This window comes from Dendropsophus ebraccatus, chromosome 4 (genome assembly GCF_027789765.1).
Source record: "Dendropsophus ebraccatus isolate aDenEbr1 chromosome 4, aDenEbr1.pat, whole genome shotgun sequence".
Classification (NCBI taxonomy): domain Eukaryota; kingdom Metazoa; phylum Chordata; class Amphibia; order Anura; family Hylidae; genus Dendropsophus; species Dendropsophus ebraccatus.
The window spans coordinates 99,635,562-99,747,530 of NC_091457.1; the positions used below are offsets into that span (position 1 = coordinate 99,635,562).

Consider the following 111,969-nt stretch of genomic DNA (forward strand, 5'->3'; position numbering starts at 1 on the left):
TAATCTGCGCACTTTTTCCCCTCTTTTCGTGTACGCCGTTTACCGATCGCAATGACGCTTGTTATATTTTAATAGATCGAACAATTACGCACGCTACGGTATATTATATCTTTATCTATTTATTTATTTTTATATGTTTTATTTATATAATGGGAAAGGGGGGTGATTTAGACTTTTATTGGGGGAGGGGCTTTGGGGTAGTGTAATAGTGTTTTGAACTTTTTTTTTTTTACACTTTTGAAGTCCCTTTGAGGGACTTTTACATACAGTACTTTGATTTCTACACTGATGAATGCTATGCCATAGGCATAGCATTGATCAGTGTTATCGGCGATCTGCTCATTGAGCCTGCCTGTGCAGGCTCAGTGTAGCAGATCGCCGATCGGACCGCACGGAGGCAGGTGAGAGACCTCCGGCAGTCCGTTTCAACGATCGGGACCCCCGCAGTCACACTGCGGGGGTCCCGATCGGTAAGTGACAGGGGACTCCCCCTGTAACTTACACTTAAACGCCGCGGTCGCGCCGCGATCGTGGCGTTTAAGGGGTTAATGACACGCGGCAGCGCGATCGCTGCAGCGTGTCATTACCGGTGAGGTCCCGGCTGCTGTTTGCAGCCGGCCCCCACCTGCTATGAAGTGCGCTCCGCTCCGGAGCACGCTTCATAGCGGGAGAAACACCCAGGACGTAAGGTTACGTCATGGGTCGTCTGGGGACAGACTTCCATGACGTAACCCTACGTCCAGGGTCGTCTAAGGGTTAAAGGGGCGCTCTGGAAATCACTGTTAAAGGGGTGCTCTTTTCAAGCACTATGTATTTTCTCCTAGAAATGCACATCTAGTTAGAGTTGATATGTAAAAATTCTAAATTACAATTTTGGGGCTTACATCAGGGGACAGGGCTGTGGAGGTAATCTCTCCATAGCTGTAACCCCTCTCTCCCCGGACAGAGAGTGCTGCATGTATGTGCCCACTTATACCCTGCTCATTCCTTCATGCTCCCTGCAGTCTCTGTCAGCCCTTGTGTTTCCCATCGTCTCCATTACTGTACAGTAATTTATAATATCACATATTCTGCTGTTTCTCATTGTTTGTTTCATTAGTTCTACGTGTTATTCAGAACAAAAAAACATTATTTTCGGGCTGTGAAACCAATTATCTGCATTTCAATTATTTCTTATCAGAAAATTTACTTTGGTTTAAGATTGGATTTGGATTACAGTTCAAATATATATATATATATATATATATATATATATATATATATATATATATACACACACCCTAGTGAGTCTGCAGCAGGCGAGGTTCTAAAAAGATTATATATTTTACCCAGATTCGTAATGACAGTAAGATAAAAAGTATTGAAAGCAAAGTTTCTCCTGTAGACTCGGCAGGGCTGTTTCTAGCGGTGGACAGGGCGCCGTCAGCTAGGGGGCGCTGGTGGCACCTCCCCAGACCTCACCGAGCTGCGCACCCCCCTGCCCGCTGCATCATCTGCCTCTCCGCCAGCCGCATCATCTGCCTCTCTGCCCGCCCCACCACCTGCCCCTCGGCCCCATCACCCACGCAGATCACCGGACCACAGCTCCTCCCAGGGCCCATCGACTGACAGCCCGCCGCTGCCCCTGAACACATCTTCTCTATCCTCCAGTAGGCGCAATGACGTCATATCACTGCGTCTGCTGGAGGATAGGCCTGCTCCTCGCAGGCCAGAAGACAAGATCCGATGAGAGAGAGAGGAGCAGAACATGGGGGGGGGGGGGGTTATTACTATGGAGCAGAACATGGGAGGGGGGATTAATACTATGGAGCAGATCATGGGGGATTATTACTATGGGCAGAACATGGGGGGAGATAAGTACTATGAGGCAGAATATGGGAGGGGACATTAATACTATGGGGCAGAACATGTGGGGGAGGGATTATTACTATGGGACAGAACATGGGGGTGTTATTACTATGGGGTAGAACATGGGAGGGGGGATTAGTACTATGGGGCAGAACATGGGAGGGGGGATTAGTTCTATGGGACAGAACATGTGAGGGGACATTAATACTATGGGGCAGAACATGTGGGGGAGGGGTTATTACTATGGGACAGAACATGGGGGGGTTATTACTATGGGGCAGCACATGGGAGGGGGGATTAGTGTTATGGGGCAGAACATGGGAGGGGGGATTAGCACAATGGGGCAGATCATGGGAGGGGGGATTAATAGTATGGGGCAGAACATGGGGGATTATTACTATGGGGCAGAGCATGGGGGAATTATTACTATGGGGCAGAACATGGGGGTTATTACTATGGGGCAGAACATGGGAGGGGGATTAGTACTATGGGGCAGAACATGGGAGGGGAGATTAATACTATGTGGCAGAACATGGAAGGGGGGATTAATACTATGGGGTAGAACATGGGAGGGGGGATTAGTACTACAGGGCAGAACATGGTAGGGGGGATTAGTACTACGGGGCAGAACATAGGAGAGGGGTTAATACTATGAGGCAGAACATGGGGGGGTTATTCCTATGGGGCAGAACTTGGGGAAGTTATTACTATGGGGACAGCAAAGGGCGGACTATTACTATGGGGGTGCAGCACAGGGGGGATTATTACTATATGGAGGCAAAGCAGGGGGCATTATTGCTATGTGGGGAACAGCAGGAGACATTACTATATGGGAGCAAAGCAGGAGGCATTATTATTATATGGGGCATAGGGGGACATTATTACTATATGGGAGCACAGCAAGAGATATTATTACTATTTGGGGGTACAGCAGGGGATACAACATACAGGGGACAACCCACATACCTACTGACTTTACTGCGCATGACACAAAAAAGTGGAAGTTAAGATGTTTGTCTGGCAGGTTCAGAAGAGATGAATTGTTGCTGCAAGAAATCCTCATGTTGGTCTGGGCCAGAAGGAGAGGAAAAAAAAAATGTGACGCCTCAGATCAAAGAAGACGTCACCTGTGAGTCAGTGAATTAGGTTTTTTTTTTTGCCTCAAGTTGAAAATGGTTAAATAACACTGCTCTATGCCATAATGCACACACTGCTTCTTCATAGCACCAACGAGCGCTTTTAGCATGGTTTGCCCTGTAGTCAAAACTACCTGGAAACAGCCCTGAGACTCGGCACAGGATTTAGACTTTCTTCATACACACTTTTGACATAGTGGCATTTGTTCCCCAAAATTGTGTGCATTAGTACAGTGGTACCTCGGTTCTCAAACTGCTGTGAACTCAAACAGTTCGGCTTTCAAACAGTATTTTCAAGGAAAGTTTTAGGTTTCAAACTCTTGCTCGGTTCTCAAGCACTTTTTGGCACCCAATACAGTGATACAGTGATACAGTACCTCTGTGTTCAAAAGCATCTGAATTCGAGCTGTTCACTATTCGAATAAAAATTTACCCGGAAGTACGTTCAGAATTCAAACTTTGCTCAGTATCTGAACGTTCTTGCGAGCATGGATCATGGGCTGTACATGGCGAGTTTAGCACTGGAGAGGCTTCACATACAGTACTGTATAAGACTATTGGAGTGCATATACAGTACAGTAGTAGTAGTAGTACAGTCAGTCCACCACCATCTCCCATCCTGTACAGTACTGTATAAGACTGATGGAGTGCATATACAGTACACTTGTAATACAGTCAGTGCACCACCATCTCCCATCCTGTACAGTACTGTATAAGACTGATGGAGTGCATATACAGTACAGTTGTAGTACAGTCAGTGCACCACCATCTCCCATCCTGTACAGTACTGTATAAGACTGATGGAGTGCATATACAGTACAGTTGTAGTACAGTCAGTGCACCACCATCTCCCATCCTGTACAGTACTGTATAAGACTGATGGAGTGCATATACAGTACAGTTGTAGTACAGTCAGTCCACCACCATCTCCCATCCTGTACAGTACTGTATAAGACTGATGGAGTGCATATACAGTACAGTTGTAGTACAGTCAGTGCACCACCATCTCCCATCCTGTACAGTACTGTATAAGACTGATGGAGTGCATATACAGTACAGTTGTAGTACAGTCAGTGCACCAACATCTGCCATCCTGTACAGTACTCTATAAGACTGCTGGAACAGAGGCGGACATATCACTTGTGCAGCCTGTTCAGCTGCACAGGAGCCCAGGCCAATAGAGGGTCCCACCAGGCTCAGACTCTAAAGTGTCAGCTCAGCATGGCACATGTCTGTAGTGGGCCCCCAAGGCAGTATCAGCACCCGGGAAGTGCAGGTCCCCTGCTCCTGTGGGGCCCACTTAGTGACTGGATGCTGTGCCCGGCCAGGGCTAGTTCTCCTCTTTCCTCCTGCACGCTGCTGCTGACAACCCCTCCCCCTCCTGTACTCCACTGTCCGACTTACCTGGTGTGAAGTGGAGAGGACAGAGAGCGTGTGGTGACAGGGGCTGGAGGGATCCTGCAGGGTTATGGCTGGCAGGGATGGGACTGTGAAGAGGAGCAGTAGCAGCAGCAGCTCTGACAGTGAGTGATTATTGTCAGTGTCAGTGGCGTAGCTACCATAGAGGCAGGGAAGGCTGTTGCTATAGGGCCCATGGAGGGAGGGGGCCCAGGGAAGATAAGAGCCTCCTGTGTCCTTTTGCTTAACCTCTTATTTACTGCAGTGTGTAAGTGACCCAGTGTTCTCTAACATGCTGCAAAACAAAAAAGGGTTAATACAGAAGACAATTAGCTCTCTGCCTGACTACTCTGATAACCTCTGACCTCTGTTCTCTGAGTTCCTGCAGAGGTCAGGGGTTATCAGTGCAGGAGTAGCAAATGAGAGAGCTAATTGTCTGTCAGACTGGAAGTTGTAAGATAGAGGGTGGACTGTGGAAGAGAAAGCACAGAGATCCCCCCCCCCCCGGAAGGTGACGTTTGATTGTAATTTTATGCCTTTTTGCCATTAACTGTGCCCCCTTTCCTCCACTACATGTCTCCCACCTGCGCCCAACAGTGATTAAGAGCCTATTTTCTCTATCCCCTGTTAGCGCTGCTCTGGGGTCACTTCCACACTCTCATCCCCCACACTACATTCTGCCTACAATGCACCCAGGACCCTCCAAGTACAACAGCTGCAAACACTACAACTCCCAGCATTTATTACAGTCTGCAGCCCTCAGGATATGCTTGGATTTGTAGTAAAAATGAGCAGGAAACTCAAGGGGTTGTCCTATCGAAAACTACAACTCCCAGTATTCTCTGAGAGCTTCATAAGTGTAAGGCATTCTGAGAGTTGTAGTTATTGTTATTCCAGGAGTTGTGGTCACAGATACATCAGTCCAAGAAGGGACAAGGTCTGCATGTCACTTCTGATGGGTTCTTTATTTGGGTGCCCCGCATGATCAGTTCTATTGGTGGGCCACAGGTACCCCAGTCCCACACTGGGGCCTGCACAGACTGCAGTACAGTCCTTTAGTGGGCCCTGGCATCTGTGCTGTAGGGCCCTCCCGAGAAACCAGGACACATGTACCGTGTATCCGTGTGTTTATATGTGTGCGCCTTTAAGGCAGAAAGGTGGAGAAACAAATAGGCTATGGGGGCCCCAAACATATTTCTTGCACAGGGGACTTCTGCAGTCTGTGTCCGCCCATGTGCTGGAGTGCATAGTAGTAGTGCAGTCAGTGCACCACCATCTCCCATCCTGCACTGTGCCTATTTAATCGTTTAACAAGGGCTGCAAGGACATTGTTACCAATGTCCTTGCAGCCCTTGCTTAAACTGTATACATTACCTGTCCATGCTGCAGGACTCCTCTTGCGCTCTGCTTCTCCCTGGGTCCCGCATGTTCCAGCTCCAGAGGGACAGTCTCAGCTGTCCCAGTGCTAGGGATGGGATGGATGCAGTTGACTATGACCATTACCATATGCACACTCACCACTTAGGGGGACATGTATCAAAGGGCGTACATTTTTTTTCCGGCGGAAAGTGCCGATTTGCGCATGATTTTAATCGCAAATGGCCGATTTGCGAATAAAATATTTGCAAATCGGCACTTTCCGCCGGCTACGCCGGGGGGCAGGAAGAGGGTGTGATGGAGGCGGAACGGAGGGCGTGGACTCAGAGTCCGTGTGATTCACCATTTGTTCCACCAAAAGATACGACGAAAACCTACTCCAGTCCTCAGCTGACGTAGGTTTTCGCCCGTGCGCACCGGAGCGCACGGGATTTATGTAGAGGCAGTCCGCCTCTACATAAATCCCCGTAGCACCGGAGATGCGGGGACATTTTTAAGTCCGGCATAAAAAAAGTCGGACTTAATAAATGTCCCCCTAAGTGTTCTGTTTATGGACAATCACATAGTCACCCTGATGAGCATGTCAGGTTTCCTCATCTCTCACTGCACACAAAACCTATCTTTGATAATTTGACAATATAGAGAGATGGACAATAGGGACAGACAGCTGTCAACACAAAGTACATTTACTGCATGATACTGGTATGATAAACATTTATGTCTAGGGCCTCCAAAACCCTACAAGACACAGTACACAGAGCAGCAGAAAACAGGGATAAGGCACAGTCATTTATTGGTTCTGATGGTGTCACTGTCGGATGGTTCTGATGGTGTCACTTGTCGGATGGCACTCCCTTCAGGTAATATACCCAATAAATTCCCTGTGCAACACCTGTGGCACGAGGACAGGAAACAACCAGTCTTCCAGTCACAGGAGTCCTGCTGCCACCAGGGGGAGCTTCATAAGACACAGAAATATAGTGGGTTTTCTTGGGACGCACAGGCTCACTGGGCTTCACAACAAATGCTGCTGGGTCAGTCTGAAAGCTAAATGTTGTAGGCTGCAAGAAAACATTCTTAAAAGGAATGGAAACATTGGAACCAGCACGAATCTGTATAGGTCCTTGAGGTTTAGGGGCCATGGCAGAGCCAAAGAGTGGGATGGCGTAGTCACCCCCTAAGGGAGAAGAGATGTGAAGCACAGTGCGAGATTCTCCAAGCTGGACTGGCTCATATGTCACCTCCAAACTGACCTCTGATCCACCCTGAGAACCAGGAGCTGCCATTACCACCTTGTCTACATGGAAATCTGGATTATCAACCTAAGAAAAGAAGAAACGGATGAGTACTAGACAGGCCTTTGTGAAAGCATCTCTTACTTCACAGCCGTATTCTGTCCTGCTATTCTTACCTTACAGCTGTATTCAGTCTTCTGGCGAGTGAAGTTCATGAATCTGGCACTCAGAGTCTGACTGGAGCCCAGGGTAGTGCGAAAGTAAAGTGGCTTCTCAGACACAGCAGCTGTAGCTTTTAGAAGAAGATCATACTGGAATAAGCCCAGATCGTTGCTCTGCAGTGCTAGCCTTCCTGTGGACTCGCCTGTTTTCAGAGGCTGGTACTCAAACATCAAGGTGCCCTGCAAAAAAAAGAGAAAGGATATACACCCTCAACAGTGTGCTGCTGACTCTGTGCAGAGCCATCTCTGCACAGCCACATTTTATACATTAATCCATTTTATAAAAATTTAAATGAGGTTTGGGTCATACTGTATAAACGTCCTATTACAGGGAGTGATTATCTGCCAAATCAGGCAAATATCTCCCCATGTAATAGAGCCGGAGATGTTTGTCTATTATGGCCTTAAACCCTGTTAGCACTTCATGGTGACTTCTTTTCAGTGGGGCCTTCATCTACTGGGTGCAGCACTGCATGGTGACCTATGCTCTCTCAACTCAGCGCCTCAGAAATAATGAATGCCACAAAGCATCAACACCAGTGAAAGGATCTTAAAGGGAACCTGTCAGGTCCGTATCAGGTACAGAGCTGCAGGCACAGGCAGATGGATGGTAGGGAGATAAAACAAGTGATGCTTTTGTCTTTGCTGATGGCCATTTGCAAAGTTATAAAATTGCATTTTTCCTCAGAAGCTGAAGTGCCACAGCTATCTACTTGTAGTATTTTCCTTGAAAGCTGAAGTGCCACACCTAGCTACAGCTCTATCTGGTAGGAACCTGGCAGATTCCCTTCAAAGTCCCACCTTTCTAAATGGTCTCAGATAGTGGACTGAGCCAACAGGACGATAACCCTATGAAGTCCCCTGCTATATGAAAACACTTGGGCCAAATGGGTTGATTGCTAATACAAGGGCAAATAAAAAAAATTACACATGGACAGTACATTCACTTTTTATAGACTGATTCATTGTTACTGAACAAAATCCATGTCTACATTTCTATATCTGTGGTGCATTTACATATTCTGTCCTCACATTTTCCACTGATGGCAGCTATCTACCCATTTTAATTAAATATCGCTAAAAGAAAATACAGTAGAATGTGAATGGCCCCTACATTGCAAAATGTGATGTTCACTTTTATGATATTTGCATAAAACCATTAGATCAATATAAAAAATATGAATTTGTGGTGCTTGTCTTTTTTTTCTACCACTGTGGCTACCTATGAGAACAGTGATAGGTTACCTCAGACTGGGCCGGTACTGTGATCTGTGGGGGAAGGTTAATCTCTGGCACTCTGCAGTCTGTGGTAAAGGTGACTGGTACAGACAGTGGATTCTCCACACACAGGGTAGCTGCAGTACTTTGCCGCACTGGTGTCACCAATTCTATGGTGCTGATAATCCCAGGGGGAGTAGCTTTAAATGTAACATAATAGAACATGTATTCTTGTGTTGTCTCATTACGGAAGATCACCTAGAACCAAGACACAAATGAATACAGATGTAAAAAAATATGGACCTTAGAAAATGAAAGCCATTTATAATATATATTTAATATAATATTGGGTATTTTGGAAAGATTCCTGTATGAGTGCAGTGTTTATCTATTTGCACAATAGCCACTGTTTACACAGATTTTCACATTAAAAATATCAAAAAATATCTCAGAGCTTTCAGGTATGTCTAAAGGGCTTTGTACATGGGCCAATGGGCTGCAGTAAGCGACTTCTGAACCCTGTGACCACGCTTGTTTGCTGTGCTGGTTTCACAAAGCACGAACAATTGTGCGCTCAGGCTGTACTGAAGATCCTTGGATCATTCATATGGCCCATTCGATGCATACCCATTGGGTATGTTGGCTATTGTGCATATAGCCCCTTCCCATAAAGGAAACATATTCACATTCACTTGTTCACGAGCATGCGGAGCACTGTCAGTTACTGAAAAGGTATAGCCATTTTAAGGTTGGCATATAAAAACACCAGACTTAACAAATTTCCCCCATAATGTATTGTGTAAAGACCGCTTTATCAATCAGGCTCGCGGTGTGATACCTTGGTTGAGAAGGTGCCCTCCTTGTGAGAGTGGAAATTCAGTTTGTAGTCTCTCTTAGCTCCTCCTGGCACCTCCACATAGTCCAGACCCTTGATGATGGTGGCATTGTCCAGACGTTCTGGCTTCAAGATCTCAATAATGGCACGGAACCTGTTGGAAAACAAACGTTAGGTCAAGATGAGGGTGTAATGCCTTTTTCTAGGTTTGATAATTGCTCAGCTCAGGAAGATAAGACACAGTATGAAGTCAATGAGGGCAATCAACCTGGCTCTCACATCCCTTCTCACCTTTGGGTTTTGCGTAGCCAGTTGCTGACTGTAAGCAGTTCAGTGTATGATGTTTTGCAAGGCACCTCTCTGATCACGTTACCAGAAGATTTAGGAGGATCAGCCTGACCGTGCAAGAGATATAGTAATCCTGTCCCATCTGGCAGTGGGAAGAAGACTGAGCCCTAAAAAACCCCAACAGATTAAATCATCATTGAATTAACTAATAAAGCATAGTAAGGGTGCGGGAGCAGTCTCCCTTTATTAAGTTATGCAGCCCCAGGATCAGGCCAGTTACCTGATGTTTTTTGCCTTCAGTGCTCATGACCAGCGGATGATAGGTGATCTCATAAGACTTGTTCTGCTGATGAGCCTCCACAGTGATGAACTCTGCTCCACTCCAGTGTTCTCCATCAATAACTGGCTGCAGATGCCATTTCTGGTTTGTTTTGTTGCTCAGGGAAATGGTCAGTGATTGTTTACTTCGCACCTGACACTGAAAGTTGACAACCTGTAACAGTAGAAGGCGTACACTGATTTGTAAGTCACAGCATACAATGCATCCCCACACAGCTTGAGTCACTAAATGTCTCATCTCAAAAACATGTGAGCCCATCATGTCCCTTAGTACTCTCACATGCTAGTAGACCATGGAAAGGATAGAGTCTTATAATACAGCTTCAATTGTCAATTAGAAGTACTTTAGAATCCATTACCTCCTTTGTGGATGGGAGCCCAATACAGGATCCTGACAGTGTTAGCTTCAATGTTTTGCCTCCTTCAATAAAGCAAAGTAGGTTCTCATAGTGAATGTCAGAATTAATTTCAGCAGGATGGAAGACAACATCAAATGTGACCTCTGTGCCGGCCGTGATGTAGCCAGACGCCGGCAAGATGGAGAAGTCCGGTTCAAACTTTTTTATGTCCCACTCAAACCTGCCACAAACATAAAACATATGGTTAACTACAGAGAAGCCACTTGGGAGGAGTTGGGGCCTCAGATAATCTGAATTAACAATACCTGGTTCCTAGCTCTCCCGTGTTACTTAGGACAATCCTGCGAGTGGCTTGGCTCTGCAGCACCACAGCCCCAAAAGACACATACTCCTGGTCCAAGCTAAGCTCCAGGCCCTGGCTGCAGCCTTGTATCACAAAGAGCGAACGCATCACACCATAAGATCCCAGCATCACCTCTTCAGCAAATGAGGCAATCCTGCTCTGAGGGGTAAACTGCATCTCCAGCTTACACAGCCCATTATGGGCAGGGAGTGTTACCTCACAACTTGGGGAGAGACTGAGGACCTGCAGAACAAACATAGAGAAATTACTGGTGCTTCTAGATGGTGTTTGGAAATTAATGTGTGCGCCATAGCACAGGCATACAAGCTTTAACTGTTGACAAAGCCCCCTGCTTCTGCATCAACTAGGATTATAACTGGTCGCCACCATCAGACCTCTTATTTAACTGCTACTAAAGTATGTACCTTGTTGTGGGTGCATGCTCTGTGGCTGTTGGTATGACTCTTCCATGGATTTTTACTGGATACTGGATGTGGGCTGGATACTATGGGTGTGTGTGGCCTAGATGCAAGCAAGAGCAGCCACATGTAGGGGCTGCTCCACAAAAAACCCGAATGCTGTATTATCCTGCCAACATTGCTGACGAGGTACTTACCGAACCGGAGCCTGTACCACCTGGGTAACGTCCTGGTCCAACATGGGACTGAAAAAAGTATAGACAGCAGTGGAGAAACTGCAAGAATTCGGCCACGCCGATATCCAAGATGGCGCCTGAATGCCTCAGGCTCACCACAGCAGACCAGGGACGCTACACAGTCTGAAGGAGGTTACTGAAGATTTGTTGTCAGCTATATTCTCCTGTAAAGCTACACTGACGGACAAACTAGATGAAGTGAAAATAGATGTGGGCCTAATCTGGCAGGATAGGATCTCTGAGCTGAAAAATAGATTTGACCCTGGAAACAAAAGTCAGATGACTTGGAGAACAGGCTGCGCAGAAATAATCTAAGAATATTTGGTCTGCCAGAAAGAGCTGAAGGGCAGGACCCAGTTACATTCACTGAATAATGGCTGCATGATCTTTTCCTTGAGGCAAGATTTTCTAATGCTTTTGCAGTTGAGCGTGTACAGCCCCCGTTGGCACCTGGCGCACCACCCCAACTATTTTTAGCAAGACTGCTAAATAGCATGGATCAGGACTGCGCAGGCACCCCAGCACCAAGGTATACAATTTAATGGGGCTAATATCTCTATCTCCCCAGATTTCTCGTCCGAATTACAAAAGAGGAGGGCTACATTCGATGCAGTCAAGCGTCATCTGAGAGAGCCTATATTCCATGGCCAATCCGGCCAGATTAAGAGTGTTGATGGTGACCAATCAGTCTTCTTCACAAATCCAGAGGAGTGGGTGAAGCAGTATCACGGATCAGCCCGTCGGAGCAGAGATCTAAGACACTATGCAAAGATGTACAGACAGTAGCATAATTTGATACCTTTGGTTCTTGCAATGCAGGGGCACTTGGGCTCAAGTGCAGGGAACAAGTTACAGGTGCAAGGCTCTTATTCACAATGGGGATGACCCTTTTAATAGTTTGACCAATGTTAACAGCTCCAAAGTTTATAACTTTATATTTGGGATCTGCGACTTCCACCTGCAAAACACCAAATAATATATTCAATAACTAAATGATACGATTAAAAGCCTGTAATTGTAAATCCCGGACACCTAATCTCTGTGAAATTTCTTACAATCTTCTATTCTACTTACATACTGTTATGCCCCATAGTCCCTTACTCTGGCCTTTCCATATTCACCCCTCTCTTTCCCTCCCCCTTCTTTTTTTCATTCTTTCTCTCTTCTCTCTCTCCCCCTCTGTCCTCTTATTGTATTTACTTGAACCTTTGCAGGACATGTCTCAAAATCATCAGATGATCAAAGTAATGATTCGAGAAAAGCTATATGTTGCATTACCCTACACCAAGACACAGAGAACTATTTCACTGATCCTCTTCCTATGTATTCTGTAACTGTTTCTTTGTGTTCTTGGGGTCCTGCATAGGTGATGTTTGTCATTTTGCCCTTCATTTTACTTAAATGATGAAACTGAAACAGATTGAACAACCTTCATCTCAATCCCCTGACCCTGGAGTCGAACAAGCTGCTTGGAATGACCATTCATCTGAAAAACAACAGTTTCTTGATATGCGATGGCTGTGCGGGGATAGAAAGTGATAGGAACCTCCATCTTGTCACCGGGAGAAAGAACATCTGAGCAGAAGTCAAGCTCTATGTGAGCTGTATTACTGTAGAGGCAGTCAATGCTATATGGGACAAATTCACACAATAACAGGATCAGTGGAGAGTACATCAGTAAAGCTATCATCAGTACAGGCAGTTGTCATTGTATCTTTATTGGGGTGTCCATTATATTGGGGTCTGCTCACCTAACAGGTCTGTTGTCCTTATTTGTGATGACCAGGGTTTCTCGGGCCGGCTGCATCCCTGCATGGTAGATAAAGCATTGGCCGAAGTTGTGTTCTTTAAAAGAGAAGTGGATGCCAGGCTGGACAGCACTGCCTTGAAGTAGACATGTAATTTCTGGCCCATTCTCTACCTGACAAGTCAATAGGACACAAAATATAATGGCAGCTGATCACGGCTACAGAAGCTCCAACCTATGAGTTTCACAAAATTCACTAACCTTGAGAACCAACAGAGCATCTTTTACTGTACATTTCTTGGCTGGACAGAAGGTGAGAGATGCCTGAGTTTGTTGTCCAGGGGCCACACATCCACTACTTGGGGAGATACTCAGAAATTCCTGCAGTCCCCGAGGAACAGTCAGAGAGTAGAAATAATTAAAGGAGAACTGTCCATTATTTCTGATGTGGAACTGGAAAGTGGAGCTGTCATTGATATCCACCTGTGAGGAGGAAAGGAGGTAGTCACTTAACAATCTGTAAGCAGAGGGGACCAACTGCTTATGGTGTGTTTACACAGAGAGATTTATCTGACAGATTTTTGAAGCTAAAGCCAGGAATGCATGTGAAAATAGGATGGATCCCAGTCTTTCCTATATGACCTGTTCTGTTTATAGTCTGTTTCTGGCTTAAAAGATCTGTCAGATAAATCTCTGAAACGCACCATAAGTCAGCAGGACATAGGCGACACCTTGCTGATAGTAATGGATCTCACCTGTCCAAGGTCAAGCTCTTTTGGCTCCTGAGCAGACAAGGGGATGACTGTGCCTGTGTTGTCTTGGCACTGAACAGACACTTGGATAGAATGCCCATCAGCTTTTACATTTAGGTAGAGGGGCTCAGTTTTGGTTTTCACATCACAGATCAGGTTGAAATTGACCTCACCAACTGTGGATGGCTTGAACTGAACAAAGATGGGGACTCTGACAAGAAAAAAGTTGTAAGATAAGAGCAGGCAACAGCTAAAAAAGTTAGTAGTGAAGGTAAATGCCCATCAATAGATGAATACTGTCTGTGTATGGGAAGGGAAAATACATAGAAAAAAATATATAAGCAAGGTTGTCCACACTTTGTTACCTGCCCTGTGAAGGGATTGTTCCTTCCATAGGTCTTACTGTCAAGAAATGACTGCAGCCCTCTGAAAAACGAGAGCTGTCACGGATAGCAAAGTTAAAGGATTGCTTCTCATTGTTGATTAGATAGATGGATTCCTGCACCTCCTGCCCTGTAAACAACACAAGACCACACATCTGCAGTAATGATTGAGACCACAAGTAAATCCTGACCTGACATCCATGAATGGGTGATGCTCTTTTAATATAACCTACATCTCCAGTGCTGGATACCCCTTCACATAGGAGGAACACAGATTGGGCAGGATCTCCTGATTAGGAGGTTACATACCTATAAGCAGAGAGCGGAAGCTGAGATGTGACCTGTCCAAAGAAACTGAGGGTTCCAGAGCTTTACCGACAAGCAGGAACGGGACGGAGATGTTCTGCTCTGGTATCAAGAATGTCCAGAAAGATTCAGTGATGTCCAACACTTGGGGAATAAACTCAAAACTGATCTGTGTAGGCAGAGGATCAGAGCAGCAATTACCTCTTAATCACTAGATAAAATAAGCCACCAAAATGAAGCCCAAGTGTGCTAGAACAGTGTCACTGGAGCAATGACAGGTTTAGGGTTCACCAATTTATTCTAAAATAGTTTACTAATAAACACAGTACCTCAACTTTCTTTTCAGCTTGGATCACTCCTTGTTCATTTAAGCAGCGAAAGGCGGGAGGACTTTGTAAACTCGGGAGGTCTTCACAGGTCCACAAAAAGGAGTAGAGACCTTTAGTGGGATTCACAATGCTAAAGGTCCTACAGAAAATAATCAAGGCACCAACAGATGTTATAGTCAAGTCAATACAGAATATTTAGAGAAGGCTTAGGGTCCTATTCCACGGGCCGAGGAGGGCCCGATCAACGATGTAAACGAGCGTCGATCTGCTAGATCGCCGCTCGTTTACTGGGCCTATTCCACGGCCCGATGATCGTTGAGCGAGGGCTGCAAGGACATCGTTACCGATGTCCTTGTAGCCCTTGCAGCATCATACATTACCTGGCTGCAGAGCTTGTCCTCCGCTCCGTCTCCTCCCCGGGTCCCCCGCGCTCTATCTTCTGAATGGCTGGTCAGCTGACAGGCCACACTCAGCCAATCACAGGCCGCGGCGGTCCCGGCCTGTGATTGGCTGAGCGCTCCGACAGCTGACCGGCCATTCAGAAGATAGAGCGCGCGGGACCCGGGGATGAAGACAGCGCAGAGAAGAAGCCCTGCAGCCAGGTAATGTATGATGATGCTGCTGCTGTTTCTTCTCAAATCGTCGGTCGCATGCACGGTGGGGGAACAATGATTTTAGGTCTGGCCCTAAATGAACGATCAGCCGATGACACGATCATCGGCTGATCATTCTCTCTATTTCACCGAACGATAATCGGCCGAATGGGGCCAAATGGGGCCGATCCAGCCGATTATCGTTACTGTGGAATAGGGCCCTTAGAATAACACTTTGCCAGGCTCATAATTACCTGCTGTTCTTTGTCTTCACACCCACAGATGTAAATTCAACAACCCGGGTGTTAGGGTCCAAGGTTGTTCCTGAGGGGGCCCCTCGGGGTCCACATAGCTCTGGGTTCCGCCTCCCACTGCTAATGTAGTCTGAATCCTCCAAGTGGAAGTGACAATAAGGTAGAAGACTACGTCCTGTCACTGGCAGCACTGGCTCTTGCTCCCCAGGCGACATATTGGGGATGCTGTGGGTCCGAAAATATTGCAAGTTACGGTAGAGACCAGCATGTATGGCTACAGCAGGTTATTTCACAGCTTAAACATGACATAGACCAAAGGTGTCAAACTCAAATGCGCAGTGGGCCAAAATGTAAGAATTGCAGAAAGTTGCGGGCCAACCTTGATATTTTTTGACGTGTGCTTGCAGCATTCATGGTGCTGTGAATTATGGTAAATCTATATCGTAAAAATGAAAGTCTGTCTGTCTGTCCGTCTGTCCCCTATAGACTTCCAAACGTCTGAACCGTTTGACCCCAAATTTGGCCCACAGATACATTGGGTGCCCGGGAAGGTTAGAGCGAAGGTCCCGTCCCCTCCAAATGTACAGGAGGGGAAGGGAAGAGCACCCCATAGAGATGAATGGGAAAGTCTCCACACTGCACACACAGGTGATATAATTAGTGCTGAAGCTGACCAGCAGAAACGGCAGTTGAAAGCCTTAGCAACCAATAGGATTACTACTTTCTATTTCAAAGGGAGCTGGAATCTGATTGGTTGCTAGGGCCAGCTGCCTCACAACATCCACAGAAATAAATACAGTTAGGGTAGCTTCACACGTACACGTTAATAACACTGCGAGTCGGCTAGGTCCTTGCAGATCTCTGCATGACCGCTGCGTGTATGTAATTCTGCTGGCCGCTTAACCCCTTCAGCTCCCGCCCGGCTCCCGCTCCCACTCCGCTGTATACATTACCTGTCCTCGCAGCACGGGGTCCCAGCGTACTGCTCTCCCGCCCGGCCAATCAGTGTGTTGCCCTGCCGCAGCCACTGATTGGCCGGGCGGGAGAGCAGTATGCCGGGACCCCGTGCAGCGAGGACAGGTAATGTATACAGCGGAGTGGGAGCGGGAGCTGAAGGGGTTAAGCGGCCGGCAGAATTACATACACGCATCGGTTGTTCAGACCGCTGTGTGTATGTAGTGAAAGTGATCTGCCAGGACCTAGCCGACTCACAGCGTTATTAAGGCTGCGAGTCGGTACGTGTTAAGCTACCCTAAGGGTGCCTTCACACCTACCGCATCCGCAGTGGATTTCGCACTGCGAATTCACAGCGAAATCCACTGCGGATCCAGTGTCATTCAACCCTATGACACTATATGTATATGTAAATTAACCCCCTTGGCGGCCGGAGCGTAATTTACACTGACAGAGGCACCCATCATGCCGCCCGCACAGACCACTGTTAGATGATGCAGGCTCCCCTCCAGTGTGTTCAGCGCTGTGCTGCTGCCGAGCACGGCTCTCTCCTCACGGCTCTGGATGCTGCACAGACCGCTCCAGCTTGCTTGGGGGGGGGGCGTCCAGAGCCTTGAGGAGAGAGCCGTGCCCAGCAGCAGCACAGCGCTGAACACACTGGAGGGGAGCCTGCACAATCTAACAGCGGTCTGTGCAGGCAGGATGATGGGGGCCTTTGTCAGTGTAAGTTACGCTCCGGCTGCCGAGGGGGGGTTAACTTACTCGCAGCGGGATGTCAATTTCACTGCGAGTATGTAGTGTCATAGGGTTGAATGACACTGGATTTTGACAGTGGATTTCGCTACGATTTCGCAGCGTGAAATCCGCTGCGGATCCGGTAGGTGTGAAGGCACCTTAACGGTGGATATACAGTGTATACAGTAAGGGGCTTACCTGCTGGGTGGTGGTGTTGGGGAATGTACACAGTAAGGGGATGTTAGGGAATGTATACAGCATGGGGGCTACCTGGGGGGTGGTATACAGCATGGGGGCTGCTTGAAGGGGGCAGTGTATACAGCATGGGTGGGCTACCTGAAGGGGGGAGTGTATACAGTATGGTGGCTATCTGCTGGGAGAAGTGTATACAGCATGGGGGCTACATGCAGAGGGGAGTTTGTACAGCATGGGGGCTACCTGAAGGGGGGAGTGTATACATTATGGGTGCTATCTGCAAGGGGGCAGTGTATACAGTATGGGGGATACCTGCAGGGGGGAGTGTATACAGTACGGGGGCTACCTGCAGGGGGGAGTGTATACAGTATGGGGGCAACCTGCAAGAAGGGGGGACATGTATACAGTATGGGGGCTACCTGCAAGTGGGGGAGTGTATACAGTATGGGGGCTACCTGCGGGGGTGGAGTGTATACATTATAGGGACTACTAGGCTGTATACTGTATAACACTGCCAATGTTGCATATAACCAGGCTGTATATAACACTGACAATGTTGTATATAACCAGGGTCTGTATATAAAACTGACAATGTTGACAAAGTCTGATCACATGACATCTCAGTTTGGCTATTAGGTATTTAGGATGTTTAAAGTTTTTAGTTTATTTCCAACCTACAATTTACATAAACAGTGCAGAACTGTCGGGGTATATAGTGTATGTAGGGGTATATAGGGCTTCTGGCGATTTCCCCTTAAACAAAATAACACAAGGGCATAGATTTGCCTCCTGGGCGACCTTGGAACAAATCTAATTAACACACTGACACTTTATACCCGGGCAACGCCGGGTACATTTTCTAGTGATATCATAAATTGCTATGACATGACAAGTAGAGATGAGCGAACCTGCCAGATTTCTGGTTCGTATGAACCAGAAATCTCGGCATCTGACTCCCGCTTTCTGCCGGCTCCGTGCAGCGGGTGGATACAGCGTAAGGACCGCCTGGAAAACTGGGATGCAGCCTATGGCATAGGCTGTGTCCCAGTTTTCTAGGCGTTCCTTAGGCTGCATCCACCCGCTGCACGGAGCCGGCAGACAGCGGGAGTCAGATGCTGAGATTTCTGGTTCGTATGAACCAGAAATCCGGCAGGTTCGCTCATCTCTAATGACAAGTATAGGATAGGAGGCAGAGGGCAGGGTGAAGGAAATTTTATGGAGGTAAGTATCCACATTACTGCTGCATGTACCGCCATGAAGGAGGCTGGACTGTGGCCTAGTATGTTGGCTCCTCTGTGGCAGAAAGCATTCAGCATCATGGGCCATACGTAGGGCAGTGACGTGGACTCAGTGGAGCACTTTTTATATGAACTCCTACCCACCTGTATACAAGCACCCCATCCATAAAGGTAATAATGCCCCCTCCTGTAGCCCATGCGGTATGAGTTCCCTTAATAGAACCCCCTAATGCTAAGTTTACACAGAGCGATAATTGGCCCGATTGCACGATTAACGATTTCGAAGTAACAAATTTTTTTATAACAATCAGCGTTTTGCGATCGCGCGCCCGCAGCCCGGCCCGCCCGCAGCCTGTTCCCCCCGCCGCCCCGATCGCCACCCCTGCCGCTCTGATCGCCACCCCCGCCTCTCCGATCGCCCCGCCGCTCCGATCGCCCCCCCCCCCGCCGCTCCGATCCCCCCCCCCCCCGCTCCGATCGGCGCCGCTCCGATCGCCCCCGCCACCCCGGCCGCGAGCATACGTTACCTGCTCCGTGTAGCAGGTCTTTAAATCCCCGGCTCCAATCTTCAGCGCATTGATGGGCTGAAGAGATGAGCCGGGAATTTCAAATGGCTCCTCTTCAGCCAATCAGTGCTCCTCTTCAGCACTGATTGGCTGAAGGGGAGCCGTTTGAAATTCCCAGCTCCCCTCTTCAGCCAATCAATGCAAGGCAGCACTGATTGGCTAATGGGGAGCCGTTTGAAATTCCCGACTCAAGCCAATCAATGTGCTGAAGAGGGGAGCCAGGGATCTCGAGGACCTGCTACGTGGAGCAGGTAACGTATGTTCTTGGCCGCGGCGGCAGGGGCGATCGGAGTGACGGCGGCGGTGGGTAGAGGGGAGCGACGGCGGCGGGTGGGGGGCGATCGGAGCGGCGGCGGGGGTGGCGATCAGAGCGGCGGCGGGGGGTGCGATCGAGCCGGCGCAGGGGGCTGCGGATGAGCGGGGGGCCGGGCTGCGAGCGTGGGGCCGGGCTGCGAGCGGGGGGCCGGGCGGCGGGAGGCCGGACTATCGCGCGATGACTGTTTACACGGAACGATCGGCGAATTATTTGCCAACTACGAACGACGATTTATGATCAAAATAAACGATCAAAGATCAAAATAAACGATTTTTCGATCGTTCGCCGCGTTTACACGTACGATTATCGTTCGAATTCGATTGTTATCGCGAAAATTCGCCCGATAATCACTCCGTGTAAACTTAGCATATTAATGCCCCATAAAGTAGATTCCCCCACAAAATAGTTTCACCCTTATTTCCCCCACACAGTAGGTATATACATAATAGTACCCCATACAGTAGTTCATTTCCCCAATAACGCCACAATACTGCCCCACAAATAGCTGACTTCCCCCAATAATGCTTATATTACAATCCGCTGCAACGTCCTGCGGGCCACCTTAGAGTGACTGTACCACCAGGCCCAAGCAGAAGCACTGGAGGCGGGCCGACCCACCCTTGGTGGGAGGAAACCCTAGCCCCTCTATGATAGGGTTCCATTGATTCTAATGGAGTCACGTCATGGAGGGGCTGGGGTTTCTTCCCACTTAGGGTGGGTCGGCCCGCCTCCAGTGCTTCTGCCTAGGCCTGGTGGTACAGTCACTTTAAGGAAATCTATTGATTTTCGTGGCGGGCCAAAAATCCAGGGCCAGAGTTTGACATGCCTGACCTAGATGATTCCCATTTACATCCCATTGTGAGTTTACAATACCCTAAACTAGGGCTAGAGGTTCACATGTGACTATGCTGCCCCCCTTTCCCTTCCCTTGCTTCTATCTTTACAGTTTATACAGATCACTGCAGGAAGCATACATGACACAAAATCTATGTGTTTATACATTTGTATTGTAAGAATGAGGACCATGCCGTGGTGTCTTATTTCTATCTATGTATGATGCGTCACATTTCAGCAAGGTGAATCCCAGGATGATATTTTACTATTGATCTAATACCTGTATATAAGAGTACAGTGTATTGAAAACATGTACACAGAGTCTAAAAAAAAAAGAAACATCTAAATTAGTAATATATACATTCACCACCAATCACTGACCTGCAGATCAGATGACCTTCAAACTCTCCAACTTGTGTAGGAGAAAACTTAATAAGAAACTCAAACTTCTCCCCAGCCGGGATAATGCCACTTTGTGGGTGCACACTTAATGGAGAGGCTTCAGCTCCCACAGGCACCAGTGAGGACACACTTTCTAGGACACTGGATGGGCGGCTGTTGGTGGATGAGCTGCATGCACTGCCCAGGGGCTCTGCCAACAATATACAGCAATGGTTATACTGAAGCTTCACAATTCAAGGGAATCAACAATCTCACTCTGTGACATAACTGCTGAAGCAACATTACAGGCATATACGCCTTAGGAACCCTAAGATGATCTGCAACCAGAACAACATCAGAGCTGTGGATACGCTAGCTTACCAAGAACCTGCACCTACCTCCTGAGTCTGCTTGTCCAGCTTTCCTCTGATTTTCCATTTGAACCTGCCAGAAGAAATGTAGCTGGACTGGGCCAGTGTTCTGCATAAGGAACCTGCACAAGTAGGGAAAAGTCTGTTAGCTGAATGGTCACAGGGTAGCGCTGCCCTCTCTCTCTTTCCCTCTATGCTGCTCACTTGTACACGCGTGTCTGATACAGCAGAGTGTCCCTGAAGTGCACAGGCTCACAACTAGCTTTGTACTGGGCATAATCCACAGTAGCAGTAATCAGCAGTTCCACCTCTCGAGCCTCCTCCTCAAGAATCACGTGAGCTGGTTCTGGATCAGTCTCAATCACCTGCATACAAACAGCAAATGATCAGTAAGTGGTTGAATGAGAAGAGCTGCTACATATAGAATTAACCCAACTTCAGATGCCTAGCCTGCAATTTGATGAGACAGACACCAGTGGACATGCATGTAAAGTTTTAGTGACCAACTTACTTTCTTCTTGGGATGCTTGCTGCCTGCCCCTTTGCCACTGTCCACCCAGGTCACTGTCCTCATTCTGTCATCCCAGTCAGCCACCTGATCAAGAGGATGTGGGAAGGCGATCCGGGACACCTTGCACATCACTTGAGACTTATTTAATACTACAGCCACATCTGACTTCAGGGTGACAGTCACATCTTTGGCACAGCCAGGGTGAATGTGTCCTACCTGTTGGCAGGATTGTCAGTTAGGTTTAATCATACGGGTGTATTGAGGTATTTTGTAATGCAGACAAGTACGCTACCTGAGGGGAAAATTCCAAAGGGGCCTCTGATGGCCACTCAAACCTCATAGCATCTGTTTGGCTGCGGTTTGTCATAGTAAACGTCACCTGGTATTGCTTTCCTATGTGGCAATCACCAAAGACAATGTGCTCAGTACGAGCAGCTGTAAGGAACATGACATAAGACTTCAGTAAAAACAACCCAAGTAAAGAAAAGCAGAAATTTAGACATACTATATCACATCCTCACCTTCCACTACATCGTCTTCCAGCTGCCTGTCCAGATGAACTAGCTCTCCAGGGCTGTGGATGTTATCTAAGGTCAGGTCTTCCTTATATCCCTCTCCCACAAGTTGCACACAGTTCTTTTCATACTGATTATCCAGCACTGACAAATGAAGAGCACCCTCATAGCGCTGTGGCTCCGGGGGACAGAACACCACTCCAAACTCTGCAGTCTCCCCGGGATGCAGGATCAGAGAGGCAGTGTGAGCACGGTGTCCTGACAAACGGAAACGAAAGAGATCATGAATCCAGAAACTATGAATTGATTGCTAGGTTTCTGTATGCATTGAGTTTAAAATACACTAGTACACACAGTACTATACACCTGCACCTAACCTGGAACTGCTCACCATACCTGATCCTGACTGGTCTAGCTGTCCTGTCTCTGTCCAGGCCGGGTAGATGCAGTGAGTGTTTGGTTTTGGCTTTAAACAAAATGCAAATCCTTCATCTGGCAAATCAATATTCAGCTGAGTAAAGAAACAAGGAATTAATACAGAGGTTCAAAGTGATGAGTCAATGCTGATATATACACTGTTGCAGGCGGGCAAATACATAGTGAGTAAATACTCTTTGAGGGCATGCAGCTAGAATATGAAGTTCATATTTCAGTTCACAAGAGAGGAGCAACACAGCCGAGGCAAAAAACATAATAGGAAGCTAAGCTTTATGGGATGGGATACAAACGTCCAATGTAACAATTTACTCCAGGAGATGCAGCCCTCCAAAAATCCACATGACATTTTATTTACCTTAGGGCCAATGTTTCAGCTAGTCAGTGGAGTTTCAGCTAGTCAGTGGAGCTAAACTAAAGTCAGACCTTTAGTGAATAAAACTTCTTGTGGATATCGGAGTTTGAAGTGCTGCTGCTTGGAGTGAATTGTTAATTTCTGTTATTCAGTGAAACAGGAGGGTAGATACATAGTGAATACTCATGGTAGTGCATACAGCTAGAACATACAGGTAACATTGTTGTTATGACAAAGTAAGGGACTAAAAACAGAGGAAATGAATCTGATGACCAATGATGGTCATGTGTCTACAGGGGAGAGGGACATGGTGCAGTGTGCCCACCTTTGCAGGGACAGAGCCCTCATTTTTTAGGACAAAAGGCAGTTGTTGACTCTGACCAATCAGAAGTCTCTGAAAAATAAGAACTGGGTTTCCACGCTTGTTGCACAGTGCTGGCCGTAGAATGGTTACACGAGGAAGATTGCCCTCTCCACTGATGTCAAAAGTCAAATTGCGGGATTTAGAAAGGACACTAATAAGGAAAACAGCAGAGAACAAGTTAACTAGAAGAAATTAAGCAAAAGATTCTACCATACAACTCTTATTAACCACTAAAGTGACCATTTTACTGAATGTCCCATATTTGTTCCAAACACAGTGAAAACCACAACCCCTTCCCCCCCCCCCCAATGACCACACCCTGTTGTCTTGTGTAATAAAAGGCAACGATCAGCCGACATGAACAATGTCGGCTGATGGTTGCAGTCGTTTGTCTTTCAACATGTTGAAAGACAAATGACTAATATAGCAGTGGTCTGCTGCCATCGCTCCGTGGAATAGGAGCAGCGTCAGCAGACTGCTGCTATCTTCTATGGGCTGCCCGGACAATCTAGTGATGTCACTGTACACTAAACTGACTCATCATCTGACAGATGATGTTGGTGGAGTTATGGTTTGGGCTTGATGTAAAATCACTGCACGATCCCGTTACTCTTGGGAACATAAGCTGCCGCTAGAGCAGTCAGGCTGCGGATTACCCCTCCCAATAGAGGACACAGTAAAGTTAAGCTCTGGTGAACATTCATGTGCATGGGGGGGGGACAGAACAGAGTAAGAGTACCAATATGTCAACCTTACTGTGTGTCACTGTATACACCATGAACATTTCATCAATTTTCTGTGTATCACTTTATACACTGCACAGAATATCATACCTCACTGTATGCCACTGTATACACTTCACAGATACCACCATCTTTTTGTGAGTGACTGCATACACTGCACAGATATTACCTAAATATATGTGCCACTGTACACACTGCAAAGTCATCACCACCTCACTGCCTGTCACTGTATAATACTACACAGAAATCACCTCCTTACCGTATGTCACTGTATAATACTACACAGATATCACCTCCTTACTGTATGTCACTGTATAATACTACAAAGAAATCACCTCCTTACCGTATGTCACTGTATAATACTACACAGATATCACCTCCTTACTGTATGTCACTGTATAATACTACACAGAAATCACCTCCTTACCGTATGTCACTGTATAATAATACACAGATATCACCTCCTTACTGTATGTCACTGTATAATACTACACAGATATCACCTCCTTACTGTATGTCACTGTAGAATACTACACAGATATCACCTCCTTACTGTATGTCACTGTATAATACGATATCACCTCCTTACTGTATGTCACTGTATAATACTACACAGAAATCACCCCCTTACTGTATGTCACTGTATAATACTACACAGATATCACCTCCTTACTGTATGTCACTGTATAATACTACACAGAAATCACCTCCTTACCGTATGTCACTGTATAATACTACACAGAAATCACCTCCTTACCGTATGTCACTGTATAATACTACACAGATATCACCTCCTTACTGTATGTCACTGTATAATACTACACAGAAATCACCTCCTTACCGTATGTCACTGTATAATACTACACAGATATCACCTCCTTACTGTATGTCACTGTATAATACTACACAGAAATCACCTCCTTATCGTATGTCACTGTATAATACTACACAGAAATCACCTCCTTACTGTATGTCACTGTAGAATACTACACAGATATCACCTCCTTACCGTATGTCACTATAATACTACACAGATATCACCTCCTTACTGTATGTCACTGTAGAATACTACACAGATATCACCTCCTTACCGTATGTCACTGTATAATACTACACAGAAATCACCTCTTTACCGTATGTCACTGTATAATACTACACAGATATCACCTCCTTACCGTATGTCACTGTATAATACTACACAGATATCACCTCCTTACTGTATGTCACTGTATAATACTACACAGATATCACCTCCTTACCGTATGTCACTGTATAATACTACACAGATATCACCTCCTTACCGTATGTCACTGTATAATACTACACAGATATCACCTCCTTACTGTATGTCACTGTAAACATTGAAACTGGGATCATGCACTGTCAGGATGGCACCACCATCTTACCAAATGTTACTGTACACTAAACTGACTCATCATCTGACAGATGATGTTGGTGGAGTTATGGATTGGGCTTGACGGAAAATCACTGCACAATCCCGTTACTCTTGGGAACATAAGCTGCCACTGGAGCAGTCAGGCTGCGGATTACCGCTCCCAATAGAGGACACAGTAAAGGTAAGCTCTGGTGAACGTTCATGTGCATGGGGTGGACAGAATAGATAACTGTTATATACCTGTCGTTATAACTTTCAAAATCTAAATCAACAGTAACTGTGATATAAAGCAAGTTTGCAATTTACATTCATTATTTATTTTTAGTTATCATGGAAAGCACGGCACTTCCTGTTTTCTGACCCTTTTTTCTCAAAAACAGTGTATCCCAGGCCATCTGAGCACTCACAGAGAGAAGGCAGTCGTGACTGATGGACACTATGGGGGACATTTATTAAGTCCGGCGTTTTCTGCGCCCGACTTAGAAATGTGTGGACTGCCTCTACATAAATCCCGTGCACACCGATGCGCACGGCAGGAAATCTACGCCACCTTAGAGCTGGTGTAGGTTTCCTGACTATATTTCTGCCAAAAAAAATGCTGAATAGCGCTGACTCAGGGTCCCCACCCCCTACACACCCCCTCCCTGGCCCCCCTGGCGTACCAGACGGAAAGTGCCGATTTGCGAATATTTTATTATATTTATTTTAAAATTATTTGCAAATGGGCACTTTCCGACGAAAAATACGCTTTTGACTCTTGATACATGTCCCCCATTGAGTTGTCCCCTGTACTGGCCGCAATTCCTGTGGTTATTCTGTTTTTTACAACCAGCACAAGTCAGAAAATCTGCCTTCAGGAGACTGGATCTGGATTTCTGATTTCTGAAGTTCAGCTTTGTTTGACAATATGTTAACGGAAAAAAAAAATGTATATTGAATGTATATTGCAAACTTGCTTCATTTCACATCTACTGTTGATTTATATTTTGAAAGTTATAACGACAGTGACACGTTAAGCACTGATGTCACCAACTGAAAGAATGATATCACATTATCGTGTGAGCTAATATAATTGAAACAAGTACCTGGCAATCCCTTCAACAGTAGCTTCAAATGAACAATGGTAGGTCTGCATGCTCTGCGGGGTAAAAGAAATGCTTGCGTAGCTGTGACTGTGGCTTGGAATACTCATCCGTTGTGGCTGGACCTCAAAGATGTCAGTGATTCGAGCTACAGACTAGAAAAATAAAAGTCAGATATTGAAATTAGTATTAACCTGCAATAATGAGTTCACCAGTTCAACAGAGAGCTACTTTATATTACAAAACCAGCTCAATGCGCAGTGCGCGCAGTGCGACTTCGTCAGGTCCTTGACAAAGTCGCACTGTGCCACGCAAAGGGTTGAGCTGGTTTTACTCCCTGTCCACATTTTGATGTCCAATGTTGCAGGTTGTATTGTTTGGCATCTTGGCACTTGTATTACTATGCATTGGGTTTAATTGCATATAGAATGAGGTGGCAGTGTTAATGCTTCATTGATACTTGTATTGTGTATTTATCTGCACCCATATATCTATCTGCATGAGCATATTCCAGGTTTTTCCTCTATAAGTTGATATTTACTGCCATGGACAGGGTACATGTTTGTACATTTTTAAGTGTTTAACAATTTTTTGTGCTCTAATAAAATTATTTTTTGTTCAATATATAAGGTGTGCTTTTATACAGTGCTTTCTTTCTCTTTTTGAATATATTGTGATTTGTTTTGGCACTATAGCACTCTGTTTGATATCACTTTGTGATGCCCTCCCAAAATCCAAAACCATTATACCACACAGTAACACTGACAGATATTCTATACTACACTATTCATAAGAGCAGACTGCTCTGCTATGCTACACCACATAGGAGAGCTGACAGATCTTCTATACTACACCAAAGCAGAGAGCTGGCAGGTACTTTAAGGTACATCACTCATCAGAGCAGATAGCTCCGATAAGCTACACCACACCATACAGGAGAGTCAAACTAACCACAGATTATAGCTGACAGGACTTCTTTGATCACTGCACTATAATGTAAAACATCTAATGTTGCTTCTGTATCTGAATATGCACTGGGTAATGCTACTGCAACAACAAGGTTGAAGATGATATTCCCATTGGTACATCTATAAGAAAAACAGATCACTGATCTCAGGGAGACCAGCCAAGGATAACACTGCCGGCAGCGCTCAATGCAGTGAAATCCTAGGTGCATTGCTCTCTGGGAAACATGAATATGCAAAGAAAGAGCCCAAGGAACCCACCGGTGTCTTCAGCAAGCCGGGAACCGGTTCAGTATCAGCTCCGGCGGCCGAGGGGTTAATGGGGTGGGCTGCAGACAAACTCGCAGCAGGGATCTCTGCTGCGTGTTTGTCTGCCATTAAAAGTATAGGGCCGGGATCTGCAGCGAGTCTTGCTGCAAATACGCAGCGAGGGGACTCGCTGCAGACCAGCCAAGTGGATTTGTAGCCTAGAGATATCCGTGAAACCGAAGTTGATCTTGGCTGGTCTCCCTGAGATCAGTGATCTGTTTTTCTTATGGCTCTACTAGGCATTGCTCCCACCTAGCCAGAATCCTGCTCTACACTGATGAGGGGCAACACCCCAAACAGCTGTCTGTGGATGGATACCTGACCTTGGTTTTTCCCTTGTCATTACATTGACTTATAGGGCCACTTAATATGGTGGTTTCACTACAGGAGCCACCCCTTGGCAGGGTCCTTCCCGGAGGGATATCTGGCAAGTCCTGTGTTGAGAGACTCTTAAATGAGGCTCCACGGGCGCTTTCTTTGCATTGGTACATCTGTTAACTTCTGATATCCTGAAATCTATTGTGTGGCTACACCACAGCACTATTGCTCTGATGAAGCATGTCTGTTCTTTTACTCCAGATCATGCTGGGTAATTCTGGTTTAATCATTTAGTCATCAAACCTAATCTTTACCTTAGCAGACAGTGGTTTGACAGTAAGAGCCACATCACAGGGAACTTTTCCAGAATTGATAATCTTGAAGCGAGCAGTGGATGTTTGTCCCACCAATACATTCCAAAATAGAAATCGGTTCTCTTCATGCAAGTATATCCCACCAGATGGGAGAGGTGGTAGACATTGCAAGATTCTGGCATCCCCTACAATGCGATGTTCTTCAAATATACTGGCAATGTCATCTGTAACAAATCCTGGCACAAACAAGAAATGATGATCATGTACTGTCCTAGTGGGTTATCTAGGAACTCAGAGTCTTAATGAGCCTTTACCTGGAGTGCACACTTCACTGATGAGGCGGAAAGGAATCCCATTAGGTTGGTCTTCTGGGTTTCGATCAGAAATATCTAGAGCCAAAAATTCCTCACTTTTCCCCAGTTGGTCAGCTAAACACTCCACGCTGATGATCTGCTGACCCCCAGGAGGAACGGTCCCAAAGCCGGGTGATATGGTGAACATGCCCAATGTAAGACGAGCCTATGAATCAAATCCACCCGGTCATAGTCTGATTGATAGACATATCACAAATAGTTTTTATTGGTTTTGCAGTGTACAGCAATTTAGCAGATTATCTATCCGTGCAATAAAGACACAGATTGGTCATTGAAATGATCATCGGCTGATCATTGTCATTTAAACCTGTTAAAAATCATTGCCCACTGGCTGTGTACCACTACCTGGAGGGATGTGCAGCTGACGGCTGATAACACTGTAAAAAAATAAAGTTTCTATTACCTATTCTCCCCCATTGTTCTGCAGCCTTTCCCATCTCACTGCTGATGCTTCTTGCCCGGTATCTTCAGTAACAGGCTGTTCAGCCAATCACTGGCTGCGGCAGTGTCCCATCTCGGCCTTGTCTTAGGTGCCTGTTTCTACATAGTGCTGCTGCACCTTGAGCGATTTACAGAGTAAAGCCCCTATTACACGGGGCAACTGAGAGGAGCCAACAAGCCCTGTCAGCGCTCGCTTGCTCCTCGCTCTCCGTTTGCTGCCGCCAGGTGGGGGGGGGGGCGCTGCCCAGGTGATCGCTAGATCGTACGGGCAGCCCATGTCAGATAGCAGCGGCCTTCTGCCACCGCTCCTATTCCACGGAGTGACGGCAGATCATTGCTATATTCGTTGTTTGCCTTTCAATGATCCGCCAACAGCGTTCATGTCAGCTGATCGTTGCCTTCTATTACACAAGACGATTATCGGCTGTAGCGGCCAATATCGGTTGAGTATGGTCAATAATTGTTTCGTGTAATAAGGCCTTAACACTTCACCCATTTTTCTGTATAGTTTGGCTGGTAAACTGTCCATACCGAGCTCTTTACAATTAGTCATAGATGCCGTCGCCACGTCTAACTCCTCCAATGTCAGCGGGGCGTATAGGGTATTACTATCCAAAGCCGACAGTACCGGAAAAGATATATTGGCAAAATATTGCAGTAACCTCCAATTTAGAATTATATAGGTCCTTGTAATAATGTGATGGCCCCAAACCTCTGTGCACTTATCATAACCAGATAACTTCACACAGCTGCTTTTTACCTATTCACAACATTTTCTGTACCTTTGGGTTAAACCAGTTGAACCATGAAACCTATGTAGTCTTTATACAGGCAATGATGATGAGCAATAGCTCAAAGTAACAGCTGACAATAAAAGGGTAGACGTACCTGCCCGGATATACCCGTATCCCTCAGCTGGGAATCAGCACGCTTTGGTTTGCCTACAGCAATTGATTTACTGGATCCAGAACCTTCACGGGAACGAGCTCTCTTCATTCCATGGGCTGGCCTATGAGACACAGGGAAGGTGGTGGGGTCATGAACTGACAGGAAGGATATCATAGATCAGATGGGCCTCACAATTCTCTATAGTAACTTATCACTGACTGTGTTTTCAGAAAGATCTTCTTACCCCTTCTTAGCTGGCTGAATCATCACCTCACGGATCATCTTGCTGATGCTGTAACGAAACTCAAGCAGACCACAATTCTCCAGCGTGAATGAACACAACTTGCGGCTGCTCAGCAACATGGCTCCAAAGTTAATGTCTGAAGACGGGGTGAGGCGGTATTTGGTGAAGACTGAGGAGCCAGACACGCGGATTGGGATACTTGCAATTGTCTCACCAACATCAGACAGGCTGGGTTCAATAACCTGCAGGGAAGGCAGAAGGGCCATACAACATCAATAAACCTTCAGTGAAATAGGTTTGTCAACTTTACAGAACTTTAGGGATCTACTTGGGACATGATGCAGTTGTCTAGAGCTGCTTGTGCAAGTGATGTGGCATTGTGTTGTGATGCTGAGTGGAAAGGAAGGTGTCAAACTTTGTGTCCCTGACACATACTAACATTGACACTTCCTGTGTAATACCTGGCATTTCAGGATAGGTTTATCCATAATTTGCACTTCCTTCTTGGCTTGGAACACAATTTGAACCTGGGTGCCTCGGTCACTGGGGCTCAAGGTCCCTTTCTGTGGCAGGATGGAGAAGATGGAGTTTAGGTCAGGCATTCCTGGAGCAGGAGCTTCCAAGGAGAAACTGTTGGCAGAAAATTAGAGAGATATGGGTCAGAGAGATGTGATACAGCGGTACTTAAATCTTACTAGATATAACAATGATCAGAGACCAGCATCCAGTGTCTAATCATAGTCCTAGTAGTCACTCAGTCAGTCCTGTTATAAGGTCATTTATCACTACATCATTTTGCAAATCCTCCTTAAAGTTTAAAGTATAGCAAATACAGCTAACCTTTTACAATTTAAGAATTAGTCAATCCTGCAGATCGAACCTAGGGAAAGGTTCCATTAGCAAGTAATGTTATGACTGGAAACCTTTCAGTCATTTACCTGAAGCCAACCTCATACTTCCCCTTGTTCTTCAGAGAAAGAGTATGCTTAGCTTCTTCTAAGACCTTTACCACTCCAAAGTCCAGGCCTCCATCTGTACCTGTAGAGACACCAACAAGATGTGAGTATGTGTGCACAACATTACAAACTGTCTGTCATGCATGCACTATAAGTGTTAGTGACGCAAGACCGGGAAAAGCAAGACTTCTACCTTTAGGGAAGGTGATATCTAGAGCCACATCATAAGACTCTGCAAATATATGGATGTTCTCAAGCTGCACTATTCCCAAGATGTTCTCAACATCAGAAACCTATAAAAAAAGCATAGCAATGCACATAAGAAAACAGACAGCATCGCCTTGACACACTGACACACAGCTATGACATTCACCCTTTTACCTCCAGACGGATGAACTTCTTGATGTTGGTGGCTTTGGCTGCCTTAAAGTGAAGCTGTAAACTGTACTCAGAGCAAGGTGCCACAATACCCTGATCTTGAGATACTGAGAAATCATCACCCAGGTTCTCCAGACCTGTAACTCTCCAGGCAGCTGGTAAAAAAGTGCTATTCCTGAGAAAGATGGTTTTGGTGTCCTTCCTGTGAATGTCGAACATCAATGAACTATGGGACACTGCAGCATCACAACTCATCCTCTCATTACAAGCCATATCTTTCTTATGTCTTATGTCTTAGGCAGATGCCAGTCAAATATACACGCCCAGCAGAGCTGTTAAGCCATTCTGAATATTATACAAACACTTTATCGTCAGCCCCATTGGAGGGAAGACAAAGGGCAGTGCATCTGAGGAACAACAAAGCATTGTCTTCACTTCTTCACTTCTTTCAAAAAGCACAGTTATGCATCTACTCACCGATGCAGCAGCATCTTCTCAAAGTGAACCTGCTTTCGGTCTAATTCTAGCTCAGGACGCACACCTCTGCAGCAAATGTGGAAAACAACTGGCTCAGGATTGTCCTTAATGCAGCACACAATATTATCTTCAAACGCCCCAGGGGCAGTGGGATAAGCCCATATGGACAGCTCCTGAAATACAACAGACAGATAAGTCGATGTTTCTACCATTTTCTATATGTAGCATTTTCAGCTACTGCTATCTCCTACCCAATACTATATTGAGGTCTGAGATAGGGACATAAGGACGCGCAGGAGAATAAATTAGAAGAACTTCCAATACACCTAAGATTCCTTAGCACCTCTCTGGATAAACAGTGAGATCTGCCATTACATTTATGTTTATTTCACTGCCAGACTCTGGCCGAGAAAAATTATCAGCTTATGTAAAATCCTACCTAATTTTTTTAGCCCTACATAACAATATGATGAATACGTGGCTCCTGCAATTGCTAGACTCTTAGTAAACCAAGAGATTATAAAAGAGAGGATCCATATCTAAAAATGTGACTAAATAGCACCAATAACATGCTACAACTAATCTGTGACCGGTCAGTTCTGTAATCACAGTCGCTAATGTAAAGAATCAGCATATGGGCACCTCTGATGCAATAGAATATATTCTGTGTGAAATTACATTACAATGTAGGGGGCAGCTCTAAAAAACACTGGTGAGAGGACATTCGCTAGAAATATACCCGCTTCTCATTGGGCTTTAGACTCATGGCTGGGGGGTCCAAGATGAAGGTTGCCGCTTTCATGTCATACTGGAAGCAGAACGTGACCTCAGACTCCAGAGGAGACACATTGCAGATGGTCACTTTTTCCATATTCTCTGGATATTGTCCAGCTTTATATCTGTATAGGGGAAGAAAATGCAGATTGCACACTAATATAGCTGCATACAGTTGCCATCATAGCCATCACTTTCTAGCATCCTTTACTACACAATACTACACTGTTGACGCCCAAAAGCACCCCTGCATGGTTAACCTTTTTATAACATTGAAAATTGTGTAGTGACCGTGTGTCTGATAAAAGCATACAGGCTTCTCATGTGGTCAGGCCTGGTGTAATAGTAAATGTAGTGCAGTGAAGCAGAGCGGTTGCTGACAGCTCCACTGTATACTACAGGTATTTAAAAGATTATATTACTTGTGGGAGTTCAATGTGCCTGTGGAATGGATCCTCAAAGAAGTGGGGTGGCTGAGATTCAGAGAGGCTCTCCAATCTATTCTTAGAGGGGTACTCGGCCATGAAAATCTTTTTTACATATTGCTGCACTTATATAGAAAACAATAAAGATTTTTCTGATGTAAACTGCTCACAGCAACCAATTACAGCTCTGCTTTCATTTTACCGGAGATGAAAGCTCAGCTGTGATTGGTTGCTATGGGTAGCTTATACCAGTTTCTGTTTTACACAGCTTGATAAATCTGGGCCAGAGAGCCTCAACACGCTCCCCTGTGGGGAGCAATATAAGTGCTGCAACATACAGTGGTCCATCAACATACGATATTAATTGGTTCCAGGACAACCATTGTATGCTGAAACCATTGTATGTTGAGACCAAAACTCTATGGAAAACTGGTAATTGGATCTGAATCCCCCAAAATGTTACCCCAAAAAATTAGCTGATAACTAATATGGATAAAGCAAGTCCTTACATAGTAGGATTTACCACACCACATTACAATAGCTCCTTATGCACATCCAGCATCCCCATATAGTCAGCCCGATGACTGGAAGAATGAACACATGTGGGTGATTTTAGTAGCTGTTCCCATAAGGAACTGTGCTGCCATCTGGATTCATGTTTGTCAGTGACTGCTGGTTATTATCACTATCTGGAGAGACAGTCATCAGACCGACAGTACATTAGTCTCCACTCACTTCTCTCGACTTTTACCACACAGCAGAGGTCCAAAGTCAAAGGTGCTGGAGCTGAGGATGAATTTCTTGTGAATAATCTCATCATTCTGGATTTCTTTTTTGCGATGTGGAAAGACAACCCTGCAATCATAGATTTAGCATTAGTTCATTACCATAATAAACCAGCAGCAAGGAGACAAGATACCAATTCTAAAGCCATGGGTGGGTGCTATAAAGATACATCATACATCCATTGAAGGACAATGACAGTCCATAGAGTCAACTGTGATCCACAAGTCCTTGTGGAAGCTGAAAACAGGTGGGTGTGTAATACTGTGGAAGCTACTCAGCCCTATAAGCATGGAGCAGGACAGAGGTGTTGCAAGACTAGCTTTGGTAAAAGCAGAGAATATAAAACCTAGATAATTGCAAATTGTTACATTTTTAATGAAATTTTTTACTTTTTCACAAAAAAGGGTTAAAGGGGCACTTCGCACACAACAAAATTTTTCTTCAATAGATTGTTTTCTGTCCAATTATTTTTTTCAAAGTTTCTACATTTTACCTGGTTCACCAACTCTTTCAGAGGTAACTTGTGTTATGGATGTGTGAGCTTAGTCTCATCTTTATTTTCTTATCTGTTTACTTTAGTTATGACTAGTATTTGATTACTATTGAGATGTATCTGCTTTTCCATGATGGCTACTTTATGGTTTTTTTGTCATATTTTCTTAAAAACATATTGAACCATAATAGATTGTTTTAATTGTTATATCGTTTTGTAATATAACTTTATAAAAAGTTTATAGTTTTTTATTTTTTATATGTACTTCCGGTACCTGTCAGAAGTAAGGGGCAACACAGCCCCTCTGCTGCCATTAATTTTTGTGTTGAAAACTGTTCCAGATCTGCTGCTATGTCCTAGGGCTGTTGCACAATGCTAAACAGAGCAGGTTCCCATCCCCTGTTTACTCTATATTCTTATGTACAGTACACAGGCGAAAGAGAAGGCCTGACACAATCCAGATGTCCATCAGCCTCTGCACAGTGGGTGGTGAGTGCTATGCCCACTCACTGTGCTAGGAGCAGAGGGAGCGGTAATAGCAATCACCACTTCTTCTGCAGAGGCTGCCGGACAGCGGGATCGTGTTGGGCAGTTTCTTTCCCCCCATATTCTGTATATAAGAATATACAGTACACGGGGGGTAGACATCCTGCTCTGCATAGCACTGTTTGGCAGTGAAAGTGCAACAGAAAGTACATACAGAAATAAAAAACTAGATATTTTTTAAATGAAGTTATATTACAAAGTATATATTAGAAAAAAAAAATTAAACAGTCTCTGGAGTACCCCTTTGTCCTTAATGCCAAAAAAGGATGCGGAGTTAAGAGGTAAAAGCAGTTCTCCAAATAGTAACAGTTTTTTAATACATTGCTTTAATAACGTTATATTACTTTGTAATATAACTTCATTAAAATAGATGTATAATTTTTACTTATACATCATTTTACGATGCATGGCAGCAGTAAGAGGTGAAACAGGCCTCTCTGCTGCCACCAACGTTGATGTCGGGAACTGTGGGGCTGTTTAAGTCCTGGTCCCCACTTTTTCACTCTGATCCAACACAGCTGCATGTGCATTGCTATTGATACAGAACATGGCCCCCTGTCACTGCTGTGTATCAACAGCGCTGTATTAGTTGGGGAAAAGATCAGAAGCAACGTGAGAAAATATTACTTTACTGAAAGAGTAGTAGATGCTTGGAACAAACTTACAGCAGATGTGTTTAGTAAATGTACAATAACAGAATTTAAACATGCCTGGGATAAACATATTATTCTAAGATAATAAGGATGGCAATACTAAAAGGGCAGACTAGCTGGACCAAGTGTTTTTTTTTTTTTCTGCTGACGATCTTCTATGTTTCTATGTATGTGTGACAGTGAGTGAGGGGGCCACCAGTGAAGGGAGGCCAGTGGCCCAAAGCTTGTACCTTGGACCCACACTTAATGCACAGGAAGCAGTAACTTTTACTCTCTAGCAGTGTTATTTGTACACTGCACTGTTGTATTCTGTGGGTATAACCTAGGGGTTGGCAAAAGACAGAAGGTCTGGTACAAGGCAAAATCTATTTTAAATCTGGCCCGGGTGAACAAAAATTTCTATCCACATATTATTTGCAGAACAGCGTATAGTTATAATAATTAAGCTCTTACTTAGGGTCTTTACTAATGGTAGGGAAGGCACACACTCCACGACAGTACAGTTGGTATCTACGGCGGGTTCCAACAAGTTCAAAGTTCAGGGTTTGATCAAAGTTCCCAGAATTGTTTGAATGAAAATGAATGCGCAGAGGTACTTCGCCACCAGCTGGTACCACCCATCGGAATATCCCAAGCCTGGAGACACAAGAAGAAGTAAGAGGGTATACAGCTCAGTATCCCAAATCTGACATCTGCTCTGTCAAAGTTCTTACTGAGGTAACTTCTCTGGCAGGGCTTCTCCTGTGACACTGCTGCGGTCCACGTCTGAAATAGGTGTTCGAGGGCCAGGTGGTGGAGAATGGCTCTCCAGGTTCTGCTGTGTCTTGCGAAGAGAGGAGGAGCGGCGTTTTTCCTTCTGGCTTTCACGGCCTGTGTCTACTGTTTTATCCTTCTTGCTTCGGCTCTTTGTGGGTGTCAGCTGTTCCTCCTGAAATGAAAGAAGATTCAAAAACTTTATTGAGCTTAGCTATGATATCTGTTATTATACACAAGACGTCTTACAAACACCTATAACCACAAGGATCCCTTTACTGTTACAACCTTAGAAGAGCCAACTAATCATTTAAGGGGCATTAAATATTCTAGAAGTATAGAGCTGGCCTTAGATATAAACTTCTAATTCTTTTGTGATCAGGATGTTCATTGAGAAAAAGGGGCAAGAATAGAGATTTTCTTCAACATGAAGGATTCTCTCAATAGAAAAAATGTAAGCTTGATATGTGGGCAGCAAGGGTCATGAGGAATGGTTAAAATATCTTTATGTTCACAGCGTACATGTCACAGGACTTTTCTGGTTGCATGCTTTTGATGATCAGTAATGAAGCAGATCTGGAAGTTTTCTCAATACTGAATGTTTCTAGAGAGATCTAAAAGTCATTGTAGTCTCTGCTTTGACTTCAGTGTTCTAAAAGGGGTTATCCAGGCTTCGAAAAACAAGGCCACTTTCTTGCTGAAACAGTACCACTCTTATCCTTATTTTGAATGTGCTTTTGCAGTTCAGTAGCAGTTAATTGAATGAAACCCAAATGCAATACCACACACAACCTGTAGACAGAGGTGGTGCTGTTTCTGTTAGAAAATAGATATGCTTTTTCTAATCCAGGATAACCCTTTAAATGCTCTGTATTAAGGAACCTCCTTATGTCATCTACATCAGGGGCATAGGTGGGGGTGGAAGGCACCCACCAGAACCTCAACTTGTCAACTGCAATCTGGAATTGCTCTGTCAGTAGAATAAGTAGCTTGTGATTGCGACAATCCCAGAAGTCAAGACTCAGGTGGCTGCTGGAGGGCTGAGCAATCGCTGTCTTTGTCAGTGCTGCTGCCTCTGTCAGTAAAACAAGTTGCTGTTACTCACAGACTGTAGTAAACTGGCTTAAAGGGGTTGTCCAGCGAAAATTTTCTTCTTTTAAATCAACTGGTGTCAGAAAGTTATATAGATTTGTAGTTAACCTTTATTAAAAAAAATCTCAAGTCTTCCCATATTTATTAGCTACTATATGTCCTGCAGGAAATGTTTTATTTTTAGTCTGATACACAGTGCTCTCTGCTGACATCTCTGGCCAAAACAGGAACTGTCCAGAGCAGGAGAGGTTTTCTATAGGGATTCCCATAGAAAACCTTTTCTTCTCTAGACAGTTCCTGTCTCGGCCAGAGATGTCAGCAGAGAGCGCTGTGTCAGACTGAAAATAAAACATTTCCTGCAGGACATTTAGCAGAGAAGTATGGGAAGACTTGAGGTTTTTTAATAGAAGTAAATTACAAATCTATATAACTTTCTGACACCAGTTGATTTGTAAGAAAACGATTTTTGCTGGATAACCCCTTTACAGATCAGGACTTGAGTCAGAAGGAGTGGACCCTGCAGGGGTCGAGTGGCTGCTGGATTGCAGGCTGGAGGCAGCAATCATGATACAGACTATAAGTGGGGATTAACATACACAGCCCTGACAGCACCACAGTCATTAGATGCTCTCCCCACTGCAGCTGCAAAGCAGACATCCCGATCACTGTACTGCAGCTCTCAGCGACTATACAAACGGACATGGCATCCAGTGCAAAAGGATTTTGAGTGTAGCAAGGGTGGACAAAAAAGAAGGCTGGGGTACACACTAAATGATTAAAGTGACTGTACCACCAGGCCCAAGCAGAAGCACTGGAGGCGGGCCGACCCACTCTTAGTGGGAGGAAACACTAGTCCCTCTATGATAGGGTTCCATTGATTCTAATGGAGTGACGTCATGGAGGGGCTGGGGTTTCTTTCCACTAAGGGTGGGTCGGCCCGCCTCCAGTGCTTCTGCCTGGGCCTGGTGGTACAGTCACTTTAATGAAATCAGGAGTTTGGCTTTAACCCTCCAGACAAAGGCACTTGTAGTTGTGGATTATTCCCCAAGCCACAGATAAGCCACTATTAAAGGGCTAGTGCGGCGTTTAACTTTTATTCACGAAATAACACACATTTGTAATGTGTGTTATTTAAGTGAATGGCCCCCTTCCCCGTGTTCCCCCCAACCCGGAAGTGTGGTGCATTATACTTACGTATTCGCTGTCGACCCCAGCTGCCATCTTCGGGAGGCCAGCCGGTTATAGTTATGCTCAGCCAATCGCGGCTGAGCAGCTTATGACGCGGCCGGCCTCCCGAAGATGACGTCGTCGACCCAAGATTGCGACTGGGGTCGACAGCGAATACGCAAGTATAATGCATGCTTTGCATACTTGGATTTGTTTCCAGCTTCCTGCTACTGTTTCTAGACCTGTTAGACTTGGCCCATCACCCTGCTTGGATTAACTGACCCCCTAGCCTACTTGAACCCTTTTTACCATGTTTTTCATTTGTCACAGTCAAATGAATACAACACCATGACACATCCTACTGGAGGTTACTAGCTACAGGGCGACCTACTTATACTGGGAATCCTGCCTACTGGATTAAACTACCTACAGGGGAGCCTTCATTTACTGGAGGTACCTACATACCAGAGATGCTTACCTAAAAGAAGAGACCTACCTACTGGAAAAACTACCTACCTATCCCCCCATAGGGCACCTAAAATACCTACTGGGGGATCTACCTACTCCCCCAACCCACTTAACCTCCCACTTTAGTGTGAGGGACACTAAGGGGGCAATAAAAAGGGCAAGGAGGAGGCTGGAAAAGTGCAGAGCCCAGATATTTGTCCACAGGGTTCTGTAGAGGTGAGTTGTGGCTGGAAAAAATTGTCTTAGCCAGATGCGTGAAGAAAAAAAGGGTAAGTACACCGCTTCACTTGTGAATTACTGCACTCATATGGTCTGTGGTGGTAATGACAGTGGTCATGATGCATCTTTATGTGCATTTCACGGCTCGCCTCCAACCTTATTAACATCACATTGGTGGGCAAAGAACTACATTTTTGCCCTGGAAGGGCTAGCCACATGTCTGATATACTACTAGCAGATTTATGGCAGCTCTCTTACTTTAGGAATTGGAATAGTAAGCACAGGCTCTTCAGGCTCTGGATCCTTCTTATCTTCCGTGATCACATTGGGATCATCAGGGGAAGCTGCAACGAAGGTGAAGCGACCAAGTGTCTCTGGGTCAGTAGACAAAGTCCTCCTTTCAGGAAAAATATTGACTGAGAAGAGGTAAGGTGGTGGAATAGGAGGACCTGACGGGCCAAGTCCAAGTCCTTCGAGCACCTGTCAGGTAAAGTAAAGTAGAACATATACAACAATGTTCATTGCAGTTAGTTTCTTCATATGATTATGTCAGATGGGTAAAGATGAAGTTCATCTTGCAGTAAATCTCAACATTTAATCACAATTAATGCACTGGCTTACATACGTGTGGCTTTAATTTGGCAAATTTAGATTATGAGACCTAATTGGGACAGGGACCAATATTGAAAAACTATGTAAAGTGCTGCGGACTCAGTTCGCACTATACAAATAAAAGCATTATTATTTACATGGAAGGCGACAGATATCTATTCTCACCTCTTCTGCTGATGGTAAAAAGCCGCTCTGCAAAATGATCTTTTCATTGGTATCAGGATCTCCAGACACTTGGAGGTCATAGTATGGAATCCCCACATCTATCTTCGGCTCCTCCTCCTGGTTTTCTTGCCCATCCTTCTCTTGCCCTGTGTGGACACCTGCATCATCCTCAGAGACTTTCTGCTTGTCCAGCCTCTCCTTCTCCACTCTTTCCTTCTCTATTCTTTCTTTGTCTGCCTTCTCACGCTCCAGTTTCTCTTGGCGTTCACGGTCACGATCTTTGCGGTACCTCTTACCGGAGGGTGCCTGCCTCTCGGGTGCATGGTCCTCCCCATCAGGTTGTCCATCATCTGCAGTGGGAATTGGTAACAGCACTCCCTGTACACGGTCCCAGAATGTCAGGATGTGTAGGATCTCTTTCAGAGAGGACTCATAGGCCCTAAACTTCTGAAACAGTTGCTTCTCACTCTCACTAATAGAGTCTTTGTCAGGGTCTTCCTGGACATTCACATGCTGAGGATGAGGAAGGTCTCGAGTTTTCTTTTTTTTACCTTCATCCCACTCAAGCATTGCAGAATCTGATCGGTTCAGTGGAACTTTTCGCTCAGTACCAGAGTCTAATCGTTGCTCTGACTTCAGATTAAGCAGACCTGGGGCCTTAGAAAGACAATTTATAGAGATATTGAGTTATTGAGTTGAGTCTATTGTGAAAGTACAGGCAGCAGCTGAATATAGAAATGTAACAAATATAAATGTCCAAGAATTTGGCACAGCAGAAGGGCAATGTTTGGGATGGGGGTAAGGACAGTTTTTGGACTAGTGGAGGGAACAGTGCTTGGAGCAGCAGAGGGGACAGTGTTTGAAGCAAAGGAAGGAAAAGCATTTGGAGTTGTACCTGTTTGTTCCCAATTTGACTCTTCTTTCCCTCTTTATCAGAATCCCGGCTCTTTCCCCTTTTGTACTTTTTCTTTAGTTCCTCTTCCTCTCTTTGCTTTAAGAGCTCTTCCTGCCTTTTTCGCTCATGCTCCTCTCTGGCTATTCTTTCTTCAAGTTCCCTGCACCCCAAAGAGACACAAAAAGATACTTAGAACTCAGATGGTTAAACACAGATGGATTGGATGTTATGAGATTTGAGCAAGGTAAGAGGTGAGACCTTTTCTTACGCTCCTTCAAGGCTCTGAGACGCAGTCCATCAATACGTGCCTTCTCCTCAGGGGGTAACTGATCATATTCCTCCTCATCCATCTCCTCCATACTGGCTTTCTCCTGGGCCTGCATCTCCAGTTGTTCCTGCTCTGCATTAAAAAGAGATAAACTCCCGTTAAATCCACCAAACTCCATGTTATATTCTTAAATTTTTAATGTGTGTAGAATTTTCCCTTCTTCGTGGTGCCTATTATATAGAGGTATCAAAAACACATCACCAATATATTTCACTAATATATCACTAATATAGAACATAGACGTAACTAATAAATAACATGGATGTCCCAATATAGAACATGCTGGACCCCATTACCTTCCTTCTGCTTCCGGGCATTGTTTTGAGCTTTCATTGTGGCATAGTCCTGCTGCAGATTAATATAATATATGTGCTGACGATTATTCAGAGCTTTCAGAACAATGTGGAGTGCAGAAGATACACTACGGGCAAACAAAGTATCAAGGCCGTCAAACACTACGCCACGGAAGCAGTCATTTAACTGGAAGGAAAGAAAAGGAGCTGGTAAAACATAAAAATATTGTACAGTATACATTACATAGATATAAAAAATCAAACACAGGTTGTGAACAGAAGGAAATAGAGGAATCCCCTGCTCCGCAAGTAGAGTAAAACAAGAAATTTTATTCCATCAGTCTAAAACATGTTACATTATCACACCGCTCCAGGACAGGAACAAGGTGTTCATCTTTCTACACGGTGAGCTGACAAAAAGACATTTCTATAAGAAGTGCCATTGGTTGTGTCTCACTTTTGAAGCATAAACATTTGTACCATTATCTACCTGGTTCCTTTTTGATATATACAGCGCCTTTGTGAAGAATGTCGATAATGTACCATGTTTTAGACTGATGGAATAAAATTTCTTGTTTTACTCTACTGGATTCCTCTATTTCCTTCTGTCACCTGTTGGCACCAGGTGTATATCACACCGGCTCCAGCACTGGAACCAGGCGTTCATCTTTCTACACGGTGAGCTGACAAAAGACTATTGGGGGCATTTATTAAGTCCGGCGTTTTCTGCGCCGCACTTAAAAATGTCCCCGCAGCTCCGGCACTACGGAGATTTATGTAGAGGCGTATTGCCTCTACATAAATCCTGTGCACACCAGTGCATGCGGCAGGAAACCTACGCCGGCTCAGAGCTGGAGTAGGTTTCCTGCTTATTTTTATGACTAAAAAATGATGAATCGCGCGGACTCTGAGTCTGTGCCCCCCTCCCTGCTTTGCCCCCCCTTCTGGTGTATATGACAGGCATGGCTCAGAGGTCAGTGTATTTGTCAGATATCACTCAGAGGTCAGTGTATGTGACAGTCGTCACTTGGACATCAGAAAAAGGTAAAAAGGTCTGTGTACATGACATTAGTTATCCACCTGGTGAGTGAGTGCTTCCCTTTCTTGCCATTGTGCGTACGTGACATGCTATTATCACTTGAAGGTCAATGTATATGACAGGTATGATGCAGAGGTCAGTCTACATGAAAGATGTCATTCAGATGTCACTGTATGTAAGGGACACTATTCAGAGGTTAGTGTACATGACAGGCATCATTTAGGGTTCAATGTACATCAAAGGTGTCAGAGGTCATTATATGTGACAGTTGTCACTCAGAAGTCATTATATGTGAATGGTGTTACTCAAAGTTCAGTGTAGAAGCAGTAATCAGTAAGCTATATTTCTATGTACCTGGAGTCTGTCACACAGGATTTCCAGCAGTAGGTCCTCTGGGAGAACACAGCTCACTAGTCCTAGTTCACCGCCCACACTTGCACTGACACTCAGATGCTGCCGTGCTGGACCCGTCAGAGGACAGCTGCTAGACTGCAGTTAAATAATAAGATGATTTATCAGACGATTTATCAGACGATGATTTATCAAAATCTGAAAAAATTTGTAGGAAACTTTATCTGAATGGGGATTGGGAAGCAATGTATGATCCTGTTACCTGTGAAGCTGCCTGCTCAGACAGGTGCTGCTGCTTCAGTCCTGGTGGGATTTGGTGGGACTCTAATTTGCCCTTTGCTGCCAGCAAACTTCCTCGATTTCCCCGGGAGATAACTGACTGAGGGGCAACTCTGGACTCTGCTGTGTGTCCTCCCTCTGCTGTATGTCTGGCAAGCGCTTCCACACTTAATCCAGGTTGAGTGCTGGGGGCATCAACCATCTTGGAGGCTGCAGGACACAACCTGATATGTCATTTCTACCCACAACACACACACAAGATATTACACATAATAATATACCTATATGACATCACTATAGACCAGAACCTTCGGCCCTCCAGCTGTTGCAAAACTACAATTCCCATCATGCCTGGAGAGCCAAAAGCTTTAGACCATGGGCAGCAGTCTACACCATTACACAGGAGATTCTGGAGTTTATAGATAGATAAACATTTATCATCTCAGTGAATTTATCACAATTCACTGAATCCTACAGATTTTGTCAAGTGTAACTTACATGCTTCTTCTGTCTCACGGAGGGCCTGACTGAGTGCAGCCTTGGCACACAGTTGTCTTGCTCTTACACCAGCACCACTGCTCCCATCAGAAATGGCTTCCAGGACCACCGAGTCAATTGACAAACAGGCAATGTTATAGCGCTGAGCCAATGCCACTGCTGCAGAACTCTTGCCTAGATTAATATAGTAAACAGTGTTGACAGCCAGTGTTTCTTAATGTGTCTAGTCAGGAAAGATTTATAATAAATATATACAAATGCACACATATATACATTTATATAATGCATACATATGACCAATTGTGAAGTCATATAAACAAAAGAGTCTACAACCAACCCTAGTCTACATAAAACTTTTACGTTTTTTTAAAGGGGAACTCCGGGTAGAGGTAAAAAATGAAAACTTCTGCAGAAGCATATAACAATACTTACCTATCTATCCCAGTTTTGAAACTACCAAAAATCCATTTGCTTTGGGGAGTTTTGTTCTGTTTTGTGTTTCTGTATTTCCTGGTTGAGCAGATGTACTCAGTACTACAGGTTCCAGAATGCAATGCTTTCCCTCAGCTGTTCCATCACAGCCCCCCACCCTGCCTATTCCCCGCCCAAAGCTGTTGCAGAACATCTAGGCTGTGTTCACTTATTGCAGTTTCATTGTGTTACTGAATTATTTGTAGTACTTTATAATTTCATTGTGGTCCCACCCGCACAGCACACTGTATTCTCTACCTGTAATGCTGATATTGGAATACAGCAAAGAACTTTTTCCATCTCTACGCACATATTATAATCAAGCATATTTTATCTTTGAAGTTGATTACATGAGATATACTGTTTATGCCTTGTTTTTTGTGCAGGTGGGATTGGCAGTGTTGTTTAGCATTATCTAAATGTGTTACTGCATCATTTTTGTGCAGATGCTGCAGTACTGCAATCCAACATGTGTGAACACAGCCCTAATTTCTCTGTAGACTTTTGCACAATCAGCTAAGCTGAAACACCTGCTTCTGGCCAGCCTGGGATGGTGAATCACGCCCTGCCCCCTCTCTGCATCATCAGCCTGTGCCTAGCAAATACACACAATGTGAGACAGAGGCATGCAAGATTTGTCTCCTAAGGTGGGAGAGCAGAGGGAGCAGGAGACAATGTGGATTGGCACAGGGGCCATATTTTTTCACTTCCTGGATTTCTATCAGCTACCTGTGTGGCAGAACCGTACAGATAGGGTAATACATTGTATAGACACATCTATATAACTTAATGTACTTTAAATAGAAAACAAGTTTTTCTTATCCGGAGTTCCCCTTTAAGCCCCCACACCACAACATGACAAGAATCTTCCTCTATTATTTAAATTCATTCACTACATTGCTGCAGATATATCATCTACTTGAATTACAGCTCCCACTCACCAGTAAGGGGAGCTCCATGTACAATGACAGCGATGCCACGTCGGTTTCTTGCAGCTTTGCCCTCACTGCTGATGTCAATGCCCATGTAGCGAGCAATGGCTAAGGACACTGGGTTGTTTTCCAATTCACCCACACCCTTGCTTTTACCATCATCACTGAAGACCTTTTCACCTGCACAAAAACAAAATCTGATCACAGTGAAAAATCACTGCAGGAATCTCCTGTTCTAGCACTCAATCCTGGTATCTTCCCATGCATTTTTTTCTAAACTCTCGTCACACTTTACCTGTCACGGCTGCCTTGTCCTCCTCAGCCTCACCAGTTGAAGAACGTCCCTCTCCATAGCTATTGGTAGACGGGATTCGATGGACTTTAGGAATCTCGGCTTTCTCATTCTTATCTAAAAGCAGCTCATTGTCTGCTTCCTCTACAGCATCTAAAATCAACACAAGATAATATTCTGGGATATGGTGTAACTTTCTCCATCCTGAAGGACATGATGGTAGCATTACCTTGTACTTTTCACCTGAAGCATTTTCTGTGGTCTTTTGGATTTGTACAGACATTGTACCAGATGCGGGACACATACAACACTCACCTGAGATGGTGACCTTTGTCCCAAGCTCTCTCTCCTGTTCCTCTTGCAGCCGCCTTTTCTCCTCAGAGTAGTCTAGGATTTCAGAAGGGAGCTTTTCTCCGGGTGAGCGTGGTGGAAGCAGCAGAGTGTTTTGGGCATCATAGCCCTTCAGCATCCGCAGAATCTGCACCAAACAAACAAATGTTCCAGTAGTAGGTCTTAGCAATCACCAGAAAGCGCAGCACAATTTGTCCTTACCTTCTCCTCCTCCACATACTGTTTGTCCATTTCCAGGGAGTAGAATTCAATAGGAAAGCTGCAAGGATTTCGCACCAAAACCTCCACGTCATCACCTGGGCTGAATGGCAGGATGGGGCCCAGCTCTAGTACACTTGGGGTGAATTCTAGTCGTGGCTCCAAGCCTTGGCCTTGTACAAGTAACATCACTCGTTGGCTGCTCTGCATGACCTGAAGGACCAGGCGCTGATTGTACAGTTTCTATGAGGAGAGAAATGGGCCCAGTTCTTTATATAAATTAAAACACAATGCCCCTACAACCTGTTTCCACGTAATTTCTACACTACCTCTTCTTGTGGCATAAACTTTATCTCCACATTCTTCTTCTGGCCAGGAAGAAGAAGGTCACGTGCTGGGATCATCTCAAAAATGGCGGCTTTAGGCTTTGCTTCCTGCTTGAGCTTCTTACGTAGGTGCATTGGAAGGTGTTTGTCTATCTGCAGTGAATGTGAAACATAACAACTTAGTCTTGGTCTTCTGGAGGAGTTTTTACATGACTGGAAACAGGCTAAGGATGATACCTTGACTTCAGCTTCTTGAGACATCACCGTCCACTCACAAGGCACGGGAAACTGGTTAAATAGCTGAATTGTGCGGATTTGACATTGGCCGCACTGCACAGGACTAAACTCCACCCTCTCATCGGAAACACATAATGATGGCATCGTCACCAGTGCCCGCAGATGCAGAGGAAACCTGGGACCTCCACTCACCTGCCAGGCAGAAAGAAGTAACATTCAGCTAACTAAAGGCCAGAACACATATGGGATCCCGAGATGCAGCCAAGAGTAAAAGAGACTTCACCTGAATATACATCATTGCATCAACTGGTCCCAGACTGAGATTGGCCCCCTGGGGATCAAACTTGACTTGAAATATCTCAGTTTGAAAGCATGGCAAATTCTTAACGCGATCCAACTCCACCATAAACCCTATGTAATAAAGAATGCAGGCATTATTACTAACCCCAAGCCCTGGTCATCGACTTTTTTGAGGGTAAAAAGGTGGTACCTGTGCCTGCTAGACTACGCCGGTCTGCCCTGAAGGACACTGGAAAACATCCGGTGTTGGTGATTTTTATAACGTGTGAACGAACATCTCCAATAATGACGTATCCAAAATCTAGTATGTACTCTGGGAGATCTGCCCTGAAACATATGGACAGGAAGTATGGAGATGGAGGCACATGAATCAGACAAGAAAAAGAACATCCTAGCAGCTTTAGGAAGGGTGAAGACCATGGCTAAACATTCATAATGTGGGCGTAATGCAGCCAAAATGTTTTAATATTTATCCTGCTCTGGTGAAACATGAATAAAGAATAGAAATCTGCAGTGCCATCCAGTAACCACTCACTTGAGCAGCTGACTGCGTTTTTTTTTAGTACTTTCCACAGTTACTCCCAAATTAAGCTGATCCTCTGCATGTTTCTTTATCAGCAGACGTTCCACCTCCATCATCATCATCGAATCCTACAAAACAAAGCATAGTATGAACTTCACTGTATACAGAACTGGATTTATGATTTTATACCTGATGTCAGGTCACCGAGCGATCATACCGAAGCGTCACATGAGCCAATTTCTCCTCCTCTAAACTTCTCTTGAGCTGCTGTCAAGTATGGCTCCAATCTGTCACATTCTACAGGCAGAGAACAGGTCACAGTTCACCTTTAATTGTTCTAGTGCCCAGTGGAAATTGAAAGCTGAGCTCTGAATGATAGCTTTTTCTCTAAGACCATTTTAAACATGTATTCATTATTTCAACTTTATGAACCCTTTAATGCACAGATGAGAATCAGAGAAACATAGAAATGGAGCATTAACCATGGGAGTAAAACTAAAACCTTAGAAGTAAGGCATGAGGAACAGTGCTACATGGATGTCTTTTTGGGCAGATACCATTGATGCTACGGGGAAGATCCAGGCAGATGCGAGGGAACACTCCTTCTCCTTTCAGGGTAATGATCTCTGGTTCCATATGGGCTACTTGCAGGTAAATGAAACGCTGGAAAGTTACAGGGACTCCAGGGAAAAAAGAAACTGTCAAAATCTCTTCTCCTCCGGCAGGAATAAGACCCTAAGGGGAAAATAAGGGGATGAGGGAAGAGATAAGACTTGCTGTGGTAGAGATGTGTCTAGGAGTAGCTGTCAGCTGATGGTGGCCCTAACACACACACACACACATACTGGATTTATACAATTTATGCCACTAGAGCTAGAAACCCTGCGAGCTCTGGTAGCTGCAGTAAGAGTCTCCACCACCAGGGGGCAATATCTATAAACATATCTTTGCAACCATATTAAGTTGATTCCTACAGTTACATAACATTTCATCCTCTATGTTCATCCTCCTCATCTGAGAGCACTGTGGATTCTGTCAGACACTCGTCATGCTATAATGCAGCTGTGCTGATGTTTTCTACAGTGTATAATGACTGTGCTGTTTGCTGGCTCCATGTGCTGCTAGTATATTCTGACAAACAGTTACAGTGTATGGAGACTATTTGATGCACAGGCTTCATGTATTGCCTGTGGAAAAGCTATGGTGATGTTCTCTACAGTATACATGTCATTTCAGACACAAGTCTGGTAGCCCCTGGTTGATTTTGGCAGTGAGAGGCTCTACTGTATCATGTTAGTCTGTCGTGCGCACCTTCGTATGAGATGTTCACCTCTTACATCTGCAGTTTCCACGTTGCTTATTTGCAATGCCATTTGTCGTCTCACAATACACTTTTACCACAGCAGCACGTGAACAGTTCACAATCCTGCCAACCTTAGCCCAAAAGCCAATAATCATACTTTTCACAACTCTGATAAATCGCCCATTCACCCATGATGAGACATCCTATTGCTATATACTCACCAAGCCGATTCATGATACATGACTTCCTTCATGAGCTACATGCTACCAATGTTGAAGTGGTCATAATAATGTGACTGAATTGTGTATTTTATACTGTGTTACGCTCAGTGAAGTGTTTTTATTTCTAATGATTATGTTAACTCAATGTAACAAGAGGAAGAAGATTTGACCTGCACAATAATGACCAAATGCTCCATGAATGGGCAGTGATGTTAAGCAATAAGGATGAACTTACACTCAAAGGGTAGATCTGTGGCTCCCCCATGTGTGCAGACTGCTGCGACTGTGGCTTCTGGTTCAGCACAGTAAATGGAAAGCTGACCTTCCCTGTGTTCCTGAGGACAATTTGTGTGTCATATACTTGGTCAAACATCTGTGAAAACAAATACACATTTTAAATGTAATGGACCATCCATACGTGCTTTAATGTACCCCACATATATGTACCCAAAAATGAGGATATACTTGGTATTAGCGCATACATTATATAGTTAAAAGGATTACATTTCGGTGTATCACTCATTCAGAAGGTCAAGACAAATAAATGGGTACAAACAAGTCATGACTATATGCATCACAATGATGTTTTTTGGGAGGTTGATAAATGTCATTGTGGCACATAGTTCATGTACTGATGACGAGTTTGAGCATTTAATCATGTGCATGGCGCTGATCAGCTGCATGGTGGTTTTCCACTGCAACCCCAGCCAATCTGCATGTTATCTCATATCCATAATAGTTATTGGTATCTCAGTTATCCTCTAACTAGTTTTCTGTCTTCCTTCTGAGGTATTCATGCGCCCATTCTCTAACTACTTGATTAATGGGCTCCTCAGTGGTCTTACCCCACTACTGAGCTATTTTCTTTTTATTTACTACAATGGAAAGAAGATCATATGATGTTTTTATTTCATTCTAATAGAAGGCATACATTACTATGCTCGGGCTTAATGCTAGGCTAGAAAGCACCTAACACTAACCCTCCCATTATTACCCTAGTAGCCATGGCCACCAAGGGTATCAGGAAGATCTGCATACCAATGGGCCCTAAGTCTCAAAAAAATGAGGCTTGGGACCTGGGCAGTGGCAGACTGGCATTGTTAGGCTAAAGAGAAACTATATTGGTTGCCCTTGTCATGCTCACACATCATGGGAACTCCAGTAAGGGTGCTTGCCACAGTACCAATCAGTAGAACATACATAAAGCCTTTATCTTCTTTGCTAGTAAGATAATACTATGCTCCATGTTACCTGTACTCCACAGTCGATTTCTCTAGTACTCAGATTGTAGCTCACAAGCGAGGCCTCACCATGCAAGCTGACCTCATACACAGGACCCCCATAGACTTCACACACAGCTCTTGCTCCAGCGCTGATGTCTGTGTGTCCATAGAACGTAAATGAAATTATCTGACTCTCTCCCGGCTGCAGAGTGCCAAACTGAGGTAGAATATCAAAAACCTGGAGGAGATTATTATAGCTGTTATACAGAATCTCATTGCTCATTACAATTATTAGATAGATAGTGATGGTAACAACTGCAGTTGCTATACTGTATAGAATTAGAGGTCATTACAGTTGTGATATAGTGATAGAGATTTTTTACAATCATTTTATAGATATAGATTATTACGGTCATCCTTTGTACCTTTTTGTATCTTCATTTCTGTGTACATAAACAAATATTTGTATAGTGTATACCTGGTTAATTTGCTATTCAGTGCATTGTTTATTTTACTGTTTGAGTACCGGCTCTGTTTGGTAGTTGGTGCTCTGGTACATGACTTCTGCCCTGTAGTGTGTACCTGGTAATATCGCTACTTATATTAATCCTATATTCTATTGTTAAGCAACCATTTAGTGTTTTGGTGAGGTACATGGTTTTTGCCTGTAGTTGGCATGTAATTGATTTGTTATACAGATAGTGATGGAGGATAGTACACTAGTTATATCAACTCTTGGTAAAGACTATTAGAGCAATCATACATACAAGCGGTGCACATGATGACAGGTTGAATATAAATATAATTCATATATTTGTTATAATGATATTTGTATAGAAACTAATAAATTATATAAAATTAAAATAAACAAACCTCAATACAAATCCATCAGGCTGCTCTTACACAGAGCCACTAGCACTTGCTATTTTCCATTAATTGTGGTCGGTTTCACTACTTGTCACTGCTTAAAGTGGTAAGTGCAGTTGCTACCTGCAATTCTGGAAGGCAGGCAGCAGCCACAGCTGATTACCGCTGCGTGTAAGAGTGCCCTAGAGGTACTAGCCGATTGTCACCATAACTGACTTGCATCTAAACAATTAAAATGGTCAACATTTAAACTATCAATTATTGCTGACCATTACGTTGCAGTATTATAAAACAGTTATCTGTAGCATGATTAAATAAATGTGGTGGTTCTGAGTAAAATTTACATTTGCTGCCTTGATCGCAGTGGTGTGGACTGTGTTCCTCTAGACTTATGTGCTCTATTGGGAAATTTAGTGCATACTGTGGTGTACCAAACACCCCCATACTGTGACTGGATAACACTGCCTCCGTCTTTTTCCATCAGTACACAGGCTCCATAAATGAGCAGCCAACTGATTGGCTAATTGGCGATGGGCTTACTTGCATTGAATAGGAGAACCATTCTTATCAGGCTATCTTGCTAAAAATGCCCTTACAACTTCAATAATTGCCATCCAAATGATCACTCAGACAACAGTTGTCTCTCACAGCCTCCCCTTACACATGAATGTTTGGCACGGGTAGGGGAGGTGCAAGCCACAGCCAGACAGCTCTGGTGCTGGCATATTCCTCCAAGATTTAAAGGGTCGGGCTGCAAAAATCCAGCACCTGCATCATCTGTAGGTGGAGAATAGGGAGGCCCCTATATGCCTTATAGTATAAGCCAAACCCTCTTTAGTATAAAGTGTGTGGGCACCTAATTATTACTGTTATAGACAGTGAGATTGAGATTGTAATCTGTTTAGTATAGCCATCACTGACAGATTATTATAGTTGGTATATGGATTCTTAGTGAAACAGACTATTACAATGGATTCTTAGCAATGGAGAATATTACAGTTGTTATATAGATTGTTTTTTTGATTATTACAGTCACTATAACAATTTTCAGTGCTGGAGATTATTTAAGTTGCTATGCAAATTTGCGGTATTAGCATCCACTATGTAATGGGGTGGGTGTCTTCACACTTCTGGTGGTTTGTATTTGGGGAAGTCTGCACTACACTTGGATGCAGGGTGGAGGACAAAACAACCATAACCACAGAGTAACCACACACCCTATGACCCTGCTCACCTCCTCAACTCCGGTAATCACATGTTCTTCTGCCACAATTACACCATCTCCAGTGCTTGGTCTGATAGACTTAAAACAGAGAAAATAAAGTCAGCAGAGAGAAGCTTCTTGAAATATAAGAGTGTGGAGGAGGGGGCTGTGATGTGGAGGGGTAAGGCCTGCATTACATAATGATAATCTAGTCAGGTCATTTAGAAGAGATGGCAATAAACAGAACTCTACCTTTTGCTGTAAATTCAGGATTTTGTTAAGGCCATCTTCATCGGGGATAGCCAGTCCTGACTTGTGGGGTTCATCTTGCCTGTGGATTAGATTGGGTAATTACAGAGAATTTTACAAAACTTTATCAACTTCACCATATAGTGAACCAATAATTGATTATGTAGATCAAATCTTACCAGTCAGCTGACTCAACAGGTTCTCTAAAGATTCCATGAGGAGTTTCTACTGCACTCTTCATTTTGCCATTGAGCATGCTGAGACAAAGCACATAACACCAATCACTTTATATTACAGGAAAAAAAAACAGAGGACGATTACAGTGAAAAAAGACGGGGAGACAGTTCACCCTGTGCAACCTCAAGTGAAGCAAGGGCTTATGGAAGGCAATGTACACTACTGACTAAGGTATGCCTAGGAGCCTCACCTGATCTCATCCTCCATTACAAAGGACCAGCGATACTGTACAGACAGCGGGCTGCAGTTGGTCACCTCCAGCTCTCGTGTACTCTCTGTATCATTAAGAATGCAACCAAAGTGGATCTGAGTATAAGGGAAGTGAAGGTTTGGGAAGTGTACTTCAGCTTGCAGGGCAATGTGATCTTTATGTGGGTGTTCAGCGTATTGGATGGACAGAACATCTTCCAGAACTCGACTTTGTAGGTCATTGATGAATGTTGGGTCAAATCTGATAGTCAGCTCCACTTCCTCACCAGTGCCAAGGTGCATGGGATTCTGGAGGGGAAATTGAAGCAAATATTTTGTGGATAATCTTGGCAGCAAATCTATCAAATCGTTCCTGCTGTATGAGATGCCTACAAAATGTGCTCAGCACAGACAACAAGCAGTAAATCCTCTGTAGGGTCAGAAATGTTTAAACGATCAACTATCCCCCTCCCCTAATACACACACGCACACACATACCCCGGCAGAATTTTGCTTTCTTGTCCTTTTTTCAGAGAATATGAATGATAACACAAAACTTTTTTCCACTCATGGTTAGTGGTTGGGTGAAGCCATTTATTGTCAAACTACTGTGTGACCCTGGTGATTTTGGCCTGATAGCACAGACAAAGCTTGACACAATTTGACAAAAATTTCATCCACAACTGCCAGGAAAATAGTTTGGGATGCAAAGAAAAACCCACACATAACTTCAGCTAAAATACAGAACTCTCTGAAAACTAGCGATGTGGCTGTTTTAAGATGCACAATAAGGAGGCACTTGAAGAAAAATGAGCTGCATGGTAGAGTCGCCAGAAGAAAGTCATTACTGCGCAAATGCCAGAAAATATCTCGCCTGCAGTATGCCAAAAAGCACAGAGACAAGCCTCAAAACATCTGGAACAAAAAAACTTGCAGTAATGAGACCAAAATCAAACTTTTTGGCCACAACTATAAACGTTACATTTGGGGAGGTGTCAACAAGGCCTATGATGAAGGAAAGACCATTCCTACTGTAAAGCACAAAGGTGAATGGCTGATGTTTTGGAGATGTGTGAGCTACCTGTCATTGGCTACAGCAGAACAAAGTGAAGGTTCTGGAGTGGCCATCTCAGTCTCCTGACCTCAATATCATTGAGCCACTCTGGGGAGATCTCAAGTGCACAGTTCATGCAAAACAGCCCAGGAATTTACAGGAACTGAAGGCTTTTTGCCAAGAAGAATGGGTGGCCTTACCTTCTGAGGAAATAAAGAGCCTCATCCACAAGTCACAGGAATCTACACCAGCAGAGTGTAAATTATAATAAATCTGGCACTGGTGGAGGACACAACTCCCCCCCCCCCCCCCCCCCCCACACACACACACAATTAGGCAAGCAGGGTTTCAGTCTGCTGAAAGTTGCAAGTTCTGCTCCAGTTATTGTTATTTCTCCCACTGTAGTGTATATATAGTGTATAATATATTTAAATATGTATACTTTAGTTATATATACAACCTCACACCACTACTTTTAGAGCAGAGTGGTGGTCGGTTACCTAGAAGTCAACAATGGGAGGGAAAGAGCAGGCATTTCAGGAGATGGAGCCAAGTTAACAAAATAAGTGTACCTGCAAAAATATTTAATCTTGTGTGTCCTACAAGTTTAACTATATTAGAGATGGTAATTTTCCTTTAAATTAGCATTTTATAGTGTAAGTAACTACAACTCCCAACATGGTCTCAGCCTGTGCAGTCCATTTCCTAAACACCCCTATTCTGCTTGCCCCTGGACACCAGTTCCAAGTAAGGACCCCACCTAACACTGTCCAGGAACTCTGGGGTTTGGGACTTATCCTGTCACTGGTGTCCTGCACAAAAGTGCCCTGTGCCTGGTAGTATTGCTCCCTAATCTCCTAGGCATCAAGTTAGCTACAACTTTTTATAGTCAGTTATGGTATTATGCGGCCATGCTATGAAGGTGTTATTCAGACAAGGTATTGGCTTGTTATTAAATCATGGTATGAAGGTGTTATCCACACATGCTATGGAGGTGTTATCAAGATACTGTATGGAGTTGTTATCCAGACACGGTATGGAGGTGTTATCCAGACACGGTATGGAGGTGTCACCTAGACATGGTATTGAGGTTTTATTCAAACACTATATAGAGGCTTTAATCCCGAGACGGTATGCAGATGTTATGCAGTCACAATATGGGGATATTGTCCAGTCACGATATGGGGGTGTTACCCAGTCGCGATTCAGGGGTGTTATCCTGTCACGTTATGGAAGTGGTATCCAGTCACAATTTGTGCAGTTAAGGCATAGGGGTTATTTCTAGTCACAGTATCTGGCTGTTATCCAGTCATGGTATGAGGGTGTTTTCTAGCCTCTAGTATGCATTGTGTTCCCAAAAAAGCACATAAGTCTAGAAGAACACAGTCCACACCACTGACCCCAGGACCTAGCTGAGTTCAAGGCCGCAATGCCAAGTATAAATATTACTATAAGTAGCATTCCACTTTTTAATCATGTCACACACAATTATTTTAATAACTTTACAATGTAATGATCAGTGATAGTTTAAGTGTTAACCATTTTAATTGCTCGGAAGCAAACAAACTGGTTAGTATAACTATGCCTCGGAGGGCACCTATACACACATAGCAATAATCCGCTGCAGCTGTCCCGTGCATCCAGAAATGCAGACAGCAGCCTGGCAGTGGCAAAAACAGGAGTCCACCTAAATTAAATGTGACCATACACATTCAATAACTGTTTGGCTGACAATAATCCCTCTCGTCCTCCCTATACACATGGACTTTTAACACAGCCAAACATTCCAGTAATCTTTATGGGCAGATGAGGGATAAGCTAATGAGTTCTGACAATGGCTTATTTCTCCAAGAACAAAGGAGTCGGCAGTGAGATTCCATCATGCCCAACCACTATCTCTTTACACTCGTACTGATGGCTAAACCTGCTGTGTGAAGCATATGAAGGAATATTGAGGTTTAGTTTCTAAGGGCCCTATTACACGTGGGCGATCATCGTGCAAAAAAATCGTTATATTGTTAGAATTTAAATGATAATTGTTCCGTGTAATTGCAGGCAACAATCGAAAAATTGGACGTATGTTGTTGATCGTTGATTTAGATCTGAACGTAAAATTATCGTTAATTGTTCTCTAATCGTTCACTAATCGTTCGCTATAATTCCACATTCGTTCGCTCAAGTTCCGCATTTCTTCACTAACTCTTCAGTGTAACTGCACATTGCCCATTGTTTTGCTGGGATCAGAAGGAATAAACTATCATAGTAACGATCGCAATAACGATCATAGTAGTGATCGTATCAAACGACCATCGTTCTGTGTAATATGGTGAACGATTTCAGGTTAACGTGAAACAATCTCGTTAGCGATCGTTTATCGTTAGTCGTTAATTGCTAAAAATGGCTCCGTGTAATAGGACCCTAAGGCAGAGAGAACTGTAAATATGGCCCTGACTGGCACTACCTGCTCAACTTGCTCCTGGACTGTATCCCTGCAGCAGAGTGAGAATGGAGGATTCAGGGACAGGAGGATTGTTAGAGGCAGCGAGGAAATATTTCTCAGGATCACAGACTCATATTTTTCCTTCAGGTCTTCTTCTGGTTGCTAGAAAAGGCAGAGAACAAGCAGTGAAACATACCAGTAAGCTAAGGCACGGACATGATCATGGGCATGGAGGCCACACCGCTAACAGAGGATACATTACCTTCTCTACATAGAAGTGCATACTATCCTTAGACAGGTGAAGAACAGGAGCAATGAATTCACAGATGACATCAACTGTCAGGATTTTTTCCTTCCCAGACTGTTTCCCTATGATAGCCTGTCCGACCAGACGTTCCTTCACCAGCTGCAACACATAAAGTGATACATGGAGGTTCACTGGATGTATCCCTGCCTTAGCACTGCATGAACACCCCAGTTCATGTTCATCTGTATCTCCAATAAGTAATAATCCTCCTGCTTCGACTTGCTAATAATATCAGTCAGTATTACCCACCTTTGGAATGACTGAGGAACCTTCCAACACAACATCAATGCTCTGTCCAGGATTCAACTCCATGCGTGATGGGGAAAGTCTGAACACTGGGCCTTGTGGCTCAGGTTGAGGAACCCCAGGTTTAGGGCCAGGAAGTTGCTGTCGTTTGCGGAACTGAGGGAATCCTTCGGTCATCCAATATAGCTGGTGAGTGCGGCGACCACGATTTGTCATAGTAAATTGATAGCGACAGGGACCAGCGCTGCATAGAGATACAATATTTATTACACAGAGAGGAACAAAGCCTTATCAAACATTGAGAGAATGGTGGTCTAAATTCTACAACTCCCTTTATCTATGGGCACACAGAAGTCGCAAAAAGCCACTACACCAGCAGGACATCAATAAAAATAAAATTCTGACATGAGGGGACAGGAGATGCATTGTGGGATGTCTAGCTGGCAGACAACAGAGCAAACTACAGTCTCTGGCAAGGGAAGCAACCCGTCATTATAGTAATGAAGAAGAATCCATGTACGATGAGAGATTTCTCTTAAATCCATTACACGTCAAACCAGCTATAAAATGGAAGTAAGAGCACGCAGTGAGGGGCAGAATTCTGGTCTCAGGGTTGAGGCATGAACTGCTCAGTGTTGCAGAAAACCGGACAGGGTCACACTACGCTTGGGTTACACTACTTATGGCTTCTTGAGTTACAGCCAGGACTCAGATGAAGTTACTGTGGTGTTATCTTCCATCACTGCCTATTATACTCTGCAGGGTGCACAACAAAAACGATGACAATGAGCACCAGCAGGAGACACACAGTAACATGTCCTATCCACTCATTAACTGCAGGTGTGCCAGCCATTCCTGCCAGCCTCTCTTCCTGCCTTGCTGAGGCATCCAGGCCCAGCAAGTGTTGGGTTAAGTGGCATCTTATGCTGGCATTATATTTCCATCTTCTGAAGCTTTGCTCAAGCACAAAGAGCCTGGTGTCATTGAAACCCCCCAAACAATAGAACAAGAGGACAAAAAAAGAAACTGACCCAAGAGCGCTCTTCACATCACCATCAGAGCCAGACAACCACCAGCAAACTCATTTCTCCACAGACTTTCCACTGACTTCAGACAGTTTATATGTATATATTATTTATTATTAAATAGAAAAAATATATACCGTACATACCGTGTTTCCCCCCCAAAAAATATGCCCTACCTTGAAAATAAGTCCTAGCTTGATTTTGCAGGGATATTGAAGTAGGCATGAAATATAAGCCCTACTCCAAAAATAATCCCTAGATACGATCAGCGCTTCAAGCGCTAAGTTATCTCACGTGTTGTCATTGACATTAACGAGAGAAAATGTGCATAGTTCCCAACTGTCCTGGACCACTGCCCTGTACAGTCTGTAGACTCAAACCAAATCTGCGATGAGATTTGCTCATCTCTAACTGGTATACTGTATAGGTAGAAGTACATTTTTACCCCCAGTTCAAAAAGAAAAAGCTACTCTGTGGAGTACAAGAAAGGAATTGTGGAAGACTAGCAGAGCAAAACTCTTACTGCTTTCTGCATTTGAATAAATGTTGATTTTTTTTTTGTCTGCATAAGGGCCCTTGCACACTGAGTAAAAGAGGTTAAATTTACGAGTGGAGTCTGTACGGCGTATTCTGCTCGAAATTCTGCTTGAAAGTGATTTATCTGTATGTGTAAAAGGGCCCTTACTCTTCTTGTATATGCTCTTTTTGAGACCCACAATTTGTGAAACTTTAGATTTGTTCAGCAATAGCAGCAATAGCCCGTAAGGCCTGAGATACAGCACTTCAGCTCCAGAGGAGGTCTGATACCATATACTTAATGAATTACTTTTTACAATTACAATTACCATCATGCCTGGGCAGCTAAAGCTTTGGCTGTTCAGACATGATGGGAATTGTAGTTCTGCAACAGCTGGAGAGTCTCAAGTTTGAAACCCCTGCTCTAGAACATCCTTCCAATAAGAAACACAGGCATTGCAATCGCAAACCATGTTAGAAAGATGGACGTTCAATTGTCCACACCATGGACAAGTAAAATATGTGCAAAGGCCAAGTCTATGCATGGGCACAAGAGTTGTATGAGGAATAAGGGGAACAGCCTAGGTGGTATTTGAGAAAACAGGGCACCTAGATCTGCCTCCCACTTAGCCTTTAGGATAGCGGATACTTTTGATGGTATTCACACAGTAGGTTGAAGAGACTGTTCTTTCCAAATGCAGGTTAGAACAGATAACAAGGGACACATATTTGTCCTGCAGCTCAGTGACATGACAGAGTTGCAAAGTCCCCATAAAAAAATGCTCAATCGTCTTAAGAACATTGGCCAATTATAATTGGTCCAAGAGAAAGCACTCCTGTGTTCCCAGGATGAAGAATCCTCAAAGCTAAGGAATTCCCAAGTCCCAGATTTGGAACGCTCACCCTGCCTTTAAGTTGCTGGAGCTGTGAAGGGCTTGGCAAAACTAGACCACCAACTGCTTTTCCGCACTGTAGTTTCTAGGCTTATATGAGCATATTTGCCTTCCTAAACCAACACACAAAAAAAGCCTCTGAATCCTATGAAAACGAAACATCACATTCAACAAGTCAGCATGGCCCATCAATGAGAGGGGCAGACGGTACCAAGTCAATACATTCTGAGTACTCCTATCAAGGAGAAGCAGAAGATTACAGGAAATATAATCATATAATATAATATAAAGAGGGTGACATGAATCTCTAGATTTGCCAACATGTCCATAGCCCAAATACCAAAGTAAGCTGAACCTACTGCCACAAACTAGACTTGGCCAACTGTATAAGGTATATGAAGGCCTCCTGACTCTTAGCCAGAGCTGATTCTAGCTTTACTGCTGCCTTAGGCAACAACTGAAACAACACTTCCCTATCCCCCCTGAAAATCATAATTAAGAAAGTTTTGCATTCAGAACATCTGCAGTATTTAACAGTATCACTAATCTGACTATACCTCTATATAATAGTCATACAGTTACCAAATAATACCACTATAAATAGAACAAATATCACCAACGAACTTTACTGAGACCAACATTATATAAAAGTTAAATAAAACCAAAACATGATGACCACATATTACTACCATTTTGTTCTATCAACAAACTCCCTACTCCTGTACTGTAAACACTATGAAGAAAGGCAAGATGGTCATCTCATTTCATGACAGATTCCGCCCTCATCTCAGCCAACAGATGATGTCAGTGGAAATGGGAGTCAGGCATGTGGGCCTTTTTCCACCATACCCTTTTGTTCTCAAAGGGATAAGCTGTCTCCAGAGTAATCTGTGTGTTTTACCCCTCCCCATAGAGAAAACGTGAAGGTACAGCTGTGCCAAAAATTCATATGTATGGGCAGGCCTAGGAGAGATAAATGTCAGTCGACAGTTACTGAAGGTGACTGTCAGCCTTTACCAACACCCCTACCCAATCTGAAGTAATGACTATGTATTGCTGTTGAGGTACACATCATTCAGTCATAGTCTTGAAGTCAGAAAAGCTGCTAACATGGAGGCTTTGTGTTTGTGAAGTGCAGCTAAGATGAAGAGGACTCAACATTCAACGAAGGGTCAGCAGAACAGAATGGTTCTTCTCTCTTTAGACTATGCCAGTCTAGTTAAGTGACATATGGGGAGGCCTTCTGTAATGTTTATATTACGTTCTTAATATTCTCACAGTCACAAGACCTCATCTACTAAAACAGACAGAAGGTAGTGCTCAGCAGCTCCAGGGTAATACTCTAGCCAGCTGTGTCACCTACATTACAGAGAGAGGGGACTTTATGGCCCTGTTTTAATGTAATTTAAAGGGGTATTCCCATCTAGGAACAAAGACTTGCAAACCCCACTCCCTCTGTAACTCTCAGAGTTTTTTTTTAAATATTGGTTCCCTCCCCTATGCAACACCAAATAAAGTTAATAGGAGTTACACAATTTTTTTTAAAACAGCCTGCTTTGTTGTATTCAGCTTCCTTATCACTGTGACAGCAGCAAATGTCACAGATTTGAATATCTTGTTATTGATGTGACGGTTAAATTTGGAAAGTGTATATAGAAACTGAAACCCTGTCAAAGTCCAAGATATGAAAAATCGATCTTGATACAAGATACATAGCCCATCACTGCTATATTACATGGAAAAAAAACATGTCATCTACCTGAAATGGGCCCCAAGATTCAGCACTGGTGCAAATGTCCGGTCGGTGACTATGGTGGTTCCTGTCCCAGTAGCATGCACTGGGATTAGATAAGTGTTGCTATGAGTAATAACTAGTTGGACTGTGTCTTTAAAGGCTACTGTATCATCAAGATAGGCCACAAGTGTAAGATGGACTTCTCCTTCTGGAGGAACCTCACCACAGTTGGGCTCTACTCGCCACAGTGACCGTTTCCGCATCTGTGAAGAAAAAGAACAACAGAAAATAAGTGCAGATTAAAATCTGGACTCACTAGTGCCAAATAAGAGGCCCCAGCATGAGAGGAGGCAGGATATGCTGATCACTGCTTGGCAATGGATGCAGTGTGTCCAGACCTAGGGTGGGGAGCTGTTGAGCACTAGGTACAAAATGTGTTTTAATGTCGATACAAAATAAAACATGCATACTGTTGAGGACATGGGGTTATGAGCATTTAATGGATATGATGGGGGTGATAAAGACAAGGAGGTACATGATTGGGATAATAAGGATAGTAGTGATGAGTATTTGAGGATGTGGAAGTACAAGATGAGAGTTTGATGATGACATAAAAGAACATGCAGGTGTGGTGAGGATCTAATGGGGGGGGGGGGGGTTACAACAACATGGAAGTAAAAAATGCAAGGTGATAAGGATTTGAGGTACAGGATGAGGGTGAGGGTGATAGAATTGGAATTTATGACATAAGGCATTTTCAGTTATAAGATAAGGGGTTTGAGGTTCCTGGGAGTAGTTGATTGCAAGTTAGAGACAAGACTACTGATTATTGTGGGGATAATTAGCACTCATCAGGGAGGTGCATGGCTTCAGTGCTGGGTGGTAATTATCAGTCTCCATAGGAACTTGGCAGAAGGCAGAAGAGAACTCTCATCATCAATCAAGAAGGATGGACTCTGTGCACACATCACCTGGAGAGTCTCACATTCCAGATGTACATTTACATAGACGGTGGACACAGCCCTGAACACAGGGGCTTTTAAAAAATATTAATGGTACTTATCTACGTTTATATCTGATGATCAGTGACATTTGCTACAGACCCCATGTGTGCACTCACCATTGTGGCCTGAAAGGGGGCGGAGATCAAGGACTGGTTGCACAGACGGATTGTTCTTGAAACGTTGGTGAGAACCGGGATATCACCAAAATCCACCTCACTAGGATCTACATGGACAACAGGCCCCTCTCCGATGCACTGGAGCTGAACTTCCTATGTGTAAAGCAAAGGTGGCTGTGTCAAGTAAATCACAGTGTCTCTATATAAAGGGTACATAGAAACTGGAACAGGGAAAACTGAACTGGAGGCAGCAACTCTGGACAAGCCATCTCTCTACAAATTATTAATATATGGAACCTATTTTCAGTTACCCTGACCTGCACTTGTTTTTACCAGAAATAGTGGCAGTAGGAAAGGACTCAACATTCTTTCTCCCCATCAGTGCCCCATAATGGAGGTGAAAAAGGATGGAACCAGTCACCACACAATAATTATCCATTAGGACTTTCTATAAATGTAAAAAATAGCAAGTGCTAGGTCAGAGGAGGTGCCAGGTGCTACACTACCCTGCACCTCCATGGACATGGTGAGACGGATAGGCTTCTCTTTTATGCTGCTGCCATCAGGGCGTATAAGTACACTTTAAGGCTATGTTCACACTACGTATGAGTCTGCCGTAGTTTGTATGCAGCCGTACATGTGCGGCTGAAAGTACGGCCGTGGGAAAAATAGACATGCGGCCGGATTGTGAACATGCGGGCGAACCGCGAACATACGCCCGTAGTAGAGTTATGCTTCCCTAGCTTGTTTCGAAGCGATCTGAAACAGGTCATTTACTTGGAAATCTTCGCCCAGCCCATCAAAACACACAGAACCTTTTGGATCTAAAAATCACGTTCAATTTGGCTGAAATAAGTACTCCGTACGGGACCGCATGGAAATCCACGGCCGTGAGTTGGAACATTTCCGTCCTCAAACAATGGTCTTGTTAATTTTTCACGGCGCCGTATATGATACGGCCGTAAGCTCATACGTGCATTGTGCGGCCGTATATCATATACTTTCAAGCGAACGTATCAACCTCAAAACTACGTACGTATATTCGCGGTTCGCACTACGGCCGGAAAGATACGTAGTGTAAACATAGCCTAAAGGTATATTCACACTTAATATAACACCATCCGTTGCAGCGTTTGGCTGTATCGGCTGCAGGAACATTATCTTTTTTCAACTGAATTGCGGCCACCATTGGGTGTGCCCGCAATTTAATTAACCATTGACTACAAAGTAAAGTACAGCCACTGGCCATACATTACATTGTGTGAACAGCTAACAGCGTCCAGAAATAATAGGCATATTAATTATTTTAACGCCTGTTCTAAAGAACGGATGTTAAAATAACGCTGATTTCATAGCAATGACCCTCCGTTCTTTTCTGAAAAATAAAGTTGTGTGGACCTAGGCTAAGGCTATGTTCCCACTAGGTAAAAAGAAGACAGCAGTGGAAATAGCCGTGACTGTTTAGAGACACTGGTAGAGGCAAAGCAGTCAACAAAAGTATACAAGTTTCAAAATGTTTTCTCCTCCCTTACACAAGTGTCACAAAGAGATGGGCATTAAACATTGGGTGGCTTATGTAAAGAGCTCAGCCGAACCGGGTGTAGTGATAGCGTGTGTATTCCTTACCAATGAAGGCTGAGTGCTTCCATACACAGCAATACGAGCCTTAACACTCAGCTCCCCAGTCCTCAGGGCTCTCAGTACAATAGGTACATCTACACTGCTATGTGCTTCAATGATTCCACGAGGCTTTGGACTGTCATACAGGATATCAGAGGAAGAATCTGACTCCTGCAAGAAGTGAAAGTATGTAACTGTCCATTATAGCATGCATGAAGATTAGATACCACAAAACTCCATACGTGTATTAGGTAAATATATTTTCCATATTTGTGTGCAAATTTTGTTCCAGTTTTCCCCATATTTTCCCTTACATAAAGGAAAGCAATGTCATACCTGTGCCCAGAAAACATAGCATCCCTTGAGGCTGCTAGGATTGTGCAGGGTTAGAGTTCTTTCATAAGGGAACTGCAGGAAGCACCGGTTATATGTTATGGCAATGTTCTCCACAAACAATGGCGGCACCACACACCTGAGTCAAAGGAGAGAACATCAGCACCAAGACCAGCTACAGAAATATAATGGCACATGACCACAATGTCTAACTTACCTGGCAGTTATTGGTAAGGCCAAAACCTCCTCTCCAATACCTTCCACATCCACCACTAAAGCCAGCTCATACTTCTTCAAGCTGTTAGAGCACAGGGTCACCTAGAAATATGAAGCCAGACATTGAGCTTCTGTTGGGTGTGTGTCTGGGTGCAACATTTATAAGGGGTCTAGGGTCTGCCAGTCAATGAGAGTGAAGATGCTACTTGTTACATTCAGGATCTTGTATAAGATATAAGCTTTATTGAAAGGCACAGTAAAAGCCTTCTCTGTGGAATGCTAGTGATTTCTTCCAATATGCTTGGCATTATGGCATTATCTAAAGAGTTCTTTAACACACAGCTAAGCATTGTGGGGCGGCTGGGAGTTGGGGAGTTTGTTGGAGGGCTGTGCTGGAAATCATTCACCTCCTGAAGTAGGCCGGGTCCCTCAAGTTAAACAAAGTCCTGAATCAGAGTTTTCCTTGGCAGAGGGGAAACTGCTGACAGCAGAGAGCGATGTTCATCCATCAGCAATCTATGATTAATTTATCATGAAGAACACACCGGGTCACCTGAATCAATAGTGGGCACTCCATGCCAGGGGCCTTGGCATGATTGAACAAATACATAATGCAAGTAATGACACAGGTTACCCAAGGAAAGGCACAGGTAGAAGGGGGAGCAGCTGTCTGTCTGAATATTCTGCTAGGGAGATGCAGGGTAGCTATCAGCACTGTACTCCAGTGTGTGCCCCTCGAGGTGCTTGGATGTCATCTCTGCAGGAATCTATTATTTAAGAGTCATACACTGATGACACAGGATACCGACTGGTATCAGGCCATTGCAAACTTTTCCGATGCAGATTATCCTTTTCGTTTTCCTGTCAAACCCACCAGTCACAGTTCATACACCAAGCTAAAGGGTGTCAAATCAACTCTTACTGCAAAATGCCTTCCATATCACAAAGACATCCCCTCCTGTAGGAAGATTAAGCCTGGTGTCAAGAAAACTGCTAGATTTTAACAGGTGAATAACATTGCTTACCTTGTTTAAATGGTACCTGTCAAGAGGTGGCAGATTTTTTTTTTGTTACGGCTGAGCAATATATAAGAAAATATGAGCAGCTGCTTAGCACCTTGACTCCCTGCAGCTTACTGCCAAGCACAAAGCTGCACACTTCAAATTGCTTTGGCCTTTTTTGTGATGAAACAACATGAGCACAAGAAATGTTTGCTCACCATTAGAAGTCTGTCTTGATGTGCCCAACCCCTCCCGATGTGCCAATCTCCAAGACTGATGCTCATTTAATGAGCCTACTACACGTGTATCCCTTTACATCTCTTATTCATCGCCACATAACCCCTATTACAAGGGAAGATGTGCTGCCAATGAATCAGCTGAAGCACAGGCATTTGTTCATTCATCAGGTGATCGCTGGGCCTATTACCCAGGGCTGTTATTGACCTATTTGGCTGACAAATTGCCCAGTGTAATAGAGCCCTAGGGGTATCTGCTGTACACTACCTCAATGTCTAGGACTCCCTGGGAGCGGATAGTTCCTTTAGAGGGCTTGATAGTGAATTCACAAGGTCTCCAGCCTCCATTCTGTAGTCTTCTCCTAAGTGCTGTACTGTCTTCAACGATGTGAGTGTGACTGGTGATGCTCAGGTCACCACTCCCATCTCCAGGAACCCGCAGACTGAAGCTCATGGGAACCAGAGATGTGTTATTAAGAGAACATGTCAGAGTTTGTGGAAATCCTGGAGAGACATAATTTCCCATAAAAAAGAGTAATTTCTGACTGGAATTCTTTTATTTCTGCGGATGTCAAGATAACACTCACCAAAAGACACATCCCCAAAGTGTAAGGCTGGCACATTGAAGTGGAAAGTGGGTCCAATGATGCAACCCCTGTAGAGAACAATCACCACATAAAATAAATAATCGCTAATACTTATGTGACAATCCCATGACTACTGCACACAGACCATGACAGAAAAAGCTACTCCCATCATATGGAGGAAACTGGAAGTAGTGATCATATCATTTACTCTGGGGTCCCTATCTGACTAACCACATCACCTTATCAGGAGGGAGTCCCTACCTTTTTTCCATCTGAGAATCCTTTTTTAAGCTCTCAATCTACAAGCCTCACCCCCAAAAACAGAAACACAAAGTACAGACATATTCCACCCTGCAAAGTGTCTGTTTATATTCATGTATATATACTCAAAGATATTTTATATTTGGATACATCATCTCATCAGAGGTCCCAACTAACAGTCCACATCATCCTATCAGGGGCCCCGTCTTACAGTCCACATGACTTCATCAGGGGCCCTTATTTAACCGTCTACATGACAGTTTTAGCAGCCCCATCTGACAGTCCACAGGACCTTATTAGTGGCCTCTATATAATTGTCCACATTACTTAATCAGGAGCCCCTACTTTTATATCATGCTATTTACCTTACGGTTAATATAACATCATCAGGACTTCCATCCACATGGAAGTGGAAATCCTCTCTGAACTCCCCCAAAATGCTGCAACAGAGAGAGATCTGGCAAGCCTGGTTTCCATCAGGTAGGATGATGCCCTCACTGGGAGTAAAGGTAAAGCAGGTAGCCAGGGCGGAGGTGTGAGGTGCCAGACTGAATATTCCATCAATGGCACCTTGGTTTGTCAGGATGACCTTTGGAGAGAAAACACAGATTTTACTATGAAGATTAAATATCAGCACTATTCATTTACCAGAGTTTTTAATGTAAGGCATCATAAAAATTTAGGAAGTTCTCATGTTCATGTCCACAGACAGAGACTCTAAGTATGTGTTGTTTTATTATACCACACAAAGAAGGCTCTGGGAAATACCCAAGTGGCTATAAAAAGAAAAGAAAGCCCCAATAAGCAAGGAAGAGCAGCTGAGGGGATGCATCAGGATAGGTGACCCATTCATGTAAGGAGATGAGATAATACCTCATCATATATCTTCACTATTGTCCAATAATAAAACAAGGACACTTTTACATGTATCATATAAAGGGAAAATTGTGTCACTGGGCCAAGATGGAACTACTTCTAGGGTACAAAGGATAGCTATGTGTGATGGAGACGAGTGACTTCATCAGGAGGATTACCATCCTGCAGACTATGGAGACACATGAAGTAAAGCACTGACCTCGTAGTTGTGTGCAGACCCAACAAACACCTTCCCAATGTCCAACTCATCAAAGTTGAAGCGGAGTTTCGGCCCCAGACCCTCTCCTCGAATCCGCAAGGGTAATCTGGTTTCTCGACCTGCAGGAAAGAAATGGTATGAAAACTCTGCAAGGATATCATGCAGAGGGTGCAGGTGCAGAGAGGTTCAGCTCCCTATAAAAGATACCTGTAATATCACAGTAGACAGTACGCTGGTATATTTTTGCAGCCTGAGGTTTAAAGAGCACAGTGACTTGCACAGAAGAGTTGGGCCAAACATCTCCTTCCTGTCAAGAGATACACATAAAAAGAATAAGAAATGAAAGCTCGGTGAAAGCTCAGGAACATAATCCTTTAGCAAATAAAGCTAAAATACTGTCTATGAAAAAGTCTGTAACTTTATAATTAAGTCCTCCCAGTATTAAACACCTCTGTGTGCTATCAGTGACTAGGAACATTGTAACCCTGCATGCTGGTTTCGAAGTGAGCACTATGATTAACATAAAGGACCTGATTTACTAAGGGTAAATCTTGAAAACCATAAGTTTCCCAAACCGACGATGTGTCCTGTTGCCCTTAGTAAATCAGGCAGCATTTTCACATGGAAAAAGTAAAACCTGACCATCCCGCCACACTAGAAGTGGCAGATTTTTAGTCTGTAAAAAAGTGACAGTTTCTATAATAAATAGTTTTAAAGCAAAAAATTACAAATGTGTTGGTTTTTAGAGATTTTTGTCGGGTACAATGTAAGTAAATTTAGTGAAAGGAGAAACTGATGGGTAAAAACTAGTTAAAAAATGCAATCACAAGTCCCACAATATGAAGAAGCTAGTGTGTACACACTAACCACAGGTTCTATTTGAAACACTGTATCTGTAAATAACATGGCGTTGTTTTCAGCTTCTCTACGTCGGTTGTGAAAGGTGCGGCTGAGGATCGAGAGCCGTTCACGGAGACTAGGATCTGCTCTACATTCATCCAAGAATCGGTCAGTCTCTTCCTCTTCCTCAATGAGCAAATCACTGCAGAATCTGAAGATTAGAAATTAAAGTAAATTTTTACCAGCAACAAATGAAAGGAGAAAAAAAAAAAAAAAATGTATCCTAAGAAAATGCATGTCAAATAATTTAACTGTTAAAGTTCACGATTTGAGAACATTGAGAGGACTGAGATAAGGCTGTGTTCTTACATGTTGTAGGATCATTGCAGTACTGTCATAATGCTGCAATGTTTTTAATGAAATTACACAGTACTGAAATGTGTGAACACATAGATACAAACACAACAACTATGGGCAAAATTCCAAATAATCAAATTATCTTTATTTATCATAATTATCTACAGCATGATGTAAAAAAAAGTTTTTTTTTTCTTAACATAATAATTTTTTTATTTTTTTTTAAAAACAACACATATAGGTGAAATTACATAGAATTAAAAAAAGACCAAGCAATAGAATCATATAACAAGGTACGGGTGCTAGGAGATATCTGGTAAAGTGCCTTATCTGTTAGTTAACATAGCCCCAGCCTGGTTAACAGTGTCTAAACAATAATCTATACAGATAAATCCTTAATAAGATTAGCACTTACCAATCTAAAGGCCCTATTCCACCAACAGATCTGACGACAGATTATCTGCCAAAGATTTGAAGCCAAACCCAGGAGTGGATTTGAAAAGAGGAGAAATCCAGTCTTTCCTTTATGACCTGATCTCTGTTTATAGTCTGTTCCTGGGTTTGGCTTCAAATCTTTGGCAGATAATCTGTCGTCAGATCTGTTGGTGGAATAGGGCCACTATGCCAGGCACAGCTGTCCCTACGTACGTTTCGCCAATACAGGCTTCTTCGGGGGAACTGGGCAGTTCCCAAAGTTGTTGTGTTTGTATCTATCTGAGTGGTGGGTTGTTCAGATCGTTTGGTAGAGTGACACCCAGTGGTGCAGGGTTGTATTGCGCTCTCTGCATTTAGTGTGGTTACCAACTCTCTCTATCTCTAACCTTTTTGTGTATATTTAAATGTGTGAACACAGCCTTAGCAGAGATCATGTATCTACATTACACAGCAATCAGCAGCTCCATAGCTGCAAGTAAGGCTGGGTTCACACTGCATTTTTGCAATCCATTCAACGTATCCATTTTTAATTGGTTACTTTTAAAGTACAGATAATGTAGTCAACACTAGTTTTGTGTCCGTTAAAATAAACGCATCCGTTTCAATCTGTTTTTTTTTTTTATAATGGAAGTCAATGAAAAAAAGGATCCAAACGGATGACATACAATTGCATCAGTTTTTTTCCTAAAACGTATACGTTAAATGGATTGCAAAAATGCAGTGTGAACCCAGCCTTAACTACATATTCCAGCATGTCTTTCAAGGAAAGTATTAGGCACATGAAGTGTTATAACTGGATCACAAAAAGTTCTGCATGTTTCTAATATACTTTGGGGGAGACCTTGTGCAAAGTAAAAGTAGAGTAGCTGCCTAAACCAAACAATTTAATTCCAGCTTTCATCATTAAAAGGCCTCTAAAAAAGGAAAGAAGTAACCAGTTTAGTTGCTATGTGCAACTACTCCTCTTTTTCTTTGCACAAGGTTTAATAAATGTCCCCCTTTGTGTCTCCATTCCACACCACTTTGAAGATCTCTGCTTGCTGTCAGTGACAGAAACATTCACTGGCAGTACAGAGCAGCTCCAGACTCTGGCTAAGTAAGGACACTGGGCACTGACTTTGCTCTTAGTTAAAGTGCTTTCTTCAGCACAAGATCATTCATCTCTGGTTAATGTCATTAAAAATTGAGGGGAGTGGAGAAGTCTCTCAGCTGTGGCCCTCGGGGGCAAACACTGGCCCAGTTGTAGAGTCTGCTTTAACCCTTTTCCTTCATGGAGGATGTGGTCCCATTTATTATTTGCCCCGTTAATGAGGCAGCACTTTGTAGACATTACTGTGCGCCCCCGTCAGAGGCGCTGGATCCAGCTGTTAAATATTAAACGGGCACAAGAGCAATTAGTGCAGAATTGCCACTTCCGATTACCAAGTACAAACACGCAGGACATGCCGGCATCTCGTTATTACTTTTACTTTCATGTAGTCAGTGGCGTGTTGTCATTTTATATAATTCAAACAGACATATAGTTCTGCAGACTGGCAGCACCACTGATCGCATGACAGCCTGCACACAGAGAGATTAACCCCTGCCACACCAAACAGCTAGGGGAGAAGATTTGTGTGACATGCTCCAGCACTATCGCCATTACTTATTCCTTCATACTTGATAAGGGCTGCTCATGAGTACCCCCATCCCCCATGTGTAGACATTAGTAAATGGTTCATGTGTCTCCTCATTCCCATGTGTACAGTTGTAACTCCTGCCTTCCTGATCACATGGAACTATGATGATATAGATATAAACACTGATCAAGGCGATTTATAAATCTTACACATGTCATGTACAGGAGACAAAAGGTACAGGTACAAAAATTAAGAAGACAGCATCTGTTTAGTGTCAGTGCTGTATGTTTGTATGTTATGTATGTCATTATGTGTATATGTGTCAATTCAGTGTATACCTGTGTGTTCCAGTGTAGTACCAGCGTATCAGCACAGTGTGCACTAGTGTGTCATAGCAGTGTGCACCAGTTTGTACCAGTATGGCAGTGCAATGTGCCCCAGAATGTGCCAGTGTGTCAGCACAGTGTGTGTCTATGATCCCTTGAGTGTCAGTACAGAGTAATACCTTTGTATTACAGTACTACAGGCCTAACAATCCAGAAGCTAGTGGGGCATTACCTTTGCTTCTGATGTTCCTCCTCGCTCTGAGAGACAAACTCTTTCCACAGGAAGTGAACAATGATGTCACTGCGATTGTATATGGTCACTGTCCTCTGATTGGCTAAGGACAGGAAGGTCTTCTCAATGGTTAGTGAATTCTTGTCTAGGCGCACATTCACATCGGCAGCAGCTCCATACAGGCTGACACGCACATCCTCACCTGAGGAAAAACATCACGGCCCAGAAGAGGTCATACATGACATATATAACTCTATAGGACCTGTTCTCTTCTCGCTATCTATGTGTGTGTTTTACATATAAAGTACAGCCTCCTCATTGTACTATGTTCACATTACAGTGCAAATCTTTGGTTTGCAGCATCTTCTTCCCTTTTCAGTCCTGGCACAGTTTCAGTCATTGGATACTCTTCATTTATCCCAACAAGTCAACAGCTCGATGTTAACACTGATAATGGTCATTGTCAAGTGGAAAATAAGCTGGGTCACCGATCCTATAACAAGCTGTAACATGAGAGACCACCCTAGCTTGTTGTCCTACACTATCTCTACATGTGTCTTCTGGAGCTCCCTATGTTACATTTAATGCACTCACGTCTATATCTACATGTGTTCTCCAAATTTCCCCATGTCACATTACATGCTATCATCACTGTAGTCCATGTCTATACATGTCCTCTGAATTTCCCCATCTCACATTACATGCACTCCTCCAACAATACAACTAAATGTGTCTTACAGGTCCCTCCATGTTCTTAAATGGGCGCTTTGTCCTAGTCTACATCTACATATGTCCTTTAGAACTCCCTATTGTTTATTGTTCATATTCTTGCCCATGATTGTATGTGCCTATACTTTGCTTTCGAAAAATTGTTTAACCGAATAAAAAATATTTTAAAAAAATATCACCAATCAACTACCACAAATTCGAGTAGTCTTTTAAAGTGACTCTGTACCCACAATCTGTCCCCCCCAAACCACTTGTACCTTCAGATAGCTGCTTTTAATCCAAGATCTGTCCTGGGGTCCGTTCAGCAGGGGATGCAGTTATTGTCATAAAAACAACTTTTAATCTTTCAGCGCTGTGTCTAACGGCCGGGGCTTACATTTGTATATGCATTAGGCTGGCACCACCTCTTTGTCCTTCCTCCCCACCCTCCTCATCATTAGGATGAGGAGAACTCCTTTCTCAGAGCCCCAGAATTAATGACACTTTAAAATAGTAAAATAATGATGATACATTTTACATACACATGCCCTCCAGATATCTCCATATCACATTACAAGGACTCATTGTCCTAGTCTACAACAAGACTTGTCCTGCAGATCGCATATGTCATGACAATGACTCATTGGCCTACTCTACATCTACACGCGTATTCCAAATCTCAGGATTTGGTATCACGAACAATTACCTGTGTCATAATGGACCAATAGCTCCTGTTTGTGATCACCAACCTCCAAAGGCTTGAACTCAAGGATAACCTGCATACTGTTCCCTACATCAAGCGTTCCAGACACTGGCTGTACATGGAAAGGCCTGTAACAAAAAATTATTAAAAACATGCTTAACATTCTCTTTACTACTTTTCCACATTCCCATGCACCTGGAACCAACACAGTCAGCTGCAGGACTCTAACTTGACCCTTTATTCATCAGGCCAGACAACACTAGAGTAACTTCAGACCACAACTCATTTCCTTACCTCTTCGTCAGAAGCTGAAATCGTGCTTCACGATTCCCAATGTTCCGCACTAGGAGCGTCTTCTGGGTGTTGTACTTGACGGGACAGACCTCAAAATTTAACTGGTCTGGAAAGTCCAGTACAGCACGGGCTCCAATCGCTTGGATGGGGACCACAAACTTCTCTCGTTCAGTAATGCAAATCAATTCATGAACATAGTCCTAAATGTAACAAAGACCAGAGAAGGAAAATTCTCACATCAGCATTTGACAGATAATTTTACAATTTTTTAAAACAGTAGAGGAACAGTGTAAAACCCTGAGTATATGGCACTTCCTAGAACAAATATACAAATGCATTGCAGTGTTTTGTGTGTCTGCTTTCACAAGCCAGAGTACTGTCTCCCTGCACATTTCTTTAGATTTTGTATTTTAGTATAGCACACATGGGGGAGTAGCTGTCTCTATTTTCATTGTTCATCCCCTCCATCTTTCCATCGATTTTTAACAACTGTTTATTTATTTGTAGAACTGTGGTTCAATAGGCATCATAACATAAAACATGTAAATGCTATTTGGCTATTTGAAAAATAGGGTCACAGACAGAGTAAAAAGCAAGAGTGTTCCTTCCCTGTGGTCTATATTAACGGTGGACGGACTGCCTGGCCGACGACTTTTGCGTATCATTTAAGTGTCTCTGCATCTTTGGAGTGCTGTGAGGCATCTTGCTGCATTCATGGATATCCCACAGGAGGCACCAATGTGGGATGATAGTAATTTACCACATCTTATATCGTTTTATGACACAAGATTTTTGATTAAAGTCTAGGTGGACTGTACCTGCCCAAATTTGGAAGCAGAGCCCCCGCCCTGCAAACCCTACCCACTTGGCTAGCCCGGAGCAGAATGGCAAAAAGTCAATGAATGTGTGACTTTTTGCTGATCTGTGCCAGACACAGACTTTGATGACTTTCCCTGCAGTTTTTAGTCTCCAGTATTATGTTAGTACTCCAAGGTCATGTTTTTGGTCTGAATGCTACTAAAACAGATAGTCATGAGGAATACCGTCTATCCCAGTAGATGCCGCTCTCAAGAGTGTGACAGACAACACAAGGGAAAAGCTGTTTGTTGTGTCAGGTGATGCAACAGAATATTTCAGACTTTCTAAGACATTACAGCACCCGGGTAGCTTATTTCCCCCAGGCAGTATCATGGCGACTGGATGTTTGGTTAAACAGAACTTTAAAAACAAAGTTTATTCAAGGGCAATTCCCAGGAACATAATGTAAATGGTTTTTAAAGTAATCCCATATGGTGCCAAATAGTGTAAGCACCTGCTCTCTAATATACTTTCTGTTTAATCCTGTAGACATGCCATAAACATCTCTTCTTCAGACCCCCTATATCAGTTGCCCTCCTGTCCAAAATCTACTTGATGTTCAGTGATATCTGTGAAACTTAGATTTGGGAAAGCTGGTTAACAACCACTTTCAGGCCTTTATTTGGAGTTCATGCTTCCCTAGGGACTTTAACCCCTTGCCTCTTCAGCCTGTTTTGGCCTTAATGCCCAGGGCCAATTTTTCAAATCTGACCTGTGTCTTTTTATGTAGTTATAACTCTGCTCTGCTTTTAACTATCGCGGTTATTGTGAGATATTGTTTTTTTTCGTGACATGTTCCTCTTTATGTTTGTGGTAAACGTTGGTTGATACACTCAGTCGTTTTTGGTAAAAAAAAACCACAACATTTGCGCAAAAATTCGAAATTTTTTTCAATCCTTTAGGGTACAAACCCACTTGACGTATTTGCTGCGTGAATCAGTCTTAAAAATAAGCAGGCAAAACGCAGGTTGGCTTTATACAATTGTTCTGCGTTAAAATACGCAATTGCGTATTTTTGAAGCGTGAAGCTTGTTGTTAGCAAAGCATCAGTTGTTAACAACCTGTTCGAAAAACGCATGTAGCTTCACGCTTCAAAAATACGCAATTGCGTATTTTAACGCAGAACAATTGTATAAAGCCAACCTGCGTTTTGCCTGCTTATTTTTAAGATTGATTCACGCAGCAAATACGTCAAGTGGGTTTGTACCCTTATATTCAATTCTCTTTTTCTGAGAAAAATAGGTATGTCACATAAACTAATTATTACTGCAACATCTACAACATGTCTACTTTATGGTGACATCATTTGGTGAACGTCCTTTTACATTAGGATGTTAGAGGGCTTCAAAATTCTGCAGTGATTTTTCAAATTCACATTTTTTTAGGAACCAGTTCAGTTCTGAAGTGGATTTGTGGGGCCCGTATGTTAGTTACCCCCATAAATCCCTCTACTGTAAAGACTGCACCCCTCAAAGTATTCAAAGTAACATTTCATAAGTTTATTAACCCTTTAGGTGTTTCGCAGAAATTTAAGCAAGTTGGAGGGGAAATTTAAATTTTTCATTTTTTGGCAGATATTCTATTTTAATCCATTTTTTTCCTCTAACACAGCACATACTAAATGAGAAATGAAACTCAATATTTATTCCCCATATTCCAATGTTTATAGAAATCCCCCATAGGTGGCCGCAGTGTGTCACCTGACTCAACCACAGGCCGCAGACATGACAGCCTTGTGTATTTTTGGGGTCTTATCTTATTTCAGGTTTTTTATAGTCATTATATCATGCCACGGAGGCCTTGGGGTGCAAAAATATTTGTGTAAGAGAAGTTGACGTTCCCATCGGTACCATTCAGGGGGACATGTGACACCCTGATAAGTTTGTTATGAGGTGGTATGAATAAAAAAACACAATTTAGCAGCAGTTTTTCACCATTTTTTTGAACGCTGTTTACTATACGTCACATATGACATGTTATCTTTATTCATCAGGTCGGTACGGTTACAGTGATATCTATTTTATATAGCTTTTGTTATAGCTTATGGCATTTATGCTATAAAAAACTGTTTGTGTCTTGCATATTGTAAGACCTGTACTATTTAAATTTTTTCGCCAATGGAGTTATGTGAGGGCTTTTTTTTTGCGGCATAAGCTGACATATTTAGTGGTACACCTTTTGGGTACATGTGTCTTATTAATAGCTTTTTTCTATATTTTTAGGGGGCGGGATTAACAAAAAAATGTCATTTTGGTTAGTTTTTATTAATTTTTTAATGGCATTAATCGGGCAGTATAATTAATGTAACGAGTTTATAGACGGGGTCATTACGGACGCGGCGATACCAAATATGTGTACTTTATTTATAGGGGATCATTTATAAAGGGGGATAGGGAATGTGTATATTTATTTATATTTATTCATATATTTAATTATTTAATTTATTTGTTTTAATTATTTATGCATTATGTTTATGCGTTTTGTGTTTTTTTTTACTTTTCAGGTTACAGTATAGTGCATTACAGCACATGATGTGTGCTGTAAAGCACTATACTGTATAGTGAATGAGCAGTCAGTGTTACAAACTGACTGCTCATTCAAACGATCAGAGGGAGATCGGAGGGGGGTGCAACGGGACGGAGCATGGGGGGATATGGGGGGGGCGACGTGGACGATGCACGGGTATGGGGATCGGGGGAGGGGCGGCAGATCAGGGCCACGGCGAGGGAGATCTGAAGAGGGGGGGGGCGATCTGGGAAGGGGAATGGCCGGCAGGAGGAGGCAACGTGCCGCAGCCTGCTCCCGCCGGCCGATCACCGGGAGGCCACTGAATCTCCCCAGAGATGCTGCGGTTACATCGAACGCAGCGTCTATGGGGTTAACTGCCAGGGGGGAGCGCGGCTCCCCTCCGGGCAGTGGCAGCAGGAGGAGTCTGTGTGACACAGCCTCCTCCCGCTGCCCGATCGCATCTAGGGACAGAGGGGGGAGGCAGGGAAAGCATGACTTTCCTGGAACATCATGTTGCGGGTACTACCTGCTTTTCATGAAGTTCCAGGAAGGTCATTTTGTGGCAAGGGGTTAAAGAAGTCCGTCTAAAATTTTTTGTATAAGTATTGTATTGCCCCCCAAAAGTTATACAAATCCTCAATATACACTTATTACGGGAAATGCTTATAAAGTTCTTTTTTCGCTGCACTTACTATTGCATCAAGGCTTCACTTCCTGGATAAAATGGTGATGTCACGACCCGACTCCCAGAGCTGTTCAGGCTGTGGCTGCTGGAGAGGATAATAACAGGGGGACACTGAGGGACACAGGGCACTGGAGGGACACTGAGCATCCCCCTGCCATCATCCTCTCCATCAGCCACAGCCCGCACAGCTCTGGGAGTCGGGTCATGACATCACCATGTTATCCAGGAAGTGAAGGCACATGTAATAACTGCAGCCAGACGTGTAGTAGGGAAGAGTTGTCTCTTTTCTGTTTTTCAGATACGGGTAACCTGAGGGCTATGGCAGACTTGATGGACTACGTAGATGACTGTTTATTTAATAAAATGGTCAACAAGGAGTATGGGGTGTTTTTATTTCTTCTCTGGTGCATTGTTTATTTACTCACTGTACTTGTAGTAGAACGATCTATCTGAAGGATGGTGTCCATTACTAAGCAGAGGCTTAGTGTTAGTCCGTGAAATGGGGTTATCCAGCGCTACAAAAACATGGGCATTTTCTTCCAGAGACAACACTAGTCTTGTCTCCAGTTCAGATGTGGTTTGCAATTAAGTTCCGTTTACTTCAATGGAACTGAGTTACAAAACCCCAACCAAACTGGAAACAAGAGTGGTGCTGTCTCTGAAAGAAAGTGGCCATGTTTTGTAGTGCTGGATAACCTCTTTAACCCTCGCATTATTATCACAGTACGCCACAGGGATACTGGGAAGAGCACTGTACCACTATTCCTGGAGTATCAAAAAATGGTGTTTCTAGTGTGGAGCAGTAGCAGACTAGTATTATTACATGGGGGGGGGGGGGCAAATAAATGTCCCTTCCTACCCTGGTGTTACTAGGCTGCTATAGAGGGGACACCCTATATGTTTTTGTAAAAAATAAATAATTTAACAAATGTATAGCATCCTCCTTTTTTCCATAACTAGCCTGGGGTAAAAAAGAAACAGCAGCAGCTTTAGCACCTTTAGTAACATTTCATTTTTTCTGGTTTGGGTACAGGTTCTCCTAAAGGCGAATGTTGAAAATCTGCAATTGGCGATATTGTAAAATTTACATGTGGCATCTGGGTCTTATAGAGAATTTCATGAGGTATCCAGATAAATCACTTTCTTTAAAGAGCATGCATCAACAAAATTTCAGACACTAAAAGTTGTTCTTTTACTGTAATCTATGTACGTTTTGTACATTGTTATAGGGGCTGCCATCTAGCATGAGCTGTTTTTAACAGCATTTAGTGGCACGCTTCACAGTAAAATTAATGGACAAAAAAATCTTGCCTCTTCAGATGAATGTGAAGCATTACGTCATTCACAGGGCGCTGCTTCTGTCGGCTGATTGTTGCAGTCGTTTGTCTTTCAACATGTTGAAAGACAAACGACTGTAATAGCAGCGATCTGCTGCCGTCGTTCCACGGAATAGAAGCGTCAGCAGCAGACTGCTGATATCCTCTATGGGCTGCCCGGACGATCTAGCGATCATCCAGGCAGCCCTTCGCGGCCCCACGTGTTCACCCGCTCGCTGCCGCCGCGTGCAATGTTGCGGCTGCGAGTGGGGAACAAGGAGCAAACGAGTGCTGACAGTGCTCTTTTGCTCCTCTATGTCACCACGCGTAATAGGGGCTTTAGTTTTAGCCCCAGTGGTGAGAATGGAAACTGTAAGATCTATATGGCAGGCTCCGGACTGATGCTGAAGACCAATCCTGAGGGTAAGCCACAGAAAACCCCTTCAAGAAATTTTGTCATTAATACCAATTAAAAATGTAAAAGCAGGACTACTCGCACTACACATGCTCATAGATTACCTTATTCTCCTCAGGAGTAAAAAGGACACGGAATGTTGATGGCATGCCTGGAGCCACTTTGTGACACACATCATTGGGGCTGATAATCTGAAAGTAGGGTGAATTCTCTTGAGTGACTTTTACCAATCGAGGAACCTGAAGGAGTTTAAAAAACAGGGTCTGTGAGGTTTACACTTCATTTAGGAGTTTAGATGCTCTAATAGACGACAAAACACAATAAGCTACAAATTGTCCCCTTATGTAGCATGATATGATATGCTGTCAGTACCAGCGGCCATCACACATAATGGGAGCCAAGAAATTACCTTGTCATTGTTCCTCAAGATGAGCGGTACCTCATATGTCTCACAGGGAATGTAGTTCTGGAATACAATTTCTGATGGGAAAGGCTGAAAAAGGGCTTGTTCTACATCCACTGAGGAGAACTACAAAACAGCAAGAATAAGTCAAAACAGTGCCCTGGTGCCTCTAGTTCTGCCCTAAAGACAAATCAACTGACAACATCTTATTTTAATCTGAATAAACCTGTTGTTTTCTATTGAGATAAGCAGTGTCATATACTTGTGAAAGACATTTATCTGCAGAATTGCAGAGAAATAAGGCTGCATTCACACTGCATTAAAGGGGTTGACCACCTTTACAAACTTTTTGTAAGATGCACTTTATAACCATGTTCACAGGACGTAACTACCACTGTAGCAGCCATAGCGGCTTCTATGGTGCCCACCGCAAGTTAAGACACTTTCTGTGAGTGAAGGCTGTATTACACAGCACAATAATTCAGATGAACCCAGCGCAGCTCAGTGCTAGCTTCCCCCTTGTTCCCCACTTGTTGCCTGTGCTATTACACACACAGAAAAGTTAGCTGGGGGAGCAAGGAGCAGCAGGGAGTGGCGACCTGAACTTATCTTTGATCATTCAAGCTGCCCATTGAAGTCAGTGGCGGTCTGCTGACGCCACTCCTATTGCACAGTGTGCTTTTTAAACATGTTGAAAGACCACGATCAGCTGACATTGTGCATGACGGCTGATGATTGTGGCCTTTTAACTTGTCCTATTACACTAAACAATTATCGGCCTAATCGGCTTGTAATCAGCCAAGTAAGGCCAAAATAATAATTATGTGTAATAGAGCCTTTTTATAAACATTTTTGTAGTTGTACAAAAAAGTTTGTAAAGGTGTCCAACCCCTTTAAGAAGTACTCCAGCACTCAAAAACTTTTTATATAATGCTGCCCCTATATTCAACATAATAAACATCTTATTAATACCTAATGACGCTCCCACAATGTCCTCCTACACTTCTGCCACTTCTGAGGCAAACCTGTGTCAGCTGTCCTGTCTCAGTCAGTGATTGGCTGGGCAAGCTGTCACTGCGAAGACAAGTTTGCTTTAGAAGGTGGAAGTGGTTAGTGGGAGACCTGAAGACACTGCAGGATGACACCTGGGGAGTGTGGTGGGGAAGAATAAGATTTTATTGTATTGTATATAAGGGCAGCATTATATAAAATGTTTTAAACTGCTGAAGTACCCCTTTAGGCAGTGTCCAACAGGGTCCATGTAATCCAGGAACTGAGATAGGTCCTGTTGCATGCATTAAGTGGATCCATAGACTGCTATTTAGCCATCAAAGGCCAAAACTACAAACGTTTGGCCTCCATTGGTTATTTACTGCTCAGTCAGAATATATGAGAAAGGGTTTGCTGGGATGGACCTGCATGTTATTCTATTTATATAGATCCTGTAAAAAAACATAAAATGCATTTTTTAACATGGATCCTTATGAACAATCCATCATCTGTCATAGGTATACACAAGCTATGTCTCTACCTTATATACCTTACATAGTGAAGTGTTCAGTGTTGCCCCTGTTCTTGTGTACCATATGTACTTTTTAAACTGAGGAATATACTGCTTCATATTCATGCTTAGCTTTAATCTTAGTTCTAACATAATTTGGCCATAACACATTATGGGCTATGGGTAGAGATGGGTAGAGATCTTAGTAGAGATGAGCAAATTTACAGTACAAATGAAGCAAATCGCTTAGTTAGCTCGGTAATCTGCTTATCAGCTGGCTGCTTATGAATTCCATGCCGCTCTATGCTGCTCTACCCTGGGTTCCTGGAAGATCTGGATCCAGTCCTGGGAAACTTCTCCCAGGATTGGGTCCAGCCTTTTCAGGCACGCGGAGTGGCACAAACTTTAAAGGCAGCCAGCTAATAAGCAGATTGCCGAGCTAACTAAGCAATTTGCTTTATTTGTACTGTAAATTAGCTCATCTCTACTAAGAGCATAAGAGCATACTAAGAACATATGGTACACAAGAACAGGGACGACACTGAACACTTCACTAATCATACTGGAGGACAGTACATACCCTCTGATGGGTGGTCTCACTCATATCCAGCATCTGAATGATCCTGGGAGGGCGCATCTCTCTAGTGTTGGCTAATCGCTGCTCTGTCGTGAAGGACATCTCTCGAAGAAATGCTGATGGAGTTACAGTCATCTAAAAGTGGGAGATAGCTAACATTGGTATATAGATAAACTGCATTTTCTGCATTAGTTAAACAGCCCTAGTTCCTTTCACTCATAAAATATAACAGGAAGGTTATGCCAAACAAATATACTGTATATCCAGAGAGTGAAGATCAGAGCAACCATGAAAATATTCTACCTAGGAGCCATATTTGACAGATTTAAAACAATGGCGGCCTAAGGTTCGTTTCACACACACACAGTGGTGGATGACTGCTATGTATGCTGCAGCAGATTTTATGATGCGGATTTAACTTGTGATTGATAAATCTGTAAACACCTATAATTTTCCCACCATGTCCCACCAGAAAGAAAATAAATTGCTTTTAATACATTGCTTTAATAAAGTTGTTAAAGGGGAACTATTAGCAGGTTAGACGAATCGAACCTGCTGATATGTGCCTATTGAGCAGGAACCTTGGCGCTGTTCCCATGCACTTAGTCGTTTGCTACTCTGTCCGGTAAGACTAGTAGGAGCCTGTCCTGCCCCCCAAGTAAGGATCCAGCCTGCCCTAATTAATAATGATTAGAAGGGTGGGCTGGCCGGGGGCGGATTGGCACTATGGGGACGGGGCAGTGCTCCTAACAACGAACTATTGCTCCAAATGGTCTTACCGGACCGTGGAGTGAACGACTAAGTGCACAGGAACAGCGCTGAGGATGAAGGTAAGAGACATACCAAGTATATATATATTTTTTTGTACATATCCATTTCCGCTGCCACCAATTGTTTTGGGAACTGCAGAGCTCTAAGCCCTGCAGGTGCTCTATTCTAGCGCAGCTGCAGTGTTATACAGAGCAGGGTCCTGGTCCCCTGGTATACTGTTCTATATATATGTTCTTATATACAGTTTACAGGAGGGAGGCTGCCTGACATAAACTTGCATGTCTACTTTTCTTACTCAAAGGGGTACTACGGAAAGCGAAAATGCAAAAAAATAAAAAAAGAACAATGCGGAAAAAAAATAAAGTTATATTATTTTGCAGTATATAAATTTTACTTTATAAACACTGTAGAATTGAAAAACATGCACGAACAACTGTTAGTGAAAAAATGTTTAAAAAGCAATAATGAATTCCCCCTCCAATGTTTAAGGTTTCCCTGTCACTAAAAAAAAATTGGTATGGTTCTGGGTGTTAAAACTCATTGCAGGAGATGGCTCTATAAACCTACTATAGAATCCGTCTTTTGCAGTGAGACAGATATGGCAGCGATCTGAGGAAAGAAGCACTCAGGTGAACTCTTTTAATTGCTTGTTCTGGTGATTGGTGGGGGGGGGGTCTCAATATACAGACCCTGATCAATTCAACTTTTGATATCTCTCTATGACATGCCAAAAGTTTTTTAAAGTGACTGTCACATTGTGATCTGTAACAAAATTCTTGCCCCTGTTGATATGACAATATGACAATATGGCCATTACTTTTATTGGCACACATATTGACCTCGGTTGCCATTATCAGCAGTGCAGCATGTTGCTGGTCCTTACCTGCCCCATGATGAACCTGTATGAGGCAATGGTGCAGTCACTGTCCTAGTGAGGGACAAGCATTATTTCTGAACATCTGTTTGACTTGATTTGTTTGTGGCCTAGATAATCCCTGGTTTCAGTCACCAACATCTGTCTGTCTAAGCTTTGCAATGATGGATAAAAAAAAAACGACCCAATTTATGAAGCACTTATTACCATGACGGCGGCCTCTTCATGTCTGGTCAGCTTGGGGTTGCGCGGAGCTTGGACTTTGCTCTGGATGCTGCTTGGCATGTCTGAGGGGCTTAGTACATCTGGAAAGAAACAAGAATGAGCTATTACTGCTGGGTACCATAGTTCTGTCTCCATTCTCCAGTACAACATCAATATCTATCCTAGGCTGTGACCTCTCTTTACACATGTACACAGCATGCCGCAGCCTTCAAGTTCAGTGCATTTACTATACAATTTCCTCATCATTTACACAACACGATAGTATACTATGCACCTTTCATACATATAGACAACAATTCTTAGTGAACAGAAACAGCCTTCTCTTCTGTTCAGCAATTTATTAACTGAAGCTGCTTCTGGAAAAGCTGGGTGACAACCAATACGACCAGCATTATAACTACCACTGGGGTTGCCACTCATTTTTCCTACACTGGGTGTTATATAGTGCTCTGCTCCATCCCTCCAAGTAACAGTTTTAATATTCAGGACTTTAGGAAAGCTGGGTGTTAGAGAAATCTGAACAGATACTAGTTGTCAGCTCACCATTGGCACAAAGTTGCAACACCATTCGCTGTGAAGCACGGAACAAGCAGTCAAGGCAACTCCCAATGGACACAAGGTGTACAACAAAAGATAATGTCCAGCCTCCAAATGTTAAAGCTTCCTTCTTTATTTAAATCTTTAAAACTGGTTCATCGATGTAGCACAACGCCAACGCGTTTTGGAGTATAACTCCTTAATCACGGCACATTGCACATGTTTAATTCACTCATATATATATGCATATAAACAGGAGTAATACAATAATAACAAAGTGCTAACATATGTTCAGGAACGCCCACCACCTTACCACCCACAGTGGGTGGGACTCCACACACGGGAGTGGGTAATATAAGACATTACTGGAAGGCATATATATATGGACAAATAAACAAGGAAAGAGAACCTTCCAGTTCTACATTAATTTACACATTAAGATGCAGTTATGGCATCTAATACTACTCTATATATATAGGCTAGGTCATCTTTTCTGTTTAAACGCAGACACAGAAGGGAGCGGCAATGTAATTCTAATTTTCAATGGGCTTCTCTAATGGTGCATTTACACAGGCAGATTTATCTGACAGATTTTTAAAGCCAAAGCCAGGAACAGACCATAAACAAGGAACGGGTCATAAAGGAAAAACTGAGATTTCTCCTTTTTTCAAATCCATTCCTGGTTTTGGTTTCCAAAATCTGTCAGATAAATCTGCCTGTGTAAACGCGCCATAAGCCGAACCTGAGGCAGCCAGTCCCCCCTCTCTGTGGACAATTAACTCTTTCTATGCCACATATTTACATGGAAGACATATTACCCCTGTAACAGTCCACAAAATGTTTGGATAGTCCCAACAAAGGCTGAAGTAATGTGGCCCTAATAGTTACTGATTAGAGATGGACGAACCTCGAGCATGCTCGAGTCCATCCGAACCCGAACTTTCGCCATTTGATTAGCGGTGGCTGCTGAAGTTGGATAAAGCCCTAAGGCTATGTGGAAAACATGGATATAGTCATTGGCTGTATCCATGTTTTCCAGACAACCTTAGAGCTTTATCCAAGTTCAGCAGCCACCGCTAATCAAATGCCGAAAGTTCGGGTTCGGATGGACTCGAACCCGATTCGCTCATCTCTATTGCTGATACATCTCCCAGGCATTCCGCTATGCACTTTTGAAATTTGCAGACAGTACATCCCACATATTGAATATCGCATTGTGTGCATATAGCCAAATACACAACATGAGTGCTCTCACAACTGATTTAAAAATTCTCACATGATAAATCCCGTCTGAGAAAATTCTTATGAATAACCACGCCCACAATGCAAAAAACAGCCGTAGGCTGTCATATTCACACATGCACCGAGCTACACTGTTTAGTAAATCTGACGAAGGTCTGTGCACATCACACATACGCCAAAAAAGAAAGAAACACAAGGTACACTGCTTGATACATGTCCCCCAAAGTGTCTTTGTGAGACCATATATTTGCAGGAGGGATACCTCAGTAATGCGCACCTACAGTAGGCAAATACTCCAGGGCGTATCATTAAGCATACTTGGTGACAGTATATTTGCTAGTGACACCTGCCCCTCTGCCCACAGATAAAATATTGGCACAATTCTCATCCGCATAAAGTATCGGTAAGGCTGGGTTCACACTGCGTTTTTGCAATCCGTTTAATGTATACGTTTTATGGAAAAAATGGATGCAAGAAACGGATGCAATTGTGTGTGTGTAACCGGATGGGTTTATTTCAGATTGTTAAAGTGTCTTATTCATGTGATAGGAAGGAATGTAGTGTTTTCATGTCTTATTTGTATCTATCCATCTATCTATCTATCTATCTATCTATCTATCTATCTATCTATCTATCTATCTTAGCTGGCTGTGTAAGTGGGATTGGTTTGTATTTAGCTATGTGCATGGTATAGGTAGATGTATTGTTATGTCAACTGTTCGGCCATAAACCTCCCCAGTAGTGTCAACATTGGAGGACACAGTTGTTGTTATTGTCCAAATGCATGTAGCTGTAATTGTACAACCACATTTTGCTTGGTAAACATGTACAAAGCCTGGGAAACTTCCATTCATGGTCATCAGTGGTCTACATAGACATTTCTGGAAGCACATCACCCCCCACCCAAACTTACTATAAAGATCGGGGGTATGTAGCTTCTAGTCAGCCTCAGCTGGGACCATGGATGGAAGGTGCCCAGCACCCTGTCATCGAGCGAGATGGGTGTATATTAGTCCATAATATACAATGGGGCTCCCCATTTCATTGTGGAAGGAACATCTATGCATCTGTACCATCTGTAACTGCAGCTAAGTATAATTCTATGTAATTAATCTCTTATTTTCCTATAAATCTGTGTGGTTATAGCCTTCTCAGACTATTATCAAAAGCAACCGGTTACAGTGTGTCATCCGTTTGGATCCGTTTACCATTGACTTTCATTATTGAAAGAAAACGGATTGAAACAGATACACTTTTTTAATGTACAGAAAAGTAGTGTTGTAACTGGAACAGAACAGGGTCTTACTGGCAAAGGGATCAGACAGACCTGTACGCTGCATTGGTTTCTAGCCAATGGTTTTCTATAATGCCTTCCTTATTCTCCTCTAATAGTATATTATGTTTGATATGGCCTGGCCCATGAAGCATAGGCTGACACCCAGCCCTGCTGTGTCCTAAAATCCCTGTTTCATATCTTCTATCTGTGCTCCATGCAGGGACAGTAATCCATCCTTAGCAAGCAGATTACAGCTGTCAGGGGGATTAGAGCTGACCTGACACTCTGAATATGGGTTATGTTTACTGCAATACGAATAATGTTAAGCTGCCTTCTTGGAGCTCTGCACCAGCCAAGCCCTGTAACAGCAGTGTCCACTGGATGACTTCATGATGCTGAGGGCTACTACCTGCCCAGGGCCAGGGCCTTCACCTGCAGCCAACACTCCTGCTGTTCCGTTACATGAATGGCGATTCGCAGATCCTGCTGCTGTGCCAGGACCCATGGATTGAGAATTTCTCGGAATGTAAAGAAACTATCATATGCCTAACAACTTTAGTTTACACCCCTACCATCCTGCATAAATTGCAGGGCCACTATGCAAATATATTACTTACACTAACCCTCAGTAACAGCTTACATTATACTACAGAGCTGTGCACATTATGCTACTGGCGTAGTTATTGGCCTAGATTTATCAGTCTGTCTGAGATGAAAATCAGACACATTGATCCTGGGTTGCACCCTTTGACATACTCCAGAGTGGTCCAGAGAATTGCACAGCCTAATACTGGACCAGCCATGACTAGGCTGAAATTAGGAAGGCATCAGGGTGGGAATGGGTCAGGGTTAGGTTAGCAGGAGGAAGATGAGATGAGTGATTTAGGTGGGTAGGTAGGTGGCATCTGCAGCTATCCATAGGAGGAGGAAGGAGTTGTTACCTGTCTCCGTCGGCCAGACTAAGGCCCCTATTCCACGGGACGATTATCGTTCGAATTATCGTTACATCGTTCGGATCTAAACGATATTCGTTCGGTTGAATAGCAGTTAACGATTAAACGACGAACGAGAAATCGTTGATCGTTTAATAAGACCTGGACCTATTTTTAGCGTTGCTCATTCGCAAATCGTTCACATTGAATAAGACATTGTTCGCTCGCAGTAGCAACGAACGCAATACCGACGACAAGACGACCGCAAGAACGATCATAAGTAACGTTTAATGTTCCATGGAAATGGGTGAACGATTTCAGGCCGTTAGCAATAGCGGTCGTTTGAAATCGTTTATCGTTAACGATTATGCGAACGATAATCGTCCCATGGAAACGATTAGTGACTTTACGGCCGATAGGAGGCAACCATCAGCCGACATCGTTCATGTCGGCTGATCGTTGAAGTTGTTTGTCTTTCAACATGTTGAAAGACAAACGACTTATATAACAACGATCTGCTGCCGTCGCTCCTTGGAACATCAATGATCAATGACACACGAATGATTTTTCGATCGTTGCCTGCAATTACACAGAACGATTATCGTTTGAATTCAAACGATATAACGATTTTTCGCATGATAATCGGTTCGTGTAATAGGGCCCTTTTAAACGATCTGCTGCCCTCGCTCCGCGGAAGAGGAGCGGCGGCAGCAGACCGCTGCTGTATGCTATGGGCTGCCCAGACAATCTAGCGATCACCCGGACAGCCCCTCCGCAGCTCCCTACGGCCCCTCTCGCACTCACCGGGAAACGAGGAGCAACCGAGCGCTAATAGCGCTCGTTTCCTCCTGTCAGTCGGCCCGTGGAATAGTGGCCAGTGAACAGCTCGGCCTTTACGAGTGTCAGTACATTGGCTAAGGAAGAGGATTTATGGACCTGTTGTTTGACCTTGTAGGTTAAGAAGGTCTTGATCGACTTTATTAAAAAGTGAATTGCAGAGGCTTTAAGTTGTAACTTCTGGGCCCTAGTGTGATATCTATAACAGGGCCCCACGTCTCTCTGTGACCTCTTTATGTATGTTCAGTAATGTTTCCCTTTCTCTCCTATAGGTCCCATCCATTGTTTTCTATAGTAACAGGGCTTGCTGTTCTCTAAATGCTGTAGGGAACAGCTCAGGTAAGATGGCTGCCCTCATAATAAGCTTTTCTATGGATAAGCTTTGATTAATTGCACTTAATAAATGTTTGATAATATGGGCCTGAGATTCTGTACTCTAGTTGTATATGTCTACATACTTCTTTGTTAGTCCTTGGTCTGTGTTACATTTCTAGTAAACACAGATCCCTCCGGGATCAATTACATCCACACTCACAGGTTACTACAGCAAGATATACCAAACTAGCCTGACAATATAATGTGGGAGCAGCTGGCAGGTGATGCCATGTTATCAATAGACAAACACTCAACCATAATACTGTCCCACTTCAAGAAGCCCATCATTGTCAGTTAGTAACTATGCTCCGGCCAATTCCTGCTGGTACCGGCTTACTGTCTTGGAATCCCTTTCTTGATGGGACGCTGACGTATAGCTAGGACGTACTGCTTTAGCATTGTGAAGCTAGCCTTATTCCTGATGAAGAAAACAGATTGTTTTGAAATGCGTAGGAGTACCCTCGCAGCATAGACAGCCTGCGGACTCCTGTTCTCAGTTTTCACAGTTCTTATGGCAAGGCTTGTCGCCTCTGGAGAGTGAACCAGAAAGGCCCCCCCCCCCTGTGTTTTTCATCATCATTTTGTACAGACTTGTATCTACTTATTATCTCTTCTCAAGACGCACAACTAAGATCCTCCACGTCCCTTATCAATTCATATATGCTCTCACATTGATTTCTGCAAGAAATTGCTTTGATGTCTGACATAACAGGGCCATTGCTTTGAAAGTTCAGCCTAGATATTTTTGCATTTCTTTACTTTTTTCTACATTAAATATTCCGTTTCCCACTTCCCACAGCTCAGGAATGCATCTTGTACCTGGTTTGGCTCTATGCGGAGGAGGCAGGGCAGGCATGGAGGTTGTAGCTGCAGCAACTAGCAGAGAAAAGGATTCACTGCTGATCCTGTTTGATATGAAAGGGGTACTCCAAAGACTTTTTTTTGCTAATGCATTTCTATAATAAAATTGCAGTTCCCTGCTGTACTGCTGTACAGTTCCCCTGTGTACTGTATAATCTTATATACAGTACCTGGGGAGAGGCTGACCGACATGATCGCAATGTGTGTGGCTATCATTAGTAGTAGTTCTAACAAAGCAACTGATAGCAGAAATTGTGTCAGGGAGCCCCTCCGCCCCCCGGTACTGTATATAAAATATACTTTACAGGGGGGCGGCAAGACCTTGCTCCACATAGCCATGTGTGGCAGTGCTTGATCAGAGCAGAGAATTATGAACTGCGGGGCTGTCCTGACACAAACATCGGTGGCAGCAGACGGGCCTGTGCCGCTCCTTGCTGCTGCCATGGATATGTGGAGTTGATATGTAAATAAACTATACATTTAATTTTATAAAGTTATAATACAAAATAATATAACTTTACTAAAGTAATGTATTAGCAAAAAAAAGTTTAGTCTCCGCAGTATTCCTTTAACCCTTTAAGGACGGGGCCAATTTTCGTTTTTGCGTTTTCGTTTTTTCCTCCTTGTGTTTAAAAGGCTATAGCACTTGCATTTTTCCCCCTAGAAACCCACATGAGCCCTTATTTTTTGCGTCACTAATTGTACTTTGCAATGACAAGCTGAATTTTTGCATAAAGTACACTGCGAAACCATAAAAAAATTCAAAGTGTAGTGAAATTGAACAAAAAAAACGCATTTCTTTTATTTGGGGGTATTTGTTTGTATGCCATTCACCCTGGGGTAAAACTGACTTGTTATGCATGTTCCTCAAGACGTTACGATTACAATGATATATAACATGTATAACTTTTCTTTTATCTGATGGCCTGTAAAAAATTCAAACCATTGTTAACAAATATACGTTCCTTAAAATCGCTCCATTCCAAGGCTTATAACGCTTTTATCCTTTGGTCTATGGGGCTGTGTGAGGTGTCATTTTTTGCGCCATAATGTTTACTTTCTATCGGTACCTTGATTGCGCATATACGACTTTTTGAAATTTTGCACTTTGGGATTTTTTTGCGCTTACGCCGTTTACCCTGTGAGATTAGTAATGTAATTAATTAATAGTTCGGGCGATTACGCACGCAGCGATAGCAAACATGTTTATTTATTTACTTTTATTTAAAACATGGGAAAAGGGGGGTGATTCAAACTTTTATTAGGGGAGGGGGCTTTTTACTAATAACAATCCTTTTTTTTTTTTTTACACATATACTAGAAGCCCCCCTGGGGGACTTCTAGTATATACTGTAAAGAGTAATACAGCAAAGATCAATGAGATCGGCACTTGTTTGCTTTCGGCTGCTGTCAACAAACGAGTGCCGAGCCGGGGTCGGCGCCATTTTGAAGCGGACCCCAGCCGACACCACACATGGAGATCGCTCCTCCGGGACAACGTCCCGGAGGAGCGATCTCCCCCACTAGACACCAGGGAACGGCTGCCTCCGGTAATCAACTTTGACAGCTGCCTCCGATTACTTTATTAGCGGGCACGGCGATCAGACCGTGCCCGTTAATAGCTGCGGTCCCGGGCTACACGGGGCACCCGGGATCGCGGCGGTTCAGAGCGGGGTTGCCGCGCGGCCCCGCTCTGAACACCCCCTAGGGACATATGACGTACCGGTACGTCATATGTCCCTAAGAGGTTAAACCTCCGCGTGGGTTCAGAACCAGAGTTGACATGTTGATATAGAATGTAGGCTTAGAATAATGACATATAATGTTGGCTTAGAATGTTTACATAGAATGAAGGCTTAGGGTCCTATTCCACGATCAACGATGTAAACTATTCCACAGCCCGACAATCGTTAGCGAGGGCTGCAGGCCTTGTTTCATACATTACCTGTCCAGGCCCAGGTCTTCTCCTTCTCCCAGTCCCGCACGGCAGCATCAGCTTCGGAGCAGCCTGTCTGAACTGACAGACTGCTCAGCCAATCACTGGCCACGGCGGTCATGGGCAGTGATTGGCTGAGCAATCTGTCAGCTCAGACAGGCTGCTCCGAAGCTGATGCTGCCGCGCGGGGCCGGGAGAAGAAGACCTGCGTCTGGACAGGTAATGTATGATGTTTGTGAAATCGTCGGTCGCCCGACCGATGATTTTAGGTTTGAACCTAAATGAACAATCAGCCAATGACACGGGCCGATTCAGCCGATTATCGCTCCGTGGAATAGGGACCTTAGAATGTTTACATAGAATGCAGGCTGTAATGTTTACATAGAATGAAGGCTTAGAATGTTTACATAGAATGAAGGCTCAGAATGTTTACATAGAATGAAGGCTTAGAATGTTTACATAGAATGCAGGCTTAGAATGTTGAAATAGAAAGAAGGCTTAGAATGTTGAAATAGAAAGAAGGCTTACAATGTTAACAAAAAGTTGGCTTAGAATGTTGACATAGAAAGTTGGTTTAGAATGTTGACATAGAATGAAGGCTTAGAATGTTATAGTTGAACATAGACATAAGACTGATTAGATTCTAAGGTCCCAGATTCTTGCTCATGGTACCTACTATAGTCTAGACCAGCGCTTCTCAAACTTTTTCTACTGAAGCCTCACCCAAAAGACAAAATGATGCCTGGGCCTCACCAGACTGACCAAGGCGAATCTGGGGACTGACCTCCTATGATAGAAGTCCATGCAAATATAAAACCTATAGCTCAGCCTACTCTCTATTTGTCTCCTAATTTCTGTATAATATTAAATTACAAAATGAGTCAATAATAATGTTCCTAAAGCAGAGATTATTGCTGTCAGGGAAAGGATTGTGCGGCTTATGGTCACTTTTGTGAGAACTGCCTCCTCAGCTGTGCCTCACCAGCAACTAGAGGGCGTCCCACTGGTGAGGCCCGCCTCACAGTTTGAGAAGCACTGGTCTAGACTACTGTTTGTGGCCTTCTTTCTTAGGGTGGTATTACACGGGCCGAGCAGGGCCCGATAATACCTGTAAACGAGCGCCGATCTGCTAGATCGCTGCTCGTTTACTGGCTTTATTACACCGCCCGATAATCGTTTGACAAGAGCTGCAAGGACATCGTTACCGATGTCCTTGCAGCCCTTGCTAAACTGGCATACATTACCCATCCACGTTCCAGGGCTGCTCCTGCCGTCCGCTCCTCCTGGGGTCCCGTGCGCGCTCTAGCTTCACAGCGTCCTGTCAGCTGGTAGGCCGATCAGCCAATCACAGGCCGGGACCGCCGCGGCCTGTGATTGGCTGAGCGGCCTATCTGCTGACAGGCCGCTGTGAAGCTACAGCGCGCACGGGACCCCAGGAGAAGCGGACGGCAGGAGCAGCCCTGGAACGTGGATGGGTAATGTATATCGTTAGTCGCCGGCCACGCACCGCTATTACACGTTGTGTTGCGCGGTCGGCGCCCGACAAAAATAGGGTCTAACCTATATCAACGATCAGCCGATGATCGTTGTCATCGGCTGATCGTTGCATTTATTACATGGAGCGATAATCGGCCGAATCGGGCCAGTTCGGACGATTATCGTTCCGTGTAATAGTACCCTTAGACTCCTGCTCAGCACCTCTGGCTGGCCTACCTCAAGTGCAAAGAGGCAGGCCGTTGCACGGCTGAAGAACACAGCCGAGCCACAGAGACCCCCACACTGCCAAAGTACAAAGAAGTAATGTACCTTATAGTACATTCACTTTAAGATTTGGTCCACTGTGGCTGGAGCTCTATTACAGCAGCCCGTGCTGTACATATAACATTGCAGAAGAGGATGGCATCTCTCCGATGCTCAGTAAAAACCCGAGATAGAAGACACATCAGATAAGCTGTCATGCATATTTGAATAAATAAGTGCTCTGTGACCTATATCCTGGCATCTGCAGTCACTTCCATTAATAAGGGGGCACTGCCTCACAAAAAAACAAAAAAAATCAGACATACATTTATATACAGGACGTCCAAGAGCCACTTTAAAGGGGTAGTGCACCCAAAAAATTTTTCTTTCAAATCAACTGCTGCCATGAAGTGCCAGAGATTTGTAATTTACTTCTATTAAAAAATCTCAAGCCTTCCAGTACTTATCAGCTGATGTATGCCCAGCAGGAAGTGGTATTATTTCCAGTCTGAAGAGCAGGAGAGGTTTTCTATGGGGATTTGCTCCTTCTCTGGACAGTTCCTGACATGGACAGAGGTGGTAGCAGAGAGCACTGTGTCAGACAGGAAAGAAAACACCACTTCCTGCTGGACACACAGCAGCTGATAAGTACTGGAAAGCTTGAGATTTTTTAATAGAAGTAAATTACAAATCTCTGGCACTTCATGGCAGCAGTTGATTTGAAGGAAAAAAATTTTTTGTGCACTACCCCTTTAAGGCTGGTTTCACACAAGCATATTACATACACTTTCTTGTGTCAGTATTACAGATGAAAGTCCCAGCTGTGATTCTGAAATGAGCAGCAGATAATGTTTTTGTTCACCTCCAGAACTCTACTGAACGTAACTAGCAAGACACACAGACGTTAACGGTAACACATACGTTGCAATGGCAACTGTCACAGCACACTTTTATCACGTGTGAACCCAGTCTGACATGTGTGACATTACCCTGGTGTAAAGAGAACACCTGTATTGCATGTGTGCCACAGAGGAGGAGTCTGTAATACTTGCCCGCTCTTAAACCGTTATTGAGTGTCTATATTACATGGTAGAGTAGCAGCACTAGAAGTGTTACTCAAGGCAGAATGTCTGTATCATACACTGCTCAAAAAAATAAAAGGAACAACACAATATAACTCCAAGTAAATAAAACTTCTGTGAAATCAAACTGTCCACTTATGCTGCGTTTACACGGAATGATTATTGCTCGAATTTTCGCAATAACGATCGTATTTGAGCGATAATCGTTCTGTGTAAACACAGCAATCGATCAAGCGATGAGCGAAAAATCGTTCATTTTGATCTTTCAACATGTTCTCAAATCGTCGTTCGTCGTTCGCTGAAAATTCGCAGATCGCTTCGTGTAAACAGTCTTTCAAAGATTCACCCTATGTAAAAGATGGGCTTAAGCGATCTTAAAAATGATTCTTCTAACGATTTTTCTCCATCTAAATGCTGATTGTTATAAAAACCAAATCGTTGCTTCAAAATCGTTAATCGTTCGATTGTTCCGTGTAAACCCAGCATTAGGAAGCAACACTGATTGACAACCAATTTCACACGCTATTGTGCAAATGGAATTGAAAAACAGGTGTAAATTATTGGCAGGACATATTCAATAAAGGAATGGTTCTACAGGTGGGGACCACAGACCACTTCTAAGTACCTATGCTTTCTGGCTGATATTTTTGTCACTTTTGAATGTCGGTGGTGCTTTCACATTCCTGGAAGCATGAGACGGACTCTACAACCCACACAAGTGGCTCAGGTAGTGCAGCTCATCCAGGATGGCACATCATTGCGAGCTGTGGCAAGAAGGTTTGCTGTGTCTGTCAGCGTAGTGTCTAGAGGCTGGAGGCGCAGACAGGAGACAGGCCAGTACACCAGGAGACGTGGGGGAGGCCATAGAAGGGCAACAACCCAGCAGCAGGACCACTACTTCAGCCTTTGTGCAAGGAGGAACAGGAGAAGTACTGCCAGAGCCCTGCAAAATGACCTCCAGCAGGCCACAAATGTGCATGTGTCTGCACAAACAGTTAGAAACTCCATGAGAATGGCATGAGGGCCCGATATCCACAGATGGGGGTTGTGCTCACAACTCAACAGCGTGCAGGACGATTGGCATTTGCCACAGAACACCAGGATTGGCAAATTTGCCACTGGCGCCCTGTGCTCTTCACAGATGAAAGCAGGTTCACATTGAGCACATGTGACAGATGTGACAGAGTCTGGAGACACCAAGGAGAGCGATCTGCTGCCTGCAACTTCCTTCAGCATGACCGGTTTGGCAGTGGGTCAGTTATGGTGTGGGGCGGCATTTCTTTGGAGGGCCGCACAGCCCTCCCTGTGCTCGCCGGAGGTAGCCTGACTGCCATTAGGTACTGAGATGAGATCCTTAGACCCCATGTGAGACCATAAGATAGTGCAGTTTGCCCTGGGTTTGTCATACTGGAGGGCTCGGGCCTCCTCTCTCCGCGCGGTAGAAATGACATGTCAATTCTTCCGAGCAGAGAGGCGCGGAGAGAGGCACATCTAGTGTAATATGACACATGTGATACAGGCACTCACCGTGTAATAAACACATTCCGCTCAAGGAGGTTGCTAAACATAACAACATGCATCTACCTCACCAGCTCCAGCCAGGGGTCTGCTGTCCCCCGCCTGCTTCCTGATCTGAATGGGGACCCAGGTCATGACGTGTCAGCCCCACTCAGTAAGTCAGGGGCCGGAGCGGGGTTCCACTTTAACCCCTGACTGGCTGAGTCGACCTGACACGTCACAACCTATATGATATTACACCAGTAATACAGAAACTCCCTTTGTGATATTAAACTAAAATACAGACCCTCCTTACCTGAGATCACACATGTAATACACGCTCTTTGTGTAATATCACACATGTAACACACACACACTGTGTAATAACACACATGTAATACACCCTCTGTGTAATATCACACATGTAACACACACTCTGTTTAATATCACACATGTAACACACACTCTGTTTAATATCACACATGTAACACACTCTGTGTAATATCACACATGTAACACACTCTGTGTAATATCACACACGTAACACACTCTCTGTGTAATATCACACATGTAACACATTCTGTGTAATATCATACATGTAACATACTCTGTGTAATATCACACATGTAACACACTCTGTGTAATATCACACATGTAGCACACACTCTCTGTGTAATGTCACACATGTAACACACTCTATGTAATATCAGACATGTAACACACTCTGTGTAATATCACACATGTAACACACTCTCTGTGTAATATCACACATGTAACACACACTGTGTAATATCACACATGTAACACACTCTGTGTAATATCACACATGTAACACACTCTGTGTAATATCACACATGTAACACACTCTCTGTGTAATATCACACATGTAACACACACTCTGTTTAATATCACACATGTAACACACTCTGTGTAATATCACACATGTAACACACTCTGTGTAATATCACACATGTAACACACTCTCTGTGTAGTATCACACATGTAACACATTCTGTGTAATATCATACATGTAACATACTCTGTAATATCACACATGTAACACACTCTGTGTAATATCACACATGTAGCACACACTCTCTGTGTAATGTCACACATGTAACGCACTCTATGTAATATCAGACATGTAACACACTCTGTGTAATATCACACATGTAACACACTCTCTGTGTAATATCACACATGTAACACACTGTGTAATATCACACATGTAACACACTCTGTGTAATATCACACATGTAACACACTCTGTGTAATATCACACATGTAACACACTCTCTGTGTAATATCACACATGTAACACATTCTGTGTAATATCATACATGTAACACACTCTGTGTAATATCACACATGTAACACACTCTCTGTGTAATATCACACATGTAACACATTCTGTGTAATATCATACATGTAACATACTCTGTGTAATATCACACATGTAACACACTCTGTGTAATATCACACATGTAACACACTCTGTGTAATATCACACATGTAACACATTCTGTGTAATATCATACATGTAACATACTCTGTGTAATATCACACATGTAACACACTCTGTGTAATATCACACATGTAACACATTCTGTGTAATATCATACATGTAACACACTCTGTGTAATATCACACATGTAACACACTATCTGTGTAATATCACACATGTAACACATTCTGTGTAATATCATACATGTAACATACTCTGTGTAATATCACACATGTAACACACTCTGTGTAATATCACACATGTAACACATTATCTGTGTAATATCACACATGTAACACACTCTGTGTAATATCACACATGTAACACATTATCTGTGTAATATCACACATGTAACACACTCTGTGTAATATCACACATGTAGCACACACTCTCTGTGTAATGTCACACATGTAACGCACTCTATGTAATATCAGACATGTAACACACTCTGTGTAATATCACACATGTAACACACTCTCTGTGTAATATCACACATGTAACGAACTCTGTGTAATATCATACATGTAACACTCTGTGTAATATCACACATGTAGCACACTCTGTAATATCACACATGTAACACACTCTCTATGTAATATCACACATGTAGCACACTCTGTGTAATATCACACATGTAGCACACTCTCTGTGTAATATCACACATGTAACACACTCTGTGTAATACCACACATGTAGCACACACTCTCTGTGTAATATCACACCTGTAACACACTCTCTGTGTAATATCACACATGTAGCAAACTCTCTGTGTAATATCACACATGTAACACACTCTGTAATATCACACATGTAACACATTATCTGTGTAATATCACACCTATAACACACTCTGTGTAATATCACACATGTAACACACTCTATGTAATATCACACATGTAGCACACACTCTCTGTGTAATATCACACCTTTAACACACTCTCTGTGTAATATCTCACCTGTAACACACTCTCTGTGTAATATCACACATGTAGCACACTCTCTGTGTAATATCACACCTGTATCACACTCTCTGTGTAATATCACACATGTAGCACACTCTGTGTAATACCACACATGTAGCACACACTCTCTGTGTAATATCACACCTGTAACACACTCTCTGTATAATATCACACATGTAACACACTCTGTGCAATATCACACATGTAAAACACTCTCTGTGTAATATCACACATGTAGCACACACTCTCTGTGTAATATCACACATGCAGCACACTCTGTGTAATATCACACATGTAGCACACTCTGTGTAATACCACACATATAGCACACACTCTCTGTGTAATATCACACCTGTAACACACTCTCTGTGTAATATCACACATGTAGCACACTCTCTGTGTAATATCACACATGTAACACATTATCTGTGTAATATCACACCTGTAACACACTCTGTGCAATATCACACATGTAACACACTCTCTGTGTAATATCACACATGTAGCACACACACTCTCTGTGTAATATCACACATGCAGCACACTCTGTGTAATATCACACATGTAACATACTCTGTAATATCACACATGTAGCACACTCTGTAATATCACACAAGTAGCACACTCTCTGTGTAATATCACACATGTAACACACTCTATGTAATATCACACATGTAACACACTCTGTGTAATATCACACATGTAACACACTCTGTGTAATATCACACATGTAACACACTCTGTGTAATATCACACATGTAACACACTCTCTGTGTAATATCACACATGTAACACACTCTGTGTAATATCACACATGTAACACACTCTGTGTAATATCACACATGTAACACACTCTCTGTGTAATATCACACATGTAACACACTTTATGTAATATCACACATGTAACACACTCTATGTAATATCACACATGTAGCACACTCTGTAATACCACACATGTAGCACACGCTCTCTGTGTAATATTACACATGTAACACACACTGTCTGTGTAATATCACACATGTAGCACACTCTCTATGTAATATCACACATGTAACACACACTGTCTGTGTGATATCACACATGTAACACAAGGTCCCTGCGTGCTCTCTGATGCTTTGTGTTGCACTTACCGACTTCGTGATGTTAAGTTCTCTCCGTTGCTCTCTGTTCCTGTGAGGCCGTTTACCGTCGTCACCATAACAACCAGAGGAAACTTGCCAACAAGCTGCGCACTGATTGGCTGACCTCGCGTCCCCTGTTACTGTAGAGACCGGATATATCGCCTACAGGTTAGAGCCGCAATACAGATGCTGTCACATAGCGATATCCCTCTTCCTGTGGCCGCAGCTCACTGGCCCCCGCTCCAATGGCATCCCCTCCAATAACCCCTAACTGACCCCTCTCCTGATGTGATACCCTCAGGGAACCCCATGCATAATCCATTATGTAAAAACCTTTCTACTTTAAACCAGTTTAACGTATCTCCCCTCTCCAGCTATATCCCCCTCACTGATCTCCCCTCTCCAGCTATATCCCACTCACTGATCTCCCCTCTCCCGCTATATCCCCCCCTCACTGATCTCCCCTCTGCAGCTATATCCCCCCTCACTGATCTCCCCTCTGCAGCTATATCCCCCTCACTGATCTCCCCTCTACAGCTATATCCCCCTCACTGATCTCCCCTCTACAGCTATATCCCCCTCACTGATCTCCCCTCTGCAGATATATCCCCCTCACTGATCTCCCCTCTCCAGCTATATCCTCCTCACTGATATCCCCTCTGCAGCTATATCCCCCTCACCGATCTGCCCTCTGCAGCTATATCCTCCTCACCGATCTCTCCTCTGCAGATATATCCCCCTCACTGATCTCCCCTCTCCAGCTATATCCCCCTCACTGATCTCCCCTCTACAGCTATATCCCCCCTCACTGATCTCCCCTCTGCAGCTATATCCCCCTCACTGATCTACCCTCTGCAGCTATATCCTCCTCACTGATCTCCCCTCTGCAGCTATATACCAGTGACTGATCTCCCCTCTGCAGCTATATCCCCCTCACTGATCTCCCCTCTACAGCTAAATCCCCCCTCACTGATCTCCCCTCTGCAGCTATATCCCCCTCACTGATCTCCCCTCTCCAGCTATATCCTCCTCACTGATCTCCCTTCTCCAGCTATATCCTCCTCACTGATCTCCCCTCTGCAGCTATACCCCCCTCACTGATCTCCCCTCTCCAGCTATATCCCCCTCACTGATCTCCCCTCTCCAGCTATATCCTCCTCACTGATCTCCCCTCTCCAGCTATATCCTCCTCACTGATCTCCCCTCTGCAGCTATATCCCCCTCACTGATCTCCCCTCTGCAGCTATATCCCCCTCACTGATCTCCCCTCTCCAGCTATTTCCCCCTCACTGATCTCCCCTCTCCAGCTATATCCTCCTCACTGATCTCCCCTCTCCAGCTATATCCTCCTCACTGATCTCCCCTCTCCAGCTATATCCCCCACTGATCTCCCCTCTGCAGCTATATCCCCCCTCACTGATTTCCCCTCTGCAAATATATCCCCCTCACTGATCTCCCCTCTCCAGCTATATCCCCCTCACTGATCTCCCCTCTCCAGCTATATCCCCCTCACTGATCTCCCCTCTCCAGCTATATCCTCCTCACTGATCTCCCCTCTGCAGCTATATCCCCCCTGACTGATCTCCCCTCTGCAGCTATATCCCCCTAACTGATTTCCCCTCTGCAGCTATATCCTCCTCACTGATCTCCCCTCTCCAGCTATATCCCCCTCACTGATATCCCCTCTGCAGCTATATCCCCCTCACTGATCTACCCTCTCCAGCTATATCCTCCTCACTGATCTCCCCTCTCCAGCTATATCCTCCTCACTGATATCCCCTCTGCAGCTATATCCCCCTCACTGATCTGCCCTCTGCAGCTATATCCTCCTCACCGATCTCTCCTCTGCAGATATATCCCCCTCACTGATCTCCCCTCTCCAGCTATATCCCCCTCACTGATCTCCCCTCTACAGCTATATCCCCCCTCACTGATCTCCCCTCTGCAGCTATATCCCCCTCACTGATCTCCCCTCTGCAGCTATATCCTCCTCACTGATCTCCCCTCTGCAGCTATATCCCAGTGACTGATCTCCCCTCTCCAGCTATATACTCCTCACTGATCTCCCCCCTACAGCTAAATCCCCCCTCACTGATCTCCCCTCTGCAGCTATATCCCCCTCACTGATCTCCCCTCTGCAGCTATATCCCCCTCACTGATCTGCCCTCTGCAGCTATATCCTCCTCACTGACCTCCCCTCTCCAGCTATATCCCCCTCACTGATCTCTCCTCTCCAGCTATACCCCCCTCACTGATCTCCCCTCTCCAGCTATATCCCCCTCACTGATCTCCCCTCTCCAGCTATATCCTCCTCACTGATCTCCCCTCTCCAGCTATATCCTCCTCACTGATCTCCCCTCTGCAGCTATATCCCCCTCACTGATCTCCCCTCTGCAGCTATATCCCCCTCACTGATCTCCCCTCTCCAGCTATTTCCCCCTCACTGATCTCCCCTCTCCAGCTATATCCTCCTCACTGATCTCCCCTCTCCAGCTATATCCTCCTCACTGATCTCCCCTCTCCAGCTATATCCCCCACTGATCTCCCCTCTGCAGCTATATCCCCCCTCACTGATTTCCCCTCTGCAAATATATCCCCCTCACTGATCTCCCCTCTCCAGCTATATCCCCCTCACTGATCTCCCCTCTCCAGCTATATCCCCCTCACTGATCTCCCCTCTCCAGCTATATCCTCCTCACTGATCTCCCCTCTGCAGCTATATCCCCCCTGACTGATCTCCCCTCTGCAGCTATATCCCCCTAACTGATTTCCCCTCTGCAGCTATATCCTCCTCACTGATCTCCCCTCTCCAGCTATATCCCCCTCACTGATATCCCCTCTGCAGCTATATCCCCCTCACTGATCTACCCTCTCCAGCTATATCCTCCTCACTGATCTCCCCTCTCCAGCTATATCCTCCTCACTGATATCCCCTCTGCAGCTATATCCCCCTCACTGATCTGCCCTCTGCAGCTATATCCTCCTCACCGATCTCTCCTCTGCAGATATATCCCCCTCACTGATCTCCCCTCTCCAGCTATATCCCCCTCACTGATCTCCCCTCTACAGCTATATCCCCCCTCACTGATCTCCCCTCTGCAGCTATATCCCCCTCACTGATCTCCCCTCTGCAGCTATATCCTCCTCACTGATCTCCCCTCTGCAGCTATATCCCAGTGACTGATCTCCCCTCTCCAGCTATATACTCCTCACTGATCTCCCCCCTACAGCTAAATCCCCCCTCACTGATCTCCCCTCTGCAGCTATATCCCCCTCACTGATCTCCCCTCTGCAGCTATATCCCCCTCACTGATCTGCCCTCTGCAGCTATATCCTCCTCACTGACCTCCCCTCTCCAGCTATATCCCCCTCACTGATCTCTCCTCTCCAGCTATATCCTCCTCACTGATCTCCCCTCTGCAGCTATATCCCCCCTTCACTGATCTCCCCTCTGCAGCTACATCCCCCACATTGATCTCGCCTCTGCAGCTATATCCCCCTTCACTGATCTCGCCTCTCCAGGGGTATCCCCCTTCAGCACTACCTCTCTCAATGATCTCCCCCTCCAGTTATATACCTCCTCACTGTTATCCCCTCTCTAGGCATTAATCCGGTCACTGATCTCTGGTCTCCAGCTAAACTCCCCCACCCCCTCCCCCCAAACAAACACACACTGATCTCCCCTCTTCAGGCATTACTCCCCTTACTGATATCCCCCTCTACAGCTATATCCCCCTCATTGATCTGATCTCTCATCTGCAGCTAAATCTGCAGCTAAATACCCCTTCAACTCTACCTCTCTCAATGATCTCCCCCTCCAGTTATATACCCCCTCACTGATATCCCCTCTCTAGGCATTATTCCCCTCACTGATCTCCCCTCTCCAGATATATCCCCTTTCTAGGCATTACTCCCCTCACTGATCTCCCCTCTTCAGCTATACCCTCCCCACTGATCCCCCTATCCTCTCCAGCTATATCTCTCCTCAGTGAAGTCCCTTCTCTAGCTCTAACCTCCCCACCTCCCCACCACCCTTCTTTGAACCCCACTCCCCAGCCACAACCACACTCCCCTTCACAAAAATCCCCTCTCCAGCCACAACCCTTCTTAATAACCTCCCCTCTCCAGCCACAAGTGCCCCCCTCGCTAAACTCCCCCTCTGGAGCCACAACCCCCTCACTGAACTGTCCACTCCAGTCAAGACCCGCCTCACTGAACTCCCCACTCCAGTCACAACTTCCTCACTGAACCGCCCTCTCCAGCCACAACCCCCTCACTGAACTCCCCACTCCAGCCACAACCCCCTCACTGAACTCCCCACTCCAGCCACAACCCCCTCACTGAACTCCCCACTCCAGTCACAACCCCCTCACTGAACCGCCCTCTCCAGCCATAAACCCCCTCAATAAACACCTCATCATCTCAACACATTCTCTTACATCATTTGCATTAAGTCTGTTTTTTTTCCTGCTATAATGGCACAGGGTGGGGGTTGGGGTCTCCATTAATAAATTACCAGCATCTTAATCAACCATACTGAGATGTTTCCAGGAGATTGCACAGCCACTGTGTCTTCCATACACTGAGCATTGATGCTTCCTCTCTCGAACATCCATTAGGAGCCAGGGAATGGCTAGATTAGTCCAGTCAAGCGTCCCAAATAATAATATTGGCCTCAGATATCTGGGACGGGAACGTTGTTAACCCAAAGATGGCCCAACTCAGGGAGCACACTGCAGCCTGCCTCATGGATATATAAGAGAATGGTAATGGGGTACATTATATCTAGAGAATAAAGATGGCAGCAGATCCCAGATTACTGAGCACAGGATGCTTTATTCCAGAATCCCTTTTTTTTATAAAACTGCAAGGAAGAAAGTGGAAATAATGCAGATAATTTCACAAAACTTGTGTGCCTTGCTGGTACAGTAGTGTGAACCGATCTGCAAAAAGTCTTTCCAACCTTAAGAGCAGACATAAATAGACGTTTCATCTTGGAGCAGTGTGGAGAGGTCATGAGGCTCGAGAGAGCCAAGCGCTAATGAGGCGAGGGGGGTACACCAGGGCTTATACTTTACAGTCTTTATTGCCCTCACATCTTCTGCACTGCCCCCTCCCCAGTTAACTCTTTTGTAAACCTTCTATCATCCATTCTTACTTATTGTTAAGAACCAGAGAGCACAATGTCTCCAGGCTCTAAATGATTGTAACTGGAACAAGCGAACCATAATCACTGATGTAAATGAGCATCAAGCCCATATGCAGCGGGAAGAAGCAGAGGATGCTGGGAACCAATGGGGATCAGTTAACACAAGCGCCTTTGCTGCAATGCCACCACATATTATTATTGTAAGCGCTGCACAGAAATCTGTGTCTGGTTCCATGACTGCAGCCTGAGCCCATTGTATCGGGAGCAATAAACATGGCATCAAATGAAGTAAAGGATTTGGAAACTATGTGATCGGACCCAACGGGAGTAAACCAGAGTTTATTGCTATTAGAGCTGAAGTTTTACACAGCAGTTTCCATTTTTTGCTTTCATAGTGTTGCCTCAATAATGCAGCTTCTAGGCAGTAAAGAGTTAACCCTAGCAGCTTCCCTGTAACCTCATTATTTTGCAGGTTTTCTTTCACACAAAAAGATCAGTACAAAGCAGAGGACTTTTCATCCATCGTCTTGAGAGTATGCCAGCAGGTATGGAGTCACATGATGTGAGCGATCACAGGCTTCAGCACATGGAGAGATGACACAGATGATAGAACAAAGATTTCACCAGACACTAGATGCTAAATATAGCTGCACACAGCACGTCCTCGCCTACATCTCCACAAATGAGCTACAACCATGGGTCTGTTCCAGCTTCGGACACGGAGCCCATTACTAAAGGCACAACCAGTCATACTGCATTTAGCATCACCCTCTTCCCAGTGCACAGGGAGCATGCCACGGCTGACAACCACTAATAGCTGTCATTAGGTTGGTGTCACACAGTGGGGGGTTTTGGGAAAATTGCAACTGTTTTTGATGTACTTTTTTAAGCCAAATCCAAAAGTGGATCCAAGGAGGAGAAATATTAAGTCCTTCCCCTATATTTCCATTTCCTTTCAAATCCACTACTGACTCCGCCCCTCACCTTGTATCCCTCCTCCTAAAAAGTGTGTTTGGGTGATGGCGGCCTAAGGGCTCTATTACACCAACAGATTATCTGGCAGATTTTTTTAAACCAAAGCCAGGAATGGATTTATTATTATATGGGGCAAATAGCTAATTAGATATAATTACAGATTTGAAAGGTATGCTGTCTGTCATCTTAAGTCTTCAAGTGTGCCGTCGTTTATCTCGCCGAGTTTCAGACCCCTGCACTGCAATATACATCCTCATCTGTAGAGGTTGTGTTAGTATAGACAGAACTCTCTTGCCTGTTGGGTTTTAGATAATACTATAGTGCAGCTAGGAGTCCAGAAGCCTAGCCTTGGTTGTCAGACTAAAAATCACAAGTGGGCATTGGATCCCTTTATTGTTGTTGTTGTTTTTGAGAACCCTGCACAACCCTTCCATACTCCAGCCTGAAGATAGTCTTCAAAATGGCTTCTTTATTAAGTAAGTTTTTTTTGTGTTGATCAAGCTATAACAAATAAATTATTCATAGCTTAATAAAAGAACCATATAAGAGATCATCACCTCTTGATTTCAAACACATAAACATACCCTTCCATTGCTTAAAACTACCTCAGATTTACATTATATCGAACCCATCCAACCCAACCCAGGTAGAATTAATCTCTGGCTCCTTACACATGCCTGGTTGTGATCTACCTGCCATGAGGCAGCAGGAATGACTTTGGCTCAGTGGGGTTTCTGCTCACTACAGCTATAATCCAGACTCTTGCCATGAGAGGCTTATGTGATGTGTAACCCAATGATCGCTTAATTATCATTCTAATCTTTCCACATAAGATGCCAAATGTCACATTTGCCAATAGATAATGTAAGTGATCTGCACTGGGCAGCTCCAGTGATTTCCAATACATGACAAAAGTCAGATCCAGCGCCAAGCCCCTACATTACTACTTTGAGCGCCAAGTGTGCCTGTGTTATTATACATACCTTGTGTTCCTCTTCAGCATACAGACTCTATTATTACCACACTATAAATGGTTTGCTCAGTTCTTTTGATTATCTACATGGCAGTATAGATTATCATGGACCCAATTTGCCCTAAAATGACTATTGCCTCCAGATTTCTCCCGCTGAATAATCTACTTCATGTAAAATTTCTACAGAAGATGCAGGGATTTTCACAAGTCTAGTTCAGATGACTGGAACAGTAGTGTGTAAATATGCTCTTATTGGAAACATTCACATGCTGCATATTTGTTCCATAAATTTCAACAACTGCTCCACACATGTAAATGGAGTTTGTGCAAAGCCCTGTCATCTGCGGCAGAAACATCACATTTACTTTTGTCACAGAAACTCCTCCAAAAAAATCTGTCATATTTGATTATACCCTGATGATAAACTCCGCTTCTCAGATGATATGGTGTATGAGGTGGGGGAGATCAGGCCTGCACTGATTCCACAGATATAATAATCATAATGGCCCTAATCCCAGTGTGCTCTGCTTAATAGTGCCCAGTCCAGGGCAATGTAAATATGTCAGCCATCAAATTATTACAAGGATTATCCACCTAGGGGGGAAACAAACGTTCAGGTCAAGACACAATATATAAAGATCCAAGCTGGAGGCCTCTCATCCTGTACATCTTAAAAGTAATCACACCATCCACAGACCACATGCAGAAAAAAAATCATGACATGATTAATATTACATATAAGTAGATAAGATACCTCCCACTATAAATAATAAGAATACTACATGGGATTTTCCTGCACTGAGCATTGTTCCAGCTTTGCAGGGCCGAATATAGAAGGCTTCAGTATATAGAAAGGCACAGGGATGTTCCGGAGCAGCATTCTGCTGTGCTGCTGCTTCCCAGCTGTTGGGTAAATTAAGGTCAATGAATGTAAATCACGATTTAAACACTAAAAGGGATAAGACTGCGCCATAGGGAAGGTGCGCTGGACTGGAAACACTAATGCATTCCCGCCAGCGCCATGCTGTAATCTGCTTAATAATTGAGCTCAGCACAAAAAGGCAGGGTTCTATGGCAGAGACAGGCAGCAGAAAACAGTAGGTCTGCTACCCCTATGTCTCACACACTAGTCACTTATCTGAACCTTCAGAACTCCCCAGTCATCAAGTGTCTGTGCTACAGAATTATAATCTAATGTAAAGAAGGACCAAAATATACTGGAGATCTCAGCCCCCAAGTCCATATGTGAAGTCATTCCATCTGCTTTCACGTCTGTCAATCTTCACTGTTTACTTCTGGCATTTAACATATCTGTTCGGCACACCCCCACAAAAAAAAAACCGTTTCATGGCCTAGTTTGTCAGCTAGAGACGGGAGAAGCACTTGCTAAGCATGTTCTCTCTTTGCTGCATCCTTGCAGCAGGAGATGGACTTTTATAGAATGAACATATTAAGAGTTTTGGGTTTCAAGACCCTGACTGATCAGTAGAGTGAGCAGGAAGATGACTGTGCTGCTGTGCATTTCTCTCCTTGCTTCCCATAGACTTGCACTGAAAGTAAAACTAATTTAAAAACTGCGGTTTTTTTAATGGCAGGTACCCTTTAAAGGCTATGGGTGTTTTTATTCATGTTTCCTGAATGCAAAATGAAGCAACTTCATAAGAAATGTTCTACTATTTTGTTGCTATTTAAAGATAATTCTGTTATTCTTTACAGGGGACAGAAGAAAAGTAAACAAAATTTTTAATAACAATCTACGTTTATTTTTTGCACTATAAGGGTATGTTCACACTGAGTAAAACAGCCGGAATTCTGTGGCGGAAATTTCAACCGCGGAATCCCACCTGTCTCAGTGTGACACTTTTTCTCTATGTAGAAGCACGCGCTCCTCCGCTGCCGCCGCTCTCCGCTAGCAGAAGTGACACGTCACTTCTTTGAGCGGAGGGTGGCGGTAGTGGAGGAGCGTGCACTCTCCCATAGACAGGCTATGGCACACTGAGGCAGGCACGATTCTTCCGCTGTGGAATTCCACCTGTTTTACACATTGGGAACATACCCTAAGGGCCAGTTCACACTGAGTAAAGTAATTTTGCCTCTCGTCTGTGTCAATGGGAGGGCTCATACGCATCAGTTTCAGCCGCTCTCTGCTCAAAGAAATGACATCTCAATACTTTGAGCGGAGAGCCTTGGAAGCGGGGGAGCCAGGCCCTCCCAGATGGCAAGCGGGATACCGTGGTGGAATTTTATCGATTTTACTCTGTGTGAATATTCCCTAATAATTACAAAGAAAAAATAAAGTTTCCATAGCCTTTACTACTGTAAGTTCCCTAAAAACCTTCTCCAGGAGCATTACAGATCATAGCAGTAATTCTTACAGGCAATATGTTATAGTCATTGTGACCCCAATAATTGTAACACTTGAGTCTGTGTAAAGCAAGCCTATGCTAGTGCTGCCATTACTGGTTGTTACCTGACATCTATTACCCCTTTTAGCTAACCTTAAGATAAATCAGATCATTATGCTACATCAGTGATGGTCAGGGTGGAGGGCAGCTCTGATGTCCCTGTTGTTTCCATGTCACCCGTATAGATCTGTGTATGGGCACATTCATTACAGTGCAGCTCGATTACCTCCACGGCAGAAATAGCACACTGAAGAACCTGAGAGAGGCAGGCGGCTGTCTGCTTGGATTGTCGGAGATTGCAGGAACATTATGTAATTGGGCTTAGCGGAGCAGCATGGTCTAGGGCAGGGTTAGGCAGTTCCTTGATCTGCACTACAATATTACCATTAGCACAAGCTGCTCTGAATATATTGTCTGGGAATGTGGCACATTAATAGACTGCTGAACTGGTCAGCCCCAACCTGTGCAGCAATTGTGTCACTTCATGGAGAACCAGGCCTGAAAGCAGCTTGTGAGTTGTGGTCTACAATACCTCTGAATATTAAGGCTTGGTTACACTGCATTTTTGCATCTGCTTCACTGTATCTGTTAGGCTACGTTCACTTCAACGTTTGACCATCCGGTACCATTCCGTCTACCTTTTCCGTTTTGGAGTAAGCAAAACAGAAACTGTCGGATCCATTAAAATCCCCATAGATTCCCATGATATTTTAGTGTGCTCCGTTTGCCCTAATTGTGCTCCGTTTGCATGCAATCCGTTCACATCCGTTTTACATTGTAGTCAATGAGGACGGATCTAAAATGGAAGGTATTTCCGTTCACATCCGTTTTTTTTCATCCGTTTTTGCACCGAGCATGCGCAGAAGCAGCAAGAAACCAAAGAAGAAAAATAAACGGATAGAAAAACGGATGCTGACTGATGCAAACGGATGCAAGCTGATGTACAAAAGTCTGTTTTTTTAAGCCAAAATACAAACGGACCATTAAAAAAAGATGAACATTTTGCAATCAGTTTGCATCAGTCTGCTCATCAGTTTATGCTCATCCGTTTAATTAATACAGACGGATCCGTTAGAAAAAAAGAAAAACGCTAGTGTGGCTGAGCCCTTAGTGTGTTTAATTTTCATGCACAGAAAAAGGGATTTAGATTTTTTTTTTTAATATGTAAATCTATGGAAAACGGATCCTGCAGAATGGCAAACAGCAGCATCCATTTTTACCATCAGTTTTTTCCTTTTAACATACACATTAAACGGACGGCAAAAATATAATGTGGATCCAGCATAACTGATTTAGAAACTGATGTAAGTTGCCTATAGTAACCAAATGAAAAAAAGCACCCAGATAGGAATGTCAGATTCCTGCAAGATCCCCAAAAAGGTGTGGTCTAGTAAGACATTGGGTGTGGTGAATTTTTATATATTTTATTTTTTTTAATATTTTTATTTGTATAGCGCACACAGATTCCGCAGCACTTCACCTATCTGTATGTTTTGGGTGTGGGAGGAAACCGGAGTACCCGGAGGAAACTGACACAAACACAGAGAGCATACAAACTCTTTGCAGATGTTGCCCTTGGCCCTCAATTGTCAAGCAAATGGGTTTGAAGAACGTTGCCGAACCTGAACTAACTGATGCAGGGGAAATCCCATTTTTTTCCTTGGGGATCCACTGGGTTTTTATCTGGTGTCTATTTTGCAGGATTAAAGCGGATAAAGAATTACTGCTAGTAATATTTTTATGTCCGCTGGGATCCACAAAATAAATAATATAAGGGTGAAGCTAGCCTAAGGCTTGGTTCACATCTGCATTTGGCATCTGTTTAGAACGGATGTAGATGAATGAATGTTATTAAAAATTGATGACAAACTGATGCAAACAGAACACTTCCATTTATATCTGTGATCGTAAACTTCAGTGAAAATTTTGAACGGACATTTCTGCTAGTTGTCTGTTTTATTAAACAGGAAAAAAAGTGTGTGCGCTTTTTTTTTTTGTTCAAAAAGAAGTGTATGCTAACTGACACAAACAGATGCAATGAAAAAAAAAAAAATATATATATATATATATATGTTCATTTCTGAAGCCTTAATGGATAAATGAATGAATTAATTATTGAATTAATGTAATGAAAAAATAAGGCTGATCTCTTGACAAGACCAGAGACAAAGCGTGCATTGAGGTCTGGGATGTAATTTCTCTGCATACAAGTATGTTTGGGGAAAATGTATGGGTAAATGGGTATTTCAGATTTATTAATTTATTTTACATAAAACCTTAAAGGGGTACTCCGGCGCTGATAAAAAACAAAAACAGGTCCCTGTAGGGCTGGGCGGTATACCATGAAAATACCGATACCATCCCTGGCGTCAGTTAACCGACCTCAACTCTGCCAGGACGGTATTTCTCATCCGGCGGCCACATCCTCAGCCCCCTCGCGTCGGCGCACCTACCTGCCTGGGTTAATATACTCTGCTGCCTGGGGTGAAGAGAGTTAACACTCTTGATCCCTCCACAACCCAGAGAAGCAGGGCAGGGGATGAGAGATCCCCTGCCTCCATAGTATCACCGCTTGAAGCATGCTTCTCGACTGGCGGCCACCTCCCTGCTCCCGCTGGACCCGTCTCACATACCCGGCACTAAGCACACATGCTCCCCTGCCGTTTGCACACAGAGGTCCCCGGTCTCTGGAGGAGGAGGCCGCAGGGACCACAGGATTCTGGTGATGCTATTGCTGCGGGTGCTGGAGCTGTACAGCGGAATCGGGGGTCTGCACTTCGCCCCCCGATCCTGCTGTACAGCTCCAGCACCCGCAGCATCACCCGTTCCCGTGGTCCCTGCGGCCTCCTCCTCCAGAGACCGGGGACCTCCGTGCGCAAACGGCCCACAGGGGAGCGTGTGTGCTCAATGCCGAGTATGTGAGACGGGTCCAGCGGCTGTCCGGCGAGCAGGGAGGTGGTGGCCAGAAGAGAAGCATGTGTGCCGGGGGGGGGGGGGGGGAGGAGGAGATACCATTTATGAGC

At 43.9% G+C, this 111,969-nt stretch overlaps 1 protein-coding gene across 5 annotated transcripts; it reads right to left on the minus strand.

The window, feature by feature from the left end:
• Window positions 1-6,435: 6,435 nt before the first annotated feature.
• On the minus strand, window positions 6,436-99,538 carry HYDIN (HYDIN axonemal central pair apparatus protein). 5 transcript variants are annotated; one of them, XM_069966381.1, is made up of 86 exons: window positions 99,454-99,538; window positions 83,525-83,622; window positions 81,676-81,807; window positions 79,601-79,720; window positions 79,296-79,430; window positions 73,410-73,609; window positions 73,119-73,243; window positions 71,705-71,906; window positions 68,763-68,946; window positions 68,103-68,202; window positions 67,896-68,014; window positions 67,186-67,409; window positions 66,560-66,627; window positions 66,241-66,476; window positions 64,737-64,837; window positions 64,523-64,658; window positions 64,193-64,357; window positions 62,567-62,719; window positions 61,471-61,709; window positions 57,281-57,521; window positions 56,987-57,130; window positions 56,746-56,886; window positions 53,232-53,539; window positions 52,984-53,061; window positions 52,808-52,886; window positions 52,586-52,654; window positions 50,513-50,722; window positions 49,497-49,634; window positions 48,295-48,472; window positions 47,955-48,034; window positions 47,750-47,865; window positions 47,405-47,541; window positions 47,198-47,325; window positions 46,915-47,106; window positions 46,681-46,830; window positions 46,355-46,594; window positions 46,118-46,280; window positions 45,806-45,955; window positions 45,520-45,690; window positions 44,108-44,281; window positions 43,593-43,819; window positions 43,334-43,468; window positions 41,944-42,127; window positions 41,578-41,719; window positions 41,320-41,479; window positions 40,425-41,081; window positions 39,906-40,127; window positions 36,662-36,876; window positions 36,402-36,584; window positions 34,206-34,325; window positions 33,011-33,170; window positions 32,272-32,444; window positions 31,798-31,996; window positions 31,610-31,709; window positions 31,399-31,498; window positions 30,922-31,090; window positions 30,461-30,702; window positions 30,217-30,337; window positions 28,828-29,032; window positions 28,514-28,749; window positions 26,611-26,762; window positions 23,348-23,537; window positions 22,629-22,743; window positions 22,239-22,490; window positions 22,010-22,152; window positions 21,718-21,933; window positions 21,411-21,571; window positions 21,234-21,328; window positions 20,836-21,046; window positions 15,617-15,841; window positions 14,770-14,908; window positions 14,444-14,609; window positions 14,117-14,264; window positions 13,755-13,962; window positions 13,261-13,482; window positions 13,004-13,173; window positions 12,682-12,880; window positions 12,052-12,210; window positions 10,560-10,840; window positions 10,255-10,474; window positions 9,837-10,049; window positions 9,560-9,723; window positions 9,272-9,422; window positions 8,461-8,691; window positions 7,171-7,395; window positions 6,436-7,081 (listed from the first exon to the last, which is right to left on the minus strand). In XM_069966381.1, the coding sequence occupies exons 2-86, from the start codon at window positions 83,600-83,602 to the stop codon at window positions 6,593-6,595; spliced, it is 15,099 nt and encodes a 5,032-aa protein (XP_069822482.1). In that variant the 5' UTR covers window positions 83,603-83,622; window positions 99,454-99,538; the 3' UTR covers window positions 6,436-6,592. The 5 variants fall into 5 exon arrangements, with proteins under 5 accessions (XP_069822482.1, XP_069822483.1, XP_069822484.1 ...); XM_069966382.1 differs by lacking the exon at window positions 99,454-99,538 and having other exon boundaries at window positions 81,676-81,824; window positions 83,525-83,595; XM_069966383.1 differs by lacking the exons at window positions 73,410-73,609; window positions 79,296-79,430; window positions 79,601-79,720; window positions 81,676-81,807.
• Window positions 99,539-111,969: the final 12,431 nt, after the last annotated feature.

Coding starts and splice junctions, on each gene's coding strand:
- HYDIN (XM_069966381.1), bottom strand. CDS start 83,602: ATGCCAAGCAGCATCCAGAGCAAAGTCCAAGCTCCGCGCAACCCCAAG. Junction 36,585..36,661: donor CTGCCAGAGAAGTTACCTCA/GTAAGAACTTTG, acceptor TTGTGTCTCCAG/GCTTGGGATATTCCGATGGG. Junction 10,841..12,051: donor CTGCATTGCAAGAACCAAAG/GTATCAAATTAT, acceptor TTTGTTCTGCAG/GTCCTCAGTCTCTCCCCAAG.